This window comes from Ranitomeya variabilis, chromosome 6, assembly GCF_051348905.1.
Source record: "Ranitomeya variabilis isolate aRanVar5 chromosome 6, aRanVar5.hap1, whole genome shotgun sequence".
Lineage (NCBI taxonomy): Eukaryota > Metazoa > Chordata > Amphibia > Anura > Dendrobatidae > Ranitomeya > Ranitomeya variabilis.
Window position 1 is genome coordinate 547,326,919 of NC_135237.1, and position 144,179 is coordinate 547,471,097.

The following is a 144,179-nucleotide window of genomic DNA, read 5'->3' on the forward strand; positions in this document are numbered from 1 at the left end:
AATAGGTATCTTTGGCTCAGACATAGGACTACGAATAACAAAATCCTGAATGCCTTTCACCCTTGCAGCAAGCTGATCCACACTAGTAATCAGAGTCTGAACATCCATGTCTGCAGCAGAGCTCCAAGCCACTCAGAGAATAAGGGGAAAAAAAAAATAAAAAAAAGTACTCAGAACTTCTTTTTAATCCCGCTTCTGCAATGCATTAAATATTTCCTTTTGGCCTGGTATACTGTTATGATCCTAGTGGGAGAGGATCTCTGGTATTCCGGCTAAGTCTGCAAAAACATAGAACAGCTCTAGGGAGGTGGAAACTGGGCTGACCGCATACCTGATCCTAACACACAACTAGCAGTAGCCGGAGAACTGACTACCCCTAAAGAGAAAATAAGACCTCACTTGCCTCTAGGGAAATTAACCCCAAAGATATAGAAAGCCCCCAACAAATAATAACGGTGAGGTAAGAGGAAAACACAAACGTAGAGATAAACTAGATTCAGCAAAGTGAGGCCCACTAATATAGATAGGCAGAAAATAGAAAGTGAACTATGCGGTCAGCAGAAAACCCTGCAAAAACATCCACGCTGAATATTCAAGAACCCCCGCACCGACTAACGGTGTGAGGGGAGAATATCAGCCCCCTAGAGCTTCCAGCGAGCTAGAAAATCACATTTTGAGCAAGCTGGACAAAAAAAACCTGATAATGCAAATGATCCAAAGTATTCAAACAGAACTTAGCTTTTCTTGCTTGAGACAGATGGCAAGGAATCAGGAGGAGACCAATTTGGACTGAATACATCGATACCAGGCACAAGACTGAGTTTCCAGGAAAGCTAAATAGGAAAACACCCACAGCTAATGAAACAGCTGAGTCCAAGCCTGAGGAAAGACAAGACTCATACCATACCGCTTGTGACCACTAGAGGGAGCCCAGAAACATAGTTCACAACACACGGTGTTCCTCTGCAATCAGGTTATGGTCACTTAGAACTGATCTCAAGCCCCACCACAGTGATCACGGCGTTCCTCTTCAATCAGGTTATGGTCGGTTAGTCCTGAGCTCAGGCCCCACCACAGTGATCATGGTGTTCCTCTGCAATCAGGTTATGGTCAGTTAGTCCTGACATCAGCCCTCACCACAATGATCACGGTGTTCCTCCACGATCAGGTTATGGTCAGTTAGTCCTGAGCTCAGGCCCCACCACAGTGATCACGGTGTTCCTCCGCGATCAGGTTATGGTCGGTTAGTCCTGAGCTCAGGCCCCACCACAGTGATCACGGTGTTCCTCCGCGATCAGGTTATGGTGGTTAGTCCTGAGCTCAGGCCCCACCACAGTGATCATGGTGTTCCTCCTCAAACAGGTTATGGTGGTTAGTCCTGAGCTCAGGCCCCACCACAGTGATCACGGTGTGAGCGTACACCTAGAGAGAGTTTGGTGGCAAACGTAGATTGTCATGCAGACACATTATTTGCAAGCAGAACTGTATGAACTAGAGCAAATAGCCTTGGGGAGGCTTATATACATATACTCTTATCTAAACCCTTCCCCGCGGAGAATCACCTGTGGGTGTAAGGAAAGGGTGGATTAGAGAACTGTTACGTTTTTTAGCTGCTGTGCTGCACCACTGTTGGGTCAGCGCCTTGCTCCCATCTAATTGCACCTTTGTCCGTGGTTAATCCCTCAGCTACCGCATTAGGCAGAAACATAGGTCAAGCAAATTATAGCATATTTTGCAGAATATTCGGGGCCTATTGTTGTGCAGCACAATAGTCCTGGTTGACTCTGACTAGTTGCGTGTGAACCTTTACTGTTTTTTCCTCTGTGTTATTTGAAGAACTCGGCTTCTGTTTGCAGTAAAGAATAGTTCCTTCACAAGTTATCTGGTCGTGTTCTTTGTTGACAGCCAGCCGTATTCTGGGGAGACCACCCCGGTATACGGTCTACAGATTCTTCATACATGCCTCTAGTCGAGTTAAGCTATCTCAGGAATTGCTTTGTGTGAGTAATGGCACATAGAGACAGCCAAGTCTCAAGCACCCTACAGTAACAGCCTAGTTATGGAGTCAGAATACAGTCAGCTTCACTGCTGTACTATCAAGATTGATAACAGCGGTGGCCGGTCTCCTAGTCAACAAACAAAACCAGAGGAAATTGTTAATATCTCAAGAACGGCTGCACATTTTAATTATCTGTAAATTGCAAAAGTGCTTTTATTTACAAGAACTATCCAACAATATATCCTTCTATAAAGATGGGAATTAACCTTTAATATTCCTGGCACTCAGCACCCAGGACACATTCCCTGGGCTGTTCTCCCCTATAGCCATGCTACTTCCTATATTTTTGCAAGTTTCACTCTCCTAAATGTATCTCTGCCTTTGACTGATAATTTTGCAAGCAGTATAATAAATTGTGTTGTGTTTCCAGACCCATCTGATCTGCAGATTTTTATTTATTTATTTTTTAATTTGCCAGCCAATAAACTGATGAACTGGAAAATGTTAATTTACAGTGACAGGTGCACTTTAAATGGCACAGATAAAATTAACGTTCAACTCTCCCTGTAATAGCCTGACTTGTCAGTGGCAATCACAGATAAAGTGAGGGACAGCCTCAGGCTTCCCAGAAAATCACCAGCAGAAATCCAGAGCGCGAGGAAATGTTTTATCACCTGCAGGGATGAGGGAGGAAAAAAAAAACCAATGTCAAGTGGAAGTCAACTCCAACTGAAGTCAGACGTGAAAGTTACTGGAGAGTTTACACCCAGCCTCTACTGCAAAGTGCTGCTTCATGCATGTAGGTTTAGGAGAAAGGGTCATCAAAAACTCTTCCTGCCCTCAACTTCATTGTTAAGACGGGAGATGGGCAAAGTAACAAGATTTCCCTACGAGCAGACCTAGCGAAAATATTTGCACAATTTCAGTAGTATTCATTCTTGGTTGTAGCTTCTGCTTTGTCTTACTCGGGGCACACTGGACATTTTATGGCTTGGGGAAGCCACACGAAAAGGTCCTGGACTATGGAGATGGAGATGGCCTTTTGGCAAAACGCTTCTACTTTTAAGTACATTGCCCACTTTGCTTTTTGAAATCGACTCTGGTGATTCAGTGATTTGGATCCAGTCTGATGACATAGTGGTTGACTGTCCATCCCTGGTGAAATAGAGGGTTAGTTTCTACCTACGATCTAAGTATGATGAGGTAGAAATCGGATCCTACTCTTGGACTTCAGGCTTGAAATCTGGAAATCTTTCTTGCTTCGTAAATGTACAGAACAGGTCACAGCTGTGCCCGCACCATCACCAGTGTCTTAAATTAACAGCAATGACCGGAATTAGAGACAAGGTCTAGTTCAACCATTTAACACTCCACTGCTGGGGTCAAGAGTACCCTAAGTGGTTTGGCAGAGGACAGAGGCACAACATTTCACGCGATTGTCAGCGATTGAAGGTGTATATAACAGCTGGGAGCATAGCAAAGACCCCCAGGACTTACACTTACAAGCTAAAGGGTAACAATATTTTGATCTTCTGACTTTCAGGCTCCATATCTCACCATCCACTACTTCTTTGAACATGAGACTATCATCATTTTATAGACAATCATCTTGGCTATCTCATACATAAATTTGACTTGCAGCTATTGATTCGTTATGCAGATTCTTGTCATGTCACTGCACAGTTACTGTTTTACTCCTGGTGGTGGAAATTTCTTTTTATTCCTATATACTACAAATTACAATCTTTTCTCACATTTCCTAACGATTCCCAAGCGAAAGGTCACTGGTTTGAATTGAGGAGCACCAATGAAGATCATTTCCCAAGAAAAGAGAAACAGAATCATCCAGATCATTGATAGTGGTCTCTCGGCCAAGACAATTGCCAAATTGCATCATGTGAGTGCCATGACAGATGAAAAAATATAAATTTATATAATTTATACAATGTAATTTTCTGGATTTTATTTTTGATATTCTATCTCTCAATGTTAAAATTAACCTATCCTTAAAATTATAGACTGTTCTTGTCTTTGTCAGTGGGCAAACTTACAAAATCAGCAAGGGATCAAATACTTATTTCTCCCACTGTACGTTTTGATTGCATTTTTGGAGGTAGGTTCGATGACCACAAAAACAACAATTTTGAGGCTTTCGTTTGCTTCTTCTTTACAGCATTTACCTTACAAATTTCAATAAATGATGTTTTGATGGATAGGACTTTTGCAGACCTGATGATCCCAAATGTGCTTGTTCGAGATACCAGAGACAGGTGCTGACTGTAAAACGCAACCGGCCCCTTCCGCGTATGGAGTGGTCTCAGCTCCTGAGCCTATTCTATACTTCCACACCAAATGCACTATAATATCCTACATCAGGAAAACCAGAGGTGATCCTGTTCCATTCTTGACATTCTTGATAAGGCCTATGATTTGCTGCTGCAGTCATGTGATGAACGCGGAACGCCATCACATACACGGCCGCTGACAATCTATTCCAGTCACATGACTGCTGCAGTCAATCATTGCTCTCGGTGGTCAGATGCTGTTGTGGATGTCACTATGGAGGAATACAAAAAATGTGGAATTTAAGAAAACATCAAGAAACATTTTACGTATATATGTAATGAATGCTGCTACTATAACTGGTAAGTGATATCTGTGGTTACAAGATATAGGGTCTTTATGGACCATCACTAACATGCTTGATCATCTACTACACAAGAATATGCATCCTGTTAGTCACGAGTGTCACTAACCTTTCCTTCTCATGTTTGTCATCCATCCTGTTATTCGCTTTCCGCAGAAGGACATTCCTCCCCCACCAATGAAAGACCAATGGATCTGATGTCAGTCCAGTTTCCTTATGAATCACAAGACCACAAAAAAAAACAACAAAACCCTCAATATGGTGGTTGTTCATTTATTACAAGATAAACAGTTTTTTTTATAATTACATTCTAGATAGGAAAGCATTGGGTAAAATCTTAGCCATCAGTGTCAGGTAGCTGCTGCCAAGCAGATGGATAAATAAGGGTTATTGTATATTCACACTGTATTTTTCTGCGGTATTTTTGCACGGAAAATACTGGGAAAATTAATGACAAAACAACAGTCCTATGAATTTCTATTTGAAAACAACTTGCTGTTCACATGTTCAGGCTTTTGAGCTCCTATTAAACCATCCAAGTTTTCATAAGACACCAAATGTTTAAAAGAAGTGACTTCAATTCTTCAGACATTTTCTGCAAGGAAGACGTTCAATACTTTACAATACACCTAGGAGACGCACAGGCATTTTTTTTGTGGGTTTTGCCAGCGTTTTTGCTGCATTGCTTGACGGATTTCAAAAAACGACCTTCAGCCTTGGGTGGGGTGGTCTTGGGTAGGGAAGGCTATAGTTTAGAGGGGTATTCTTATCTCATACATTTTTAGGATCTCCTGAGTATATGCCGCAAGTATGAAGTAGATGCCGGTCCGACCAATTAAACCTGCAACTGTCTCGAAAACGTGGACCTGTCATTTTGGGTACTTTTATGTTGACATGACGGCTGGGACACTTAACCTTGACATGTCTACGCTAATAGACCCTTAGAGAAAAGTTGACCTAACCTACCAATTCCGGTGCCATCAGCAAACTAATATGTATGCAACTAATCACCTAACCACATGCTAGGTGAAAAATTACTGGGGGTACAAGTATTGGGCCACCAGTCGGCATAACAGCTGTGGATGGGCCTAAACCACCATCTCCATCAATATCTACCCTCTACCTGCCTTGGTTTATGTCTTTATGTGAGGACATCGATGTATTTGTTAATTTTAATCCATTTGCAGTCTGTACTTTTCTCCGTGGGTGTAGGAGTTTATGTTTCACTGACTTAATTTACAGTCCCGTACTTCTATATTTTCTGAAGCCATTACAAGGAGCGGAGAGTGCTGTGTCTGAAAATGACAAAAAAAAAAAATCGATCATGCCAAGAATGTTGCCTCCTGCTTCACTGTAATACACAAGACAAACACATTAAATCCACGGCAAAATGAATAATTCAGCAGTATAGTGTACGCAGGCCTATGGTCATAAATTATACTCACATGTCAATTCTCCCGGGAAGTAGGGGCTGCAAGAAGACCCGAACAAATGGGCACTCTTACAGTAAATTTCCATCTAAATCTAAAATGTATTTTGTTATATTCATTCTTTAATATATTTCAAAAGTTTCTGGAGCTCAATTTTTCTTTTGCAAAGCTCCAAACCCCTTATTTAGACATACATGTAAAAATAATATACTGTCCGCCTGTATCTGCCACCAGTGGGAGCAAAGGATTTTTTTTTCTGGTGTAAATGTCGCTATTTCTCCAGAATTCGGCAATGTTTTTCTTTTATTCCGGCTCTTTTCTGTTCCTCAGATATTCCATTTGCCCTGTAGGTAAATTTAATCCACGCCCACTTGGCTAAAAGAAGTATAAATATATACAGGGAACAGGAGAAGCGGAACATCGCAGGGACAAAAAAAAAACTATGCCAGATTCAGGAGAACAGCAGCATTGACACTTGATAAAAAATTGTCATAGAATCATAGAATGTTAGCATTGGAAGGGATCTCAAGGGTCATCGTGTCCACCCCTTATTAATGGGAAGTAACATGTCCTCTTTAAAAGTGATAGCTATCCTTAGGACAGATGCACAATGACAGTGCGCTCTCTGGCCGTCTCTGTTCTAATATTGTAATGAGCTGGCAACAGAGGGCACTGTTAGGTCACGTTATAAGAGGATTATCGAGCAAGCAGAAACTAACAGTACCCCCATCACTTTTTTCACTTTTACAACTGCAATAATTCTTACTGTCTCTCTTATTCATTCCTCTCTGGACTATTGCAACTCTCTTCTAATCGGTCTCCCTCTTACTAAACCCGCTCCTTTCCAGTTCATCCAGAGTGCGGCAGCCAGGGTCGTATTTCGGACCAGTCACTACACTGATGCCTTCACCCTGTGGCAGTCATTACACTAGTTACCCATCTGCTACAGAGTACAATATAAACTTCTCTCACTCACCCACAAAGCTCTCCACAGTTCTGCGCCGCCCTATTTCTGTGCCCTCATCTCTGTCTTTCACCCTAACAGTGCTTTCCGTCCTGTAAATTGATCTAATACTAACATTCTCCATAATTCAAATCTCCTACTTCCATTTTTAAGACTTCTCTTGTGTTGTGCAAGTTTTCTTGAATGCACTACCCGAAACAATTTGATTAATAACCAACCCCCACATTTTTAAACGTGCTCTAAAACTGCATCTCTGTAGACAGGCCTGTCACCTCAGTTCTTGAACCTAACTCTTCGCTGTTAGGCTGTTGAGCGGATCACGCAGCTTTATATCATAACCCCTATTTATTATAATGAAGCTGGACCATACATGACAAGCACTTTTTACCTAATACCCTATTTCCTCATAGATTGTAAGCACGGCCATCACTCCTCCTGTAACTGGCTAACTATGTGTTACTCTGTAAAGTCTTTATCGTCTGTATATATCTCAGCTTAATTGTAAAGTGCTGGGGAATATGTTGGTGCTATATAAATAAAATTTTTATTATATGCAACAAGCGCCCCCTAATGGTGGCTGCAAGAGTGTCTGTTTTGCATTATTTGTTTGCGTTCTGTGTTTTTTGCCATCATTTGTTATACTTTTATGCAAAAAAAAAGCAGATGGAGTTTTCCCAAGCGTTTTTCACCAGAAATGCATCAGTTTTAATGTTTTTACTGAACACTGTTCGTCTTCATTGATTTAACTCAATAGGTTTTATTTTATATATACCAGATGGACATGCTGTATCCCCCCCCTTAGTTATTGCTGTGCTACACTAGCTTGATCTAGCACACTCCGGTTACAAAGTTCTCAGCTATCTGCAAGATCAGCAAGCGTGGTGAGCTCCTTTCTTGCCTTCATTCTATACAAGGTGTTAGGATACCAATGCAAAACATATGTGAAACCATAAAACATTTTTAGAAAATGATCAAATAAATTATTTAGTGAAAAATGTTTTTCATGTTTGAAAAAATAGTTGCTATTCTGGACAAAAAAGCTGGATTCAAGTATGAAGTGCAGCCCTGAACTAAAGGTTACATGAGTTCCTGAAAAAACAGCAGGGGGAAGTTGAATTGGTCAGGCATTGTTTATCTAACATATTGGTAGGACAATGTTTACTTTCACACATAGGTGAGGCATTATTTACTTTCACAAATTGGTGGTGCATTGTTTCCTTTACAAATTGGTAGGGCTTTGTTTACTTTTGTATATTGGTAGGGGATTGTTTACTTTTGCACATTGGGCATTGTTTACTTTCTCACACTGGCATGACTTTATTTATTTTCACACATTGGTAGGACATTGTTTACTTTCTCACATTGGTAGGGCATTAATTATTTTCACACATTGGTAGGGCATTGTTTAATTTCACACATTGGTAGGGCATTGTTTAATTTCACACATTGGTAGGGCATTGTTTAATTTCACACATTGGTAGGGCATTAATTATTTTCACACATTGGTAGGACATTGTTTACTTTCACACATTGGTAGGGCATTGTTTAATTTCACACATTGGTAGGGCATTAATTATTTTCACACATTGGTAGGGCATTGTTTACTTTTGCACATTGTTAGGACATTGTTTACTTTTGCATATTGGTAGGGCATTGTTTACTTTTGCACATTGGTAGGGCATTGTTTACTTTTGCACATTGGTAGGACATTGTTTACTTTTGCACATTGGTAGGGCATTGTTTACTTTTGCACATTGGTAGGACATTGTTTACTTTTGCACATTGGTAGGGCATTGTTTACTTTTGCACATTGGTAGGACATTGTTTACTTTTGCACATTGGTAGGGCATTGTTTACTTTTGCACATTGGTAGGGCATTGTTTACTTTTGCACTTTGGTAGGGCATTGTTTACTTTTGCACATTGGTAGGGCATTGTTTACTTTCACAAATTGGTAGGGCATTGTTTACTTTCACACATAGGTAAGGCATTGTATTGGTCAGGCTCTGTTTGCTCTAATACAAGTAACTAATTTTATTATACTGTGCTAATACTAACAGTTATGCTCATGTGAGGATACTACCTTGCAAAGGTAGACACAGGAACGCTTCTTGTGCAAGTCACCTGCGGTTTATTACAGCACAGCATAAAACATGGCAGGGTTTAACAAAATAAAACAAAAAGATAAAGCCAAAACAAAAGATAAAGTATAGCAAAGTCCATGTCTCACCTGCAGAAGACACTGCAAGTCTTCAGCTCCACCTGGGGCCACCATCTGGAGACCTTCCTCTCCAAACATACAACACAGAGCAAAAAAGAAACAGCGGCTGAACATTTAACTCCTCAGCCACTCCCTTGAGGTAGTGATATGGTGAGTAGGCATCCCGCCCATCTCTCACCTACTCACCAAAAAACCCAGTCCCTTATTATAGCTGGTTAACCCCCTCAGCACATAACATGCTGGAGAGAAACGTATGGGTTTTTAGATCACGGAAGAAAGCAAACTTCGTGACGCATATTTCCCCTCACATACAGTTCGGTGACCCCATTACAGTACTGAGACATTATGGTTTAAACTTGGGAATATCCAAACAATAAATGTGTTTCAGATCCTTTTTTTTAACCAAAATTGTTGCAAAAACTGATGGTAGTGTTTTTGCTGCTTTTTTTGCACTTATTACTTTCTATCAGTTAAAAAAAAAACAGCAAAAATGCTGAAAGAATTGACATGCTGCACTTTAAAAAAAAAACAGCCATTTTCCAATCCATTCAGGGAAAAAAACAAGCTTGGTCATGACATTTCTGAAATCCCATAGGTTTTGCTGGCTCTGTAAAAACAGATTTTAAATTGCAAAAAAATGCAGCAAACAAACCCAACAAAAACGCAACGTGTTTCCTTGAGGATCACTCCCTGATGGCTAAATAGACTAGGTTTACACACCGGGAATAGAGGGCCATATCTAAGGAATGGAGAGGCACAGTAACTAAAGATAAACTATGTCAGGTTCAGGAGAACAATGGCATTTACAACATCAAAATCAAATTACATATTTATGGCAAGTGACAGATGCGTTTTAAGGAAATCCTTATCGGGATTCCCATGTTTGGGAGTGGCACCATCACTATGAGATCAGAGCGATTTTTGCAGCCTGGGTGACACAGCGCTAGATTGAAATCTGCAGCATTTTACATGCTCATGAATTATGGCAGACTGTTGGCTCCTGCGTCAGAGCTCATTACCTTCACATCTGTCAGTAACTGGACACACTCCCTGAGGAAGCGCCTAGCAAAGAAGTGATGGCTGCCAACTGTGAACCTCTCCAACTCTGATCCACAAGCAAAATACAAAGCGGGGGCCAGAGGTGTTGTGCTCGCCTGCAGTGTGTCAATGGCAGTGCGCGATGGATTCATCGTAAAGAGATTTTATAGAGCCCTAACAGGGAAGATTATATTATATAATGTCCATCGTCACTCCACCTTTCTGGTGTTCCAGTGCAGTTATAATAAAAAAATGAAGCAAATCTGTAAATACTGCAGCCTTCATGAAAAATATCTTATTATAGCTTTGAGTCCGCAGCTCCTATGGTAACCTATGTGTTTCTATGGTAACAGACTACAAACAAACCCTGTGTAGTCTGATGCTGCAATCATGCTGCCTTCCAACCCTTTTCATAATGGACACCAAAAAGCACAAGAGACAGAACCTGGGCCCCCCTTTGTACTTCTGTTCACCGGGTTCCAAACAGCAGTAAAGGCAGTAATGTCCTGATGGCAACCCTGGATTCACACATCCAAAGAACCAGAGACTCTCTACAGGACAGCAGCCAAGACATCATGGCTCCATCACAAGAGACACGGATTTGTCATTCTACAGGATGCCAGCTTGGGGACCATGGCTCTGGCTGAAAGAATGTAGATCTGCTCCATTGACCATCACCGAACGATGGATAAATTTGGAGTAATCAGGATTTGGACCCACTGGTTGCCTGAGCCCCATGGATACGTTTGTGGGGGCCAGGAATGAGACCCGCTGGTTGTCTGGCTCCATGGAGATGGAGATGTTTGGAGAAGCCAGGTTGGGACCCTCTGGACACCTGGCCTCTTACCTCAATAGGCTGTCATCTTCCTAAGCTTCAAAGGTTGTGATGGCTAGCACTCAACTGAGGTGAGGGTGACGGTGCTAGTGAAGGGAACCAAAAGTTCCAAAGTCACTGAATATGAAGATCACTGCACACGTACACGAGAGAGGTATGCTTGCAAGTGGAAATTTATTTATAGTGGTTTTGAGGTCAAGCGACTGGTAAATTTTGACGTTTCGGCCAATACATGGCCTTGGCCACAACGTTGCTAATATGCAGAGTTAAGTCTCAATTCAAGTTTTTCAGGTAAGGTACTGACGACAGGTTATGTCCATGTAGCTTCCATAGAAACTCAAATGATTAGGGCTGAGGGATTTTTCTTTGGAACAAATGGAGTAGATGGCTATCACGGTCGTGTGCCGTGGTACCACGCCGGTCACAGCACAAGACAAAGGATTTCCAGGACAGACAGACAGACAGACGGAAAAACCCTTAGACAATTATATATATAGATAGCCAAAAGAAACAATTCTACGTCTATGTGAGTAATAGAGTAGAGCGTATCAGACATTTTGCTACTCCTGAGCAGTGACATCACATCCCCTCTGATCTTTATTAAACCCAGCTGACCGAGGAATGAGAATCACAGCTGCATCCAAGCTCGGTGACAACATGTGGCTGACACCTCCAAGTATCTCATACGAGGATACCTATGATAACTACGTCAGCAACGCATATGAGCTGGTGGATCCAGAATCTGACAAGGAAATTAGACCAACTATCTCCACACACTATACTTCAATGACATCAAGGCTGAAGTTGAAACTTCATAGTTTTGAACGCTTCTCAAGTTGGTCATCCGCTGTACGAGCCTTGGCTCGTCTTACTCACATCGCTCATTGCTTTACCAAAGACAAGTGATTAGGGTGACACAGCTGGCACATGTGTAGGGGTCTTATCACCAAGGTTGTGCCCAGCGATGACGGAAAGACTCAGAAGGTAGAAGTCAAGGTAACAAAAGGGGATTCAACTCGAATCTTCTTTCGCCCAGTCACTGAACTTGTGCTACTTTAACCGAAGGAGTACGTCACAAGAACTGATCATTATTACTGGACTCCACCATGGCGGGGGGCATACCCCAGCTGTGTTAGAACATAAAACTCTCTGTGTGGAACCGGACTTGAACACTTCCCGGTGGATTAAACCTTACCATTGGATTGTTGGGTTGGTGGAAGAGTTGGCTTGTTGCTCCTTTACCAACCCGAAGATGGGTTTTTCTATTGAACTCTTATTCATCTTTTATTTCTTATTCAAGGAGTATGTGTCATCGCTCAAGTATGGACTTAAATTGTTGCATTATCATTGCATATTGTTTTCTTCTCTCTCCTCTTTTCAGGTTCCATGACAGCGTCGGACAGCAACGACTTGTCACCTCATACAGAGACATTGTGAAACCTGAAGATTTCAGATGGGGAGTGTTGTGTCCCATGAATGGAGCAACTTGTTATATATTCGCTAAGTTATGCATTGCATTCTGCTGTTGCTAGGGAGAAGCCCTGCCCTTTGAATTTTTTCCCTTCTCTTCTGTAGTTGATGATGTCTAGCCTCTGCTCCTCCCTTCCTTTCTCATTATCAGTTTGCTCTAGCAATTTTTGGATGTACATGTGTACTTCTTCTGTTTGGATTACTCTTTCCACGAAGTGCATTGTGCTTAAATACAAGATTTCTGAGAAAATCAACTCTGTTTCTCCTTGTCTTATTGCAAGTCAGTGTGGCTGAGTTGGAACTATCTGAGGACGCATCGCATGTGAGTACAACAATCATACAGTTATCTAAGGGATTGATGGCTAAGGATTAAGAGACTCATACTGCCTTGAAGAGTTAGAATACTGACATTATTGCTTGTTCCATCTTGCCATGGCTGGGGCGTGCTCGCACTCCTTCTCTAGAGCCTCTATTTCTGCCCTTTTGCATGATGCTTCTGCTGCTGCGTTTGCTTCCAGTGTGTCCATTTCTGCCTTTGTTTGGCAATGGCAGATTCTATCTTAGTGACCTCAGCTTCTGTAGGAGGTACTATTATGTTTTATGACGGGAAAAGGTTAAAGCATTTCTCAGTTTTTATCCTTAACCCCAACAAGGAAGTATTAATATTTCCATATGGAATTTCTTGGTACCAGACTCCAGAGTAATGAATGATTGACGGCACTGGAAGCTGTACTGGAAGAACCATGGATACAAAGAGGAGAGTGAGATTATAATCCAGAAACAAAGAAAAGATCAGGGTCAGAATCAGTATCATGGTCCGTAATCCATAACAATAGAACGCTCCTTGGTTTGCAAGGTAGGGATTACAGCAACTTGAGTCTCAGCAACCCTCCACAGCTGTTGATTGAAAGTAAGGAGCTGTGGCCTCAAACAAGAGGATTTCAGTGTAGAGAAGAACGGTAATTACAGATCAAGAAGATCATTTTAACATTTTTTTCCAAATTACAACATTTTTGTTAAAAGTGTTATAGCATGAGAAGTGTTAAGAACGTGATCGCATTCCCACCAGAGAAACAACACACTAAACCCTACTAGTTCCTGTGCAGACTAGAAATGCACTAGCTGCTCAACTAAAAAACACCACCTTACTAAAAGGCTGTTAAGGGTTTTCTCGTATCTCCTGAGGAACAAGAGGGGAGTCTGCAACACACTACCATCAAGTGGAAAGGAAAAGGTGGAGTAGGATACAAGAATCCAAAGTGGGAAACTAAGACAAACTAAAATAAGGTGGAAGGGTGAACGTTAAGGAGAATGAAAAATGAAAGAAACTAGAAAGACCTCCCAAGAACCTAACAATAGTAAAAGGGAAAGGTGCTGGGAGGGAAAGCAAACCTACTTGCAGCAAAAATACAACTGGAGTTTACCTAGCAAAGTAAACTCCTAAGATAAAGAGCTGTAACTCTTAAGCATACATCCACTTGGAAATATAGCCAGCAAGGAAGTGCAAAGAAGGGATACTATATAAAACCCCACCCAGAACGAGATAGAGCAAACCAAAATGGGAAAATAGAAAACGCCTGGAAAGGAGCAAACCAAGAAGAGAGAATAAGGACAAAGGAAGAATCAACATTTGGACGGGAAAGGAAAAGAGCCATAGCTCAACAGGCAGAAGAACTGACCACGAAGATACTGGTTTCCGAATTGAATCCCCCAACTGAACCATGACAGGAAGTTAACAACAGGTTCTGCTGTTCTTGTGACCTCCAGCGATCAGCAGTAATCAGTGGATGAACTCTTTGTAATTGTTTAGTTTTTCTGCAGCTCCTCCACAGGAGTAACTAAGTATTGCAAATTTTCATTTTAAATAAGTAAAGCTCAAATGTACTCCAGAGTCCTCCAGAGCAAAACTGGGGGGTCATAAATGGTTTATTTTTCTGTTTTTACTCTAATATTCTCCAGTACGGTATTTGAAAATGGATTTCCTAAAAAGAGGACGTGTCACCAGGTCAAAATAGCAGTTATTGCATTTTATTATTTCCGATTGCTTCCCTTTTTCGGCTATAAGCTGCGGCCACCACCGTCAGGGGCTTACCTACAGCATTCTGTAATACTGTAGATAAGCCCCAATGTAACCTGAAAGATACATTGGGGGCTTTCAGGTTACATCGGGGGCTTATCTACAGCATTATAGAATGCTGTAGATAAGCCCCAAATGCTGGTGGCCACAGCTTACTGTATATACGAAAAAGTAGATGACAGATTCCCTTTAATATTAAGAATGCAGAAAGAAAAACAGAAAACTTTTCAAAGGTCCTATTGAAGTACTGGGTGTATATTTTACCTTGAGAATTTCAATAAAGTTCTTATAAGGGAAAAAAAATTCTTAATAAGTGATTTTTGTGCTGATTATAATAAACCTTTGTGTAATTACTATGATTAATAATTATAATTAAATTTCCGTCCTGGATTTAATTTAGCGTATTATAAGAAAATATTGCTTTTAGGTTAGATTTAACCCTCTGATTGCCAATAATATACCAGCATACTGGGAACGCTGCTCTTTGTCCAAGAGGGGGCAGTACCAATGAGAATGAAAGAGATCGAGCATGCAACATGGTGGGTTAAAAGTGCTCCGTTCTGGTGTTCGGTTGGTGTCTCAGGGATCAGACCCCCACAAATATAGAAATTCTGAAGTTCTGAGCAGAATACACCTTTAAGTAATCAGACAGTTGGGACCTGAGACTGACCTTTGTCAAATTGCAGACACAAGGTGACTTACGCCTGTATTGTTATGAGGCCAAACATGTTGGGACGTTGTGCTATGTACTAATGGAGATCTGCAGTCTTTCTGTAATTGGAAACTATTGCTTTAATTACACATTTTATGGTTAACACCATTTTTATATGAGATCTCCAGTGAATTATCATAATTTGCCGTATGAATTCTCACCTGAAATCATAATGTCACTGCAGTTTACGCTCCTCCGTGCATTGGCCTGGAGTTTGCACAGTACCTGTGGCTTGCATGCAGCTGCACAGGGCACAGTCTGTTGTATTTCCTGGGCGTTTTCCGCCGCATTACTCCTATGGTTCTCCAGCCTCCCGCTTACAATTTGGAATGATCAAACATCAACTACAGCTTCTGCTAGATATAATCTGGCCACAAATTCTATGTGATTTCTCTTCATCGCAGGACATGTAATAACCAGACCTCCCACCTGCAATAAAAGATTTATAAAATTAAGATGATGAAAAGAACCAGCAATATTCGTTTCTGAAATGGAAGTTAGGTTTGACATGCCAAAAATTTAAAAAACATTGTTGATGTTGAGGCTCAATTGTTCAGCAGAATACAGCCCTTTATGTGCTGCTTCGGAGATGGTAGTGGAGTGGGCCCCCTTACCTTTTAGGCCCCATTGCACCGGCACAGGTTGTACCAATGCTATGTACACTCTTGCCTCCTTTAAGAAGGCCGGTAACGCCACTCCTTGTCTCATCAAATGGCGAGGTTGCGAGGGGAGTGTAGGAGAATGGTGGATAAAGCATATCCATACATATATAACAGAATACGAATACGTTCTTCTCACACTGAGGCATAGCACTTTTAGTGGTTACCGTTATTCTAAGTGGAGCTACGTGCTTGGTGGTTTTAGTCATAGTAGATTAATACACTTATCCAGTTGCATCCACTGTTTTTACCTGTATCTTGCGTACTATTACTGGTTTAGAAAGACTACAACCTAAAACAACGTCCTCCACTTATGTGTTAGTTCGTAAGGATGAACAATCCTTTTACATGCTGATGTCATGGCGTCTTTGGTGGTCCATACAGCTGCTAGGATTAGACTTTCTTGGACTATGACTCTTGACCACTCACAGCACACCAAGAAGGAGAAGTCGTGGAATGATAAAAATCACTGGTTGTATACGCTACTGATCTGTAAATGGTTACAAAATGGGAACAAATTTTCAAAACATCTTGATTTATTCTGTATAGAGTATAAGCGTCACATGCAGAAATCCCTTGGCTGCTATCACTGAGGTCATCAGAGGAAGGTTCTGCGGTGCTGAATGCAGTTGGGAAAATCATTAAGATCTGCTGCTGGCAGCTCCTGTGTAATCACCGACCAATGAAATCCCAGATGTGCTCTATGGTAGACAAGTCCGTAGACTCTGCAGCCATGGGAGCACGTTTAGGTCATCCAAACTGTGTGTTGAAAACAGCTCCTGAGACACTTTGGAGAAATGTCTCCTGTCCCGAACACCTGGGACATCATCGATTGGTGATGACACAGGAGCTGCCAGCAGCAGATCTTGATGATATTCCCAATAGCTCAACCGAGCCCTCCTCAGACTACCATTAATAACCTCACTGATAGCAGCCAAGACGGAAAGTGCCACATTTCTGCACGTGGCTCATACTTCAGACTGAATAAATTGAGATGTTTGTAAACTTTCCATTTTTCATCATTTGCAAATATCTAACATCTCCATCCTATGATTTCCATCATTCCACCACTTTTCCTTCTTGACGTTCCGACTTTAATTTTGAGGAGTGTAAATACTCTAGTTTGGATCTGAAGGACTCTTCATCACGTCACAAATCTTTCAGATTGTCAGGTTGCATCCACTGTTAGTTTTTACCTGTATCTTACGTACTATTACTGGTTTAGGAAGACTACAACCTAAAACAACGTCCTCCACTTATGTGTTAGTTCGTATGGATGCAGAAGCCTCTTGCATGCTGATGTCATGGTGTCTTTGGTGGTCCATACAGCTGCTAGGATTAGACTTTCTTGGACTATGACTCTTGACCACTCACAGCTACAGCTAAGTGTTTGTTTGTTACGTACCACCAACACTTGTTTGTTATCTTTAAGAGCAGTTCCCAATAACACAGTTCAAGTCCAAAATCCATACGAGTACTACTTAACTTGAAGTAATCGCACACAATCATGTAGAACATGAGCTCTTGTAGTACTTTACATCATCCAGATCTCTGGGTGACAAACACAATGTTCTCGATTCCATGAGGAGGATCCCTACAGATTCTGGGTGCCAATACCTTTTCTTTATGGTACAGCACCTTTAGATATGTCCTCTTGGTCCTCCAATTAAGGCACAAACTCTCAGTCACTCTAGGTTTCTATCTGGCCTTTGACCAGGCCTTGGGACAACTAGTCAATAGTTTGCTTAACTTAGACACACTTCAGCCCAAATAAACAATAGTCTCCCTTAGCCTCACCAGCCTGTCTCTCTCATGTGTAACTCCTCTTAGGGCTTCCAGCCCTACGACTACCCTCTCTTTCACCCTTCACAGTGGTAAGCCATGCTTCAGTCACTCCAATCCCTCAGACCACTGGCTTCCTGCTCGATGACTGAGTAGGTCCAGACTTCCACTCAGTCTCATAGGTTGTCTTACCATCTATGAAGCATGCGCTTATATGGATGCACCTTAGCTCCATCTGAAGACGCTGCAGGACATCAACTCTGATGTCACTACACTCACTGTCAGTTCCAAACAAGAGTCTAATTTAATGGATTCTGATACCTCCTGCTAGTGGCGGGCAGTGACAGAAGAAGCCCCTGTGCAAGATCAGTATGTGAGTTCTGTAACGTCCAATTGTTCATCATAATGCACACCTTTATGGGCTGCTTTGGAGTTGGAAATGAACCCATTTATCTCTTGGACCCTTGTGTGCCTGCAGGTTGCACCACTGGTATGTCCGCCATTGCCTCGTACACCTACCTCGTACCATTCCTGGTCTCATCCAATGGCGACTTAATTTAGGAAGCTCCTACTGTTGGGGTTCATTTGCAATAGAGAGTAGTAAAATAGTAAACTGCAATGACACAATGTGCAGTCACATCAGTAACAAGATTTTACCTTGCAGAATTTACCGTAAATTTATGAGGGGGGGGTTAAAAAAAACAAAACACCAAGCCGAGGCCATAATGCAGCACAGTTTCCCATTTAGTAACATTGCAAACCTTGAATAAAATGCTAAAATGCAACAACCGCTCTGCAAAAATCACCACCGTCATCATTGACACTACAGCGCTTCAGCAGCTTCCAAGTGAAGGGGGCGCCTTTAATTGTTTATTTATTTTTAATGAATGGAATAAAGGTCTGCCAATATTAATTCAAATGTTGCATGTTCGCTATCCGACTGTGTTTCGGGGCTTCCAGCAGGCATGTGTCAAAACTGCAATTTAATTAGTAAACCGCAGCAACCACATAAGCTGGCACAGCCTGGAATATTAATCATCGGCCTGCTGCGAGTGTTGGCAATTCTGGATTCGGCAGTATTTATTTCATGCTTGAACAATCAGAGGGTCACATCGAGAAATTACTTCAAGGACCCAGACTTCATGCAACATTGAAGTCTGGATAATCGTGACTCGGATATTAAATCGTATGAACAGAATTGCTCTTCATTATCCGACACAAAACACACAAACTCACACAAAAATAGTTTATTTAGGAAAAACCCTCCCCAACACTTTCGATGGTTCACCAATTATTTAAAAAAAAACCCCATGCAGGTCTGCCGTAGGCCAGGGAGTCCAACATAGTCCACAAATAGAAACCTGAAAAATATAAAAACAAGAGACTATCCCTCTTTCATCAACTTATTAGAAAGCAAAGTTCCCACGCAGGTCCGACATAGTCCAGCGCTTCCCACGACGTTCCTCAATTTCGAGCATCAAAGGCTATCGAGTCTCCTTCTGAGGCTGCATAGGTTTTGAGCAGTAGCCGCTCACAGCTCTTGCTGCACTCCGCGAGAACCAGTGATTATGATGAGCTGTGGCGTCAATAATGTTACTGATGGCACCGGTCATTCATATTTCCCCTGTGTTCACTATGAGAAAGCCGCTATATGACATGTCGGCTGGTGGCTTATCTCCGGGAGAACAATGAGATTAGAAGTTCAAAATCGGACATGCATCTCTCCCGAACATGAATCGGCTGGTGCCCTCCTAACCGCTAGACCATCGACCCGTTTTGTTGATATTGACAGGTTCAGCTGATGGTGGTCTAATGTGTATGAGGACCTTTAGTCTCCTTTTGCCGATATGGACTCCTCTTGCAGTGGCCACGATATGTGACAGACCATCTTAGTACCCCACAAATGGCTTTCCAATTCTGGACCCCCTGCAAAAGCAGTAGGGTCTTGCAACTCTACTTACACAACTCCAATCAGTGGTGGTAGACTGGCTCCTTATAGCAAAACTTCTCTCTAACCACATGGCAGTAGCTAGTCCAGGCTGAAGACAGCACAACACACATCTGAGATGACCGAGAGCCATCCATAGATGTTCCAATAGAGCCAGTTTTACACGGACAATCCAGTGAACTTGGCCACAAATCGGGTTTACATCCAAAAGTGGAAGTTTTGGGAGGGGATAATATTTTCTGGGCAATTTGCTTGTTTCCTGAATAAAATAATATAATCCCGATGACTTTAGGACTAATTCCAATCCACTTCTTAAATTTGGAGACAAATACTACAACCCTTTCCAGTACACATGCAAAGTCTGAAGCAATATAATATGTTTATTTTTTGGCTGGAGGTACACGTTAAAAAGCAATTATGATTATTCTCCACAGTGTAAAATTGATAGCACATTGGGGTACGATGAAGCAATAATAACACAGTGTGAATATATTAGCTCGGGGAAACTGAGATACAGTCTTATCGGAAATTATGAGGAAAATTTCCAATTTGCAAAATTATAAAGATGGGATCAGTATGGGGAGTTTTCATTAAATCCAATGACACGCTGATCTAAAACTGTAGATCTCCAACCCCTCTAAAACTACCACTCCAGATGGACGCAGGTGTTTACGGGCTCCAGAGTCACTGTAGGGCTCCTGTCTATATGGCCCATGGATATCTGTTCAGGTCATTATTGGCCCTTTGAGCCCACCAGATAGAAAGCCATAGGTAGTTTTTTTAACAGGCTGTTGTTAACCTCTTGGAGACACTGCTATTTTTGGTTTCTTGCTTTTTTCTTCTTTGACTTCCCAGTGGCATAATTTTAATAATTTTAATAATTTTTCCATACTCATAGCCATATGGTGACTTGGTTTTTGGGTCTTGAGTAGTAGTTTCGAATCACATAATTTATTTTGCCATTTAATGTACCTGAAAATCAGGAAAAGAAATTCAAGTAGGACAGAAGTAAAGAAAAACTATAAAAATTGCTATTGTTTTTTTTTTATTAGTCCAAGAGGTTGGTCCCCGGCGGCTTTTCCCGAACTGGTCCCATTAAGTTACAGGTCTATCATCCTATACACACAAGTAGGGAGAGACCTGTCACTCAAGGGGAGTGGGACGGGAAGAAGCCTTCAATAATCTACTTCTTAGAATAGTCCCCCGAGCAGCATAGACCCTGGCCGACATTTAAAAATATGTTTTTTTCCAAACATACCTGCCTGAAAGTTTGTAGTTACATAGTTATTAAGGTTGAAGGAAAACTTTAAGTCCATCTAGTTCAACGCATAGCCTAACATGCCCTAACATGTTGATCCAGGGGAAGGCAAAAAAACCCCATGTGGTAAGAGTAAGCTCCACCATGGGGAAAAAAATTCCTTCCCGACCCCACATACGGCAATCAGACTAGTTCCTTGGATCAACGCCTTATCAAGGAATCTAGTATATATAACCTGTAACATTACACTTTTCCAGAAAGGTATCCAGTCCCCTCTTAAATTTAAGTAATGAATCACTCATTACAACATCATACGGCAGAGAGTTCCATAGTCTCACTGCTCTTACAGTAAAGAATCCGCGTCTGTTATTATGCTTAAACCTTCTTTCCTCCAGACGTAGAGGATGCCCCCTTGTCCCTGTCACCGGTCTATGATTAAAAAGATCATCAGAAAGGTCTTTGTACTGTCCCCTCATATATTTATACATTAAAATAAGATCACCCCTTAGTCTTCGTTTTTCCAAACTAAATAACCCCAAGTGTAATAACCTATCTTGGTATGGCAGACCCCCCAGTCCTCTAATAACCTTGGTCGCTCTTCTCTGCACCCGCTCCAGTTCAGCTATGTCTTTCTTATACACCGGAGACCAGAACTGTGCACAGTATTCTAAGTGTGGTCGCACTAGTGACTTGTATAGAGGTAAAATTATGTTCTCCTCATGATCATCTATGCCTCTTTTAATGCATCCCATTATTTTATTTGCCTTTGTAGCAGCTGCCTGACACTGGCCACTGAATATGAGTTTGTCATCCACCCATACACCCAGGTCTTTTTCATTGACGGTTTTGCCCAGAGTTTTAGAATTAAGCACATAGTTATACATCTTATTACTTCTACCCAAGTGCATGACCTTACATTTATCCCCATTAAAGCTCATTTGCCATTTATCAGCCCAAGCTTCTAGTTTACATAAATCATCCTGTAATATAAAATTGTCCTCCTCTGTATTGATTACCCTGCAGAGTTTAGTGTCATCTGCAAATATTGAAATTCTACTCTGAATGCCCCCTACAAGGTCATTAATAAATATGTTAAAAAGAAGAGGGCCCAATACTGACCCCTGTGGTACCCCACTACTAACCGCGACCCAGTCCGAGTGTGCTCCATTAATAACCACCCTTTGTTTCCTATCCCTGAGCCAGCTCTCAACCCACTTGCACATATTTTCCCCTATCCCCATTATTCTCATTTTATGTATCAACTGTTGTGAATTCCGTTCTCGAACTCCCTCCTGTGGTCATGAATGGTACTTCGGTGAGTTCTGTCCGTGGACTCCCTCTGGTGGCTGTGAGTGGAGCTGCTGGTTCTGAGATTCCTTCCCCACCTGCCCTCGTTTAGGGCTAGGCTGGATTCTCTATTTAACTCCACTCAGATCGTTACTCCATGCCAGCTGTCAATGTTCTAGTACTGGTTCAGATCTCTCCTGGATCTTTCTGAGGACCTGACTACTCCAGCAAAAGCTAAGTTTCGGCTTGTTCATTTGTTACTTATGGTTTTTCTTGCTAAGTTCTAGTCCAGCTTGCTATCTTGAAACTGCCTGGCTAGCTGGAAGCTCTGGGGGTGCAGAGTGGCACCACCGCACCGTGAGTCGGTGCGGGGGTATTTTTTGCACACTCTGCGTGGTTTTTGTAGTTTGTTGTGTTGACCGCAAAGATCCCTTTTCTATCCTCAATCTGTTTAGTTAGACTGGCCTCTCTTTGCTAAAGCCTATTTCATCCTGTGTTTGTGATTTCCTCTTAATTCACAGTCAATACTTGTGGGGGGCTGCTTTTACCTTTGGGGAAATTTCTTTGAGGCAAGTGAGGCTTTGTTTCCTTTCTTTAGGGGTAGTTAGCTCTTGTGAAGAGGCGTCTAGGCAGAGTCAGGCACGCTCCACGGCTATTTCTAGTTGTGTTGATAGGAGTAGGGTTTGCGTTCAGCAGAGTTCCCATTTCCCCAGAGATCGTCCCGATTCCGTGTTTAACTATCAGGTCATTCCTTGTGCACCTAACCACCAGGTCCATAACAGTACAGCTGGCCCACAAAGTGTTAATGCATCTCAATAGAGGGAAAAGAGAAGTTCTGAGACCATTTTTTTTTTCTCTGCAGTGTGTTTTGCCTTTCTTTTCCCCTTAAACTCTGGGTGGTTCAGAACTCAGGTGTGGATATGGACATTCAAGGTCTGTCCTCTAGTGTAGATCAACTCGCTGCAAAGGTACAAAACATTCAAGATTATGTAGTTCAGAATCCTATGTTGGAGCCTAGAATTCCAATTCCTGATTTGTTTTCTGGGGATAGATCTAAATTTCTGAGTTTCAAAAACAATTGTAAACTGTTTCTTGCTCTGAAACCCCGCTCTTCTGGTGACCCTATTCAGCAAGTGAGAATCATTATTTCTTTGTTGCGTGGCGACCCTCAAGACTGGGCATTCGCCCTGGCGCCAGGAGATCCTGCATTGCGTAATGTAGATGCGTTTTTTCTGGCGCTGGGATTGCTTTATGATGAACCGAATTCTGTGGATCAGGCAGAGAAAATTTTGCTGGCTTTGTGTCAGGGTCAGGATGAAGCGGAGGTATATTGCCAGAAGTTCAGAAAGTGGTCTGTGCTTACTCAGTGGAATGAGTGTGCCCTGGCAGCAATTTTCAGAAAGGGTCTTTCTGAAGCCCTTAAGGATGTTATGGTGGGGTTCCCCACGCCTGCTGGTCTGAATGAATCAATGTCCTTGGCCATACAGATCGATCGGCGCTTACGTGAGCGCAAAACTGTGCACCATTTGGCAGAGGCCTGAGCCTATGCAATGTGATAGGACTTTGACCAGAGCTGAACGGCAAGAACATAGACATCAGAATGGGCTGTGTTTTTACTGTGGTGACTCCACTCATGCTATCTCTGATTGTCCTAAGCGCACTAAGCGGTTCGCTAGGTCTGTCACCATTGGTACTGTACAGCCTAAATTTCTTTTGTCCGTTACTCTGATTTGCTCTTTGTCATCCTATTCTGTTATGGCATTTGTGTATTCAGGCGCTGCCCTGAATTTAATGGACTTAGAGTTTGCCAGGCGCTGTGGTTTTTTCTTGGAGCCCTTGCAGCATCCCATTCCTTTGAGGGGAATTGATGCTACGCCTTTGGCCAAGAATAAGCCTCAGTACTGGACCCAGTTGACCATGTGCATGGCTCCTGCGCATCAGGAGGATATTCGCTTTTTGGTGTTGCATAATCTGCATGATGTGGTCGTGTTGGGTTTGCCATGGCTGCAGGTCCATAATCCAGTATTGGATTGGAAATCAATGTCGGTGTCCAGTTGGGGCTGTCAAGGGGTACATGGGGATGTTTCATTGTTGTCAATTTCTTCCTCCACTCCTTCTGAAGTCCCTGAGTTTTTGTCGGATTACCGGGATGTATTTGATGAGCCCAAGTCTAGTACCCTACCTCCTCATAGGGATTGTGATTGTGCTATTAATTTGATTCCTGGTAGCAAGTTCCCTAAGGGACGACTTTTCAATTTGTCTGTGCCAGAACACGCCGCTATGTGGAGTTATATAAAGGAGTCCTTGGAGAAAGGGCATATCTGCCCGTCGTCGTCACCATTGGGAGCAGGGTTCTTTTTTGTGGCCAAGAAGGATGGTTCTCTGAGACCTTGTATAGATTACCGCCTTCTTAATAAAATCACGGTCAAATTTCAGTACCTTTTGCCTCTACTGTCTGATTTAATTGCTCGGATTAAGGGGGCTAGTTGGTTCACCAAGATAGACCTTCGAGGGGCGTATAATCTCGTGCGTATTAAACAGGGCGATGAATGGAAAACAGCATTTAATACCCCAGAGGGCCATTTTGAGTACCTGGTGATGCCATTCGGCCTTTCTAATGCTCCCTCTGTGTTTCAGTCCTTTATGCATGACATCTTCCGAAAGTATCTGGATAGATTCATGATCGTATATTTGGATGATATTTTGGTCTTTTCGGATGATTGGGAGTCCCATGTGAAGCAGGTCAGAATGGTGTTCCAGGTCCTTCGTGCTAATTCCTTGTTTGTGAAGGGATCTAAGTGTCTCTTTGGAGTTCAGAAGGTTTCCTTTTTGGGTTTCATTTTTTCCCCTTCTACTATTGAGATGGATCCTGTTAAAGTCCAAGCTATTTATGATTGGACTCGGCCTACATCTGTGAAGAGCCTTCAGAAATTTCTGGGCTTTGACAATTTTTACCGTCGCTTCATCGCTAATTTTTCTAGTGTTGTTAAACCGTTGACTGATTTGACCAAGAAGGGTGCTGATGTGGTGAATTGGTCCTCTGCGGCCGTTGAGGCTTTTCAGGAGTTGAAGTGTCGTTTCTCTTCGGCTCCTGTGTTGTGTCAGCCAGATGTATTGCTCCCTTTTCAGGTCGAGGTTGATGCTTCTGAAATTGGAGCAGGGGCTGTTTTGTCTCAGAGAAGTTCTGATTGCTCTGTAATGAAGCCATGCGCTTTCTTTTCAAGAAAGTTTTCGCCTGCTGAGCGTAATTATGATGTTGGCAATCGGGAGTTGTTGGCTATGAAGTGGGCATTCGAGGAGTGGCGACATTGGCTTGAAGGAGCCAAGCATCGCGTGGTGGTCTTGACAGATCACAAGAATCTGACTTATCTCGAGTCTGCCAAGCGGTTGAATCCTAGACAGGCTCGTTGGTCGCTGTTTTTCTCCCGTTTCAATTTTGTGGTTTCGTACCTTCCGGGTTCTAAGAATGTGAAGGTTGATGCCCTTTCAAGGAGTTTTGTGCCTGATTCTCCTGGGGTTCCTGAGCCAGCTGGTATTCTCAGAGAGGGGGTAGTTCTGTCTGCCATCTCCCCTGATTTGCGGCGGGTGCTGCAGGAGTTCCAGGCTGATAGACCTGACCGTTGTCCAGCGGAGAAACTGTTTGTCCCTGATAGATAATAATAATAATAATAATAATTTTTATTTATATAGCGCCAACATATTCCGCAGCGCTTTACAACTTATAGAGGGGACTTGTACAGACAATAGACATTACAGCATAACATAAATCACAGTTCAAAACAGATACCAGGAGGAATGAGGGCCCTGCTCGCAAGCTTACAAACTATGAGGAAAAGGGGAGACACGAGAGGTGGATGGTGACAATTGCTTTAGTTATTTGGACCAGCCATAGTGTAAGGCTCGGGTGTTCATGTAAAGCTGCATGAACCAGTTAACAGCCTAAGTATGTAGCCGTACAGACACAGAGTGCTATTAACTGCATAAAGTGTATGAGAACACGATGCAAGGAACCTGATTATGTGTTTTGTTTTTTTTTCTACTTTTAATAGGCCACACAGGGATAGTTAGTTTAATGCGTTGAGGCGGTAGGCCAGTCTGAACAAATGCGTTTTTAGGGCACGCTTAAAACTGTGGGGATTGGGGATTAATCGTATTAACCTAGGTAGTGCATTCCAAAGAATCGGCGCAGCACGTGTAAAGTCTTGGAGACGGGAGTGGGAGGTTCTGATTATTGAGGATGCTAACCTGAGGTCATTAGCGGAGTGGAGGGCACGGGTAGGGTGGTAGACTGAGACCAGAGAGGAGATGTAGGGTGGTGCTGAGCCATGGAGTGCTTTGTGGATGAGGGTAGTAGTTTTGTACTGGATTCTGGAGTGGATGGGTAGCCAGTGTAATGACTGGCACAAGGTAGAGGCATCGGTGTAACGGTTGGTGAGGAATATGATCCTGGCAGCAGCATTCAGGACAGATTGGAGCGGGGAGAGTTTGGTAAGAGGGAGGCCGATTAGTAGAGAGTTACAATAGTCCAGACGGGAATGAATAAAAGAAACAGTAAGAGTTTTTGCAGAGTCGAAAGTAAGAAAAGGGCGAATTCTAGAAATGTTTTTGAGATGCAGATAAGAAGAGCGAGCCATTGATCGGATGTGGGGGGTGAATGAAAGCTCGGAATCAAGGATGACCCCAAGGCAGCGGGCATGTTGCTTTGGAGTAATGGTGGAACCGCACACGGAGATGGCAATGGCAGGCAAAAGTAGGTTAGTAGAGGGAGAGAACACGAGGAGTTCAGTTTTTGACAAATTCAGTTTCAGATAGAGGGAGGACATGATGTTAGAGACAGCGGTAAGACAATCACTGGTGTTTTCTAAGAAGGTCGGAGTGAAAGCAGGAGAAGAGGTGTATAATTGGGTGTCATCAGCATAGAGATGGTACTGGAACCCAAATCTACTGATTGTTTGTCCAATAGGGGCAGTATACAAAGAGAAGAGGAGGGGGCCTAGGACTGATCCTTGAGGAACCCCAACAGTAAGGGGAAGGTGAGAGGAGGAGGAACCAGCAAAACATACAGTGAAGGATCGGTCAGAGAGATAGGAGGAGAACCAAGAGAGAACGGTGTCCTTGATGCCAATGGAGCGGAGCATAGTGAGGAGGAGCTGATGATCCACAGTGTCGAATGCTGCGGAGAGATCCAAGAGAATTAGCATGGAGTAGTGACCATTAGATTTAGCTGTTAGTAGGTCATTAGAGACTTTAGTGAGGGCAGTTTCAGTAGAGTGTAAAGAGCGGAAGCCAGATTGAAGAGGGTCGAGAAGAGAGTTATCTGAGAGATAGCGGGTAAGACGGGAGTGGACCAGGCGTTCCAGGAGTTTAGAGATGAAGGGAAGATTAGAGACAGGTCTATAATTAGCGGCACAATTTTGGTCGAGGGAGGGGTTTTTTAAGTAATGGATGTATGATGGCATGCTTAAATGAGGAGGGAAAAATACCGGAAGTGAGGGAAAGGTTGAATATTTTTGTTATGTGAGAGGTGACAGCCGGGGAAAGGGACTGGAGGAGATGTGACGGAATGGGGTCACTGCTGCAAGTGGTCGGGTGAGAAGATGCAAGGAGCCTGCTTACTTCTTCAGTAACTGGTTCAAAGTCAGAGAGTGAACAGTTGCAGTGGGGGAGGGAGGACAGTGCCTGGTATGAAGAGATTGGGAGATGATTTCCAGTCGAATGTGCTCAATTTTTTCTTTGAAGTAATTGGCCAGATCGTCAGCGCGGAGATCTGTGGTTGGGGCCTGCTCTCTTGGGTTGAGTAGGGACTGGAAAGTGTCGAAGAGACGTTTAGGGTTATTGGACAGTGAGGTGATGAGGGTGTTGAAATAGGTTTGTTTGGAGAGGTGAAGGACAGAGTTGTATGTTTTTAGCATGAACTTATAATGGATGAAATCTTCGGGTAGATTAGATTTTCTCCACAGACGTTCGTCGCACCTGGAGCACCGCTGCAGGAAACGTGTTTGCAGCGTGTACCACGGTTGTCGCCGTCTGTGTCGAGTTGCTCTATGTATAGGAGGAGCAGCTTCATCCAGGGCACTTTGCAGGGTTTCATTGTAATGGTTCAGAGCAGAATCAGGACATGAGATGGAGGAGATTGGGGCCAATGAGGACTGCAAGTTCTTCATAAGTTTCTGGGTGTTAATGGCCTGTATGTTTCTATAAGTGTGGAAAGTGGGGGTGACCTGAGCGGGATGGCAGTTCTTGATAGAGAATGAAAGAAGGTTGTGGTCAGAGAGCGGGAGAGGGGTGTTTGTGAAATCATCCACTGAGCAAAGTCGGGAGAAGACCAAGTCAAGGGAGTTTCCATCTTCATGCGTTGGAGAGTTAGTATGCTGCGAGAGGCCGAAAGAGGAGGTTAGAGATAAAAGGTGAGAAGCAGACGGGGAAAGGGGAGAAGCAATGGGGATGTTGAAATCACCCATGATAAGGGTGGGGGTGTCACAGGAGAGAAAGTGTGGAAGCCAGGTGGCAAAGTGATCCAGGAACTGATGAGAGGGGCCAGGAGGACGATACACCACCGCCACTCGCATGGAGAAGGGGACGTAGAGTCTGACAGCATGGACTTCAAAGGAAGGGAATACAAGTGAGTGTACTTGGGGGATAACTTGGAAGGTACATTTGGGTGAAAGGAGCAGCCCAACGCCTCCACCTGCTCTGTTGTCTGATCTTGGGGTATGAGAAAAGTGTAGTCCACCATAGGAGAGAGCAGCAGCAGCGGTTGTGTCTGACTGCTGGATCCAGGTTTCAGTAAGAGCCAGGAGATTAAGAGCCTTAGAAAGGAAGTAATCATGGGTGAAGGAGAGTTTATTACACACAGAGCGAGAATTCCAAAGAGCACAATTGAAAGAGACAGAAGGCATGCATGGAATATTAATAAGGTTAGAGGGGTTTCTGGGTGTAGCAGTTGGGAGGTTTGACTGGCTATAACATGGGGGGCCGGGGTTTGGAGAGATGTCTCCAGCGACTAGGAGAAGGAGGATAGAAAGAGTGAGCAGATGGTTAAGTGATTTGTGAGAGTGTCTCTTGTGTTGGATGGTGGGACTGAATGGATCTGCGCTGTTAAGCAAAGTGAACAGAGCATGAGTGCTATACATAGGAGAGGAGAGGACAGAGGGGCCGATATGGATGGAGTGTAAAGAGTTTATGCAAGGGCGGTGAGTGAATGCAGCAGCCAGGATATAGATTATACAGATACATATGGTGAGTATTTGTTCTGTTTCAAGTGAATAGGGAGTAGGTTTAGATTGTCTTACCTGTCTCCTGCCCTGTCTAACTGCCATGATATAACTGCGTCATACTTAGAAAAAAATATCTATGAAAAAAAGTACACAAATAATAGTGCACGAATGCACCCCTGCATGAATGCATCCCCAAGTTATGTCCACATTTATAGAAGGCTAGCTCTTAGATCTTTTTTTTTTTTTTTTTGGGAAAAGGGTGTTTCTCCCCCTCTCGTTACCAATCAATCTAACGGCCCCGTCTCACATAGCGATTTACCAACGATCACGACCAGCGATACGACCTGGCCGTGATCGTTGGTAAGTCGTTGTGTGGTCGCTGGGGAGCTGTCACACAGACCGCTCTCTCCAGCGACCAACGATCAGGGGAACGACTTCGGCATCGTTGAAACTGTCTTCAACGATGCCGAAGTCCCCCTGCAGCACCCGGGTAACCAGGGTAAACATCGGGTTACTAAGAGCAGGGCCGCGCTTAGTAACCCGATGTTTACCCTGGTTACCAAAAAAAACAAACAGCACATACTCGCCTTTCGGTGTCCGTCAGGTCCCTTGCCGTCTGCTTCCCACTCTGACTGAGTGCTGCCATACAGTGAGAGCAGAGCGCAGCGGTGATGTCACCGCTGTGCTGTGCTCTCACTGTACGGCGGCACTCAGTCAGAGCGGGAAGCAGACGGCAAGGGACCTGACAGACATCAGAAGGCGAGTATGTACTGTTTGTTTTTTTTTACATTTACGCTGGTAACCAGGGTAAACATCGGGTTACTAAGCGCGGCCCTGCGCTTAGTAACCCGATGTTTACCCTGGTTACCAGTGAAGACATCGCTGGATCGGTGTCACACACACCGATTCAGCGATGTCAGCGGGACCTCAACGACCAAAAAACGGCCCAGGCCATTCCGACACGACCAGCGATCTCACAGCAGGGGCCTGGTCGCTGGTACGTGCCACACATAGCGAGATCGCTACTGAGGTCGCTGTTGCGTCACAAAACTTGTGACTCAGCAGCGACCTCGCTAGCGATCTCGCTATGTGAGACGGGGCCTTACCTCAGTTGAGACAGCAGGACACAATAAATGTAGTGATCAGATAAACAAATGTCCAGGTCTACATGGATTATAAACCCCTTTGAAAAAGTTATGTGATCTCTCTACATAAGGACAAGCAAAAGTGAGTTAAATATCTATAAACACAAACAAATGCATAATAAGATGACTAACATATAGAGCTATATGCAGGATTCAATGCCGAAGATAGAATGAATCAGATACCATCCAAGCCGCTTGCTGTCAGGGAATGGAGCAATAGACATGCAGGATAGTTCAGTTCAGGGAATGAATGATATGTTTACCATCCAAGCCGCTTGCTGTCAGGGAATGGAGCAATAGACATGCAGGATAGTTCAGTTCAGGGAATGAATGATATGTTTACCATCCAAGCCGCTTGCTGTCAGGGAATGGAGCAATAGACATGCAGGATAGTTCAGTTCAGGGAATGAATGATATGTTTACCTGTATTGAAGAGAAGAGAAGAGAGATGCTTGTTATATTCTGCCATGTTATAACTGCGTCATACTTAGAAAAAAAATATACTTTGAAAAAAAGTACACGAATAATAGTGCACGAATGCACCCCTGCATGATGGACTAATAGAGTTATCTCTGAGGTTCATTGTTCGGTGTTGGCTGGTCATCCTGGGATTTTTGGTACCAGAGATTTGGTGGCTAGGTCCTTTTGGTGGCCTTCTTTGTCGCGGGATGTGCGGTCTTTTGTGCAGTCTTGTGGGACTTGTGCTCGGGCTAAGCCCTGCTGTTCTCGTGCCAGTGGGATACTTTTGCCCTTGCCGATCCCGAAAAGGCCCTGGACGCATGTTTCCATGGATTTTATTTCAGATCTTCCTGTTTCTCAAAGGATGTCGGTCATCTGGGTCGTTTGCGATCGCTTCTCTAAAATGGTCCATTTGGTACCCTTGCCTAAATTGCCTTCTTCCTCTGATTTGGTTCCATTATTTTTCCAACATGTGGTTCATTTGCATGGCATTCCGGAGAACATCGTGTCTGACAGAGGTTCCCAGTTTGTCTCTAGGTTTTGGCGGTCCTTTTGTGCTAAGATGGGCATTGATTTGTCTTTTTCTTCGGCTTTCCATCCTCAGACAAATGGCCAAACCGAACGAACCAATCAGACTTTGGAAACCTATCTGAGATGCTTTGTTTCTGCCGATCAGGATGATTGGGTGACCTTCTTGCCATTGGCTGAGTTCGCCCTTAATAATCGGGCCAGTTCGGCTACTTTGGTTTCGCCTTTTTTTTGTAATTCTGGTTTTCATCCTCGTTTTTCTTCAGGGCAGGTTGAGCCTTCTGACTGTCCTGGTGTGGATTCTGTGGTGGACAGGTGCAGCAAATTTGGACTCATGTGGTGGACAATTTGACCTTGTCCCAAGAGAAGGCTCAACGTTTCGCTAACCGCCGTCGCCGTGTTGGTCCCCGACTTCGTGTTGGGGATTTGGTGTGGTTATCATCTCGTTAGTTCCTATAAAGGTTTCTTCTCCTAAGTTTAAGCCTCGTTTCATTGGTCCTTATAAGATTTCTGAAATTCTTAATCCTGAATCATTTCGTTTGGCCCTTCCTGCTTCTTTTGCCATCCATAATGTGTTCCATAGGTCGTTGCTGCAGAGATATGTGGCGCCTATGGTTCCCTCCGTTGATCCTGCTGCTCCGGTGTTGGTCGAGGGGGAGTTGGAGTATGTGGTGGAGAAGCTTTTGGATTCTCGTATTTCGAGACGAAAACTTCAGTACTTGGTCACATGGAAGGGCTATGGTCAGGAGGATAATTCCTGGGTTGTTGCCTCTGATGTCCATGCTGCCGATTTAGTTCGTGCCTTTCATTTGGCTCGTCCTAATCCGCGCGGGGGGCTCTGGTGACGGTTCGATGACCCCTCCTCAAGGGGGCTACTGTTGTGAATTCCGTTCTCGAACTCCCTCCTGTGGTCATGAATGGTACTTCGGTGAGTTCTGTCCGTGGACTCCCTCTGGTGGCTGTGAGTGGAGCTGCTGGCTCTGAGATTCCTTCCCCACCTGCCCTCGTTTAGGGCTAGGCTGGATTCTCTATTTAACTCCACTCAGATCATTACTCCATGCCAGCTGTCAATGTTCTAGTACTGGTTCAGATCTCTCCTGGATCTTTCTGAGGACCTGACTACTCCAGCAAAAGCTAAGTTTCGGCTTGTTCATTTGTTACTTATGGTTTTTCTTGCTAAGTTCTAGTCCAGCTTGCTATCTTGAAACTGCCTGGCTAGCTGGAAGCTCTGGGGGTGCAGAGTGGCACCACCGCACCGTGAGTCGGTGCGGGGGTATTTTTTGCACACTCTGCGTGGTTTTTGTAGTTTGTTGTGTTGACCGCAAAGATCCCTTTTCTATCCTCAATCTGTTTAGTTAGACTGGCCTGTCTTTGCTAAAGCCTATTTCATCCTGTGTTTGTGATTTCCTCTTAACTCACAGTCAATACTTGTGGGGGGCTGCTTTTACCTTTGGGGAAATTTCTCTAAGGCAAGTGAGGCTTTGTTTCCTTTCTTTAGGGGTAGTTAGCTCTTAGGCTGTGAAGAGGCGTCTAGGCAGAGTCAGGCACGCTCCACGGCTATTTCTAGTTGTGTTGATAGGAGTAGGGTTTGCGTTCAGCAGAGTTCCCATTTCCCCAGAGCCCGTCCCGACTCCGTGTTTAACTATCAGGTCATTCCTGGTGCACCTAACCACCATGTCCATAACAATCAACCTTTTGTGTGGTACCGTATCAAAAGCTTTTGAAAAGTCCATATACACTACATCTACTGGGTTCCCTTGGTCCAGTCCGGAACTTACCTCTTCATAGAAGCTGATCAAATTAGTCTGACATGAACGGTCCCTAGTAAACCCGTGCTGATACTGGGTCATGAGGTTATTCCTCTTCAGATACTCCAGTATAGCATCCCTTAGAAAGCCCTCCAGGATTTTACCCACAGTAGAGGTTAAGCTTACTGGCCTATAATTTCCGAGTTCAGTTTTTGTCCCCTTTTTGAATATTGGCACCACATTTGCTATACGCCAGTCCTGTGGTACAGACCCTGTTATTATGGACTCTTTAAAGATTAAAAATAATGGTCTATCAATGACTGTACTTAATTCCTGCAGTACTCGGGGGTGTATCCCATCCGGGCCCGGAGATTTGTCAATTTTAGTGATTTTTAGACACTGCCGTACTTCCTGCTGGGTTAAGCAGGTGACACTTAATGGGGAATTTTTGTTATCACTGATCATATTGTCGGCCATGGGATTTTCTTGTGTAAATACTGATGAAAAAAAGTCATTTAGCATATTGGCTTTTTCCTCATCCTCATCCACCATTTCACCCAGACTATTTTTAAGGGGGCCAACACTATAATTGTTTAGTTTCTTACTATTTATGTAGTTAAAGAATATTTTGGGATTATTTTTACTCTCTCTGGCAATGAGTCTCTCTGTCTCAATCTTTGCTGCCTTGATTAGCTTTTTACAGAATTTATTTCATTTTCTGTATTTATTTAATGCCTCCTCACTACCTACCTTTAATTCTCTAAATGCTTTCTTTTTGTCCCTTATTGCGCCCCTTACAGCTCTATTTAGCCATATTGGTTTCCTCCTATTTCTAGTATGTTTATTCCCATACGGTATATACTGTGCACAGGTCCTATCCAGGATGCTAATAAACGTCTCCCATTTTCTTTGTGTATTTTTGTGTCTCAGGATATCGTCCCAGTTAATTGCACCAAGATCCTCTCTCATCCGTTGGAAATTTGCCCTCCTGAAGTTTAGTGTCCTTGTCACCCCTCTACTACACATCTTATTAAAGGAGACATGAAAACTTATTATTTTGTGATCACTATTCCCCAAGTGACCCCCAAGTGGGTAGTATGTGTAAGGAGTTGGACATACTGCCCACGTTCCTCCTTGAAGAACACGCGTATTGTTGTATTGCATAATGTGAACTATGATATGGGTTAATAGTGTTGGTATTGTGTTCTGCACGACAGGTGGGAGAGTTAGAGTTAGTGTTTGGGACTAGCCCAGAGTGGGAGGGGCTAAAGCGAAGGGACAGCAACAGTTTCCTGTCAGATAGGGTCAAGAGGACGTGTGAAGCAGACCTAAGGTCTGGATAGTAGCCATTGCCACATGACGTGGGTGCATCTAAGTGAGACTAAGACGGTGGTTATTGTGAACCCGAGTAAAGAGAAAAGGAAAACTGACAGTTGCAGTTTTGATTCGTTTCTTTTAAGTATTCACCGTTTGCAATAAATATTTTATTATTTTACTAGGATGTTCAATTACGCATGCAGTGACACTAAATATGATTTTTTTTTTACATTTCGCTATTGGTTTGGAAAAAAGGTGGATTTTATATTTTGTAGGGGGTTTTTTTAATTTATTTTTTTGTTTTACATTTTTAATTAGTCCCCTTATGGGACTTGAATCTGTGATTATTTGATCTCCAGCATAATATGGTATTGCAGTGAATTGTAAAAGTGACACTCTCCTATGAAGCTCAGCGCTTCGGCAGAAGTTCAGCTGCTGTGACAACCTGTCGACACTTTGCGATCGCGTTTGTGGGATGGTGGTTGTCAGAAGCGAGGACGCCCCCATTCCCATGATTGACAGCTGCGTCTATCAGGTTACACCGCTGTAATCGGAGCTATGCACATACTCCCTACGTATGACTGATTTCTTCAAAAATCAGCGCCACACCTGTCTATAGGTTGTGTGTGGTATTGCAGCTCAGCGCTAGGTTTTCGGTCCCTTTATAGCCAAAAAGTGAGAACGCAGCCATATTGACCCCAAATCATATGGCCTTGCCATTGGCTCCGTGTGATTGCGTCCATGCACATGTCAAAAGGTGAAGCAATATCTCATCTTCGTCCTGGTCAGTCATTTCCTGAGCAAACAGCAGGATCCAATTCCATGGCATTTCCATCCCGACCACAGAAAACATCTCACAAGCATTCATCTCTCAGTGTGCTATTTACTTATCTGCAAAATACAGGACAGAGACCGCGCTCCCGAGCCGTGATTATACCTTACCGCCGGCACATCGCGAACACTTCTACAATCATACAATTTCAGAAAAGTATATTTATTCTCTCCATACTCGTTATGTTGTTGTTATCTAAATTCTCGAAAATATTATATGACACTATGCAGGTCAGCATCAAGGTCCACAAAGGCCCTACGAGAACGTGCGGGGGCCTTCGTGCCACTTTTTGGAAGGTGGATGCAACACTGTCATAATATGTTCTTAATAGTGCCATTGAGCACCCTATATATAGTACCATAAAGTGCCCAAAAAATACTACTGTATAATGCTTACATATTAGTGACTTACAGTGACAAGGTAACAAATCTGTGCAGCGCCAAAATAATACCGCTATATAGCTCCGGTCACAGTGAATGCCATGGACTTCTCCTGTGCTGCACCCAATCTCCAGAGTGCGCTATCATTATTAGTCTTGTGAGTCAACTATCTGGAGATGGTGAAACCCTGATGGCAACTTTTATGATTTAGTAGTGACACTATATTAGGGCTGTGTACACATATATGCGATGTTTTTTTGCTTCAAATTAAAAAACAACTGCAACACAATGATTTTAGCAAAAAATACCCCCCCCCAGAAAACACACTGAAGCTACAACATGTGAGCGTAGCCTAAATATTGGGAAAACGGGAGTTTTTAAAAGGATGTTTCAAATTGAGTATTTAGTTGAAATCGGTCATTTTTGAATACTGTTTTCTGTCTTACTTTTAAGCCTGTGTGATGCAAGGAGTGAGGGAGGAAACGTTAATGTAGATGTGTACCCACCTCTCCTATATGTGTGCGGAATTCCCCATAATGCCTTGGAGCTATAATATCACACGGAATAGCACAGCCAATCAGGAGGGACTATTATAGCCTGTATAAAATCAGAGGCAGGGAATGCAGCAGCCATTTTCAGGTGATTCTAGAAAGCCAGAGGATGTCCCAGCTGAGCTCCCGGCCTAGAAGCAGAGATCAGGAGAGAACACTGAATAAACATTAGAGACAGTGTGTGACAGGACAATAGTGAAAAACAATATATTGACATCATTTTGGCATTACTAAGGTTGTGTTTGCTAGAAGGAGCTTACAAGGGGGGTTCCCCACAGTCCTAGGGCACCTCAGATTTTTACACACATGTTTTGAGGGCATTTGGAGAATATGCAGCACCTGTGATTCCTGCCAAATTGATTTGCTGTTAATCAAATTTTGGAGGAAAAATTCAACAAAGCTGGAAATTTCGATTTTCAAAAGATTTGCTCATCTCTAGTCCAGAATCCAAAAATATCCTCAGTTTTTCTTTTTTTCATACCAAACCCTACAAGGAGTTATCTGTTGGATACACAGATCATCAGGATAGTCCCCAAAAGATGGTCGGACACCACCAGAAATGTAATCAGGACAGTTTTGTGTAGGTAACAGAGACAGTGGGGAAAATAACTATTTGATACACTGCCGATTTTGCAAGCTTTCCCTCCTACAAAGAATGGAGAGGTCTGTAATTTTTATCGTAGTTACACTTCATGTGTGAGGGGCAAATCCCCTCAAATTTTTAAAAATAAAATCCATAAGATCACATTGTGCGATTTTTACATGATTAAATTGCATTTTATTGCATGAAATAAGTATTTGATACAATAGCAAGACAGAACTTAATATTGGGTACAGAAACCTTTGTTTGCAATTACAGAGGTCAGACGTTTCCTGTTGTTCCTGACCAAGTTTGCACAAACTGCAGCAGGGATTTTGGCCCCCTCCCCCATACAGATCTTCTCCAGAACTTTCAGGTTTTGAGGCTGTCTCTGGACAACAGAGTTTCACCTCCCTCCAAAGATTTTCTATTGGATTCAGGTCTTTAGACTGGCTAGGCCACTCCAGGACCTTGAAATGCTTCTTACAGAGCCGCTCCTTACTTGACCTGGTTGTGTGTTTGGGGTCATTGTCATGCTGGAAGACCCAGCCACGACCCATCTTCAATGCTCTTAAAGAGGGAAGGAGGTTGTTGGCCAAAATCTCTCGATACATGACCCCATCCATGCTCCCTTCAATACGGTGCAGTTGTCCTGTTACCTTTGCAGAAAAGCACCCCCAAAGTATGATGTTTCCCCCACCATGCTTAACGGTTGGGACTGTGTTCTTGAGGTTTTAAATAATCCTTCTCCTTCCTCCAAATATGGTGAGTGGAGGTGATAACAAAAAGTTCTATTTTGGTCTCATTTGACTATATGACCTCCTCCCATGTCTCTTCTAGTCATTCAGATGATCATTGGCAAACTTCAAACGAGCCTGGACATGTGCTGGCGTGAGCAGGGGGACCTTGTGTGCCCTGCAGGATTTGAACCCATGATGGTGTAGCATGTTACTTATGGTAATGGATTGGTTCCCCTGACCTTTCTCAGCAACATAATTACCCACGAAGTGATATCTGGCATGGAGCCTCAGACTGAGGAAGATTGACAGCCATCTTGTGTTTCTTCCATTTTCTAATAATTGTGCCAACAGTTATAGCCTTCTCACCAAGCTTCTTGTCTATTGTTTTGTAGCCCATTCAAGCCTTGTGCAGGTCTACAATTTTGTCCCTGGTATCCTTAGACAGCTCTTTGGTCTGGGCCATGGTGGAGAGGTTGGAGTGTGATTGAGTGTGTGGACAGGTGATTTTTATACAGGTAACGGGTTCAAACAGGTGCAATTAATACAGTTAATGAGTGCAGAGTAGGAGGCTTCTTAAAGAAAAACCAACAGGTCTGTGTAAGCCGGAATTCATGCTGGTTGGTAGGTGATCAAATACTTATTTCATGCAATAAAATGAAAATTAATTATTTCAAAAAAATACAATGTGATTTTCTGTTTTGTTTTTTTTTGGTTATGTCTCTCACAGTTGAAGTGTACCTAAGATAAAAATTACAAACCTATCCAATCTTTGTAGGTGGGAAAACTTGCAAAATCGGCAGTGTATCACATACTTATTTTGCCTTCTGAAGGTAGACTTTAGTTTCAAAATCATTATCAGGACAATAGTGCAGAAGGTCAGGCTGAAAACAAAATTGGTAAAAAGGTCAGGTCAAGAAAATTGAGGGAAGACGAATCAAATATAGAGGATCCTAAAAATACAAACAGGATGTTATAGAAAGAACTCATGACGGTAGGGCTGATAACCAAGGACTGGATGATGGGAGAGATTCCTCAAAAAGAGCCTGAGATGTCACACAGCAGTCTGGGTCTTAAACCTGTGACTGTAAGGCCATGTTCACACTTTGCGGTTTTTACCACGGATCCGCGGCGATTTTGATGCTGCGGATCCGCTGCAGTTTCCATTGCGTTTACATTAACATGTAAACCCTATGGAAACCGCAAACCGCTGTGCACATGCTGCGGGAAAAACCGCGCAGAAACGCAGCGGTTTACAACCCGCAGCATGTCACTTCTTTGTGCAGAATCGCTGCGATTCTGCACCCATAGGAATGCATTGAACCGCTTACTTCCCGCATGGGGCTGTGCCCACGATGTGGGAAGTAAGCGGATAATGTGCGGGTGGTACCCGGGGTGGAGGAGAGGAGACTCTCCTCCAGGCCCTGGGAACCATATTTGGGGTAAAAAAAAGAATTAAAATAAAAAATCATGTTATACTCACCTCTCAGCGCTGCACGTGGCCGTCCGGTCAGAGTTGCTGTGCGAACAGGACCTGCGGTGACGTCGCGGTCACATGACCGTGACGTCGCGGTCACATGACCGTGACGTCACGAAGGGTCCTTCTCGCACATCATCTTTGGAACCGGAGCGCTGGGTGCAGCGCCGAGGACATCGGAGGGTGAGTATATAAACTTTTTTTTTTATTTTAACATTACTATTGATGCTGCATATTGCTGCATATGCAGCATCAATAGTATAGGCGGAAACCCGCAGCGGAAACCGCGGAACAATCCGCGATAAATCTGCAGGGATAACCGCAGCGGTTTTGCCCTGCAGATTTATCAAATCCGCTGCGGGAGAACCCGCAGAGGTCACCCGCAAAGTGTGAACATGGCCTTAATATGCAAACAGAAGAGACAAGAACTGGACCTGGAACGTCTCATTGTCATTCTCACCCTATGGCTCCTACCATGTTGGCTGAGGAAGAGCCACTGTGACTTGGGTTGGCCAGTGTTGGCCTCCAAGTGTGTTCTACTGGTTGGATTCATCCCAGTTGGTGGAAGACTTTCTCCGAGACCGCGTAAAGCCGTACAGTGTGTTTGTCTGAATTGCTTGATCTACTAAACCTTTGATCTGTCCTTACATGATGTCCATCTAGATACACGTTTCGCTCTGTCCATGCAGTAATACCCAGTGATAAGAATGTCTCATCTCTATGGTACATGCAGACAAGTAGACGGTGGCGCTTGCTCAGCGAAAACAGAGCTGACGTCTGACTGGTGATTGGTAATATCTAATATGCCATATTTGCCTTTTTTTTTCCAGCTGAGCATAGAGATAATAGTAACATCTTAATTTTCCATTGGAGCCCCGGGAAGACGCCTCGAAATCCGAGTAATTTTTACGATCTGTGAGTGTTCAGCAAATCCCTTGTTTTCCTGCCTACTTTGTAATTATGTAAGACCTGCGGGAATTTCATGTTAATGAAACCTCGACTTCCCTAAATGCCTGATGCTGTCTGTACTAGAAGAGCAAATATATGTCTATAGAATAGTGCGAAAAAGATTAATTAACTTCTATGGGGCAGTGTAGTGAGCATGCTCAGTGAGAGAGGTAGGAGGGAGGAGGGGGTGTGCTGTGTCTCCAGCTTTATAATGGAGTTCTTTCCTTCCACTATAGCCTTTTTCTCTGCTGACATTACCACCAATGCGCACGGCACAACTTGCAAAGTAAAAACAAGCTGAAAGGAATCAATCATTGTTGTCGGTATCTTAAAGGGCTTGTCCACGTTATCTTAATTTTAATTCTTCACTCCTGCCAAATCTCACAAGATGTAGTAGATCTCACAAGTCTTAGCACAAAGATTTGTGGAGGGGTCCGGATGCATGAACACATTTTGAAAGTATGAAATCTGCTATTTGCTATCATTTATGAACCACTCGAATTTATGTAAAGAAGGGTATAAATAAAAGAACACTCCTTTATGCTTTGGAGATTGTTGGAAATCACAAGCCTGTGTATTTCTGTGTTCTCAGCAGTAGCCAACTGAATCCCAGAAACTTCTTTCTTGGAGTTACCTCCACCACAAGGCAGAAACAGGTGGAAGTTTATATAACAGGGGCACTATACCATCCCTAGGTGAGTGTTAGAACTACCGAAGGCATGACTGTGCGACACTAATATACAAGTATTCCAGGTTCTCCTCCTTCCTCAGAAGCTACACAGTTCTCCTATTCCAGACTATCTACTGATGGAGGAGCATGTGACCAGACCTGTCCATGGCCTCCTCCAATAGACAAACAGCTTTCTCGTGTGAAGTCTCTTTCTATTGGAGGAGGCCATGGACAGGTCTGGTCACATGCTCCTCCATCAGTAGATATTCTGAGAAAAGGAGAACTGTGCAGTCTGTGAGGAAGGCAGCATTAACAAGAGCGAAGGACTTCACAAAGGACGAGAACATATCAAAACTTACATATTAGTAAGTCCCACAAAATCATGTGCCCTGTTAAAAAAAAATAGCTTAGGAAGCCCCAAATATTCATTTCTTTCATTTCAATATTAGATTTATTAAAGGGGTTTTCTTCAATGCAATCAGTGTTTTATCAGCAGGAGATTATTACTACCGGACTAGGTGTCTCGTGCCTCCTGGTCCAACCACGCCACCAGCACTTATTAGCAGCTTTTCGTCAAAATACTTTGTAACCAGATATTTGCCAATCAGAGGTGTGGGTGGGATTACACACAGAAAGCAGCCAATCAGTGGTGTGGGCGGAGTTATACAGAGCTCAGCATTCCGAGCTCTGCTAGATCTGCAGCAGATTCTATCACAACTGCTGCATCCACTAAGCTAAGTAATACATCGCTGGAATGAGGGCCTCTGCCCCTATATAATGCTGCTGTCAGATTACATATCAAAACTTGCTGATAGATTCAATTTATTGATCGCTGGAGGACTGAACTCTGTGATACAGAGAATGAAGAGACCTCAGTACTAACTCAGTGCTGTTTCCCGTTCACACTTTGTCCTCTGCACAGTAGTGTTCCCAGCCCCTTCCCTTCTTCTTGGCTCCATTCAAATGAATGGTGCTGGCTGCAGTTTGCTGCACATCTCAGTTGACCCAGAGCACCGATGAGCAGGGCAAAACTCCATGAGTGATATCGTCTTAAATCAGCAGCTCCTTCATTCTCAGGATCAGTGCAATCATGAAGTAATGACATTTTCAAATTCAATACAATATCATATTGGCTTTCGTTGCAGCAGACTGGCATTGAGTGTCGCACTTTAGTTCTTTATGCTTTTTATCGCAGAACCCTCCCCCGATAGTGATCCATTATTATCCCCCAATGTCTGTATGTATCATCTACATGTTCTCTTTCCTGTAGGGATGAAACATTCCGCACGTCATCTTCACCCCCTCCTGAGCTCCTACTCCCGAGATACTTTGTGACTCCCGTTATATCTCCATCGTCATCACAACTTTTCCGTGCCGACATCTTCTTCCACACTTGCAATGACGAGTGAGGTCGACTGTGTCCGTGCCACTGTTGTGCAATGATACAATGTATCGCTTTTACGTATATTCAACAATAAAACGTTATTCTCTGTACTTGATCGATATTGAGTCCTCGTCACCGGGTCCCGCTGACTATTTGTGATTGAGCCCAGGGAAAGGTTATTTCTAGTTCCTAGAAAAAAAAGACGCTGGAGACTTCACAAGGTCCTGTCACAACGTATTACAATCTCCTATGTAGCAAAGTGCTGAGGTCTGGGCGCCGCCGCCGCGCTGCAGCTGCTGCCCTCCACGCCAACACTTATGTGCCATCACCATGGCAACCAAACATCTTCATCATCGTTACTCTACGCGATTTATCTGTATCTCCACTAACACGTTTAACCCTTCTTTGGTTCTATTTTCTGACTCCGATCCTCCATCATCGGTTCCTTTCATCAACTCTAAAACCTTGTATCCAATGACATCTTACAATTCATTTTTTCTTATCAGGTGTAGGGTTACAAAATTTTAGGTGGATTCTGAATGGCTGTTCAAAATTATAATAGTATGTCAGGTTCCCTTTAAGGTTAACTCTTCAAATGATAGCCTCCATTGAATTCACCCTTCCTTTATGACACCTCCTGGATGACTACGACTACGACCCCAGTCTATTTTAAACCCTTACGTGCATTGGTTGTGGGAACAGTGATGAAATTGAGATAATTCTGCCAGTCTCTGGAGTCTGTAGGAAGAAGCAGAGCTGAAGTGTAAAGCACTGGGACAATTGCATGTAACCTGGGCTAAAAAAAAAAAAGTTTTGCAATTGGTTTTCATTAAAAATGTTACATAATTTGCCTCCTATAGCATTCATTGTACAGGAGGAGGAGGAGGTGAGCTGTGACATCACCTATTGTGAATGGTGGATCCTGTGTTACCTACTGTATATAGAGGTGTTATCAGTCATTGTACAGGAGGAGGAGGTGAGCTGTGACATCACCTATTGTGAATGGTGGATCCTGTGTTATCTACTGTATATAGAGGTGTTATCAGTCACTGTACAGGAGGAGGAGGTGAGCTGTGACATCACCTATTGTGAATGGTGGATCCTGTGTTACCTACTGTATATAGGTGTTATCAGTCATTGTACAGGAGGAGGAGGTGAGTATATACATGAGGGCGGTTCAAATCTTGCATTGGGGTCCATGAGACTGATCTCCACATAGTATTCAATTGATTTATGTGGACAGGGATTGTCTGGATGAGAGCACCCTTTAACCCCTTCATGACCCAGCCTATTTTGGCCTTAATGACCTTGCCGTTTTTTGCAATTCTGACCAGTGTCCCTTTATGAGGTAATAACTCAGGAACGCTTCAACGGATCCTAGCGATTCTGAGATTGTTTTTTCGTGACATATTGGGCTTCATGTTAGTGGTAAATTTAGGTCGATAATTTTTGAGTTTATTTGTGAAAAAAACGGAAATGTGGCAAAAAATTTGAAAATTTCGCAATTTTCACATTTTGAATTTTTATTCTGTTAAACCAGAGAGTTATGTGACACAAAATAGTTAATAAATAACGTTTCCCACATGTCTACTTTACATCAGCACAATTTTGGAAACAATTTTTTTTTTTGCTAGGAAGTTATAAGGGTTAAAATTTGACCAGTGATTTCTCATTTTTACAACAAAATTTACAAAACCATTTTTTTTAGGGACCACCTCACATTTGAAGTCATTTTGAGGGTTCTATATGGCTGAAAATACCCAAAAGTGACACCATTCTAAAAACTGCACCCCTCAAGGTGCTCAAAACCACATTCAAGAAGTTTATTAACCCTTCAGGTGTTTCACAGCAGCAGAAGCAACATGGAAGTAAAAAATGAACATTTAACTTTTTAGTCACAAAAATGATCTTTTAGCAACAATTTTTTTATTTTCCCAAGGGTAAAAGGAGAAACTGGACCAGGGACGTTGTTGTCCAATTTGTCCTGAGTACGCTGATACCTCATATGTGGGGGTAAACCACTGTTTGGGCGCACGGCAGGGCTCGGAAGGGAAGGAGCGCCATTTGACTTTTTTAATGAAAAATTGGCTCCAATCTTTAGCGGACACCATGTCGCGTTTGGAGAGCCCCCGTGTGCCTAAACATTGGAGCTCCCCCACAAGTGACCACATTTTGGAAACTAGACCCCCCAAGGAACTTATCTAGAAGCATAGTGAGCACTTTAAACCCCCAGGTGCTTCACAAATTGATCCGTAAAAATGAAAAAGTACTTTTTTTTCACAAAAAAATTATTTTAGCCTCAATTTTTTCATTTTCACATGGGCAACAGGATAAAATGGATCCTAAATTTTGTTGGGCAATTTCTCCTGAGTACACCAATACCTCACATGTGGGGGTAAACCACTGTTTGGGCACATGGTAAGGCTCGGAAGGGAAGGAGCGCCATTTGACTTTTTGAATGGAAAATTATCTCCATCGTTAGCGGACACCATGTCGCGTTTGGAAAGCCCCTGTGTGCCTAAACATTGGAGCTCCTCCACAAGTGACCCCATTTTGGAAACTAGACCCCCCAAGGAACTCATCCAGAGGCATAGTGAGCACTTTAAACCCCCAGGTGCTTCACAAATTGATCCGCAAAAATGAAAAAGTACTTTTTTTTCACACAAAATTTCTTTTAGCCTCAATTCTTTCATTTTCACATGGGCAACAGGATAAAATGGATCCTAAAATTTGTTGGGCAATTTCTCCTGAGTATGCCGATACCTCATATGTGGGGGTAAACCACTGTTTGGGTGCACGGCAAGGCTCGGAAGGGGAGGCGTGCCATTTGACTTTTTGAATGGAAAATTAGCTCCAATCGTTAGCGGACACCATGTCGCGTTTGGAGAGCCCCTGTGTGCCTAAACATTGGAGCTCCCCTACAAGTGACCCCATTTTGGAAACTAGACCCCCCAAGAAACTTATCTAGATGCATAGTGAGCACTTATAACCCCCAGGTGCTTCACAGAAGTTTATAACGCAGAGCCGTGAAAATAAAAAAATAATTTTTCTTTCCTCAAAAATGATTTTTAGCCCAGAATTTTTTATTTTCCCAAGGGTAATAGGAGAAATTGGACCCCAAATGTTTTTGTCCAGTTTGTTCTGAGTACGATGATACCCCATATGTGGGGGTAAACCACTGTTTGGGCGCACGGCAGGGCTCGGAAGGGAAGGCACGCCATTTGGCTTTTTGAATGGAAAATTAGCTCCAATCATTAGCGGACACCATGTCGCGTTTGGAGAGCCCCTGTGTGCCTAAACATTGGAGCTCCCGCACAAGTGACCCCATTTTGGAAACTAGACCTCCCAAGGAACTAATCTAGATGTGTGGTGAGCACTTTGAACCCCCAAGTGCTTCACAGAAGTTTATAACGCAGAGCCATGAAAATAAAAAATAATTTTTCTTTTCTCAAAAATGATTTTTTAGCCCACAATTTTTTATTTTCCCAAGGGTAACAGGAGAAATTGGACCCCAAAAGTTGTTGTCCAGTTTCTCCTGAGTACGCTGATACCCCATATGTGGGGGTAAACCACTGTTTTGGCACACGTCAGGGTTCGGAAGGGAAGTAGTGACGTTTTGAAATGCAGACTTTGATGGAATGCTCTGCGGGCGTCAGGTTGCGTTTGCAGAGCCCCTGATGTGCCTAAACAGTAGGAACTCCCCACAATTGACTCCATTTTGGAAACTAGACCCCCAAGGGAACTTATCTAGATGTGTAGTGAGCACTTTGAACCCCCAAGTGCTTCACAGAAGTTTATAACGCAGAGCCGTGAAAATAAAAAATGTGTTTCCTTTCCTCAAAAATATTTTTTTAGCCCAGAATTTTTTTATTTTTGCAAGAGTAACAGGAGAAATTGGACCCCAAAAGTTGTTGTCCAGTTTCTCCTGAGTACGCTGATACCCCATATGTGGGGGTAAACCACTGTTTTGGCACACGTCGGGGTTCGGAAGGGAAGTAGTGACGTTTTGAAATGCAGACTTTGATGGAATGCTCTGCGGGCGTCAGGTTTGCGTTTGCAGAGCCCCTGATATGCCTAAACAGTAGAAACCCCCCACAAGTGACCCCATTTTGGAAACTAGACCCCCCAAGGAACTTATCTAGATGTGTGGTGAGCACGTTCAACCCCCAAGTGCTTCACAGAAGTTTACAACGCAGAGCCGTGAAAATAAAAAATCATTTTTCTTTCCTCAAAAAAGATGTTTTAGCAAGCAATTTTTTATTTTCACAAGGGTAACAGGAGAATTTGGACCCCAATATTTGTTGCCCAGTTTGTTGTGAATACGCTGATACCCCATATGTTGGGGTAAACCACTGTTTGGGCACACGTCAGGGCTCGGAAGGGAAGTAGTGACATTTGAAATGCAGACTTTGATGGAATGGTCTGCGGGCGTCACATTGCATTTGCAGAGCCCCTGATGTACCTAAACAGTAGAAACACCCCACAAGTGACCCCATTTTGGAAACTAGACCCCCGAAGGAACTTATCTAGATGTGTGGTGAGCACTTTCAACCCCCAAGTGCTTCACAGAAGTTTATAACGCAGAGCCGTGAAAATAAAAAATAATTGTTCTTTCCTCAAAAATTATGTTTTAGCAAGTAATTTTTTATTTTTGCAAGGGTAACAGGAGAAATTAGACCCCAGCAGTTGTTGCCCAGTTTGTCCTGAGTACGCTGGTACCCCAAATGTGGGGGTAAACCACTGTTTGGGCGCACGTCGGGGCTTGGAAGGGCGGGAGCACCATTTGACTTTTTGAACGCAAGATTGGCTGGAATCAATGGTGGCGCCATGTTGCGTTTGGAGACCCCTGATGTGCCTAAACAGTGGAAACCCCTCAATTCTAACTTCAACACTAACCCCAACACACCCCTAATCCTAATCCCAACTGTAGCCATAACCCTAATCACAACCTTAACCCCAACACACCCCTAACCACAACCCTAACCGCAACACACCCGTAACCCTAATTCCAACCCTAATCCTAACCCTAATCCCAACCGTAACCCTAATCCCAACCCTAACCACAACTGTAACCCCAACACACCCCTAACCCTATCCGTAACCCTAACCACAAGCCTAATCTTAACCCTATTTCAAACCCTAGCCCTAATTCCAACCCTAACTCTAATTCCAACCCTAACCCTAAGGCTATGTGCCCACGTTGCGGATTCGTGTGAGATTTTTCCTCATGATTTTTGAAAAATCTGCAGGTAAAAGGCACTGCGTTTTACCTGCGGATTTACAGCAGATTTCCAGTGTTTTTTTGTGCAGATTTCACCTGCGGATTCCTATTGAGGAACAGGTGTAAAACGCTGCGGAATCCGCACAAAGAATTGACATGCTGCGGAAAATACAACGCAGCGTTTCTGCACGGAATTTTCCGCACCATGGGCACAGCGGATTTGGTTTTCCTTAGGTGTACATGGTACTGTAAACCTGATGGAAAACTGCTTCGAATTCGCAGCGGCCAATCCGCTGCGGATCCGCGGCCAATCCGCTGCCAATCCGCTGCGGATCCGCTGCCGATCCGCTGCGGATCCGCTGCCAATCCGCGGCCGATCCGCTGCCGATCCGCTGCGGATCCGCTGCCGATCCGCTGCGGATCCGCTGCCAATCCGCTGCGGATCCGCTGCCGATCCGCTGCGGATCCGCTGCCGATCCGCTGCCGATCCGCTGCGGATCCGCTGCGGATCCGCGGCGGATCCGCGGCCGATCCGCGGTCGTTCCGCGGCCGATCCGCGGCGGATCCGCTGCCGATCCGCTGCCGATCCGCTGCCGATCCGCTGCGGATCCGCTGCGGATCCGCGGCCGATCCGCTCTGTGTGCACATGCCATAACCCTACCCCTAACCCTAACCCTACCCGTAACCCTAACCCTACCCCTAACCCTACCCCTAGTTCTAACCCTAGTTCTAACCCTAACCCTAGTGGAAAAAGAAAAAAATATATTTTCTTTATTTTATTATTGTCCCTACCTATGGGGGTGATAAAGGGGGGGGTTTATTTATTATTTTTTTATTTTGATCGCTGTGATAGAACCTACCACAGCGATCAAAATGTACCTCTAATGAATCTGCCGGCCGGCGGGCGCACTGAGCATGCGCCCGCCATTTTGGAAGATGGCGGCGCCCATGATGGAGGCGGACGGGGACCGGGAGCCTCGGTAAGTATAAGGGGGGGGAGATCGGGGCACGGGGGGGGCGTCGGAGCACGGGGGGGTGACATAGGAGCAGGGGGGGAGCGGGCAGGAGGACGGGGGAGCGGACAGCAGGACGGGGGAGCCGGCAGGCGGACGGAGGGGACCGGACCCTATAACGGAGCACTGGGGGGGCGATCGGTGGGGTGGGGGGGGTCACATTAGTGTTTCCAGCCATGGCCGATGATATTGCAGCATCGGCCATGGCTGGATTGTAATATTTCACCAGTTTTTTAGGTGAAATATTACAAATCGCTCTGATTGGCAGTTTCACTTTCAACAGCCAATCAGAGCGATCGTAGCCACGGGGGGGTGAAGCCACCCCCCCTGGGCTGAAGTACCACTCCCCCTCTCCCTGCAGATCGGGTAAAATAGGAGTTAACCCCTTCACCCGATCTGCAGGGACGCGATCATTCCATGACGCCACATAGGCGTCATGGGTCGGATTGGCACGGGTTTTCATGACGCCTATGTGGCGTCATGGGTCGGGAAGGGGTTAAATCTATTGGTTGGAATACCCTTTTTAATGCATTTGCTGTGATACACAGTAAGGCATCATTTCCAATTAGCTCGGGATGAAGACTCTCATCTTCCTCGTCTCCCATGCCAAATAGTGAATGGTGGATCCTGTGTTATCTACTGTATATAGAGGTGTTATCAGTCATTGTACAGGAGGAGGAGGTGAGCTGTGATATCAGCTATTGTGAATGGTGGATCCTGTGTTATCTACTGTATATAGAGGTGTTATCAGTCATTGTACAGGAGGAGGAGGTGAGCTGTGACATCACCTATTGTGAATGGTGGATCCTGTGTTATCTACTGTATATAGAGGTGTTATCAGTCATTGTACAGGAGGAGAAGGTGAGCTGTAACATCACCTATTGTGAATGGTGGATCCTGTGTTACCTACTGTATATAGAGGTGTTATCAGTCATTGTACAGGAGGAGGAGGTGAGCTGTGACATCACCTATTGTGAATGGTGGATCCTGTGTTATCTACTGTATATAGAGGTGTTATCAGTCATTGTACAGGAGGAGAAGGTGAGCTGTAACATCACCTATTGTGTGTGCTGTTTCATGTATGTTGTTCAGTTTCTATGTATGTTGTTATATTTTTCTCTGCTGCCACCCAATGGCCTTTTTCCGTATGGCAGCTTGTTATTAATTATTCTTGTGGGTATGTCTTCCACTTCCGGGTCAGGGGTCAAGTCTTCTCTTCCTCTGGCAGCCATTTCAGTTTCAGTTTCATGCTGTTGTGAGAGGACACACTTTAACCGGGCTTAGGAAGGCATCAGTCTTTCGACCTCTCTTGCTGCTCACACTTACAGTCATACTTGGTGCTACATCTTACTGTACCTTGTCTACACCTGCATTTCTGAAGAAGTTACTGTATTACCAGTTATTGGCTGTATGTCCGGATTTACAAAATAAACAAGTCTGGACTGCACAATCCCTGGAGTGCATCATCTCTTCGGACGCTGAGCAGCATTGGTCCTGTCTGCCCTATAGCGAGGAAATACTGAAGGTACGAATCTTTCTCACAACACCTATTAGTCACTCACACCTCCATTCGCCTCATGTGGGGACAGAACAGTCGAAAGACTGCCTTGAAGCCTGGCCAGAATCACCCTTATATCCCTATCCACGTGCCCACGCTCTGCCTGTGTTGTGAATTTGGATTCTGGGCTCCCCCGGTGGCTACTGGTGGAATTGAACTGGTGTTTTCATCTTCTCTGTTCACCTGTTCCCATCAAGTTGTGGGAGTCGCTATATAACCTTGCTGCTCTGTTAGTTGCTTGCCGGTCAACAATGTTATCAGAAGCCTCTCTGTGCTTGTTCCTGCTCCTAGACAACTACTAGATAAGTTGGACTCTTGTCCATGTTTGTTTTTGCATTTTTGTTCCAGTTCACAGCTGTAGTTTCGTTACTGTGTCTGGAAAGCTCTTGTGAACAGGAATTGCCACTCTGGTGTTATGAGTTAATGCCAGAGTTTTAAAGTAATTCCTGGATGGTGTTTTGATAGGGTTTTCAGCTGACCATGAAAGTGTCCTTTCTGTCTTCTGCTATGTAGTAAGTGGACCTCAAATTTGCTAAACCTATTTTCATACTACGTTTGTTATTTCATCTTAATTCACCGCCAATACATGTGGGGGGCCTCTGTCTCCTTTCGGGGTATTTCTCTAGAGGTGAGCTAGGACTAATATTTTCCTCTGCTAGCATTATTTAGTCCTCCGGCTGGTGCTGGGCATCTAGAATCAACGTAGGCATGCTACCCGGCCACTGCTAGTTGTGCGTTAGGTTTAGTTCATGGTCAGCTCAGTTCCCATCTTCCAAGAGCTAGTTCCTATATATGCTGATGCTATGTTCTCTTGCCATTGAGAACATGACAGTTTGACCGGCCCACAAAGTGTTAATTGTTTGGGCTGAAGCAGGAGAAAAAGAAGTGTTTAAGGGAATTTTTTTTTTTTTTTTCCCCTCAGAGTTTTGCTGTCTAGCTGCTTCTTACCTCCTCTTAACCCTTGAATGGCTCTGTGTCCACCTGTTTGTAATGGATCTTCAGAGTGTAACTGCAGGTTTGAATAATCTCGCCACGAAGGTACAAAATTTGCAAGACTTTGTTTGTCATGCACCTGTATCTGAGCCGAGAATTCCTTGGCCGGAATTTTTCTCGGGGAATAGATCTGGGTTTCAGAATTTTCGAAATAATTGCAAATTATTTTTGTCCCTGAAATTTCGCTCTGCCGGAGACCATGCACAGCAGGTCAGGATTGTGATTTCCTTGCTCCGGGGCGACCCTCAAGACTGGGCTTTTTCATTGACACCAGGGGATCCTGCGTTGCTCAATGTGGATGCGTTTTTTCTGGCCTTGGGGTTGCTTTATGACGAACCTCATTTGGAGCTTCAGGCAGAAAAAACTTTGATGTCCCTATCTCAGGGGCAAGATGAAGCGGAAATTTACTGTCAAAGATTCCGTAAATGGTCTGTGCTTACTCAGTGGAATGAGTGCGCCCTGGCGGCGACTTTCAGAGAGGGTCTCTCTGATGCCATTAAGGATGTTATGGTGGGGTTCCCTGTGCCTGCGGGTCTGAATGAGTCCATGACAATGGCTATTCAGATCGATAGGCGTTTGCGGGAGCGCAAACCAGTGCACCATCTGGCGGTGTCCACTGAGAAGTCGCCAGAGAGTATGCAGTGTGATAGAATTCTGTCCCGAAGCGAGCGGCAGAATTTTAGACGGAAAAATGGGTTGTGTTTCTATTGTGGTGATTCTACTCATGTTATATCAGCATGCTCTAAGCGCACTAAAAAGCTTGATAAATCTGTTTCCATTTGCACCTTACCGTCTAAGTTTATTCTATCTGTGACCCTGATTTGCTCTTTGTCATCTATTACCACGGACGCCTATGTCGACTCTGGCGCCGCTCTGAGTCTTATGGATTGGTCTTTTGCCAAACGCTGTGGGTATGATTTAGAGCCTTTGGAGACTCTTATTCCTCTGAAGGGGATTGACTCCACCCCATTGGCTAATAATAAACCACAATACTGGACACAAGTAACTATGCGTATTAATCCGGATCACCAGGAGATTATTCGCTTTCTGGTGCTGTATAATCTACATGATGATTTGGTGCTAGGATTGCCTTGGCTGCAATCTCACAACCCAGTCCTCGACTGGAGAGCTATGGCTGTGTTGAGCTGGGGATGTAAGGGGGCTCATGGGGATGTACCTGTGGTTTCCATTTCATCATCTATTCCCTCTGAAATTCCTGAGTTCCTGTCTGACTATCGTGACGTCTTTGAAGAATCCAAGCTTGGTTCATTACCTCCGCACCGAGAGTGCGATTGTGCCATAGATTTAATCCCGGGTAGTAAATACCCAAAGGGTCGTTTATTTAATCTGTCTGTGCCTGAACATGCTGCTATGCGAGAATATATAAAGGAGTCCTTGGAAAAGGGACATATTCGTCCATCGTCATCTCCCTTAGGAGCCGGTTTTTTCTTTGTGTCAAAAAGAGACGGCTCTTTGAGACCATGTATCGATTATCGGCTTTTGAATAAGATCACTGTAAAATGTCAATACCCATTGCCGTTGCTGACTGATTTGTTTGCTCGCATAAAGGGGGCCAAGTGGTTCTCTAAGATTGACCTTCGTGGGGCGTATAATTTGGTGCGAATCAGGCAGGGGGATGAGTGGAAAACCGCATTTAATACGCCCGAGGGCCACTTTGAGTATTTAGTGATGCCTTTTGGTCTTTCAAATGCTCCGTCAGTTTTCCAGTCCTTTATGCATGATATTTTTCGCGATTATTTGGATAAATTTATGATTGTGTATCTGGATGATATTCTGATTTTTTCGGATGACTGGGACTCTCATGTCCAGCAAGTCAGGAGGGTTTTCCAGGTTTTGCGGTCTAATTCTTTGTGTGTGAAGGGTTCTAAGTGTGTTTTTGGGGTACAGAGGATTTCCTTTTTGGGATATATTTTTTCTCCCTCTTCCATTGAAATGGATCCTGTCAAGGTTCAAGCTATTTGTGATTGGACGCAGCCCTCTTCTCTTAAGAGTCTTCAGAAATTTTTGGGCTTTGCTAACTTTTATCGTCGATTTATTGCTGGTTTTTCGGATATTGCTAAGCCATTGACCGATTTGACTAAGAAGGGTGCTGATGTTGCTGATTGGTCCCCTGACGCTGTGGAGGCCTTTCGGGAGCTTAAGCGCCGTTTTTCCTCTGCCCCTGTGTTGCGTCAGCCTGATGTTGCTCTACCTTTTCAGGTTGAGGTCGACGCTTCTGAGATCGGAGCTGGGGCAGTGTTGTCGCAGAAAAGTTCTGACTGCTCCGTGATGAAGCCTTGTGCCTTCTTTTCCCGTAAATTTTCGCCCGCTGAGCGGAATTATGATGTTGGGAATCGGGAGCTTTTGGCCATGAAGTGGGCTTTTGAGGAGTGGCGCCATTGGCTTGAGGGGGCCAGACATCAGGTGGTGGTATTGACTGACCACAAAAACTTGATTTATCTTGAGACCGCCAGGCGCCTGAATCCTAGACAGGCGCGCTGGTCATTATTTTTCTCTCGGTTTAATTTTGTGGTGTCATACCTACCGGGTTCTAAGAATGTTAAGGCGGATGCCCTTTCTAGGAGTTTTGAGCCTGACTCGCCTGGTAACTCTGAGCCCACAGGTATCCTTAAGGATGGAGTGGTATTGTCAGCCGTTTCTCCAGACCTGCGGCGGGCCTTGCAGGAGTTTCAGGCGGATAGACCGGATCGTTGCCCACCTGATAAACTGTTTGTTCCGGATGATTGGACCAGTAGAGTCATCTCTGAGGTTCATTCTTCTGCGTTGGCAGGTCATCCTGGCATTTTTGGTACCAGGGATTTGGTGGCAAGGTCCTTCTGGTGGCCTTCCCTGTCACGAGATGTGCGAGGCTTTGTGCAGTCTTGTGACGTTTGTGCTCGGGCCAAGCCTTGTTGCTCTCGGGCTAGTGGATTATTGTTGCCCTTGCCCATTCCTAAGAGGCCTTGGACGCACATCTCGATGGATTTTATTTCAGATCTGCCTGTTTCTCAGAAGATGTCTGTCATCTGGGTGGTGTGTGACCGTTTCTCTAAGATGGTCCATTTGGTTCCTCTGCCCAAGTTGCCTTCTTCTTCCGAGTTGGTTCCTCTGTTTTTTCAAAATGTTGTTCGTTTGCATGGTATTCCTGAGAATATCATTTCTGACAGAGGGACCCAATTCGTGTCTAGATTTTGGCGGGTATTCTGTGCTAGGATGGGCATAGATTTATCTTTTTCGTCCGCTTTCCATCCTCAGACGAATGGCCAGACCGAGCGGACTAATCAGACCCTGGAGACATATCTGAGGTGTTTTGTGTCTGCTGACCAGGATGATTGGGTTGCTTTTTTGCCATTGGCAGAGTTCGCTCTCAATAATCGGGCCAGCTCTGCCACTTTGGTGTCCCCGTTTTTCTGTAATTCGGGGTTTCATCCTCGATTTTCCTCTGGTCAGGTGGAATCTTCGGATTGTCCTGGAGTGGATGCTGTGGTGGAGAGATTGCATCGGATCTGGGGGCAGCTGGTGGACAATTTGAGGTTGTCCCAGGAGAAGACTCAGCTTTTTGCCAACCGCCACCGTCGTGTTGGTCCTCGGCTTTGTGTTGGGGATTTGGTGTGGTTGTCTTCTCGTTTTGTCCCTATGAGGGTCTCTTCTCCTAAGTTTAAGCCTCGGTTCATCGGCCCGTATAGGATATTGGAGATTCTTAACCCTGTTTCCTTCCGTTTGGACCTCCCTGCATCCTTCTCTATTCATAACGTTTTTCATCGGTCATTATTGCGCAGGTATGAGGTACCGGTTGTGCCTTCCGTTGAGCCTCCTGCTCCGGTGTTGGTTGAGGGTGAGTTGGAGTACGTTGTGGAGAAAATCTTAGACTCTCGTGTTTCCAGACGGAGACTCCAGTATCTGGTCAAGTGGAAGGGATACGGCCAGGAGGATAATTCTTGGGTGAATGCATCTGATGTTCATGCCTCTGATCTGGTTCGTGCCTTTCATAGGGCCCATCCTGATCGCCCTGGTGGTTCTGGTGAGGGTTCGGTGCCCCCTCCTTGAGGGGGGGGTACTGTTGTGAATTTGGATTCTGGGCTCCCCCGGTGGCTACTGGTGGAATTGAACTGGTGTTTTCATCTTCTCTGTTCACCTGTTCCCATCAAGTTGTGGGAGTCGCTATATAACCTTGCTGCTCTGTTAGTTGCTTGCCGGTCAACAATGTTATCAGAAGCCTCTCTGTGCTTGTTCCTGCTCCTAGACAACTACTAGATAAGTTGGACTCTTGTCCATGTTTGTTTTTGCATTTTTGTTCCAGTTCACAGCTGTAGTTTCGTTACTGTGTCTGGAAAGCTCTTGTGAACAGGAATTGCCACTCTGGTGTTATGAGTTAATGCCAGAGTTTTAAAGTAATTCCTGGATGGTGTTTTGATAGGGTTTTCAGCTGACCATGAAAGTGTCCTTTCTGTCTTCTGCTATGTAGTAAGTGGACCTCAAATTTGCTAAACCTATTTTCATACTACGTTTGTTATTTCATCTTAATTCACCGCCAATACATGTGGGGGGCCTCTGTCTCCTTTCGGGGTATTTCTCTAGAGGTGAGCTAGGACTAATATTTTCCTCTGCTAGCATTATTTAGTCCTCCGGCTGGTGCTGGGCATCTAGAATCAACGTAGGCATGCTACCCGGCCACTGCTAGTTGTGCGTTAGGTTTAGTTCATGGTCAGCTCAGTTCCCATCTTCCAAGAGCTAGTTCCTATATATGCTGATGCTATGTTCTCTTGCCATTGAGAACATGACAGCCTGCTCACATACTGCAGCCCTGCTCTGCTAAGAAATCTCCTGCAGCGTCACCTCAGACCGCATCATGCATAAAGACTCTGTGTATTATACCACATCGCTGAAGATTGTCGGACTGCAGAACCACACAATTCTCCCAAAACACCTTGGGAATCTTATCAGGGGGTCACAACTAAGCTGCAACGCGATTTCCAGCCTCCAATTCAAAAGTTCAGTTTCTTAAAGGGACAGCGCACCTTAAATCAAAATGGCCGAAAAGGACCTTATGCAGTTCCCCAATGCTGAAACAGAGTAAATACAACCCGATACTGTCCATTATGAAGACCGGGAAGCAGAGCCTGCTTCCGCAGCAGACCCAGATGCACAACCAGTACGCTCCCTCAAGCCAACAACATTAAAGGTCCTCGAGAATTAACATTCCACAAGGGATGAGGTCAATGACAACCTGGATGACCTATGGGAACGAGTTGCCTCCCTCATGTCAAGTGTCCAACGTCATAAAGATGATGCAGTGAGTTTACAGGACACTATAAGACAGCTAGATGCGGCCCATGGCAGATACAAGAGACTGTCCGCAAAGTACACCGCCTTCCTAAAAGCCTCTAAAATCGACGAAGCCCTATCAGAGTTAAGCAAGGCAGATTCCACAGACAGAGAAAGGGACGCCGCCGTGCAAGACGCCAATGATAAAGCAGAGCTTCATATCGCCCATCTGCAAGACACTTGATCGCACAGGTCAGCCTCATCTAAACACTTTGTTCGGTCATACAAATCATCCTGCTCAAGAACTTCAGCCCTCAGCGACAGAATTCTAGAGGCCCGTTTAAACGCAGAATGATCCAAACTAAGACTTTCATACACAGAAAAGAACGCAGAAGAAGAGGCCTGAGCAAAGATTCTTGAAGCAGAGGCAAAAGCAGAAGCCAGAAATGCAGAAGCCAGAAAAGCAGAAGCAGAGGCCTGAGCAAAGATTCTTCAAGCAGAAGCAGAGGCAAAAGCAGAAGCAGGGGCCCGAGCAAAGATTCTTCAAGCAGAAGCAGAGGCAAAAGCAGAAGCCAGGAAGGCAGAAAGAGAGGCTCGAGCAAAGATTCTTCAAACAGAAATGGAGGAAGAAATCGCGCTAGCTGAAGTAAAAATACTCGAGCAAGCATTGAAGCAAAACCTCGACCCTATTTGCCTGCCACCACAGGAAGAAGACGACCCAGCTGTTCGTACCAGAGACTACGTGCAGAAACAGATTCCTGCAGCGCACATCTTCTCCAGCGACGTTCGACCTAATATTGTGGAAATGTCTGTCAGCCCAACCTATGGTGCCAGTATCGCCCACAGCCCCTACAGAGACCCAAGACCATGCCATGATGTGCCCCCTTTGAGCAGTCATCACCGCAAGACGGCCGCAAGGCACACTCCAGCCTCCACAGTTCAAGCAGCAGTCATCAGAATCTCCAGAGGTTAAACCACAACTCAACCCTGCAGCGACATCATTCTACCCGGGAACAATTCACCCTTCCATGCCACACAGCTTATACGCCCGAGGGGCACCACAAGCTAATACGGTAACAAGGAGTGAAGGATCGGACATGTCCGAGCTTGCCAGGTTCATGGTGAGCAGAGAGCTAATCAGCACTAGCCTCTCAAAATTCGACGACCGTGCAGAGAACTACAGAGCCTGGAAAGCAACCTTCAAGGCTGCCATTGCTGATCTCAACCTATCCACGGAGCAGGAGCTCGACCTCATGGTAAAATGGTTGGGTCCTGAATCCACAAACCGTATCAAGAGTCTTAGGACTGTCTATGTGGGGCAAGCTGAAGCAGGTCTCGCAGCTGCCTGGCAGAGACTAAAAAGAACCTACGGCAGCGCTGAAGCCATAGAAAAGTCCCTTTTCAAGAGACTGCAGAATGTTCCAAGGATCAACCTTAAAGGGGTTGTCCACTACTTTCAATTAACCCCCCAATGTATCCCCCCGGGGCCCCTGATGAATTATGTAAATACCTTCCTTAGCCGTTTTCACCTGTGAGCGGCGCTATGCTGGTGGCTGAGTCCGGGTCACGTGACCCCCAGGCTTCAGCCGCCGCTCATTTCCGCCGACGTCACGTCAATTTCCAGACTCTGGAAATTGACGTGACGTCAGTAGCAGGCGTGACCCCAGGCTCCACAGACAGCAGTCACTCAAAGAGTGACTGGGCTGTGGGCGGGGCTGAGGCTGCCTGCGGGGCTGTGCTGGGGGCGGGCGGGGCTAGGCAGGGATGTGCGGGCGGGCGCCGGTGCTGTGCGGTCCCCGGTGCTATGCGGTCCCGGGCGCCGGTGCTGTGCGGTCCCCGGCGCTGGTGCTGTGCGGACCGGCGCCGGTATGTGCTGGGGGGTGGTCTTTGGGGAGTGTGTGTGTGTGTGTCTCTGTGTGCAGGCATCGTCCGATGGGACTACAAGTCCCATCGGGCTCTGCCTGCTACAGTGGCAGTGAGTGACACATTAGCCAATGATGGGACAGTAGTAGTCCCATCATCCGGCTAATGTGTTGAAAGTAAAAAAAAACAAAACAAACACATATACAGTACATACATACATACAACACACACCATGCGACGACACTCACCATGCGGCGACATGTACCATGCAATGACATCCGCCATGCGACGACATGCGCCATGCCACGACATGCGACATGCGGCGACAAGCACCATGCGACGACATGCGCAATGCGATGACATGCGCAATGCGACGACATGTGGCATGCGACGACATGCACCATGCGACTACATGCGACATGCACCATGCGACAACATGCAGCATGCGACATGCACTGTCATGAATCCCAATGGCTAGGGATAGCACAGGACAAGCAAGGTACAAATATATAACGGACGAGCTCTAGGGTGATGGAACCTGGGCTGACCGCTGCCCTACGCCTGACAAACGCAACTAGAGATAGCCAGGGAGCGTGCCTACGTTGGTTCTAGACGCCACGCACCAGCCTAAGAGCTAACTAGTACTGCAGAGAAAATAAAGACCTCACTTGCCTCCAGAGGAACGAACCCCAAAAGGTATAGTTGCCCCCCACATGTATTGACGGTGAAATGAGAGGAAGGCACACACATAGAGATGATATATATAGGTTTAGCAAATTGAGGCCCGCTGTAAACTAGAAAGCAGAACGATACAAAAGGGGTCTGAGCGGTCAGCAAAAAACCCTAATCAAAAAACCCATCCTGAGATTACAAGAACCCATGTGCCAACTCATGGCACATGGGGAGAACCTCAGTCCACTAGAGCTACCAGCTAGCATAGAGACATAATAAGCAAGCTGGACAAAAAACCAAACAACTGAAAATCAGCACTTAGCTTATCCTGAAAGATCTGGGAGCAGGTAGGCAGGAACAAAACAGAGCACATCTGAATACATTGATAGCCGGCAAGGAAATGACAGAAAGGCCAGGTAAAATAGGAAACACCCAGCCTCTGATGGACAGGTGGAAACCAAAGGCCGCAACCCACCAAAGTCACCCAGTACCAGCAGTAACCACCAGAGGGAGCCCACAAACAGAATCCACAACAGTACCCCCCCCTTGAGGAGGGGTCACCGAACCCTCACGAGAACCCCCAGGGCGATCAGGGTGAGCTCTATGGAAGGCGCGGACCAAATCAGTCGCATGAACATCGGAGGCGACCACCCAGGAATTATCCTCCTGACCATAACCCTTCCACTTAACCAAATACTGGAGTTTGCGTCTGGAAACACGAGAATCCAAGATCTTCTCAACAACATACTCCAATTCTCCCTCCACCAGCACCGGAGCAGGAGGCTCAACCGAAGGAACAACGGGCACCTCATACCTCCGCAACAACGACCGATGGAACACATTATGAATAGCAAACGATGCTGGGAGATCCAAACGAAAAGATACAGGGTTAAGAATCTCCGAGATCCTATAAGGACCGATGAACCGAGGCTTGAACTTAGGAGAAGAGACCTTCATAGGGACAAAACGAGAAGACAACCACACCAAATCCCCAACAAGAAGTCGGGGACCCACGCGGCGACGACGATTAGCAAACTGCTGAGTCTTCTCCTGAGATAACTTCAAATTGTCCACCACCTGATTCCAAATCTGATGTAGCCTGTCCACCACCACGTCCACTCCAGGACAATCCGAAGACTCCACCTGACCAGAGGAAAAACGAGGATGAAACCCCGAATTACAAAAAAAAGGAGAGACCAACGTGGCAGAACTAGCCCGATTATTAAGAGCAAATTCGGCCAGTGGCAAAAAAGCAACCCAGTCATCTTGGTCAGCAGAAACAAAACACCTCAAATCAGTTTCCAAGGTCTGATTAGTTCGCTCCGTCTGGCTATTCGTCTGAGGATGGAATGCAGACGAGAAAGACAAATCAATGCCCATCTTGGCACAAAATGTCCGCCAAAATCTAGACACAAACTGGGATCCCCTGTCAGAAACGATATTCTCCGGAATCCCATGCAAACGAACCACGTTCTGAAAAAATAAAGGGACCAACTCAGAGGAGGAAGGCAACTTAGGCAAGGGCACCAAATGAACCATCTTAGAAAAGCGGTCACACACAACCCAAATAACGGACATTTTCTGTGAAACCGGGAGATCAGAAATAAAATCCATGGAAATGTGCGTCCAAGGCCTCTTCGGGATGGGCAAGGATAACAACAACCCACTGGTCCGAGAACAGCAAGGCTTAGCTCGAGCACACACTTCACAAGACTGCACAAAGGTACGCACATCCCTAGACAAGGAAGGCCACCAAAAAGACCTGGCCACCAAGTCTCTAGTACCAAATATTCCAGGATGACCAGCCAACACAGAAGAATGGACCTCGGAGATGACTCTACTGGTCCAATCATCCGGAACAAACAGTCTTTCTGGTGGACAACGATCCGGTTTATCCACCTGAAACTCCTGCAATGCACGTCGCAAGTCTGGGGATACGGCGGACAATATTACCCCATCCCTAAGGATACCAGTAGGCCCAGAGTCTCCAGGAGAGTCAGGCACAAAACTCCTGGAAAGAGCATCTGCCTTCACATTCTTTGAACCTGGCAGGTATGAAACCACGAAATTGAAACGAGAAAAAAACAACGACCAACGAGCCTGTCTAGGATTCAAACGCCTGGCAGACTCAAGGTAAATGAGATTCTTGTGATCAGTCAAGACCACCACACGATGTTTAGCACCCTCAAGCCAATGACGCCACTCCTCAAATGCCCACTTCATGGCCAAAAGCTCCCGATTACCCACATCATAATTGCGCTCGGCGGGCGAGAATTTTCTAGAGAAGAATGCACATGGCTTCATCACCGAGCCACCAGAACTTCTCTGTGACAAAACCGCCCCCGCTCCAATCTCGGAAGCATCAACCTCAACCTGAAAAGGAAGTGAAACATCTGGTTGACACAACACAGGAGCAGAAGAAAACCGGCGCTTAAGTTCCTGAAAGGCCCCCACAGCCGCAGGAGACCAATTAGCAACATCAGCACCCTTTTTAGTCAAATCAGTCAAAGGTTTAACAATACTGGAAAAATTTGCAATGAACCGACGATAAAAATTAGCAAACCCCAAGAACTTCTGTAGGCTCTTAACAGATGTAGGTTGTGTCCAGTCACAAATTGCCTGAACCTTGACGGGATCCATCTCAATAGTAGAAGGAGAAAAAATGTACCCCAAAAAAGAAATCTTCTGGACTCCGAAGAGACACTTTGAGCCCTTCACAAACAGAGAATTGGCCCGCAGAACCTGAAACACCTTCCTGACCTGTAGAACATGAGACTCCCAGTCATCAGAAAACACCAAAATATCATCCAAATACACAATCATAAACTTATCCAGATATTCACGGAAAATATTGTGCATAAAGGACTGAAAGACTGATGGAGCATTGGAGAGTCCAAAAGGCATTACCAAATACTCAAAATGGCCCTCAGGCGTATTAAATGCGGTTTTCCACTCATCACCTTGTTTTATCCGCACCAGATTATACGCACCGCGAAGATCTATCTTAGTGAACCACCTAGCCCCCTTAATGCGAGCAAACAAGTCAGTCAATAATGGCAATGGATACTGATATTTGACTGTAATCTTATTCAGAAGGCGATAATCTATACAAGGCCTCAGGGAACCATCTTTTTTTGCCACGAAAAAAAAACCTGCTCCCAGAGGGGACGAAGATGGATGAATATGTCCCTTTTCCAAGGACTCCTTAATATAATTCCGCATAGCAGTATGCTCTGGCAGTGACAGATTAAATAAACGACCCTTAGGGAACTTACTGCCAGGAATCAATTCTATAGCACAGTCACAATCTCTATGAGGAGGGAGCGAATTGAGCTTAGGCTCCTCAAAAACATCCCTATAGTCAGACAAAAACTCAGGGATCTCAGAAGGAGTAGATGAAGCGATTGAAATCGGAGGTGCATGATCATGAACCCCCTGACATCCCCAGCTTAACACAGACATTGTTTTCCAGTCCAGGACAGGATTATGAGTTTGTAACCATGGCAGCCCAAGCACTAGTACATCATGTAAATTATACAGTACAAGGAAGCGAATCACCTCCTGATGAACGGGAGTCATGCGCATGGTCACTTGTGTCGAATACTGCGGTTTATTCATAGCCAATGGTGTAGAGTCAATTCCCTTCAGAGGAATAGGAACTTCCAGAGGCTCCAGACTAAAACCGCAGCGTTTAGCAAATGACCAATCCATAAGACTCAGGGCAGCGCCCGAATCCACATAGGCATCAACGGAAATGGAAGACAGTGAAAAAATCAGAGTCACAGACAAAATGAACTTAGGCTGCAGAGTACCAATGGCAAAAGATTTATCAAGCTTTTTTGTGCGTTTAGAGCATGCTGATATAACATGAGCTGAATCACCACAATAAAAACACAATCCATTTTTCCGCCTATAATTTTGCCGTTCACTTCTGGACTGAATTCTATCACATTGCATAGTCTCAGGTGCCTGTTCAGAAGACACCGCCAACTGGTGCACGGGTTTGCGCTCCCGCAAACGCCGATCAATCTGAATGGCCATAACCATAGACTCATTCAGACCTGTAGGCGTAGGGAACCCCACCATAATATCTTTAATGGCCTCAGAAAGACCATTTCTGAAGTTTGCAGCCAGGGCGCACTCATTCCACTGAGTAAGCACCGACCATTTCCGAAATTTTTGACAATATATTTCCGCTTCATCATGCCCCTGAGAGAGGGCTAACAAAGCCTTTTCAGCCTGAATCTCCAGGTTGGGTTCCTCATAGAGCAATCCCAATGCCAGAAAAAACGCATCCACACTGAGCAATGCAGGATCCCCTGGTGCCAATGCAAATGCCCAATTCTGAGGGTCGCCCCGCAGGAAAGATATTACAATCCTGACCTGTTGAGCAGGGTCTCCAGAGGAGCGAGATTTTAAAGAAAGAAACAATTTACAATTGTTCCTGAAATTCAGGAAGGTAGATCTATCTCCAGAGAAGAACTCTGGAATAGGAATTCTAGGTTCAGACATGGGAGTGTGAACAACAAAATCCTGTATGTTTTGAACTTTTGCCGCGAGATTACTCAGGCTGGAAGCCAAACTCTGGACATCCATGTTAAACAGCTAAGATCAGAGCCATTCAAGGGTTAAGAGGAGGTAAGAAGCAGCTAGACAGCAATTAAGGGCTAGGCAGCAAAACTCTAAAGGGAAAAAAAAAAAAAAAAATTTCCCTTAAACACTTCTTTTTCTCCTGCTTCAGCCCAAACAATTAACACTTTGTGGGCCGGCTATACTGTCATGAATCCCAATGGCTAGGGATAGCACAGGACAAGCAAGGTACAAATATATAACGGACGAGCTCTAGGGTGATGGAACCTGGGCTGACCGCTGCCCTACGCCTGACAAACGCAACTAGAGATAGCCAGGGAGCGTGCCTACGTTGGTTCTAGACGCCACGCACCAGCCTAAGAGCTAACTAGTACTGCAGAGAAAATAAAGACCTCACTTGCCTCCAGAGGAACGAACCCCAAAAGGTATAGTTGCCCCCCACATGTATTGACGGTGAAATGAGAGGAAGGCACACACATAGAGATGATATATATAGGTTTAGCAAATTGAGGCCCGCTGTAAACTAGAAAGCAGAACGATACAAAAGGGGTCTGAGCGGTCAGCAAAAAACCCTAATCAAAAAAACCATCCTGAGATTACAAGAACCCATGTGCCAACTCATGGCACATGGGGAGAACCTCAGTCCACTAGAGCTACCAGCTAGCATAGAGACATAATAAGCAAGCTGGACAAAAAACCAAACAACTGAAAATCAGCACTTAGCTTATCCTGAAAGATCTGGGAGCAGGTAGGCAGGAACAAAACAGAGCACATCTGAATACATTGATAGCCGGCAAGGAAATGACAGAAAGGCCAGGTAAAATAGGAAACACCCAGCCTCTGATGGACAGGTGGAAACCAAAGGCCGCAACCCACCAAAGTCACCCAGTACCAGCAGTAACCACCAGAGGGAGCCCACAAACAGAATCCACAACAATGCACCATGCGACGACATGCACCATGCGACGACATGCAGCATGTGACGACATGCGGCATGCGAGACATGCAGCATGCGACGACATGCAGCATGTGACACCATGCGACATGCAGCATGCGACAACATGCACCATGCGACGACATGCAACATCATGCGACATCATGCGACATGCCACATACAGTACATACATACAGTACATACATACATACAGTACATATAACATAGATTACATACTCACCATCACTTGTCATTTTGATCCCCGAAGCCATTGTCATCTGTAAAAAATATTAAAATAATAAACAAACACTATACTCCCTGATCCGCAGAAATCCAATTAAAACGAGTGTCCCTCGACGATCTCCCGTGGAGAGCAGGAGCATCAGCTGACGCAACCACTCTCCAGGGGCCCCAGGAACACAATGAGGGGAGGAAGGTATCCTTCCACAATGTATTTCCCACAATGTATTCCTACGCCCCTGTGAGAAAGTGAGAAAATAGTCCCTAGTCTCACTTTATGGCATTGCTGTGTGAGGAAGTTCCCACGCAGCTTTTTGCCATGAGGTGAGACCAGTGAACTTTAGTAACCTCAGTGATGCACTGCAGGAGCCATTGTCTCCTGTCAGTGTGTCACTGAGGGTCCTATAGAGCAGTGACATCACCCGATGTCACTGTTCTATAGGGGAGATCGTCGTGGGACACTCGTTATTAATTGGACTATGGCGGACAGGTAGTATACGGTTTATTATTTTACGTTTTTTGCAGGGGCTGAAGTATGGTAAGTATGGTGAAATGAAGAATATTAAAATACTTTTCCTAATGTGTGCGTGTTTTATTAACCCTTTTTTAGTATTGGATTAATAACGGATAGGCGTCTTATTGACGCCTCTCCGTTATTAACCCGGCTTAATGTCACCTTACAATAGCAAGATGACATTAACCCCTTATTACCCCATATCCCACCGCTACACGGGAGTTGGAAGAGAGGGGCTAAGTGCCGGAATTGGCGCATCTTACAGATGCGCCATTTCTGGGGCTGCTGGGGACTGGTATTTGTAGCCGGGGGGGGACCAATATCCATGGCCCCTCTCTAGGCTATGAATATCAGCCCGCAGCTGTCTGCGTAGCCTTTCTGGCTATAAAATATGGGGGGACCCCACGTCATTTTTTTTGGGGGGGTCCCCCTATTTTAATAGCCAGTAAAGGCTACGCAGACAGCTGCGGGCTGATATTCATAGCAGGCTACAAATATTGGCCCCCGGCCGTCGGCTTTCCCCCTCTGGTGCAGAAAATTGCGCGGGAGCCCACGCCGTTTTTTTTCCGGTTTTTTATTAAATTAAACGCTCATTAAGGCCTGTTTCACACTTGCGTCGGTACGGGTCCATCGCTATGCGTCGGGCCTACATACTGACGCACGTTGTGAAATTTGTGCACGTCGTGGGCAGCGGATGCAGTTTTTCAACGCATCCGCTGCCCATTCTGAAGTCTGGGGAGGAGGGGGTGGAGTTTTGGCCGCGCATGCGTGGTAGAAAATGGCAGACGCGACGGACGTGCCAACGGTCCGCCAAAACACGACGCATCCGTTGCACGACGGACGCGACGTGTGGCCATCCGTCGCGATCCGTCACTAATACAAGTCTATGGGTAAAAAACACATCCTGCGAGCACATTTGCAGGATCCGTTTTTTTAACAAAAAGACGGATTGCTAAAAACGCAAGTGTGAAAGTAGCCTTAGGCTGCTTTCACACTAGCATCGGTAAGGGTCCGTCGCGCTGCATCGCTAATAAAAGTCTATGGAGAAAAACGCATCCTGCAGACAACTTTGCAGGACGCGTTTTTTCTCCACAACGACGCATTGCGACGTGCAGTGCACAGCGCTAGTGTGAAAGAGGTCTTAGAAACATCGGCCTTTCTATTATATATCTATGGATATATCTATCCATAGATATATTTATAGATAGATATATCTACACTGTGTTCCAAATTATTATGCACATAGAGTTTAGGAGTGATATGGATAGAATTTTTTTGTTTGTCATTTAAACTCATGGATGGTGATGTGTGTCAGGGCTCTTTATATCACTGAAAGCAATTGCAGATACTTGTGCACATTAGTTTGGCAGGTGTGTCCAAATAAAGGCAAGACTACTTAAGAAGGCTGTTCCACATTATTAAGCAGCCTACATTTTTTGCCAAAATGGGAAAGAAAAAGGATGTGTCGGCTGCTGAGAAGCAACAAATTGTGGAGTATTTAGGTCAAGGCATGACTACAATCAACATTGCCAAGACACTTCATCGTGATCATCGCACAATCAAGAAGTATGTATCTGATTCCCAGCACACACGTGTGCGTGCTGATAAGGAAAAATTGAGGACTCTTTCCAACAGGCAATTGCGTAAGGTTAAAAGAGCAGCTGCAAAAATGCCTTGTCATAGCAGCAGACAAGTTTTTGAAGCTGGTGGTGCCTCCAACGTCCCCAGAACAACAAGATGCAGGATCCTTCAGAGGTTTGCAGCTGTGCGTAAGCCATCCTGTCGACCACCTCTATCCACTGCAACAAGCAGAAACGGCTCCAGTGGGCCAAACGATACATGAAGACTGACTTCCAAACTGTTTTGTTCACCGATGAGTGCCGTGCAACGCTCGATGGTCCAGATGGATGGAGTGGAGGATGGCTGGTTGATGGACACCCCATGAAAACACGGCTAAGGCGCCAACAAGGAGGAGGTGGAGTAATGTTTTGAGCTGGAATCATGGGGAGAGAGATTGTCAGCCCCTTTATGATCCCTGAAGGGTAAAGATGAACTCCATAATCTATGTGGAGTTTCTAAAACAACACTTCCTGCCATGGTTCAAGAGGAAGAACCGTGCTTTCCGCAGCAAGATCATTTTCATGCATGATAATGCACCGTCTCATGCTGCAAAAAACACATCTGCATCTCTGGCTGCTATGGACATAAAAGAGGACAAACGTATGGTGTGGCCACCATCTTCCCCTGACCTCAACCCCATTGAGAACCTCTGGAGCATCATTAAAAGGAGTGTCTATGATGGCGGGAGGCAGCTCACATCTAAGCAACAGCTCTGGGAGGGTATTCTGTCCACATGCAAAACAATTGGAGCAGAAACCATCCAAAAACTGACAAATTCAATGGACGAGAGAGTTCAGAAGCTTCTTTCCAACAAGGGGTCCTGTGTGCAAATGTAACATCACCTAGAATAAAGTTTTCACTTGAAAACTGTTTGATTTCATTTTGTAATAAGCTGATAATGCTTATAACTTCACAATTGACCATTTTTTTGTTCAAAATAAAAAAAAAAGGTTGAAAACTCTGCTGTGCATAATAATTTGGAACATGCATTTTGAGTGTTTTTTTTTTTTTTTTTAAAGATACTGTTTTCATAGGCAGTTTGTTCCAAAACATTGCAATTATACTAGAATAGTAGATGACTGGAAAATAACAATGACTGCAATTCAGATAGGTAATTTAGAGAAAATATGAGGAAATATTATTTGCATAATAATTTGGAACACAGTGTATAGATACATAGATGTATCTATCCATATATTTGGCTGCTTTCACACATCAGGTTTTTGCCGTGAGGCACAATCCGGTGAGTTTTGAAAAAAACGGATCCATTTTTTTCCGCAGGATACGTTTTTTTCTCATAGAGTTGTATTAGCGCCGGATTGCACCTGATGGCCACACGTTTCATCCGTTTTTTGCCGGATCCGTCAAAAAAGCTGTTTCCGCAGGATGGAAAACATACAGAGGAACGTTTTTTCTGTCCGGCGAAAAAACGCACAGCGACGGATTCAGCAAAAAAACGTATGAAACTGAGCTGTGAAATGATGAATCCGGGCTTGGAATCCGTTTTCACATGCATGTTTCCATTCAAATCATGCACATTTTCCGTTTATTTACTTATTTCAAAAAACAGCATTAAAACCGCGCATAAACCGCACCAAAAAAAGCATCAAAACTGCACCAAAAACTGCATCAAAACTGCACCAAAAACTGCATCAAAACCTAGTGCAGTTTTGCTGTTTTGGTGCAGTTTGCAGTTTTGGTGCGGTTTTGATGCAGTTTTTGGTGCGGTTTTGATGCAGTTCTTGGTGTGGTTTTGGTGCGGTTTTGATGGAGTTTTTGGTGCGGTTTTGATGCAGTTTTTGGTGCGGTTTTTGTGCATTTTTGATGCAGTTTTTGGTGCGGTGTTGATGCAATTATGGTGCGGTTTTGATGTGGTTTTTTTTCAGTTTTGATGCGTTTTTATGCAGTTTTTTAAATCGCTTTTTTTGCGGTTTTTGCACGGTTTTTAGGCGTTTTGGTGCGTTTTTGAAAGCAAAATAAAGATGTATTATTGAACAAAAAAAAAAAAGATTTGTGATGTCATTATTGTCCAACCTCCTCTTTTACATTTGTCCAACCCACACTCCATTAAACACACAGATAGACAGATAGATGATAGATAGATGATAGATGAAATGGATAGACAGATCTACATATAGATAGATCTATAGATGCATACATGTATCTATTCATATATCTATCTGTAGATGTGTCTGGATAGATATATCTATTGATAGATGTATGGATAGCGTAGGGTGTGTCCACTGTCCGGATTACATCTGAATGAGCTGCAGATTGGATGCTGCGTACTTGTAGTCCCATCGGATGATGCCTGCACACACCCCAAAAGACCCCCCGCACAGCCCCGCACACACCCGAACAGTCCCGCACACACCCGCACAGCGCCGCACAGGGCTGTACACATCTGAACAGTCCCAAACACATCCGAACAGCCCGCAGACCCCGCACACACCTGAACAGTCCCGCACAGCGCTGCACACATCCGAACAGCCCACAGACCCCGCACACACCTGAACAGTCCCGCACAGCGCCGCTCACATCCGAACAGCCCGCAGACCCCACCCACACACACATACACGCACACCGTCACCGCCCACACACTTCCATCCTCCCGAGCTGCAGCGTTTCTTGGACCCACATCCGCAGCAAAACTGCAGATCTTTTTTACATCTGCGGCTTTGCTGCGGATGTGCCCAACTCAATGAAAGTGTAAAGTTGCAGAAACGATGCAGTTCCGCACAAAAGAAGTGACATGCTGCGAGAAAAAAAGCTGCGTTTCGGTGCGGCTTTTTCCGCGGCATGTGCACAACAAGTCTGCGGCTCCCATAGACTTACATTGGTTGTGCACTACACTGCGGATTTGATGCAATTCAGTGCGGCAAAAAACCCTGAGGATCTGCAATCAGATCCGCAACGTGTGCACACAGCCTTAGCATTTAGTGAACCTAGCAAAAAAGCCAAGCAAAAAGCAAGTGTGGGATTGCAGTTTTTTTGCCATTTCATTGCACTTTGAATTTTTTTCACATTTTCTGTTACACGACATGGTAAAACCAATGGTGTCGTTCAAAAGTAGATCTTGTCCCGCAAAAGATAAGCCCTCACATGGCCATATGGACGGAAAAATTATGGCTCTGCAAAGAAGGGGAGCTATAAACGAAAAAAGCTCCAGGGGTGAAGGGGTTTAGAAACATGGATATGGACATATCTATGGAAATAGACATAGATATATCTGTATCTATCTATCTATCTATCTATCTATCTATTATCTATCTATCTGTGTGTAATGGAGTGTGGGTTGGACAAATGTAAAAGAGGAGGTTGGACAGAAATGACATCACAAATCTTTTTGAAGCTAGAGGAGGGAGGGGCTGGGTGTGTTTTGGAGTGGGTGTGCCAGGTGCAGAGTTACAGGCGAGTGCAATGCATCATGGAACTTGTAGTATTAGAGCACAATATCTCAGGAGAAAGGAAGTTGTCGATTAACCCATTGAGAGCTGGATCCAGCACTAAAGATGTGCTGCTACAGCATGATAAAAGGTAATATTGCTAAAATAAACACAGTAGATGTTTTCAGTGGCACACAATAGCAAGATTTATGAAAAAAAAAAAAAAAAAGGTTATAGTAGTGGACAACTTCTTTAAGGAAGCCCACAAGCTTCTGGACTTAAGTGACCTGCTTATGGAGCTGGAACTTGCTAAAAGAGACCCTCGTTTGGACTGTGCTACCTGGACACAGCCCATGGGGTGAACCCAATCGTCTCAAAGCTGCCACATAGTGTGCAAGAGAAGTGGGCAGTATGCGTCTCCAGGTATAAAAGGTCACATGATGTCACCTTTCCTCCGTTCATTCACTTCTGCAATTTCATTGACGAACAAGCCCAAATGAGGAACGACCCTAGCCTCGACTTACTGGAGTCTAACAGTGCAGCTCCAGCAACACCTTCATCAAGGTATGAAAGTGTCGCACATAGATGCAAGGACTCGAGGAACAGTGTAAGTGTAGCGCCCCCACCGCCGCAGGGCCGAGGGGTACCCGGTACCGGGCCTACGGGTCTCTGCTTCTGGGGTTGTCACGGCGGCTAGGCCCCGATCCGTGACCCTGCCGTGGGGCGCACAGTGAATGATAGGTGTGGATAGTGGTGGTGGTGCGGTGCAGTAAATAACGAGGACACCAGATTGCAGTCTCTTTACCTTTTTACTGGAGATCTCTGAGTCCTCAGTCCAGAATATGGTTCACCAGGCTGCGCAAGTCCGGCCGGTCCAATGGCACCTACAGAGTTCACTTCACAGGTGGAAATCGGTGCCTTCCTTCTTAGCGCTATGTGTTGTAGTCCTTCCCTGCTGTGCTTACGGAAAGTACCCCACAACTGTTGTGTCTGTTTCTCGTGTTCCCTCACAACTCGATTAAATGGTGTTCTTCTAATCCTCCGTCCCTCCCTGATGTTACGATTGGAACGGCACCCGTTTGTCGGATAGGCTTGGAGTTCTTCCGGGACCCTAGAGACGCCCCTCTCCCGCAATTGCCTCCCAAGACTTCATAGGTGATTTAGGTGAGACAGCCCGCCTGAGACTGACTGTCCTGCCACTGTTTAGAGTATTGCTTGAAGCTGGTTATTGTAATACTCCCTCAGCGTTCCGGCCACCGGTAATGCGCCTCAGTAGGATGTTGCTCCGGTCTTACAGCACGACCCCTACTGGTATTCTCCTATCGCTTGATCTCGTTTCTCACTCAGCACAATCTATCTTGCTTCTAATCCTTTCTTGGGTCCCGCCGCTTCCCGGAGCTGGCGCGGACCCGTTACGTTCTTTTCAATGCCAAGCCTCTGTCAGGATCCCACCCCTGACAGAGACCCTACTGTCTCTTCCTCCACAACACCCTCTGCCACCAGGTGTTGCTTCGTCCAATCCAGTCAGCTTTCTCATCTCACTTCCTGCCTGACCCCCAGTTTACCCACTATGGTGGGGAGTGGCCTAATGAATAGCACCCTTAGCTTCCCCCGGAGGCCCAGCTGTGAAATGTATTGGTGTCTGTGATACCTGATCAGATGAACTCCTTCAGTGCCATCGGACGCACCGTAGCTCCCCATAGTGGCGGAGCCACAGTACTGCAACGACCAGGACTCTGGGGCGCTGCACTCCCCCCTGGTTAAACACAGTACTCCGGGACTGGGAAGAAAACAACAATACAAGTTAGCAAAAAGACATACAATTTTGTTGAGTGCAATAACAATAAGCATATCTGAACAGAGCTTCCCTTTATGGGAGGTGAGGACACTTGAACGTTACAAACATGGTTAACATTATAAATTACAGGCTATAAATAACTCCTGTTACCCAACCGGGCATTCTACTTAAGTGCAAAATTGTTGAACAATAATTTAACATTGCCTTTAAGGACTCACACTCTAAATCCACTAAAGACCTTCCTATAATCACATTATAAGGCACTTTAACTTTCTCATTCTCCTTCTTTAAATCTGCAGGACCGCCGGTCCTATCGGCACCAGACCTACTGCCTCTCCTTTCTTTTACAGGACCGCCCCGTTCAGCCAGGGCCTACTGCCTTTTCAACTACTATACACAGTATAGAACATAACATTTCTTTCAGTTTAAGAGCACTGAGTCATCTCTACATGACTCCTATCAGGACTCAGGGTTTACCTTCTATCCTAACTTTCTATCAGCATTATCTAAACATTGTCTATCGAACATTAAGCCTTCTCATTATCTTTCTTCCTTTCTTGCATGCTGGACACCACATCTATCTCTACGGGCCCACTGCATCCTTCTTCTATCTTTCACCTTTTACTTCTCAGAGCACATCATCAGTATTCCTTCACATTTAACTAATTAAACACATATAACTCTCTTGTACAAACATTATCATCACTTTTCTCTCATTGACATTATTGCTATTTATCTTAAGCAATTTTACTATTGAAATGCGATAAATGAACATCCCCTTTAAGAGGGGACCAAGTCTCTGTGAGGTAGCGTGTCTTCCCAAGCTACCAGTCCATACTCAGCAAAGGTTCCAGTGCGGTATCTTCGCAAAGAGTCTTTAAGTAAAACCAGTAGGGAGCACCTTTAATAAGGTGCAACTATTTACAAGAAGTTCGGATCATGCACTGTTCATGATTTCAACAGTTTTTGAATAACATAGAAAAATAGAAAAATAACCAAAAACAATAGGGATCCCGGGTCCATAGAAGGATCCCCTTAAAAGTTTACCCTTAACGGGTTTTAGCAGCAATCATAAAAGGCAATAAAACAGTAACTATTTTACAAGTAACAAAGTACAGTAGAATCTTACTGTGGTGGTCTCCGGTCTGGCATCACCAGGCCAACGGATCGCACTGGTGCGCCAGGAAGCGGTTCCGGTCCCAGCAGTGATAAAGTCCCTCGCCGGGACGCCCTTCTCACGGGTAGGTGCACACGTTCTTCCGGAGCACGGTGAGGACGGGCTCCTCGAGATTCCGCGGGGCCGGGCTCTGCTGCTTTCCCCTTGGGATCATCTTCTTCCGGTGTTCCGGCAGCAGCCTGGAGGGCAATGCATCGTTGCACACCTCGCGCCATCCAGCCAGACTCTCCCGCAGCCCTCCTCCATCTGGTGTAAGTCACCGCATCGCCTGGCTCCAGGTCGCGGGGAAATCTTCCGCTGCAGGGCTCCACCTCCTCCCGATCCACGTGGATCTGTAGCGGCTCCCCGATTTCTTGGATAACCCTGCGTCCATACTGAGGGTTAAAGGCCACCACTACACCCCAGTGTGATGGCGGGATCTCCGGGGTGCTAATTAAATCAACCTGCTCTGCAGGCTGGGGCCGGCTCCGCCACGCTGCCATCAGACGCCGTAGATGTTCGGCGTCCGGCATGATCTTCAGGCCCGGCGTCTGTAGCGTACTTTCAGCCGCGGCCAGGTGGGAGGGAGCAGGGGACACTGGGGATAAACGGATCTCCGTAGGCTGGCCCAGCCGAGTGAGCACGCGGGCATCAGCCTCCAGCCTGCGGGCTAGCTGTCGGGCCTCGGCTGCAGCCACACATTCCTCAGACAGCGGCAGAGGGGGTCGGCCCATCGGTGACCCTGTGAGGGTCAGACCCCGCAGCGTCGGCGTTTCTGGGGCTATGTCAGGTTGCGCAGCCTCAGGCCGGACCGGGTCAGCCCCGCGTGGTGCTCCTGGTGTCGCCATCTTGGCCTTTCCTCCAATGTCTTCTTCCCGCGGTCTCTTTCGTGGGCGGCCCCGTCCCCATGGTCTCCACCCTCCAACCAGGATCAGGAGGCGGACCTCGGCTGTTGACGGGCACGTCCTCAGGACACAGAAATACTTAGACTGGGCGGCCATCGCTGTTCGCGCTCTCCAGCTTGTCTACGCCTACTTCACGCCCCTTCTTTCTTCAGCGCTGCAATGGCGGCGGATTTTGGGCGGTAAATGGCGCAACACAGTCTTCGTAATAAAGCACAGTCAAAGCACAATAAATCACAGTTCCAAGGCACACATGACCTGATTCTTCAGGCTTAAGTAGATCCTGTTCGTGACGCCAAGTTGTAGCGCCCCCACCGCCGCAGGGCCGAGGGGTACCCGGTACCGGGCCTACGGGTCTCTGCTTCTGGGGTTGTCACGGCGGCTAGGCCCCGGTCCGTGACCCTGCCGTGGGGCGCACAGTGAATGATAGGTGTGGATAGTGGTGGTGGTGCGGTGCAGTAAATAACGAGGACACCAGATTGCAGTCTCTTTACCTTTTTACTGGAGATCTCTGAGTCCTCAGTCCAGAATATGGTTCACCAGGCTGCGCAAGTCCGGCCGGTCCAATGGCACCTACAGAGTTCACTTCACAGGTGGAAATCGGTGCCTTCCTTCTTAGCGCTATGTGTTGTAGTCCTTCCCTGCTGTGCTTACGGAAAGTACCCCACAACTGTTGTGTCTGTTTCTCGTGTTCCCTCACAACTCGATTAAATGGTGTTCTTCTAATCCTCCGTCCCTCCCTGATGTTACGGTTGGAACGGCACCCGTTTGTCGGATAGGCCTGGAGTTCTTCCGGGACCCTAGAGACGCCCCTCTCCCGCAATTGCCTCCCAAGACTTCATAGGTGATTTAGGTGAGACAGCCCGCCTGAGACTGACTGTCCTGCCGCTGTTTAGAGTATTGCTTGAAGCTGGTTATTGTAATACTCCCTCGGCGTTCCGGCCACCGGTAGTGCGCCTCAGTAGGATGTTGCTCCGGTCTTACAGCACGACCCCTACTGGTATTCTCCTATCGCTTGATCTCGTTTCTCACTCAGCACAATCTATCTCGCTTCTAATCCTTTCTTGGGTCCCGCCGCTTCCCGGAGCTGGCGCGGACCCGTTACGTTCTTTTCAATGCCAAGCCTCTGTCAGGATCCCACCCCTGACAGAGACCCTACTGTCTCTTCCTCCACAACACCCTCTGCCACCAGGTGTTGCTTCGTCCAATCCAGTCAGCTTTCTCATCTCACTTCCTGCCTGACCCCCAGTTTACCCACTATGGTGGGGAGTGGCCTAATGAATAGCACCCTTAGCTCCCCCCGGAGGCCCAGCTGTGAAATGTATTGGTGTCTGTGATACCTAATCAGATGAACTCCTTCAGTGCCATCGGACGCACCGTAGCTCCCCATAGTGGCGGAGCCACAGTACTGCAACGACCAGGACTCTGGGGCGCTGCACTAGCATCAGAAAGACTAACCTGCCATCACCTGCAGTACCTGCCGATAAGCAGTACACTATTCCGTCGAGGGATAAGTCTTTCAATCGTGAGTGTCCCATTCACAAAAGACCACACTCACTCAACAAATGTAGAGGCTTCAGGTCGAAAACCATGCAGGAGCGCAAGAAAATCCTCAGCGAACTTGGGGTATGTTTCAAGTGCTGCGCTTCATCAGAACACATGGCCAAGGACTGTAAATCTGCCATTAAGTGTGAAGAGTGTCATAGCGACAGACACTCATCAGCCTTGCACCCAGCCTCAGCCACCAGCGATCCAGCAGTCGCAGTTACCTCTAGTCCCACTACAAGCCATGGCAGGGAGCCACAGAATCACACCAAATCCACCACAGCTGTTTCCTGCTCATGCTCAGAGGTATGTGGGGAGAATCAAAGTGCTAGATGCTGTGCCAGGATATGCCTAATCAGAGTCTATCCAGAAGGGCAACCAGAGAAGGCAGTAAAAATGTATGCCATCATTGACGATCAGAGCAATCGATCCCTAGCTGGACCTAAGTTCTTTGAAGCCTTCAGAATCAAGGGACCAGCAATGCCCTACACTCTGAATACTTGCTTGGGGCGCATAGAGACTAGCGGCAGAAGAGCACAAGGTTTCATTGCTTCTCCTGTCAATGGAGACATAGAAATACCCCTACCTACGCTAATCGAATGCGATCAAATACCAGACCAAAGGGATGAGATCCGTACCCCGGAAGCTGCTTTCCACCAACCACACTTAAGGCACCTAGCCAGCGTTATCCCACCTTTGGACACAGACGCTGAAATCATACTTCTGCTCGGCAGAGACAACTTGAGGATACATAAGGTCCGCCAACAGTGTAACGGTCCTGACTACGCCCCCTATGCCCAGAGACTTGACTTGGGGTGGGTAGTCATAGGAAATGTATGCTTGGACCGAACAGAAGTCCATTCCTTTAAGACCTATGTACGCCGAGACGGGCGCACTACTTTCTGCAAATCATGTCCTCATCACTACGAGGTGAAGGAAAAGCTTCCAGATCCTGTACAGCTGCCTGATGTTATCCCTTCTCCCTATGCAGACTTGGGAAGATTGGTGTTTTGTACCACTAAGGATGACAATAAAGTAGCCCCATCTATGGAAGACAAGGAATTTGTCAGGATAATGGACAATGAGTTCCTTAAGGACAAGACCAATCACTGGGTTTTTCCCTTACCCTTCCGAGCTACCAGGGTAAGGCTCTCGAACAATCGTGAACAAGCCTTGTCCAGATTCAACTCTCTCCAGCGCACACTAAGCAATAAACCGGAGATGAAAGAACACATCGTCACCTTTATGGGCAAAATATTCCATAACAACCATGTGGAGCCAGCGCTTCCCTTAAAGGAAAATGAGGAGTGCTGGTACCTACCCTCATTTGGAGTATATCACCCGCGGAAACCTAAGCAAATTAGAGTTGTCTTTGATTCAAGCGCCAAACATCAAGGCGTATCTCTCAATGATGTCCTCCTCATAGGTCCCAATCTGACAAACAACCTAGTAGGAGTGTTGATGAGGTTCAGGAAAGAGCCCATTGCCATCACCGCCGACATTAAACAGATGTTCCACTGTTTCATAGAGAGGACCACAGGAATTTCCTCAGGTTCCTGTGGTACAAGGACAATGACCCCAGCAAAGAGATGGTGGAGTATCGCATGCGGGTGCATGTATTCGGGAACAGCCCTTCACCCGCAGTGGCAACATATGGCCTGCGGAGAACCGCACTAGAAGGAAAGTCCGAGTATGGAACAGACGCCAGAGACTTTGTAGAGAAAGACTTCTACGTAGATGATGGACTAAAATCTCTACCCACAGAAGAAGCGGCAATCGACCTACTTAAAAGGACCCAACGTATGCTGTACCGTGCTAAGCTTAGACTGCAAAAAATTGCTTGAAACAGCCTGGCTGTCATGAGAGCCTTTGAGTCAAGTGACCACGCACCTGGATTCAAGGACATAGACCTGGGCCAGACCGTCCGCCCATGCAGAGAAGCTTAGGCCTGAGGTGGAACCTGTCAGCCGACACCTTCGGTTTCCAAATCAACTGTGCAGACAAACCATTCACTAACGTGGTGTCCTGTCAGTGGTACATAGCCTATATGACCCACTGGGATTCGTAGCACCAATTACCATACAAGGTAAATCCCTTCTGAAACAGCTTTCCGAAACCGTCAAGGACTGGGATGCCCCACTACCTCCTGATAAGGAATCGAAATGGGAAACCTGGAAGCAGTCTTTGTGTGCTTTGGATGAAATACATATACCGAGATACTACGCCAGAATCTCACTTGCTGTCAGCAGTAGGACGGAACTCCATGTTTTCTCGGATGCATCCACGGAGGCCATTGCAGCTGTTACCTACCTGTAGGTGACGGGATCCGACAATCAAGATCACGTTGGTTTCGTTTTCGGCAAGACTAAGTTGGCTCCCAAGCCTGACCACACTATTCCCAGGCTGGAACTCTGTGGGGCTGTGCTTGCAGTAGAACTTGCAGACTTTATTCAGCATGAGCTGGACACTCACATAGATGACGTACAATACTACAGTGACAGTAAAGTTGTCTTAGGTTACATCTACAACCAAACAAGGCGCTTCTACGTGTACATCAGTAACCGCATTGAGAGAATAAGAAGGTCTTCCAAACCTGAACAGTGGCACTATATCCCATCTGAACTTAATTCAGCCGACCATGCCACTAGACCTATGTCTATAAATTCTTTTGCTAACTCTTCTTGGCTTTCAGGTTCAAAGTTTCTGCTGGAACAGAAGGGAAGTGAATGTGTCCAGGAAGTCTTCAGCATCCAGGATCTGGATAATGATCCAGAAGTCCTCTCCGAGGTCAGTGCTATGGCCACGAATGCTAAACCAACCTCCACCCTTGGTTGCCAGCGCTTCGAACACTTCTCCAATTGGATGAAACGCGTTAAGACTATTGTAAGGTTAGTCCACATTGCGAGATCTTATCTCAATTCACATGGAGACAAAGACTGTCATGGTTGGCACGTCTGCCAAAAACCACTACTTATCACATTCCGGTAGGATAAACTATGAACAGAACACTGCACTAGTACTTTGTCCATTGGATTACAGAGGGTCAGAGATAGTTTGGCCTAGCGCGGCTTCTCTGATCCGAAGATGGGTTTCCTGTGGATTATCTCAGGAACTGACTTAAATTAATATCTTATCTCATTTAAAGTTGTTATTGCATTGCATGCATGTTTGGTTTCATTTTTTAGGTTGTTGGACTTTATTTCAAGGACATTAATATAGTGAAATCCCTTACGGAATTTCAGATGGAGAGTGTGCTGTTTCATGTATGTTCTTCAGTTTCTATGTATGTTGTTATATTTTTCTCTGCTGCCACCCAATGGCCTTTTTCCGTATGGCAGCTTGTTATTAATTATTCTTGCGGGTATGTCTTCCACTTCCGGTTCAGGGGTCAAGTCTTCTCTTCCTCTGGCAGCCATTTCAGTTTCAGTTTCATGCTGTTGTGAGAGGACACACTTTAACCAGGCTTAGGAAGACATCAGTCTTTCGATCTCTTTTGCTGCTCACACTTGCAGTCATACTTGGTGCTACATCTTACTGTACCTTGTCTACACCTGCATTTCTGGAGAAAGTACTGTACTACCAGTTATACATTGTATGTCCGGATTTACAAAATAAACAAGTCTGGACTGCATAATCCCTGGTGTGCATCATCTCTTCGGATGCTGAGCATCATTGGACCTGTCTGCCCTATAGCGAGGGAATACTGAAGGTACGAATCTTTCTCACAACACCTATTAGTCACTCACACCTCCATTCGCCTCATGTGGGGACAGAACATTGTGAATGGTGGATCCTGTGTTATCTACTGTATATAGAGGTGTTATCAGTCATTGTACAGGAGGAGGAGGTGAGCTGTGACCTCACCTATTGTGAATGGTGGATTTATATATATATATATATATATATATATATATATATATATATATATATATATATATATATATATATATATATATATACACACACTAGAATGAGGGCCATATACCAAGATAGGCATATATACCAGGATGGAGACTTAAACCAAGATGGGGACATAAACAAGATGGGGACATATATCATGATGAGGACATTTACCATGATGTGGACATATACTACAATGAGGGCCATACACCAGGATGAGGGCCAGATACCAAGATGGGGACATATACCGGTGTCACGGGGGTCCTACTCCGGTACCACACAACAGAGCCAGCGAAGAGTGAACAATCCCAAGACCTTTATTTAGGCAAAAGTACGAAAGGTCCATATACGATCCACCACACAAAGGATAAAATATTCCAGAACACGAATGCAGTTCAGTTACAGAATAAAAGTCCAACAATCCAGCACAGAGGATAACAGTCCATATTCCCTTCTTTCTCTCTCTGACGTGCTGTCTTCACATCATGGGTCCACACAGGATCTGATTTCCCCCTGCTCCTGTCCTCTCCTTATAGTAAGGGCTTCATCGGCCAGGGCTGTGGCTCTATCCACAGTGCACGGCGTGCGCTCCCGGACCCATTCCCGTACCTCTGCAGGGCACTTGGCAAGAAATTGTTTTATAAGGAACGCCTGCATATCATCTTCCACAGTAAAGGCATTTTCTGCTTCTGCTTCCAGCCATCTCCGACATGCCTGGGACATCTTATGTGCATACATCCTAAACGATCCCCCCGTGGTGCATGGGAGGTCTCGGAACTTGGCCCTATATGAGTCTGGGGTGATAGCATGGTAATCCAGGATAGTCTGCTTTACAATGGTTTAATTCCGATTCCGCTGTGAGCCAATGGTTCGGTAAGCCTCCGCCAAGCTACCGTTCAGGAGTCCCACTAACAAACGCATCCAGCTAGAGTGGGGCACCTCCATCACAGCACACTGCTGCTCAAAGTCCTTGAAGAACCCCTCCACATCTCCGGAAGCCTCATCAAATGGCTTAAACTCTGTGCGGGTGATCCGTGCATGCTCCCGGATCGTTGGGTTTACACTCCACATTGAGTTACTCCCTCTTTCAAGCTCCATTGCTTCCTGTCTCCGCTGTGCCCGGCAGGCAGTCTCCTCCTTGTACTCCTGAGAGATGCCTGGGCCCAGATCCGCCATCTCTTCTTCGTACCACACCACCCACTGGCTTTTTGGGGTGGGGATCCTCGTCTCCAGTGCTTGTCATTCAGACATATGGGAGGAGGTGGCTGGGCTGGCACCCACCAGTAGGTCAATCAAGGCCTCTTTAGTCAATCCCTGGTAGTTCAGGCCCAGGTCTCTGGTTCTCTCCTGTAAACTGCATACAGTCCAATTTCTGTACTCACTCTGTGTGTGGTTCTCCATTAGGTTACGCTCTGTTGATCCCGCTGCTTGCCACCAGTTGTCACAGGGGTCCTACTCCAGGACCACACAATCAACAGAGCTAGAGTATAGTAAACAATCCCATGACCTTTATTTAGGCAAAAGAACGAAAGGTCCATATACGATCCACCACACAAAGGATAAAATATTCCAGAACACAAATGCAGTTCAGTTACAGAATAAAAGTCCAACAATCCAGCACAGAGGATAACAGTCCATATTCCCTTCTTTCTCTCTCTGACGTGCTGTCTTCACTGTTATGGATCTGGTGGTTAGGTGCACCTGGAATGACCTGATGGTTAAACTAGATGACAGGACAAGCTCTGGGAAGTGGGAACTCTGCTGACCGCAAACCCTAATCCTATAACACACAACTAGAAATAGCTGTGGAGTGTACCTAACTCTCCCTAGACGCCTCTTCACAGCCTAAGAGCTAACTACCCCTAAAGATAGGAAGTAAAGCCTTACCTTGCCTCAGAGAAATTCCCCAAAAGGTAAAGGCAGCCCCTCACATATATTAACTGTGAGTTAAGAGGAAAGTCACAAACACAGGGATGAAACAGGTTTCAGCAAAGGAGGCCACACTTACTAAAAAGACTGAGGATAGGAAAGGGATCTATGCGGTCAGCACAAAAAACTACAAAAAGCCACGCAGAGTGTGCAAAAAGACCCCCGCACCGACTCACGATGCGGAGGTGCCACTCTGCACCCCAGAGCTTCCAGCTAGCAAGGCAATATAATATAAGCAAGCTGGACTAGAAATTAGCTAGTACTAAGAAATATATTCAGTACAAAATGAACAACAAATGAACTAGTAGGAACTTAGCTTCTGCTGGAGTAGACAGGTCATCAGAAGGATCCAAGAGAGATCTGAACCAGTACTGATACATTGTCAGCTGGCATTGAGTAACGATCTGAGTGGAGTTAAATAGAGAAGCCAGCCTAGCCGCAAACGAGAGCAGCTGAGGGAGCAACCTCAGAACCAGCAGTTCCACTCACAGCCACCAGAGGGAGTCCACGGACAGAACTCGACGAAGTACCATTCATGACCACAGGAGGGAGTTCGAGAACGGAATTCACAACAGTACCCCCCCCCCTTGAGGAGGGGTCACCGAACCCTCACCAGAGCTCCCAGGCCAATCAGGATGAGCCAAATGAAAGGCACGAACCAAATCGGCAGCATGGACATCGGAGGCAACAACCCAGGAATTATCCTCCTGACGATAGCCCTTCCATTTGACCAGATACTGAAGTTTCCGTCTCGAAATACGAGAATCTAAAATCTTCTCCACCACATACTCCAACTCCCCCTCGACCAACACCGGAGCAGGAGGGTCAACGGAGGGAACCATAGGCGCCACATATCTCCGCAACAACGACCTATGGAACACATTATGGATGGCAAAAGAAGCTGGAAGGGTCAAACGAAACGACACAGGATTAAGAATTTCAGAAATCTTATAAGGACCAATGAACCGAGGCTTAAACTTAGGAGAAGAAACCTTCATAGGGACATGACGAGACGACAACCAAACCAAATCCCCCACACGAAGTCGGGGACCCACACAGCGACGGCGGTTGGCGAAACAATGAGCCTTCTCCTGGGACAATGTCAAATTGTCCACTACATGAGTCCAAATCTGCTGCAACCTGTCCACCACAGAATCCACACCAGGACAGTCCGAAGGCTCAACCTGCCCTGAAGAAAAACGAGGATGAAAACCAGAATTACAAAAAAAAGGCGAAACCAAAGTAGCCGAACTGGCCCGATTATTAAGGGCGAACTCAGCCAATGGCAAGAAGATCACCCAATCATCCTGATCAGCAGAAACAAAGCATCTCAGATAGGTCTCCAAAGTCTGATTAGTTCGTTCGGTTTGGCCATTTGTCTGAGGATGGAAAGCCGAAGAAAAAGACAAATCAATGCCCATCTTAGCACAAAAGGACCGCCAAAACCTCGAAACAAACTGGGAACCTCTGTCCGACACGATGTTCTCCGGAATGCCATGCAAACGAACCACATGCTGGAAAAATAATGGAACCAAATCAGAGGAGGAAGGTAATTTAGGCAAGGGTACCAAATGGACCATCTTAGAGAAGCGATCACAAACCACCCAGATGACCGACATCCTTTGAGAAACAGGGAGATCTGAAATAAAATCCATGGAAACATGCGTCCAAGGCCTTTTCGGGACTGGCAAGGGCAAAAGCAACCCACTGGCATGAGAACAGCAGGGCTTGGCCCGAGCACAAGTCCCACAGGACTGCACAAAAGAACGCACATCCCGTGACAAAGAAGGCCACCAAAAGGACCTAGCTACCAAATCTCTGGTCCAAAAATCCCAGGATGACCAGCCAACACCGAACAATGAACCTCAGAGATAACTATACTAGTCCATCTATCAGGGACAAACAGTTTCTCCGCTGGACAATGGTCAGGTCTATCAGCCTGAAACTCCTGCAGCGCCCGCCGCAAATCAGGTGAGATGGCAGACAGAATTACCCCCTCTTTGAGAATACCAGCCGGCTCACGAACTCCCGGAGAATCAGGCACAAAACTCCTTGAAAGGGCATCAGCCTTCACATTCTTAGAACCCGGAAGGTACGAAACCACAAAATTGAAGCGGGAGAAAAACAGCGACCATCGAGCCTGTCTAGGATTCAACCGCTTGGTAGACTCGAGATAAGTCAGATTCTTGTGATCTGTCAAGACCACCACGCGATGCTTGGCTCCCTCAAGCCAATGTCGCCACTCCTCGAACGCCCACTTCATAGCCAACAACTCCCGATTGCCAACATCATAATTACGCTCAGCAGGCGAAAACTTTCTAGAAAAGAAAGCACATGGCTTCATCACAGAACCATCAGAACTTCTTTGAGACAAAACAGCCCCTGCTCCAATATCAGAAGCATCAACCTCGACCTGAAAAGGGAGCGAAACATCTGGCTGACACAACACAGGAGCCGAAGAGAAACGACGTTTCAACTCCCGAAAAGCCTCAACGGCCGCAGAGGACCAATTCACCACATCAGCACCTTTCTTGGTCAAATCAGTCAACGGTTTAACAACACTAGAAAAATTAGCGATGAAGCGACGGTAAAAATTAGCAAAGCCCAGGAATTTCTGAAGGCTCTTCACAGATGTAGGCTGAGTCCAATCATAAATGGCCTGAACTTTAACAGGATCCATCTCGATAGTAGAAGGGGAAAAAATGAAGCCCAAAAAGGAAACCTTCTGAACCCCGAAGAGACATTTAGACCCCTTCACAAACAAAGAATTAGCACGAAGGACCTGGAACACCATTCTGACCTGCTCCACATGAGACTCCCAATCATCCGAAAAGACCAAAATATCATCCAAATATACAATCATAAATCTATCCAAATACTTTCGGAAGATGTCATGCATAAAGGACTGAAACACAGATGGGGCATTAGAAAGCCCGAATGGCATCACCAGGTACTCAAAATGGCCCTCGGGCGTATTAAATGCTGTTTTCAATTCATCGCCCTGTTTAATACGCACAAGATTATACGCCCCTCGAAGATCTATCTTGGTGAACCAACTAGCCCCCTTAATCCGAGCAAACAAATCAGACAGTAGAGGCAAAGGGTACTGAAATTTGACCGTGATTTTATTGAGAAGGCGGTAATCTATACAAGGTCTCAGAGAACCATCCTTCTTGGCCACAAAAAAGAACCCTGCTCCCAACGGTGACGACGACGGGCGAATATGCCCTTTCTCCAAGGACTCCTTTATATAACTCCGCATAGCGGCGTGTTCTGGCACAGATAAATTAAAAAGTCGTCCCTTAGGAAATTTACTACCAGGAATCAAATTAATAGCACAATCACAATCCCTATGAGGAGGTAGGGCACTGGATTTGGGCTCATCAAATACATCCCGGTAATTTGACAAAAACTCAGGGACTTCAGAAGGAGTAGAAGGAGAAATTGACAACAACGGAACGTCACCATGTACCCCTTGACAACCCCAACTGGACACAGACATTGATTTCCAATCCAATACTGGATTATGGACCTGTAGCCATGGCAAACCCAAAACGACCACATCATGCATATTATGCAACACCAAAAAGCGAATATCCTCCTGGTGTGCAGGAGCCATGCACATGGTCAACTGAGTCCAGTACTGAGGCTTATTCTTGGCCAAAGGCGTAGCATCAATTCCCTTTAATGGAATAGGATACTGCAAGGGCTCCAAGAAAAAACCACAGCGCCTGGCAAACTCCAAGTCCATTAAATTCAGGGCAGCGCCTGAGTCCACAAATGCCATAACAGAGTAGGACGACAAAGAGCAAATCAGAGTAACGGACAAAAGAAATTTAGGCTGTACAGTACCAATGGTGACAGACCTAGCGAACCGCTTAGTGCGCTTAGGACAATCAGAGATAGCATGAGTGGGGTCACCACAGTAAAAACACAGCCCATTCTGACGTCTATGTTCCTGCCGTTCAGCTCGGGTCAAAGTCCTGTCACATTGCATAGGCTCAGGCCTTTGCTCAGAGGATACCGCCAAATGATGCACAACCTTGCGCTCACGCAAGCGCCGATCGATCTGAATGGCCAAGGACATTGATTAATTCAGACCAGCAGGCGTGGGAAACCCCACCATAACATCCTTAAGGGCTTCAGACAGACCTTTTCTGAAAATTGCTGCAAAGGCACACTCATTCCATTGAGTAAGCACAGACCACTTTCTAAACTTCTGGCAATATACCTCCGCTTCATCCTGACCCTGACACAAAGCCAGCAAGATTTTCTCTGCCTGATCCACAGAGTTAGGTTCATCATAAAGCAATCCAAGCGCCAGAAAAAACGCATCAACATTAAGCAATGCAGGATCTCCTGGCGCAAGGGAGAATGCCCAGTCTTGAGGGTCGCCATGTAACAAAGAAATAATGATCTTTACTTGCTGAATGGGGTCACCAGAGGAGCGGGGTTTCAAAGCAAGAAACAGTTTACAATTATTTTTGAAATTCAGAAATGTAGATCTATCTCCAAAAAACAAATCAGGAATTGGAATTCTAGGCTCTAACATAGGATTCTGAACTACATAATCTTGAATGCTTTGTACCCTCGCAGTGAGGTGATCAACACAAGAGGACAGACCTTGAATGTCCATATCTACACCTGAGTCCTGAACCACCCAGAGGTTAAAGGGAACCTATCACCCCGTTTTTTAAAGATTAGATAAAAATAGTGTGAAATAGGGGCAGAGCTGGGCTTTACATTAGTGCCTCTTTGGTGCCTTTACACCCCCGTTAGGCTGCCGAAATACCTTAGTGAAGTGGCCGTTTTGTCCTGTCACTCAAGCTGGTCAGGTCGGATGGGCGTGGTCACAGCGCTGTTTGTCCCCCAGGATCCTGCTCATCATTACGTTGGTGGCGTAGTGGTGTGCGCATGTCCAGCAGATGAATCCACTGCCCAGGAGATGAATAACGGCGCGGTCTTCGCTATTCAGCCGTTTACCGGTGGGCGCGGCCATCTTTCCTGTGGCTGCGCCTGCGCAGATGGAGCGCTCTGCTGCCCGGGGCTTCAGGAAAATGGCCGCCGCGATCTCCAGCTGCGCAGATGGAGATCGCGGCGGCCATTTTCCTGAAGCCCCGGGCAGCAGAGCGCTCCATCTGCGCAGGCGCGGCCACAGGAAAGATGGCCGCGCCCACCGGTAAACGGCTGAATAGCGAAGACCGCGCCGTTATTCATCTCCTGGGCAGTGGATTCATCTGCTGGACATGCGCACACCACTACGCCACCAACGTAATGATGAGCAGGATCCTGGGGGACAAACAGCGCTGTGACCACGCCCATCCGACCTGACCAGCTTGAGTGACAGGACAAAACGGCCACTTCACTAAGGTATTTCGGCAGCCTAACGGGGGTGTAAAGGCACCAAAGAGGCACTAATGTAAAGCCCAGCTCTGCCCCTATTTCACACTATTTTTATCTAATCTTTAAAAAACGGGGTGATAGGTTCCCTTTAAGGGGAAAAGAAAGACAAAACACACTGCAGAGAAAAAAAAATGGTCTCAGAACTTCTCTTATCCCTCTATTGAGATGCATTAACACTTTGTGGGCCAGCTGTACTGTTATGGATCTGGTGGTTAGGTGCACCTGGAATGACCTGATGGTTAAACTAGATGACAGGACAAGCTCTGGGAAGTGGGAACTCTGCTGACCGCAAACCCTAATCCTATAACACACAACTAGAAATAGCTGTGGAGCGTACCTAACTCTCCCTAGACGCCTCTTCACAGCCTAAGAGCTAACTACCCCTAAAGATAGGAAGTAAAGCCTTACCTTGCCTCAGAGAAATTCCCCAAAAGGAAAAGGCAGCCCCCCACATATATTAACTGTGAGTTAAGAGGAAAGTCACAAACACAGGGATGAAACAGGTTTCAGCAAAGAAGGCCACACTTACTAAAAAGACTGAGGATAGGAAAGGGATCTATGCGGTCAGCACAAAAAACTACAAAAAGCCACGCAGAGTGTGCAAAAAGACCCCCGCACCGAATCACGATGCGGAGGTGCCACTCTGCACCCCAGAGCTTCCAGCTAGCAAGGCAATATAATATAAGCAAGCTGGACTAGAAATTAGCTAGTACTAACAAATATATTCAGTACAAAATGAACAACAAATGAACTAGTAGGAACTTAGCTTCTGCTGGAGTAGACAGGTCATCAGAAGGATCCAAGAGAGATCTGAACCAGTACACTACTGATACATTGTCAGCTGGCATTGAGTAACGATCTGAGTGGAGTTAATTAGAGAAGCCAGCCTAGCCGCAAACGAGAGCAGCTGAGGGAGCAACCTCAGAACCAGCAGTTCCACTCACAGCCACCAGAGGGAGTCCACGGACAGAACTCGCCGAAGTACCATTCATGACCACAGGAGGGAGTTCGAGAACGGAATTCACAACACTTCACATCATGGGTCCACACAGGATCTGATTTCCCCCAGCTCCTGTCCTCTCCTTATGTCCAGGAGTAGTCAGACAGGTTGGGGTAGTTTTCTGGCCTCCCACACCTGACAAAGGTGCCTGGTGGATTAAGGCACTACAGGGGGTCATTGTTTCAACAAGCTAGTTCAATATGTCATTAGCATATTAGCTAACAGGTTTATTCACTGACCCTGTGGAGAGATAACAGCACAGTACTGTGGGGGCTGATATCAGATGGCAAATAACAGCAATTCATCAATTGGCAAATAACTCATACTACAAGAGAGCACCATGATAATCAGTAAAATATAAATATACACAAAATGATACCCACATAACATATCACACCATCACAACCGGGATGGGGACATAAACCAGGATGGGGACGTATACCAGGATGGGCCCCAGGATCAGGGACATATACCAGGATTGAGCCCAGGATAAGCACCATATACCAGGGTGGGAACATACACCAGGATGGGGCCCAGGATGAGGGTCATATACCAGTATGAGGACATATTCCAGGATGAGGGCCATACACTAGAAAGGAACATATCACAGGATGGGGCCAAGTATGAGGCCATGTACCAGGATGGGGAAATATACCAGGATATGTGCATTATATCAGGATGAGGGCCATATACCAGGAAGGAGAGACATATATCAGGATGTGGCCAAGAATAAGAGCCATATACCAGGATGGGGAAAGATAGGATGAGGGTCATATACCAGGATGGGGCCCAGGATGAGGGCCATATACCAGGATGGGGACATTTACCAGAATGGGGAACGTATACCAGTATGTAGAACATATACCAGGATGGGTGCCAGGATGGGGAACATATAACGGATAGGTTGTGTATACTACATGTAGGACAATATGCTGTGCATTATACTACATGGATGACTATGGGCTGTGCATTATACTGTATAGAGGACTGTGGGGGTGCATTATATTGTATGCAGGATTATAGAGGGAGCATTATATTATTTGGAGGACTATGAGGGGTGCATTATATTTTAGGGAGCAGTAGGAGTGGTACGTTATACTATATGGAGGACAATGAGGGGGGCATTATACTTTATGGAGGACTATAGGAAGTTCATTATACTTTATGGAGGACTATGGGGAGTACATTATTCTTCTGCTAGTCTTCCTCGTCTCCCATGTCAAATAGTAAACGATCTGTTTAATAGATTTTTATTTGCGTTAGTTTATCGTCAGTTCCCGCTGCGCCATCATTTTGTCAGGTGTTGGCAAATGTATCTACAAAAAGGAAAGCGATCTCCAATTATCCATTTGAGAACCTGTCATCAGCCGCGTCACTCACCGGAGAAATTAATATATAGTGACAGGAGCTGCAAGTCACACATTATATTGTGGAATATGGGAGAAGACAGCGTTCGCTTTTGATTTTTTTTTTTTCTATTTAAGGTTTTTAGTTTGAGGGAAAATGACTTATTTTATGTAAAAATATTTAATATCTGAATAATCGGGATGGTATGAACTTGGATTCATGTATTTTCTTAATATATGTATCATGTTAATAAAAAATCTTAACAAATGAATTAACAATGACTGTTTTTTTCTATTGGAAAAGTGATTTAGAAAATGTTTTACATATATAAAATTAATGGTTTAACTTTTTTTTATATCCAGAGCATTTTTTTCTTTATTAATAGGATCTGTATGTATGGTACTAGAGCGCCCACTGGTGGATATTTGGAGTATTTTTTACAGATATCGCGTCAATTTACAGACATATCAAAAATGACTATGGCCACTGGTCATCATTGTGCTTTTTTGTGTTATTGTATATGTTGCTATGTTTTGTGCCAAATCCTTCAAAATGGTGTTGATGAATTTTGCCCGAAATCAAATATGCTCTTTTTTTCCTCATTTTCCCTTTTACTGCATCTTTTTAGAGCGCAAAGTTGTATATTCTGCTAAAATGTCGCAAAAAAATAATTGCGCAAAAAAAATTCACTAAAAAAAAGTAACTGGAGTACAGTTTAGTAAAATATTTACAACTTTTTAAAAAGCCAAAAATTATGAATTTTCTGTCCCATAATAGGATGTCATTCCTTGCATTTGTGGTGGCGCAAGCAGAATCATGACAGAAGGAAGCGCAATGGCTGCAGGCTCGGACTGGCCCACTGAAAGACTGGACAATTTCCCGGTGGGCCCCTGTGCTGGGGTATAACAAGTATGGTAACAGATGGCTCGACCATGTCCCAGCCCGCGGAGAAGGGGACCCTGCCAGAGTAGATACATGTGGTATTTTTCTATGGCTATGTGGAGGCAATATGTGATCTTGTGGGGGTATTTGTCCCTTGCATCTTGTATTATTTGGTTACTGTGTGGTGGTAATATATGTGCTCTGGTCATGGTGTGGCGGTATTTGTCCCTTATATGTGGTACTATTTAGTCATTTGTAGTCACAATACGTGGTCTAGTCATGGTGTAGCGGTATTTGTCCCTTATATGTGCTACTATTTAGTCACTTTGTAGTCACAATACGTGGTCTAGTCATGGTGTAGCGGTATTTGTCCCTTGTATGTGGTATTAGTCGGTCACCAAGTGGTGATAATATGTGCTCTGGTCATGGTGTTACTCCCTTCTATGTGGTATTATTTGGTCACTGTTTGGCGGCAATATGTGGTATGGCCATGATGTGGTGGTATTTGTCCCTTGTATGTGGTATTATTTGGTCACCGTGTTTGAGTAATATATGATCTCATCATATTGTGGAGGTATTTGTCCCTTCTGTGTGGTATTATACGGTCACTATGTGGTAAAAATATGTGTTCTGGTCATGGTGTGGTGGTATTTGTCCCTTGCATGTGGTACTATTTGGTTACTATGTGGTGGTATACTGTACTTTGTGGACGATATTTCTCCCTTGTATGTGGTATTATTGGTCACTGTGCGGTGGTAGTATGTGGTCTTGTCATAGTGTGGTGGTATTTGTCCCTTGTATGTGGTATTATTTGGACACTATGTGGTCTGGTCATGCTGTGGTGGTATTCATCCCTTGTTTGTGGTATTATTCGGCTGCTGCTCCATTTTGAAACGGAGATAAAAGTGTCTCTTCGGGTATTAAAATTCTTCATTGTTCCGATCAATGCGTGTCCCAGCAGTTGGAGCCTGTGGATTCTGCGGATATGTGATACTTATTTTCAATGAAGGACCCCTTTAATGTAAACCAGTGTATTTGAACATCCAGTTAAGGTGGGCACAGTAGGTGTTCAAGAGCCATCTATGTTTTCCAATCAGCGCTCCACTATAAAGGGGATAACAAGTAACAAATATTTGCATTTAGCTGTAGTGGGGGCTCCTAGAGTCAATACCTCCTGCGGGTCCCAGGCACCTCAGTCTGACCCTGATGACAGGTAATTCATAGAAATTGTGAAACTGATAGTGTGCGCCCTCTGGTGGCCAATGTGAAAAAAACCTATAATATTCTCAAATTTATTTTAGGAATTGTTAGATTCAGGGGCAGACACTGACAGCTTGGGGCCCCTGTGCAAGAAATGAGTCTGGGTCCCCCCTCCTTTTATGGAGACCAAGCTACAGATATATTTATATATATTTTTTTACAGTCTCCTCTCATTATATACAGCTCTGGCAAAAATTAAGAGACCACTGCAAAATGTTCAGTTTGTCTGATTTTTCTCTTTATTGGTATATTTTTGAGTAAAATGTAAATTGTTCTTTTAGTCTATAAACTTCTGACATGTCTCCGAATTTCCAAGCAATAAATGTTGTTTTTATTCTGAAAAGGAGAAATGGTCAAAAAAAAGCAAAAAACAGTGCTTTCAGACCTCAAATAATACAAAGAAAACAAGTTCATAATCATTTAGAAACAACAATACTAATGTTTTATCTCAGGAAGAGTTCAGAAATCAATATTTTGTGGAATAACCATGATTTTTAAAAACAACTTTCATGCGTCTTGGCATGCTTTCCACCAGTCTTTCACACTGCTGCTTCTGGCACAAAAATTTCAGCAGCTCTTCATTGTTTGAGTACTTGTGACTATCCATCATCCTCTTGATTACATTCCAGAGGTTTTCAGTGGGGTTCAGGTCTGGAGATTGGGCTGACCATGGCAGAGTTTTGATGTGGTGGTCTCTTAATTTTTTTCCAGAGCTGTATATTGCCGGCCCTTATTACACACTGTCCTCTCTCTATGTACAGCACCGTCCCTTATTACATAGTTCCCTCTTGTTATATACAGCACCGTCCCTTACAAGTCGGATTCTCGTTATTTTTGTTATTTATACCTCCCTGTTCTTTACTACATAACGTCTGCTCTTGTTAGATATAAACTGAAGTGTCTGCTGATTGAGCATGGGAAAGCTTCATTTGTGATGGATGGGCTGATGGAGTGGTCTTCTGGTCAGATGTTAGCCCATCAGCATTCATTTTACAAGAGAGGACTATGTAATAAAGAGAGGGCGCCGTGAATAACAAAAATGAGAATACTCAATGTAATAATGGACGGCGCGCCACATAACGGGACACTATAAAATAAAGGATGGCACCATACAAAAATAGAGAGTAATAAGACGCGATTTCGGGATACGGACACCGCTGAAGAGGTCACAGGAAGCGAGCACCAATAGCAGGATTCAGGGTAAGGGATATGGGATACTACATCTGACTAGGGATGGAGGCCATACAGTTGCATACACACCAACCATCTAGCATAACCATAGGGATTGCTCAGGCACCTTACTATTGGGGAGGGTGCTTTTATACAAGATGTCTCCAAGCCAGTGGCTGACAGACACCTTGCAAGCGAACATACATTTAACTAAATGCCCCCCAGCTGTTGCTGGGAACATTTACCATATGCATGTGCTGCCCCTTTTAGAATGGGGGAGCGAGTGCACACGCACCCTAGGCACGCCACCGGGACACAGTGCATTGTGCACAGAGGACGAAGGAGGTAGGAGCATGTCGGGGGCCGTTGAGTAAGCTGCGTCCCTGCATGGAGGGAGGACACCATGCCAGGCATAGCACTACATGCCCCTTCCTCTGATAATTTGTCTTTTTCTGCAACACATGAAAAAACCTGATTCTACTCACCTTTCTTAGCTCCCACGCCACATGGCGTCCTCTTCTGCAACTGGCGCAGGAGCCGCCAGCTGACTTTGGTATCCCCACCATCACTCATGTTGTCACTGACATATGCCCCACAGTTATGGGCATGCCAAGGTCACCTGCTGGACGCAATTTGGCCAGCGGCGTGTACTGCAGTGGAACTGGAGGATCCTCTGCGCTGCAATATATTTTGGCTGAATGTGCGTCCTAGGATGCAGATCTAGCTGAAATATTCGCTGTTGTCAGTGGCCTCACTCCACCTCTGGGCCCGATGCAGCTACACCGGTGATTTGTCTGCCCTGGGAAACCCATGTTAAGCGATACTTACCCTGTTAGGGCTAGCGGAACGCACCGAGTAAATATAAATGTTTTATTGAAGTAGATGCGTTCGCAGCCCGGGGTCCACCGTGCAGGAGAACCTGCTGCTAGTAAACGGCGGCACTATATGGCGGTATGAACTAGCTCTGTTAGTTTCACAGAGTAGCCGAGAAAGCAAAGCTCTGTGTCCTGTTTGACTTCACAGAGGCACAGGCTAACTACCCAAAAGAGAGCAGTCATTGGTCATGCATGAACACATAACTCCTCGCCGGAGATGCCAGCATTCTAAGGGCTTATTTCGGCCAGGTCCCTGAATACATACACACACAATCTCCTCGCCGGAGGTGCCAGCATTCTAGGGGCTTATTTCAACCGGGTCCCTGAACACAAACTCACATGACCACACTGGCGCAAAGCACATAACTTTAGAAAGACACTAGCGCATGGCCGTGCGGCCATGCGAGCCTTAAATAGTTGCAGCACGTACAGGACCTTCCTAGGAAGACCAATGAGAGGCTGCTACAGAGCCTGCGCACCTACAGGACCTTCCTAGAAGGACCAATAGATTAGACTGCAGTGTCTGAACATGTGACCCTCGATCTCCACTGAGAGATCTTACCCTGGGCATGCTCAGAACGGGAAAAGCAGGACTTAGTCCCAGAAGCGTCTGCTCGCCGCTGCCCAACACTGACTTCAATGGCAGAAGCAGGAGAAGCAGCAGTAACTCTTTGTACAGAGTCAGCCTGAGCGAGACACTGGGACTGACGTCTCCGCTGAGCAGGCTCCACTGCAGCAGGAGAAGAATGGGAGACCGCAGCGGAGATGGCCCAAGATTCCCCCTGTGCAGAGGGGGAAACTCGACCCCTAAGATTACCCCCCCTCCTTGGATCTTGCTACGCTCGAAGGCAGCAACGAGCTGTGGAGCCCAAATGTGCTCAGCAGGCTCCCAGGACCTGTCCTCAGGGCCATAACCCTTCCAGTCCACCAAATAAATTTTTTTGCCACGTACCACCTTGCACCCCAAAATAGCATTCACCTCGTAATCGTCCGTAGACGAACCCAATGTCCCAGCAGATGACTCGGAAAACCGGGACATGTATACGGGTTTCAAGGGACATGTATACGGGTTTCAAGGGACACATGAAAGGTGTCGGTGATACCCAGGCGTGGTGGAAGGGCTAAACGATAGACCACAGGGTTAACCTGCTTGAGGACTTTGAAAGGACCCAAGTAGTGAGGTGCAAACTTAGTGGACTCAACTCGCAGCCTGATGTTATGGGCGGAGAGCCACACCAGGTCGCCAGGAGCAAAGGTCGGAGCGGGACGCCGATGTGCATCGGTGGAGGACCTCATTCTCTCCTTGGAAGCCCGAATGGCATCCTGAGTGCTGTCCCAAATATCCCGTGCCTCCACAGCCCAGTCTGCAACCCTGGAGTCGGCGGAAGACGCGGGCATAGGCACAAGTACCCGCGGATGCTGACCATAGTTGAGGAGGAATGGGGTTTGTCCAGTGGAGTCGGCTACGGCATTGTTCAGTGCAAACTCCGCCCATGATAGCAAGGATGCCCAGTCATCCTGCCTGGCAGAGACAAAATGTCGCAGATATGTGACCAGGGTCTGGTTGGCCCTCTCTACCAACCCATTCGTCTCGGGATGATATGCAGAGGAGAGATTTAACTCAATGCTGAGAAGACGACAAAGCTCTCTCCAGAACCGAGACGCAAACTGGGGACCCCGGTCACTGACAATTTTGTCCGGCATACCGTGTAGGCGGAAGATGTGTTTTATGAACAACGCTGCCAAAGCCCGTGCAGAAGGTAACCGTGGTAGCGGCACCAAATGCACCATTTTCGAGAAATGATCGGTGATGACCCAAATGATGGTACAGCCACGAGACTTGGGCAAACCCACTACAAAGTCCATCCCGACCATCTCCCAGGGCCTGTCTGCCACCGGCAAGGGATAGAGTAGCCCAGCTGGCTGTTGTCGAGGAGACATATTTTTGGCGCAGGATACACACGCCTGAATATACTCTCTGACATCTCGGACCATATGTGGCCACCAGTACATCCTCGCCAGCAGCTCAGATGTCCTCTTTGTCCCAAAGTGTCCACCCACCCTGGACGAATGAGCCCAAGAGAGAACCTCCGGTCGCAAATTAATGGGCACAAAAGTCTTGCCCGGAGGCACAGACTCTAGCGAAACCGGAGCTACGGTTCTCAGGCTCTCCGAAGGGACAATAAGCCGAGGCTCTCCTTCCTCCTCCTCAGATGACACAACAGAGCGAGAGAGGGCGTCAGCACGAATGTTCCTCTCCCCAGCGAGATAATGGAGGGTGAAGTGGAACCGGGAGAAGAACAAGGACCATCTGGCCTGGCGAGAATTTAGCCACTGGGCTGTTTGCAAATATAACAAGTTTTTGTGGTCCGTGAAGACTTGAAAGGATAAACGAGCCCCCTCCAAGAGATGTCTCCACTCCGAGAAAGCCAACTTCATCGCCAGCAACTCCCTGTCCCCGATGGAATAATTCCTCTCCGCTGGTGTGAAGGTCTTGGAGAAGAAGAAGCACGGATGCTTCCGACCTTGAGCATCCTTTTGGAAGAGGACTGCTCCTGCACCAACGGAAGAGGCATCCACCTACATTATGAACGGCTTATCAACATCGGGACGATGTAGGATGGGAGCGCTAGCAAAATGAGATTTAATAGAAGAAAAGGACCTGGAGACCTCTTCAGACCACAATTTGGGATTTGCTCCCTTCTTGGTGAGGGCTACCAAGGGAGCTACCAAAGTTGAGAAGTGCGGAATGAACTGGCGATAATAATTAATGAACCCCATAAAGCGCTGCACCGCTTTAAGAGAATGGGGTTCTTGCCAGTCCATCACAGCCTGTAGTTTGGCAGGATCCATAGCCAATCCCTGGGCTGAGATGATATAGCCCAGGAAAGGTAAAGACTCCTGCTCAAACATACACTTCTCCAACTTTGCATAAAGAGAATTTGCCCGTAAGAGGTCGAAGACTCTGCCAACATCTCTCCAGTGGGAGTCAATATCTGGACAGAAGATGAGAATATCATCCAGATAGACTACGACCGAGGTGGAGAGCATATCCCGGAAGATGTCATTGACAAAGTCTTGGAAGACGGCCGGGGCATTACAGAGCCCGAAGGGCATCACCAGATACTCATAGTGCCCATCTCTGGTGTTAAACGCAGTCTTCCATTCGTCCCACTCACGGATGCGAATCAGGTTATATTCACCCCGCAGATCTAATTTGGTAAATACCCTTGCTCCCCGAAGCCTATCAAAAAGCTCAGAAATGAGGGGCAGCGGGTACTTATTTTTTACGGTGATGGCGTTAAGACCCCTATAATCTATGCAAGGACGTAACTCTCCATTCTTCTTCTGCACGAAGAAGAACCCCGCCCCTGCAGGTGACACTGACTTCCTAATGAACCCTCTTGCCAAATTCTCCTGGATGTATTGGGACATAGCCTCCGTTTCCGGGAGAGAGAGGGGATAGACATGTCCCCGAGGAGGTTCTGCTCCAGGCAAGAGATCAATAGGACAGTCATAGGGATGGTGAGGCGGAAGGGTCTCCACAGCCTTTTTGGAGAAGATGTCTGCATAGGACCAATAGCATTTGGGAAGAGAAGAGAGATCTGCGGGTATCTCAGTGGTGGAAACCTGAATGCACTCTTTCACACATCTGCCCTTACAAGCTTCACTCCAACCCAATATCCTCCCTGAGGTCCACTCAATATGTGGGGAGTGGAAACGGAGCCAGGGTATCCCCAACAGAATCTCATCCATTCCCTCGGGAAGGACAAGAAGGGAAATTATCTCCTGGTGGGACGGAGACATGGCTAACGTGAAAGGGACAGTCTGATGTGTGATTTGTAATGGAAGTGTTGACCCATTTACCACTCTAACTGTTACAGGTTTAGCAAGCATTACCAGAGGTATTGTGTGGCGCAAAGCAAAAGCAGAGGACAAGAAATTTCCCTCTTCTCCAGAATCCACACAAAGCTCAACTGTATGAGTGGATGAGCCTAAGAGGATTGTCCCTTTAAAGGACAACTTGGAGGAAAATGCCGCTGAGTCTAGTGAACCCCCTCCTATGGTCGCTAGATGCGATCGTTTTCCCGACCGCCATGGACATTGATTAGCATAATGTCCCAGTTGTTGGCAATTTTTACACACCACCGGTACTGGAGCGGTCTGAGACCTAGGTCCCGCTCGAGAAACCTCCATGGCCTCATGGGAGTCGGACGCCAGAACAGGAGATTCTAGAGGTTTGGCAAAGGTGGGAGCCAGCCAAAACCTCTGCCTACACTGGATCCGCTCCAACCTCCGCTCGTTAAAACGGAGATCGATGCGGGTAGAGATGGAAATGAGCTCCTCCAGTGTGGCGGGAATCTCCCTGGTGGCTAAGGCGTCCTTTACATGATCTGCCAGACCTTTCCAAAACACGGGAAAAAGGACTTTATCTGGCTATTCTAGCTCAGAGGCTAGAGTCCGGAATTGGATGGCAAACTGGCTGACCATGGAAGAACCCTGAGTATTTGCCAACAATTGGAGGCCGGTATCGTGGTCCCAAAAAGACCTGCCTCAGAGCGTCCAAGAAAGAGGAGCACTCTGTACCACACGATCATCAAGCTCCCAAAGCGGCGTTGCCCTCTCCAACGCCCTGTCCGACAAAAGAGATATAATGAAGCCCACTTTCGCCCGTTCCATAGGGAAACGTGCAGTCAGAAGCTCGAGATGTATGGAGCACTGGCTCACGAATCCCCGACATAGCTTACTATCACCAGCAAACTTGTCTGGAAGCAGGAGACGGGATATAGACGGAGCAGGAGTGGCAGTGGACAAACTGGCTGCAGCTACACTTGCAGCCTGAACAGCGACAGCAGTGACGTCCACAGCTGAGGTTGTACGCTCTAGAGCTGCCAACCTACCCTCCAGCTGCTGGATGTACCGCTGTAGACGCTGATCGTCCGCCATTTACTAGCCAGACCCTGGCGCTAGTGTACTGTTAGGGCTAGCGGAACGCACCGAGTAAATATAAATGTTTTATTGAAGTAGATGCGTTCGCAGCCCGGGGTCCACCGTGCAGGAGAACCTGGTGCTAGTAAACGGCGGCACTATATGGCGGTATGAACTAGCTCTGTTAGTTTCACAGAGTAGCCGAGAAAGCAAAGCTCTGTGTCCTGTTTGACTTCACAGAGGCACAGGCTAACTACCCAAAAGAGAGCAGTCAGTGGTCATGCATGCACACATAACTCCTCGCCGGAGGTGCCAGCATTCTAAGGGCTTATTTCGGCCAGGTCCCTGAATACATACACACACAATCTCCTCGCCGGAGGTGCCAGCATTCTAGGGGCTTATTTCAGCCGGGTCCCTGAACACAAACTCACATGACCACACTGGCGCAAAGCACATAACTTTAGAAAGACACTAGCGCATGGCCGTGCGGCCATGCGAGCCTTAAAGGGAACCTGTCACCCCGTTTTTTCATTATGAGATAAAAATACTGTTAAATAGGGCCTGAGCTGTGCGTTACATTAGTGTATTTTGTGTACCCTGATTCCCCACCTATGCTGCCGAAATACCTTACCAAAGTCGCCGAGTTCGCATCTCGGCTTCAGGAAAATGGCCGCCGCGATCTCCATCTGCGCACGCACGGCATCCCGCAGCCATTTTCCTGAAGCCCCGGGCAGCAGAGCGCTCCATCTGCGCACGCGCGGCCTCAGGAAGATGGCCGCCCCCACGATAACCAGCGGAATAGCGCAGATAGCGCTCTTTTTCTTCACCTGCGCAGTGGATTCGGCAGTTGGGCATGCGCAAACCACTACGCCACCAACGGAAAGATAAGCAAGATCTGGGGGAAGAAACAGCAATGTCACCACGCCCATTTGACCAGACCAGCCTGATTGACGGCGAAAACGGCGACTTTGGTAAGGTATTTCGGCAGCATAGGTGGGGAATCGGGGTCCACAAAATACACTAATGTAACGCACAGCTCAGGCATCATCCATCAAGTGCTGGAGAATAAGGCCGGAGTCACACTAGAGAGGAATACGGACGAGTGCTATGCGAGAATAAATCGCATAGCACTTGGACCAATGTTAATCTATGGGGCAGCTCCCATCATCCGCTTTTTTCTTGGCCGTATTATACGTGCGATTTGCATCGTATATCGGCCGAGACTCGCCAATGCAAGTCTATGGGTGCGAGAAAAAAACGGAGAACATACGGACCATCAGTGAGACTTGCGAAAAATGCGCACGCATTTTCCTCATTTCAGCCTATTGAGCCATTAAATTCAATGGGGAAAAGCATTGAGAAATACGCATGTCATACGGATTACATACGGATGTCACACAGAAACATAGATGCGAGGAAATCGCATCATTGCATTGCACACGGATGACATACGGATCACTGTTCACGAAACATTGATGCGATTCTCATCCGTGAAAAACGGACCGATTTTTTATACGTTATGTGTGACGCCGGCCTAAGACTCAGGGGCTAAACTCACATTCACTACATGGACGTCCGATGAAAGATGAGAATAATCCTATTCATGGGCCGTATTGATCCAGAGGAAGGCAAAACCCTCTGGTGAGGAATAGAACAATTCTCCTATAGGGGGGAAATTCCTTCCTGACCCCAAATAAACCATGCCAGTGAAAATAAATCCCAGGATTAAGGGCTGAGACCAAACCTGTGGAATTAAATGAAATTTTATTAAACAATTTACCTTTTTCAATGGGACCGTGATGTGATCGCGGGTCACCGATGAGCTGCTATGACAGCTGAAGACCCTCGTGCTTGTTATCACATTGCTCCCTAGCCTGAGGCCGGACTTCAAAGGAGACAATCAGACGATCGCAGCCTCAAGTCTCCTAAGGGGACTAACAAAAAACAGTGAAAAGTAAAAAAAAAGTTTTGAAAAACATAAGTTTAAATCATCCCCCTTTTCCTCCATTAAAAAGATTACAAAGCTACACATATGTGGTATCACCGCTTTAAGAAATGTACGACCTATCAAAATATCAAAATAATTAATCCGATCGGCAAACTCCATAAATCAAAAAAATTAAAGAACGACAAAATTATGTTTTTTTGGTCACTGCAATACAACAAAAAATGCTGTAACAAGCGATCAAAACTTCACTGCAATCCCAAAATGGTATAAATAAAAATGCCACCTTACCCCGCAAAAAATGAGACATCACACAGCCCCATCAACTGAAAAATAAAAAATGTTATGGGTCACAGAAAATGGCGACACAACCAGAAAAACATTTAAAAAAAACCCCAAAACTTCAGATTTTTTTTCACCACTAAAATAATAAAAACACTGGACATGTTTGGTATCGCCGTGATCGTACTGCTGAGCAGAATCCTACTGCAAGGTCATTCTTACCACACAATGTACACTGTAAAAGCAATTCCCAAAAAACTATGTCCGAATTGCGTTTTTGTCACAATTTCATTGCACTTGTAATTTTTTTCCTGTTTTCTAGTACACTATTTGGTAAAGTGAATGTGCTCACTCTAAAGTACAAAAAAACAATCCCTCATATGCCTATGTGGACGGAAATATAAAAAAGTTATGGCTCTGGGAAGAAGGGGAGGAAAAAAAACGAAAATGGAAATTTGCTGCGTCATGAAGGGGTTAAAGACAATGAAATCCACAATATGAGTGACACTTTTTAGAATTCTGACATCAAGACTTTTACACGCAAGGTATTCTAGAAGTGACCGAAAAAATGACTTTATACGGACAAGTGTCCAATATTGTGATCATGTGAGCGCAGTGATCAATCGCCATTTATTGTCATGGAGCGCGGATCTTTCCATGAGGCGCAGTGTCCGGTGAATGTTCTCTGGAAGGTTACTTTCACACATCAGTTTTTTGCGTCAGGCTCAATCCGGCGAATTTTGAAAAAACGGCTCCGTCGCACATTGTGAAAAAGTGATGCGATGGATCCATTTTTTTTGACAGATCCGACTAGCAGAGAGAGAGAGACCCAAGAATGGAAAACACATGCTTAGTTTAAAAAAACGGAATCCGATGCCAGATTCCGTCATTTGATGGACCCAGCGCCATAGGGTTCCATTATAGCAAACGACAGACGATGACGGATCTGTCGCTGTCCGTTTTTTTGACGGACACAAAAAACACTGTGTCCGTTTTCTCTGGCCGTCAGAAATATAATTTTGCCAGATCTGGCGAAAAACGGATGAAACGTGAGGCCATCCGTCGCTAATACAAGTCTATGAGAAAAAAAACGGATCCGGCAGCAACTTTTGCCTGATCCGTTTTTTTCAAAATTCACCGGATTGTGCCTGATGTATGAAAGTAGCCTAACGCCCGTTTACTAAGGCTACTTTCACACATCATTTTTTTACCATCAGGAACAATCTGGTGAATTTTGAAAAAAACAGTTCTGGCAAAAATTTTGAAAAACTTATGCTACAGTTATTTTTTTTTAATCCGGGGATAAAATTTGTACTTCCTGTTCTGGGGGAGAGAGAGAGAGATGAGAGAGAAGAGAGAGAGATGTTCTCATACAACTCTATGAGAAAAAAATGGATCAGGCGGAAAAAAATGGATCCGTTTTTTTTCCAAATTCGCCGGATTGTGCCTGATGGCAAAAACCTGATGTGTGATAGTAGCCTACACTACAAGCCAATCCAAACAATGTGAGCTAATGAAATGGCCGGATTGTGCTTTTGGAGGACTCCACCCAGTGAGTGTATAAAAAGCCAGGGAGCAGCAGTTTGTGCTTCAGAGCAGAGAGTCATTCATAGGAGTTCCTAGTTTTTGCTTCAACAGTGCTTGACCGGAATAGGAATTCCCTGTGATAGACCCACCGTACTCCTCCTCATCTCGAGAACTTCATCTTATTCCCTGGGAAAGAAGCAATTACTACCACCATCATCATGAGCTCCCAGATCCGCCAGAACTACCATCAGGACAGTGAGGCTGGAGTCAACCGCACGGTCAACCTGGTGCTTCAGGCTTCCTACACCTACCAGTCCATAGTGAGTATGAGCGTGCTCTTCAGAAGCCTGTCTCTCCTGAGCTGTGGTGGAACCACAAGTCAAGCATGCTGCACTGCCAGGGCTGGTATCTACTAATATATAGTGTCTGTAGATTCCAAATTCCATGAATAATGTAATTCCCCAGTGTTTAGCGACCTTCTGATTTATAGGTGCAGAACTAAGTTTAAAAAGTTATGACCTAGTTTACTTTTTGTGACACATTATAGATGGAAATGTAGCTTCTTGCCCCACTGTTCTGATAACTCTTCCCCCCCCCCAACCTTCCAAGAAAACCTTTGTTTTTGCGTTTCTGTTTTTTGCTCCACCTTCTTCCCAGAGCCATAACTTTATTTTTGCAAGACAAGTTGCACTTTTAAACTACACCATTGGTTTTAACATATTGTGTTCTCAAACGGGAAATGTGGGGAAATAGCAAAAAAGTGCAATTCCACTATATATATATATATATATATATATATATATATATATATATATATATATATATATATATATATATATATAATTATTTTTTTTTTTTTTTTCTCCTCCTGGCGATACGAAATGTGTATGTGTGGTTTTTTAACTTTTGGCTTGCTTCAATTGTTTCCATGGCGGACTAGAAGCTGCAGTTGTCTGATCGGCTCTGCTACATACAGGTGATGATCAGAATTGCAGACTTGCAATGAGCACTGGGCAGCGCTCCTAGCAATCCGGCAGGTACAACCATCAAGGTCTCCAGGAGACCATTGGTTGTCATACCAATCCATCGGTGACCCACAATCGCATGACTGCGTCACCAATTGGTGGATTTCCGGCCTGATTGACGGAAGTGCATGTTTAAATGCCGCTTTCAGAGTAGTGATGGCATTCAATGGGTTAACAGCCGCTGGTGGATTGCGATTCCACCCATGGCTGTCTCGGACACGTGTCAGCTGCTCAAAACAGCTGACATCTGCTGGGAAAGATGTGGGGCCGGAACCCACATCAAAGAGGTCAAAATCCTATCTGCATTACTTAAACTCTCTCCTGGCAATAGTGCCCATATGGCTCTATCACGGTCATTAACTTAATTTTTGCACCTTGTTAGTGTGGTTGGAAGTTCCATTCACTTGCATGAAAGTGTCTACAATGAATGATCTCATCTTGGTTATCACGTTTTCCAACACTGCTTTCAATACAAATTTTTATTTATTTTTTTTGTAGGGATTCTTTTTTGACCGGGATGATGTGGCACTGGCCAAGTTCTCCAAATTCTTCCTTGAGCAGTCTGAGGAAAAGCGAGAACAGGCCGAGAAGTTTCTGAAGTTCCAGAACAAACGTGGAGGACGGATTGTTCTTCAGGATATCAAGGTAAGAATGTCTGAGACTTGTAGACCTTGTGAAATGACATGTATGTATATTATTCCCAGCAGAGGTTTAGTCCTCCAAAGCCACCAACAGCTCATGTCTTCAGGAGTTCCTTAGTATGGCCCTGGTGGTGACTTCATCACCTGAGCAATAAGAAAGGAATCTTGAAACCATGATCTGTTGGTGCCTCTTAAGGCTGAAATTAGGGGGGAAATTAATCTAGATAATGGTAACACTTATTCTTTATAGCACAAACATGGCAGAATTATTTAACGTGGAGGCAATATGACATTTTTGATTGTTATCCATGGCTAGAAGTTGTTCTGCCATTAATGGATTACCTTGTTAATATTTGCTTTAGAAACCGGAGGCTGATGAATGGGGCAATGGCACCAATGCTATGGAATATGCCCTGAAACTTGAAAAGGGCGTAAACCAGGCTCTACTGGACCTTCACAAGATCGCTAGTGACCACGTGGACCCTCATGTAAGTAACTCTCCTATAACATACATAATTCCGCAAATTTTTCTGTAAATATTCTTCACAAATGAACAGCTTATGGATTCTCTGACCTCCATATTGTCTCTTTATTGCAATCTACAGAAGCTGCACATTGTAGTGGTACTCAATCAGCGCTTACTGTCTCATTTATTGAGAAGGGTGATGGTTGTCAAACTGGATGTTCACGTGCCAATACACTTTCCACAAATCTGTTGGAATGACCAAATTAGGTTCTTTATGGCAAAAAGAAATGTGGCCACTTTGTTTAATAAAACCCTCATATAGTATAACAAGGGGGAGCCTGACCCACGCTGGGGCTTTCCTGTACTTGACTCCAACTTGTATCGAGGCCAGTTTCTGCATGCCATGACCCTCCACCTGAGCAGCCATCATATGTTTGCCTGATCTGTGACTACTTGGGGCCAAACATCCATGAGCAAACATTGTCCCATCTATACCATTGTGCACCACCAAGAAACTGCCATTATCTAGAGTGTATGGTTGTGGCATGGCCTTAAAGGAAGAAAAACATAACTTTGCAGTCCTCCCTTGTGCATGGACCCAAAATCTAAGAACTCTTATCAGTTACACCATGTTGTGCTTCAGTTTCTATAATTGTGGCTCTTGTTCCTAATTCAATTGGAAATGGAAGTAGTTACTGATGAGAACTAAAAGAGCAACTCCTCCTCTTTACTGCACCACACATGACCTGACTGCTGGAGTGGTTCTCCCCTCTACACCGTTTCTCAGTCCAACCTTCGTTGCCTTAAAGGGTCAACAGATTGGAAGATGTTGTGGTTCAGAGAGTCTACCCAAGTGTCAGACTTTGTTTAAAATGTTTTGTTTGGGACAAATTTTACAATAACCGTTATCTGTGAATTCACCAACTTAGTCTCCTACCCATTCCCCATACAGATGCGTGACTTCCTGGAGGATGAATATCTGGAGAAGGAAGTGGAGCTGATGAAGAAACTGGGAGATCACATTACTAACCTGAAGCGTGTGAAGGCAGCAGAAGTTGGCATGGGAGAATATCTGTTTGACAAGCTGACCTTGGATGACTAATGTGTGGTCTCCTATGCAAGAGCTGTAGTGTGCTGGATGGGGGCTTTGGGGGTGGGATTTGTTCTAAAGTCAGAAATAAAAAATAACTTCCATCAAACATTGTCTTGTGTATACATTCTTCAATAGGTCACTTATCAATTTGGAAATCCATGAGGTGTAATATACGGGATACATGGATGTGACAGTTTTGTCGTGTCTGGATGTGGTGTGGAGAGGCATTTTATAAAGAGTTTGGGAATAAACTCCTTTATTATTGAAACATTTCTTGGTGGTGGGAAGTTTTCTTTAATCGGAGATGGCAGAAGGATGCAGGTGTACAGTGGTCAGGAGAAGATAAGAACTTACAAGTAGGTAATGAACTTGGTGGTACAATTTAATTTATTTTTTAAGACCATTTTCTACTGTAGAAAGTAGCCTGCTGGCAGTCTCCTCAGCTGCACCTCCATTCCTCTACCTTAGTCTGTCACTTTCACAGTAATGCAGCACACACTGTAGGTCGCTGCCTCTCCTACATAATCTTGTGTGTAACTTGCCAGACACTTGTGGTCTATGCTCAGTTTCTGGAACTTTTGAAAATTTCCATCCACTCCCACACTCTAGTGTGGATTTTCTCCTTGTGTTATAGACTCTCCACATACCAGAACAATCTCTGCTTTTCTGTACCTTGTTCCTCCTAATGGCTATTTTACACCTTTGCCCCCTCACAGTGGAGTATTAATACTTTTCACCAGGGACAAGTCATTTAGTCTGTTCACAAACTGAAATGGTGTTTGTTTTTGGTCCGCTTACTCCTTCCTACCCTCCTAAATATTCAGATTACATGAGATTCTGTGTTTAGAACATGAGGCTTTCACTCTTTGCAGCCCCTTTCAGAATTTCATTTCACAGTGGGTGTATATGCAGTTCAGGATCCATAAGTCACCTTGTTCCTGTTGTCTTTAAAGGGGTGGTTCAAGGTTTATACATGAGTTACTCAGATTTGCCCCACCAAAAAAAAATTAAAAATAAATAAAAATTCATACAGGCAATCCACCACAATCTAAGTATTATATCGCTCACTTTTTAAATACATTGAGTGGGGTTCAATACCAGAGGACCCAACTAAGCAGGGTAAGAAATCCTTACATTAACCTATAATGCATATAAAGTATTTTAAATATACCCTTTAAAAAAAAAAAAAAAAAAAAAAGTTAGGGTCTGTTACAGGTAATGAGGTAGAGTAAAAATACCAGACTAACTGACCCGAATAAGCCCCTTTAGGTCTGACGGCAGACGTTGGCTCCCTAGAAAGTAGACATGGCGCCCCCATTTTCCCCCCTCAGTAATCCTGTAAATCCCCCTAACTAACACAAGGGAGGAAACCAGAGACCGCTGGGTGCTATTCAAGTATAAAAAAAAATAAAATAAAAATCCTTGGGTAACATCATACAGTGCATCTGCTTCTTAGAGATTCAGACGCATCCACAATCCTCATGTCAGTCCTTAAATAGGACATGGAGTACCGAGTGCTAATTATTTAGTCCTAGACAATCCCCCGCCTATAATAATGTGTGTCTGTGTACCCGCCATTCTCATAAGTCCAAGAACATAAATAGGGGGCATCTTATATATTTAGGTCTCGCCCTATAGGGTAAATGTAGTGCCCCCACTGCCGCAGGGCCGAGGGGTACCCGGTACCGGGCCTCTGAGTCTCTGTTCTGGGGTTGTCACGGTGGCTAGACCCGGTCCGTGACCCTGCTGAGGGGCGTACAATAAAGGTGGAGGTATGGGATGATGTTATGGTGCGGTGAAGTGCCGGTCGCAGTAAATAACGAGGACACCAGGTTGCAGTCTCTTTACCTCTTTACTGAAGGTTTCAGGGTCCTCAATCCGGAATACGGTTAACCAGGCTGCGCAAGTCCGGCCGGTCCGATGGCACCTCCAGAGCTCCCTTTGCAGGTGGAAATCTGTGCCTACCTGCTAGCGCTTGTGTGTTGTGGTCCTCCCTTGCTGTGCTTACGGGATAGTCCCCACAACTGTTGTCTGTTTCTCGTGTTCCCTCACAACTCGATTCTGATGATGTTCTTCTCCGTCCCTCCCTGATGTTACGGTCAGGACGCACCCGTATGACGGGTAGGCTCGGAGCTCTTCCGGGACCCTAGAGTCGCCCCTCTCCTAGTGTGCCCCCTATGTCTTCGTAGGTGATTTAGGTGAGACAGCCCGCCTATAGCTGACTGTCCAGCCGTAGGTTTGAAGTATTGCCTGGAGCTCTATACTTCCTCGGCGTTCCAGCCCCCGGTGATTTGCGCCTCAGTAGGATGTTGCCTCGGTCTAACAGCACGACTCCTACTGGTATTTCTCCTTGTTGCTTTGATCTCGTTTCTCACTCAGCACAATAAATCTCGCTTCTAATCCGCTCTTAGGGCACCGCCGCTATGAAGTGCAGGCACGGTCCCGTAACGTTCTCTCTCGTTGCCAGGCCTCTGTCAGTATCCCACCCCTGACAGGGATCCTACCGAATCTTCCCCCACAACACCCTCTGCCACAAGGTGTTGCCTGGTTCCAACCCAGTCAGCGTTCTCTCTAACTTCCTGCCTGACCCCCAGTTTTACCAAAGTGTGAGTGGCCTAGTGAATAGTGCCCTTAGCTCCCCCTGGAGGCCAGACTGTGAAATGTATTGGTGTATGTGATACCTGGTCAGATGAATTCCTTCAGTGCCATCAGACGTACCATAGCCCCCCTTAGTGGCGGAGCTACAGTACTGCAACGACCAGGACTCTGGGGCGCCACATAAGGCTATGTTCACACGATTCTTTTTTTCTTGCGGATTTTTCAGGTCCTGTTTTGGAAAACCCGCAGTGCAAATCCGCGGTGGTTTTCCACTGCGGTTTTTTGTCCTGTTTCTACTGCAGATTCCACTGCTGTTTTCCAACTGCAGTTTCCTATTGGTGCTGTTGGAAAACAGGAGCGGAATCCGCAGAAAGAATAGACATGGTACTTCTTTTTTTCCGCAGAAAATCAGCGCGGATTTTCCAGCGGAAAAAAGGAACGTCGGAACAGCGGATTTTGTTTTCCATAGGGTTACATTGTACTGTACCCTGCATGGAAAACGTCTGAGGATGCGCAGCAAAAAAAGGATTGTGTGAACAAGCCCTAAATATACCAACACTGATATGCGGCGCGCCCCCACACCGCCGCAGGGCCGAGGGGTACCCGGAGCCGGGCCTCTGGTTCTCAGTCTCGGGGTTGTCACGGTGGCTAGACCCGGTCCGTGGCCCTGTCCGTCAGTGGGGGACGTCCGGTGTAATAGGTGGTAGTAATGGTAGCGATGTAGCGGTGCGGTTGTGGGGTGTAAGTCGCGGTAAATAACGAGGACACCAGTTTGCAGTCTCTTTACCTCTTTACTGGAGATCTCTGAGTCCTCAGTCCAGAACACGGTTCACCAGGCTACGCAAGTCCGGCCGGTCCAATGGCACCTCCAGAGTTCTCCTCTCAGGTGGAAATCTGTGCCTTCCTTCTAGCGCTATGTGTTGTAGTCCTTCCCTGCTGTGCTTACGGAAAGTAACCCCACAACGGTTGTGTCTGTTTCTTAAGTTCCCTCACAACTCGATTTGATGTTCCTCTGTAATCCACCCCTTCCCTGTATTCAGGTTGGAATGGCACCCGTTTGTCAGGTAGGCCTGGAGTTCTTCCGGGACCCTAGAGACGCCCCTCTCCCGCAATTGCCCCCCAAGACTTCATAGGTGATATGTGGTAGACAGCCCGCCTGAGACCGACTGTCCTGCCGCTGTTTGGAGTATGGCTTGAAGCTGTATTCTAATCCACTCCCTCGGCGTTCCGGCCACCGGTATTGCGCCTCAGCAAGGTGCTGCCTCTTTCAGCACAACCCCTGCTGGTATTCTCCTTCTGCTTGATCTCGTTTCTCACTCAGCACAATCTGTCTCGCTTCTAGTCCTTTCCTTGAGTCCCGCCGCTTCCAGGAGCCTGCGCGGACCCGTTACGTTCTTTCAATGCCAAGCCTCTGCCAGGATCCCACCCCTGGCAGAGACCCTACAGTCTCTCCCTTCACAACACCCCCTGCCACAGGGTGTTGCTCCGTTCAATCCCGTCAGCGTTCTTTCTAACTTTCTGCCTGACCCCCAGTTTACCCACTATGGTGGGGAGTGGCCTAATGAATAGCACCCTTAGCTCCCCCCGGAGGCCCAGCTGTGAAACATATTGGTGTCTGTGATACCTGATCGGAGGAACTCCTTCGGTGCCATCGAACGTACCATGGCTCCCCTTAGCGGCGAAGCCACAGTACTGCAACGACCAGAACTCTGGGGCGCTGCACTCCCCCCTGGTTAAACACAGTACTCCGGGACTGGGAAGAAAAACAACAATACAGATTAGTAAACAGACATACAATTTTGTTGAGTGCAAAACAATAAGTATACTTGAACAGGCTTCCCTTTATGGGAGGTGAGGACACTTTTAACGTTACAAACATAGTCAACATTATAAATTACAGGCTATGCATAACTCCTGTTACCCAACCGGGTATTCTACTTAGTGCAAATTCTGGAACAATAAATTAACATTGCCTTTAAGAAACATACACTCTTAGTTTACCAAAGGCCTTCCTATAATCACATTACAGGGTAAGGTAACTTCACATTCTCCTACTTTGAACCTGCAGGACCGCCTGTCCCTATGGCACCAGACCTACTGCCTCTCCTTTCTTTTACAGGACCGCCCTGTTCATCCAGGGCCTACTGCCTTTCTCTACTATACATGGTATAGACATAACATTCCTTTCGTTTAAAGAACTCTGAGCCAGCTCTACTCGGCTCCTTTAAGGACTCACTCTCTAACCCCTACGGGTTCACTCTCTGTCCTTAGTAACAAAGTAACTTTCAATGGGGACGCGGGGTTTACCTTCTATCCTCACCTTCATTATTACTTCGCTTACTTTCAACTATGCAGACCTCTATCTCTACCCCTACGGGCTCTCTGCATCTTTTCTTTCTGCAAAACATTATTTAGACATTTCAACAAATTCAACACATATAACTTAGCATGTAAAACAGTTACATTTCTTTTCAAGGCATCATTATGGCATTACTGTTCTGCAACAGTATCTCTCTCAAGTTCAGTTTCTCACATCCCCTTTAAGAGGAGACCAAGTCTTTCTAAGGTAGCTCGTCTTCTCAGCCTACCGGCCCATGCAAAGGTTCCGGCATGGTATCTTCGCAAAGTGTCTTTAACTAGAACCGGTAGGAAAGGTATCTTCACAAAGTGTCTTTGGCTCAAACAAATAGGGCAAATATCTTCGCAAAGTGTCTTTGGCTAAAACCAGTAGGGTGCACCTTTAAGAAGGTGCAAACTATTTACAAGGGAAGTTCGAATCATGCACAGTCCATGATTTCTGCAGTTTGTATAACATTGTGGAACAAAAAGCAAAAATGAAAGTGAAAGCAAAAATAAAAAGCAATAGGGATCCCGGGTAAACAAAGGGATCCCTTTAAGAGTTAACCCAGGACGGGTTTTAGCAGCAAAACAGCAAGGAAATAAACAGTTAACTATTTACAGTTTCAGGTTTCCGAGGCTTAGTTGGACGGCTTCCAGGGCTGCACCTGGCACTTAACCCTTCTTGGCCTGGGCAAAGTGAGGTCCAGGGTTACACCCAGTGCTGGACAAACGCCGTTAATCCGTCTTTCATGTACGATTAAATCATGCGCAGCGATGGAGGTCTGCGCAGCTTGAGTATGGGCATCTGCTGCAGCAGAGGTAGCGGCTGCTGCAAGATCAGTCACTGGAACGGAGTCAGCAGCTGTGGCACTAGCAGTCGCTGGAGTGGTGTCGGTCGTCAGGGCAGGGTGGCTCTTCCTACCTGCTTCAGATGCGGTTCCTCCGGTGCCGGTCTGCTCCGTCTCCGCTGGGGTCTGGAACGCTGGCTGCAGGGCCTTGTTCTGCGACACTGTCATCTCTGCTTGCAGCACCTCGCTTTCCGGCAGGGCCTTGCTTTCCAGCTTCGGAGCGCTGGGACTTCTTCCCTGCTCCGGACCAGATGAGGCTGCCGACAGATGTCCGGTGAGGCTCCTGATGATGGCCTTCTTCCACCCGGCCTCGGTGCTCAGCTGCGTCCGCCGGGGTCGGTCGCTGAGCTCGTCCACTCCGGCCTGCAGGAATTCAGCATCAGCGGTGGAGGCCTGGTTGCGGTGCCCCTCCGGGTGGCTCGCCATGGCGTCCTCCATGTCACTCGCTCCTTCTTCCTGGTCCTTTTCCCGCTCTCTTCTTCGTGGGCGGTTTCGTTTTCGTTGTCTCTGCCCACCATTAAGGATCAGGAGGCGGATCTCGGCTGCTGACGGACACGTCCTCAAGGGGCCGAGATATTTAGACTGGGCGGCCATTGTCTTTCGCGCTCTTCAGCTTGTTCACGCCCACTTCCACGCCCTTCTTCTTCTCCTGCGCTTTCCTTAGCGCTGTAATGGCGGCGGATTTTGGCGGCAAATGGCACAGCACAGTCTTTTCAATAAAGTACGGTTCAAGTACAGTAAATCACAGTCTCTAGGCACACATGACCTGATTCTTCAGGCTTAAGTAGATCCTGTTCGTGACGCCAAGTCTGCGGCGCGCCCCCACACCGCCGCAGGGCCGAGGGGTACCCGGAGCCGGGCCTCTGGTTCTCAGTCTCGGGGTTGTCACGGTGGCTAGACCCGGTCCGTGGCCCTGTCCGTCAGTGGGGGACGTCCGGTGTAATAGGTGGTAGTAATAGTAGCGATGGAGCGGTGCAGTTGTCGGGTGTAAGTCGCGGTAAATAACGAGGACACCAGGTTGCAGTCTCTTTACCTCTTTACTGGAGATCTCTGAGTCCTCAGTCCAGAACACGGTTCACCAGGCTACGCAAGTCCGGCCGGTCCAATGGCACCTCCAGAGTTCTCCTCTCAGGTGGAAATCTGTGCCTTCCTTCTAGCGCTATGTGTTGTAGTCCTTCCCTGCTGTGCTTACGGAAAGTAACCCCACAACGGTTGTGTCTGTTTCTTAAGTTCCCTCACAACTCGATTTGATGTTCCTCTGTAATCCACCCCTTCCCTGTATTCAGGTTGGAATGGCACCCGTTTGTCAGGTAGGCCTGGAGTTCTTCCGGGACCCTAGAGACGCCCCTCTCCCGCAATTGCCCCCCAAGACTTCATAGGTGATATGTGGTAGACAGCCCGCCTGAGACCGACTGTCCTGCCGCTGTTTGGAGTATGGCTTGAAGCTGTATTCTAATCCACTCCCTCGGCGTTCCGGCCACCGGTATTGCGCCTCAGCAAGGTGCTGCCTCTTTCAGCACAACCCCTGCTGGTATTCTCCTTCTGCTTGATCTCGTTTCTCACTCAGCACAATCTGTCTCGCTTCTAGTCCTTTCCTTGAGTCCCGCCGCTTCCAGGAGCCTGCGCGGACCCGTTACGTTCTTTCAATGCCAAGCCTCTGCCAGGATCCCACCCCTGGCAGAGACCCTACAGTCTCTCCCTTCACAACACCCCCTGCCACAGGGTGTTGCTCCGTTCAATCCCGTCAGCGTTCTTTCTAACTTTCTGCCTGACCCCCAGTTTACCCACTATGGTGGGGAGTGGCCTAATGAATAGCACCCTTAGCTCCCCCCGGAGGCCCAGCTGTGAAACATATTGGTGTCTGTGATACCTGATCGGAGGAACTCCTTCGGTGCCATCGAACGTACCATGGCTCCCCTTAGCGGCGAAGCCACAGTACTGCAACGACCAGAACTCTGGGGCGCTGCAGATACATTGTAGCAGACCCTCACTTCGTATTACATAAATGTTTTTCAACATTATAGAAAACCCAAATACCATTTTATGGAAACTGTAGGAAAAGACAGACCTGTATCTACAATCTCATCAATTAATCAAGAATGAGAAGACCTACAACCAGCGCCCCCTGCTCTGGAGGATCCCACACGTCCATGATTTACCACCACAGTCCAGTGATTAGTGGACTATGTGTAATACTTCTTTTCTCCTTTGGAGGCGCTGTAGAGAAATCCAGCGCTTGTTTCTAGGTACTCACCGCAAGAGGTTTGTGCAGAAAGGATGATTGTGATCATCTTATCAGCTGGAACTCATCTAACAAAGGGGGATAATGGTAGACCTTTATGGGCTTTATTCACAGCACATTGGGGCTTTACCTCTGACCTGTATGGCTTGTATGGGGGAAACCTTACATGAGACTGAACGAACCCATCAAGGTCCATAGTCCTGGAGAATAACACCCAGGGGCTAAACCCACATTCACTGTATGGACGTCCGATGAAAGATAAGAACAATCCTATTTATTATATTATTATTATTTATGGGCCGTATTGATCCAGAGGAAGTAAAAACCCACCGGTGAGGAATAGGACAATTCTCATATCAGGGGGAAATTTCTTCCTGACCCCAAATAAACCATGTCGGTCAGAATCAAGGGCTCAGACCGAATCTGTGGAATTAAATGATTTTTTAAAAACGATTTACCTTTATCAACGCGACCATGACGTGGTTGCGGGTCACCGATGGGCTACTATGACAGCCGGGGGTCTGCTGAAGACCCTTGTACTTGTCATTACAGAGCACCCTTGAAACCAAACCTGAGGCCGGACTTCAAAGGAGACAATCAGACGTGTTTGGGCATAGAGGCCTTTGCTCACCAGTGGCGGTTCAATCTGGCTTACACCTTTTCTCCAAGCCCGGTCTTACCAAGGACTCTACAGAAAATGAGATGCGAGCAAACCAGAGTCAATTAGAGTGGCACCCCTCTGGCGAAGAGAAGCTGGTACGGCACCATAACCAGCCTCTTAGTGGACGATCCTCTAATCCTTCCACCAGTCAAAGATCTTACACGAAGGGCCAGTCTATCATCCAGACATAGAGAACTTGCATCTAGCAGCCTGGCTTCTGAGTTTTCGATTCTGAAGGCCAAGGGTTTCTCTGAGAGTGACGTGATGGGGGTCACCAATGGGCTGCTATGAGAGCCTGGGGTTTGCTGAAGACCCTTGTGCTTGTCATTAGAGAGCTCCCTTGAAACCTAGCCTGAAGTCGAACTTCAAAAGAAACGATCAGATGATCGCAGCCTCAAGTCCCCTAAGCGGACTAACAAAAACAGTGAAAAGTAAAAAAAAAAAGTTTTAAAAAATGTGAAAAAAAATAAGTTTAAATCATCCCCCTTTTCCTCCATTAAAAATAAAGATTACAAAATTACACATGTGTGGTATTGCCGCTTTAAGAAATGTCCGATCTCTCAAAATATCAAAATAATTATTCCGATCGGTAAACTCCATAAAACAAAAAAATTAAAGAACGACAAAATTATATTTTTCTTGGTCACTGCTACACAACAAAAAATGCTGTAACAAGCGATCAAAACTTCACTGCAATCCCAAAACGGTATAAATAAAAATGCCACCTCACCCCGCAAAAAAAATAAGACATCACACAGCCCCATCAACTGATAATGTTACGGGTCTCGGAAAATGGCGACACAACCAGAAGAACATTTAAAGATTTAAAGAAAAACTTCAGATTTTTTTTCATTACTAAAATAATAGAAACACTGGACATGTTTGGTATCGCCGTGATCGTACTGCTGAGCAGAATCCTACTGCAAGGTCATTCTTACCACACAATGTACACTGTAAAAGCAATTCCCAAAAAACTATGTCCGAATTGCGTTTTTGTCACAATTTCATTGCACTTGTAATTTTTTTCCTGTTTTCTAGTACACTATTTGGTAGAGTGAATGTGCTCACTCTAAAGTACAAAAAACAATCCCTCATATGTCTATGTGGACGGAAATATAAAAAAGTTATGGCTCTGGGAAGAAGGGGAGGAAAAAAAACGAAAATGAAAATTTGCTGCATCATGAAGGGGTTAAAAAAAATATAATCCGCAATATGATTACACTGTTTAGAAATCTGACCCCAAGGTTTTTGCATGAAAGATATTCTAAAAGTGACCGAAAAAACGACTTTATACAGAAAAGAGTCCAATATTGTGATCACATGAGGGCAGTGATCAATCGCCATTTATTGTCCTTTCCAGGAGGCACAATGTCCGGTGAATGTTCTCTGTAACGCCCGTTTACTAAACTACAAGCCAATCTGAAGTATGTGAGCTAATGAAATGGCCGGATTGTGTTTTTGGAGGACTCCACCCAGTGAGTGTATAAAAAGTCAGGGAGCAGCAGTTTGTGCTTCAGAGCAGAGAGCCATAGGAGTTCCTAGTTTTTGCTTCAACAGTGCTTGAACGGAATAGGAATTCTCTGTGATAGACCCACCGTACTCCTCCTCCTCCTCTCCAGAACTTCATCTTATTCCCTGGGAAAGAAGCAATTACTACCACCATCATCATGAGCTCCCAGATCCGCCAGAACTACCATCAGGACAGCGAGGCTGGAGTCAACCGCACGGTCAACCTGGTGCTTCAGGCTTCCTACACCTACCAGTCCATAGTGAGTATGAGCGTGCTCTTCAGAAGCCTGTCTCTCCTGAGCTGTGGTGGAACCACAAGTCAAACCAAGCCACATTACTAGGGCTTGTAACTACTAATATATAGTGTCTGCAAATTCCATGCATGAATAATGTAATTTCCCAGTGTTTAGTGACCCTCTGACTAGGCGCATAACTAAGTTTAAAAAGTTTTGACTAGTTTTCCTTTTTGTGACACACTATAGATGGAAATATCATCTTGCCCCACTGTTCTGACAACTCTTCCCAAACCTTCCAAGAGAACTAGTTAAAGTCCTTCTGGCAATAGTGTCCATATGGATCCATCAAGGTCACTAAATTAATTTGTGCACCTTATTAGTGTGGCTGGAAGTTCCTTCACTTGCAAGAAAGTGTCTACAATGAATGCTCTCCACATCTTGGTTCCTCACAATGACACGTTTCCCAACACTGCTCTCGATAGAAATGTTTCCCCCCTTTTTTTTTTTTTTGTAGGGATTCTTTTTTGACAGGGATGATGTGGCATTGGCCAAGTTCTCCAAATTCTTCCGTGAGCAGTCTGACGAAAAGCGAGAACAGGCCGAGAAGTTTCTGAAGTTCCAGAACAAACGTGGAGGACGGATTGTTCTTCAGGATATCAAGGTAAGAATGTCTGAGACTTGTAGACCTTGTGAAATGACATATATGTATATTATTCCCAGCAGAGGTTTAGTACTCAAAAGCCACCAACAGCTCATGTCTTCAGAAATTCCTTGGTATGACCATGGTGATGATTAAATAATCTGCACAGACACCTGGGCAATAAGAAGGAAATCTTGATCCATGGTCTGTTGGTTCCTCTTGAGGACTGGAGTTGGGAGAACATTGATCTAGATGATGGCAACACTTATTCTGTATAGCCCAAACATGGCAGAATTACTTAACGTGGAGGGAATATGACACTCTGGATTGTTCTGCCATTGATAGATTATCTTGTTGTTTATATTTGCTTTAGAAACCAGACACTGATGAATGGGGCAATGGCACCAATGCTATGGAATATGCCCTGAAACTTGAAAAGGGGGTAAATCTGGCTCTGCTGGACCTTCACAAAATCGCTACTGACCACGTGGACCCTCATGTAAGTAACTCTTCTATAACATACATAATACCACAAGCTAATTTCAGTACGTATTCTTCATGAAATAGGTTTATGGATGCTCTGATCTCCATATTGTGCCGTTCCTGGAAGTATGAGTAACCTGACTACAAGAAAGAGGCAGACGTGACAATCTACAGCAGCTTCACATTATGGTGGTGCTCGATCAGAAGGATGTTCACATGTCAATATGATCTCCACAAACCTGTTAACCTAATTTAGTCACTCTATCTATGGCAAAAAAAATGTGGCCACTTTTTTTTTTAATTTAAAGGGAACCTGTCACCACGTTTTTGGAAGATGGGATAAAAATAGCGTTAAATAGTGGCAGAGGTGGGCGTTACATTAGTGTGTGTGTTATGCGTTTATTACCCACCTAAGTTGCCGAAATAACTTTGCAAAGTCTCCGTTTTCGCCTGTCAATCAGGCTGGTCAGGTCGCATGGGCGTTGTCTTCCCCCAGATTTGGCGTAGTTTTCCGTTGGTGGCGTAGTGGTGTGCGCATGCCCAAAGTCCGGAATCCTCTTCCAGGGGATTTAAAATAGCGCGGTGTTCGTTATTGCATTGGTGATCGGTGGGCGCGGCCATCTTCCTTTGGCCGCGCGTGCGCAGAAGCGGCGCTCTGCTGGCCGCGGCTTCAGGAAAATGGCCGCCGCGATATCCATCTGCGCACGCGCGGCATCCCGCGGCCATTTTCCTGAAGCCGCGGCCAGCAGAGCGCCGCTTCTGCGCACGCGCGGCCAAAGGAAGATGGCCGCGCCCACCGAAAACCAATGCAATAACGAACACCGCGCTATTTTAAATCCCCTGGATGAGGATTCCGGACTTTGGGCATGCGCACACCACTACGCCACCAACGGAAAACTACGCCAAATCTGGGTGAAGACACCACGCCCATGTGACCTGACCAGCCTGATTGACAGGCGAAAACGGAGACTTTGCAAAGTTATTTCGGCAACTTAGGTGGGTAATAAACGCATAACACACACACTAATGTAACGCCCACCTCTGCCCCTATTTAACGCTATTTTTATCCCATCTTCCAAAAACGTGGTGACAGGTTCCCTTTAAAAAAAAAAAAAAAACACCTTGCATAACAGGGGGAGCCTGAACCACGCTGGGGCTGTCCTGTACTTAACTCCCACTTGTATCGAGACCAACTTTGCTCGCTGCCATTGGCATCAGATCTGTTTGCCTGATCTGTGACTACTTGGGCCCAAACATCCAGGAATATTCCGTGAGCCAACATTGTCCCATCCCTGTAGCAAGATTGAGGTCTCTCATTGGCTATCATTATCTAGAGCAGTGTTCCCCAACTCCGCTCCTCAAGAGCCACCAACAGGTCATGTTTTCAGGATTTCCTTAGTATTGCATCAACTACTCAGTAAACTAACTTTGCCCTGTTCCCTCCTTCCAAATATTACTCTGAATCTGCCCCCTACTATTCATCTGTCTGCACACCCTCCATGCACACGATAACTGCACTTGATACTTGACCATTGCACTTAAACACACGGGCTGATGACCGGATCATGCAGCTTTATATGAAAAACCCTATTTATTATAATTGCCAGACCTGAAATAACAAGCACTTTTTACCTATTGTGTCCCCCCATTTACTTGTAGATTGTAAGCTTGCGAGCAGGGACCTCACCCCTAATGTCACTGGTTAATTTGTCTTAACTTGTACTGAATTTATTGTCTGTACATGTCCCCGCTTAATTGTAAAGTGCTGCGGAATATGTTGGCATAATAATTAGTGTTGAGCGATACCGTCCGATACTTGAAAGTATCGGCCGATACCGGCAAAGTATCGGATCCAATCCGATACCGATACCCGATACCAATACAAGTCAATGGGACTCAAGTATCGGACGGTATTCCTGATGGTTCCCAGGGTCTGAAGGAGAGGAAACTCTCCTTCAGGCCCTGGGAACCATATTAATGTGTAAAAAGAATTAAAATAAAAAATATTGCTATACTCACCTCTCCGAGGGAACCGGCAGCGTTGTTTGCTTAAAATTCGCGCTTTTCTTTCCTTACGTGAAGTCCCGGCTTTGTGATTGGTTGCGTCGCAGTCACATGGGCGACGCAACCAATCACAAGCCGTGACGTCACGGGAGGCTGGACACGCGTGCATTTTAAAATGCGCGCTTGTCCAGCCTCCTGTGACGTCCTGGCTTGTGATTGGTTGCGTCGCCCATGTGACTGCGACGCAACCAATCACAAGCCGGGACTTCACGTAAAGGAAAGAAAAGCGCGAATTTTAAACAAAGAACGCTGCCGCTTCCCTCGGTAAGGTGCAGGCTGCGTCGGAGAGGTGAGTATAGCAATATTTTCTATTTTAATTCTCTCTTTTACACATTTTTACATTAATGTTGTTTCGATACCGATACCACAAAAGTATCGGATCTCGGTATCGGAATTCCGATACCCGCAAGTATCGGCCGATACCCGATACTTGCGGTATCGGAATGCTCAACACTAATAATAATATTCCTGTCCAGGTGATGCAATTATCACCTGTGCAATACTAAGGAAATCCTGAAAACCTCACCTGTTGGTGGCTCTTTATGTCCGGAGTTGGGGAACACTGATCTAAAGTGTAGGGTTGTAAAAGGAGAAAAAAAAAAACTGACCCAAATATCTATGCTTTTTTGCCATGTTGTACTTTTATTCCTATAACTTTGGCTCCCCTCCCTAATTTACCGTATATACTCGAGTATAAGCAGAGACCCTTAATTTTGCCACAAAAAACTGGGAAAACTTAATGACTCGAGCATAAGCCTAGGGTGGAAAATGCAGCAGTTAGGCTGTGTGCACACGGTGCTGTTTTTTCGCGTAAAACCGCAAAAAAAGCATACAATATGCATCCCATCATTTAGAATGAATTCTGCATGTTTTGTGCATATGATGCGTTTTTTTTAGCGGATTTCCCACTAAAAAATGCTTTGGGAAATGTCCGGAAAAAAAATGCACCAAAACCACGGCAAAAAAACGCATGCAGAAAATTTCAGGTTTTTCTCAGGAATTTTCTGCAAGAAATCCTGAATGTGTGCACATACCCTAAATGTCAAAAATACAAATAGATAACAAAAGTAAAATTAATTGAGACATCAGTAAGTGTTTTTGAATATCCGTATTGAATCAGGAGCCCCATATAATGCTCCACACAGTTCATGATGGGCCCCGTAAGATGCTCCATATTATCCTCTTTACTGCGCCACACATGACCTGACTGCTGGAGTGGTTCTCCCCTCTACACCCTTTCTCAGTCCAGCCTCCGCTGCCTTAAAGCTCAACAGATTGGAAGCTGTTGTGGTTCAGAGAAGCTACCCAAGTGTCTGACTTTGTCTGAAATGTTTTGTTTGGGACAAACTTTACAACAACCATTACCTGTGATTTCACTATGCAATTTAAATTGTCTCCTTCCCATTCCCCATACAGATGCGTGACTTCCTGGAGGATGAATATCTGGAGAAGGAAGTGGAGCTGATGAAGAAACTGGGAGATCACATTACTAACCTGAAGCGTGTGAAGGCAGCAGAAGTTGGCATGGGAGAATATCTGTTTGACAAGCTGACCTTGGATGACTAATGTGTGGTCTCCTATGCAAGAGCTGTAGTGTGCTGGATGGGGGCTTTGGGGGTGGGATTTGTTCTAAAGTCAGAAATAAAAAATAACTTCCATCAAACATTGTCTTGTATGGTATACATTCTTCAATAAGGTCACTCCTCAATTTGGAAATCCATGAGGTGTAATATACAGGATGTAACAGTTATGTCGTGTCTGGATGTGGTGTGGAGAGGCATTTTAGAAAGAGATTCTGGAATAAACTCCTTTATTAGTTTGGAACGGTTCTTGGTGGTAGAGATGGCAGAAGGATGCAGGTGTACAGTGGTCAGGAGAAGATTAAGAACTTACAAGTAGGTAATGAGCTTGATGGTACAATTTTTGAAGGAGGCAACAGGTTAACTGAAAGCTGTGGTCCAGTCTAAAAGTACAAGTGTTCAGTCACACTGCAGGTGCTCATTGAGCAGGTGGTTGTATGTGATTTGCATACGTCCGGCCTCACTCAATGCAAGTGAATTGGGCAAGACAGTTTGATTGGCACACGATTGCATGATAAACACCCCCCCCGGCACTAAGCAATGCTCAGTATGTAACATGAGACTTCACATGGCGCAACTACAGACTTGTCGTTTTTAGACTGGACAATCCCTTTTTGGTAAGGGCATGTGGTAGTCAGCTGGTAACAGGTTCCCCCTTCTTTTAAGACTTTTTTTTTTTTTTTTTCTCTGCAGAAAGCAGCCTGCTGGCAGTCTCCTCAGCAGCACCGCCATCACTCTGCAGTATTCTGGCACTTTCACAGCAATGTGGCAGACTCTATAGATCGCTGCCTTTCCTACATGATCTTGTGTGCATCTTCCCAGACACTTGTGGCTGTTAGAATCTGTTTTGTTTTTGACCATCCGCCATCTTGTTGTGGTTTTCTGGCTGCTGGTCATTTTTTTCCCCTGGTGCTGGGTTGTCTTGGGTCAGGTGATTGTATCACCCCTTATTGTCCAGCAAGGACTGGGAGGCAGGTGCTGGGTAACAGTGTTAATCCGCTAGAGTTCTGGCTAGGTGCTTTGATAGTTTTCTGTGTTCGATATTGTGCACTTCTGCTATCCTTAGTTTCTGTTTTCAGTTGGTTTCTGCAGCTGTCTGTGCTCTTCTATTAGCAGATGACCTGGTTTTTATACCCAGTCCTTAGATCTTTCAGGGACCTCCTTTTCCCCCCCAGCTATAGGTCTTCGCTTGAGTTTAACCTAGGATCGTCGGTGGGTCTATTCGCAAGTAATGGGTTGCCCACTCAATCGTAGGGTATCAGCTTAGTCTCAGTTTTTTTTTTTTTGTTTTTTTTTTCCCCTTCTATTCTAGTTCTGTGTTGCAGTTCCATAACAGTGGCCTATGACCAGTTTCTGGAACTAATTTATAAAATTTGCATCCACTTCCACACTGTCCTAGTGTGGACTTTTCTTCTTGTCCTACAGACTCTTAACACACAAATCTCTGCTTTTCCCTTTCCCCATGACGGCACAACTGAGAGAGGGGATCCGCCCAGTCAGGACAAGAAACCCTACTGAAAATAAAAGGGCGGTACCTCTGTCGCTTCAGTTGGGTTTCCTGTCCTGACAGGGACCCTCGTGCTGAAGCACGGCGGAGAAGTTTCCACTTATCCATTACCCGTCCTGGCGTGGAAGAACAGGCAGCACCTGTGCAGCAGTCCTCGTGTACTGGAAGCGCCGTCCGCGGGTCCTCCGGGGCTTTGTGTCCGAGAGGGCGTCTGTGCAGCACAGTTGGATGTCCGGGCTCCTTCCGTGGCTGCCACACCACCCTCCTCTGCTGGCGTCCAGAGGTGGGGCGGGCGCGGGATCCAAGATGGCGGCGCCCATGAAGAAAACGAGAGCCGGTGGAAAGACTCCGGCAGAGGAGGGGAAGGGCCACCATTGGGCACCGGAGGAGGCCGGGAGTGCAGTGGATCCCCCATAAAAGGGGGATGACCACAGAAGACGCGCTCATGCCCAAAAGCTTCATCATGGAAGTGGGGCAACAGGAACAGCAGTAGCCGTCATCACAGCAGCCGCATCAGGAGCTCTCGACAGATGACTTGCCGAGCCACCAGCATACCAGGAGCAGCCACTCAAGTGGTAGGAGCAGCAGTCGTCCTGTCCGGCAAGACTCTTCAGCGTCCAAAAGGGACGCTGCACATGCATCTGTCCAGCCTCCGAAACCGGTACCCTTGACTGTCAGCGGTGGTGAGTGATCTACGTGAATGTCACCCTTATGGTAATAGGGTCCATTTTTTCTGTTTGATCACTAGGGGTCAAGGAAATCTAGTGGCAAAACAAAGAACCGAGAATGTGCCCTTTGTAAAGTTCCGCTTGCAGTTCAGTGGCAGAAGGACCTCTGCGCTGACTGCATTAATAAAACTATACAGGAAGAGACACCTAATTTTGCCACTAGCCTTAAAGCCATAATACAGGCAGAGATAAAAGACTCCTTTAAAACTGGCCCTTAAAAAAACAGGGAGGAAAAGCCGCAAGGTGTCTACAGATTCGGATGCCTCTCGGAGACAGGAGAGTCCTAAATCATCCAGGTCTCCCTCTACCTCCTCCTCCTCTATCCAGTCCTCAGATTCCTCCTCAGACAGTGATACAGGGGGTCGACCATGTTTTCCAACTGAGGATTTAGAAAAACTAGTTAAATCAGTCAGGTCTGCAATGGGTCTTAAAGAGAAGACACCTAGGTCACTTGAGGATGTCATGTTTGGCAGGTTAGAAGAAAAAAGGAAACGCACGTTTCCGGTCAATGCAAAAATCAAAGCATTGATCGAAAAAGAATGGAGAAAATGGGTACCTTGCCTTCTTCATCAAAAAGGAGATATCCTTTTGAGGAAAAAGACTCGGAATCCTGGGAGAAAATCCCTAAAATTGACGGTGCGGTGGCCAAATCTTTGAAAAAATCGTCCCTTCCATTAGAAGATTCAGGTGTCCTAAAAGACCCGCTTGACAAAAAAGCAGATAGTTTTTTGAGACACATCTGGGAAGCTTCGGCTGGGGGCCTGAAACCAGCAATAGCTGGGACATGTACGGGCCCGTGCTCTCATGGTCTGGCTACAGCAGATAGAAGATCAGCTAAGGGTTAAAGTTCCTAGAAATGATATCCTTGCGAACATATCCTTAGTGCAAGGAGCAGCGGCTTTTTTGGCAGATTCCTCTGCGGATTCTGCAAGATTAACAACTAGAGCAGTCCAATTCGGTAAGGAGAGCCCTATGGCTTAAAGGATGTCCTGGGGATTTGCCGTCTAAACATAGAAGAGATCTTGTAACTTGCAGGAGATAAAAAGAAAGCCTTTCCAAGTTTCTCTAGAGATCCCAAAAAACCTTTCTTTCGGAGGAGAAGATTTAACAGAGGTCGTCCCCCAGGAGATAGGAGAAATTGGGACTTTAAAGATAAAAGGGGATTGAGCTACGTGTTCAAAGGGCCCTCTACATCAGCAAAAAAAAATCCCCCCCAATGACATTACATCAGAGGTTGCAGGAAGGCTCTCCCTCTTCTTTCCGGCCTGGATAAACATCTCCCCGAGAACCTGGGTTTTAAATATTATCAAAGACGGCCTAAAGATAAAATTCATCCGTCCACCCAGGCACAATTTTGCAATAACTCCCCGGAGGAAGTCCCAGCAGGAGCAGTCTGCTCTGGAAACAAAAGTCCTCGGACTTGTTCACAAAAATGTCTTGCAAGAAGTCCCAGCTTGGGAGGAAGGAAGGGGGTTTTACTCCACCCTCTTTCTGATACAAAAACCAGATGACTCCTGGAGAACCATAGTCAATCTAAGAAATCTCAATCAATCAGTAGAGAATTATTCCTTCAAGATGGAGTCCATCAAAACGACCACAAAACTTCTGTTCCCTCACTGCTTCATGGCAGTAATAGACTTAAAAGATGCATATTATCATATCCCAATACATCAGGAATATCGGAAATAATTGAGAGTAGCGCTCTACATACAAAACCAAGTGAAACATTACCAATATACAACCCTTTCATTCGGCCTGTCTACAGCTCCCAGGGTCTTCACCAAGGTGATGGTAGAGGTAATGTCATACCTCCGATCCCGGGATGTAGTGATTGTCCCATACCTGGACGACTTCCTTGTGGTATGGGGACAGAAACCCATTGCTCCCATCAAGTAACTGTTGTAACCTCAACTCTAATAGAGCTGGGATGGATAATAAATATCCCCAAATCAGTTAGTTCCAGTTAAAGTGCAGTCCTTCCTAGGATTAATACTAGACTCAGAGCGTCAGCTCTGCTTCCTTCCAGAGAACAAAGTGGCCAAAATAATGAACTTGACCAGTACAGCAATACATCAGCCAGCGATGACCCTAAGAAAAGCAATGTCCCTACTAGGCTCATTAACGTCATGCATTCCGGCTATAGGATGGGCACAATTTCACCTGAGACAACTGCAGTGGGAAGTTGTCAGCTCAGAAACTGTTAAGAGGGCATTTGGAAGGAAATCTATGTCTTTCTCAGGGCATAAGAGATTCCCTAATTTGGTGGACTGTGAAGGAACATCTCACAATGGGGGTCCAGTGGCAGAAACCGGTCGAAGACATCATCACGACCGACTCAAGCGGTATAGGTTGGGGGTCTCATCTGAGGTCTCATTCAGTACAAGGAAACCTGGTCCTTCCAAGAAAGGAATCATGGCTCAAACGAAAAAGAACTATGGGCAGTGCAAAAGGCCTTGAAACATTTTCTCCCCTTGCTCCAGGGTCGCCATACTCGAATCATGATGGACAATCGAGCAGTGGTAGCTTATATCAATCACCAAGGGGGGACGAGGTCCCGGGGCCTCATGGAGGTGTCAAATCTACTTTTCCAGTTGGCAGAACAACACCTGTCGTCCCTCACAGCACTACACATAAGGGGTGTAGAAAACACAAAGGCAGACTTCCTGAGTCGCAGAGGTCTGAGACAGGGGGAATGGTCCCTAAACCCCGAGGTGTTCCAACAAATAATACAAGCCTGGGGTACACCAGAAATAGACTTATTTGCCACCTCACACAACAAAAAAGTCAAAAGATTCTGCTCCCTAATTCCTAGAGAACATCCTTTTGCAGTAGATGCCCTGCTAATACCATGAAGGTTCTCTCTGGTCTACGCATTCCCCCCAATAGTGATGATTCCAACAGTAGTCCGGAAGATCAGAGAAGACCGAGCAAAAATAATATTCAAGAAGGCCATGGTTCTCCCTTCTAAGGCAGATGTCATTAACAGACCCATGGATTCTGCCAAAAGTTCCGGACCTGTTAACCCAAGGACCAGTGACCCACTCTCAGGTGAAGGGCTTCCATCTGGCAGCCTGGAATTTGAGAGGGCATTAGTCACCAGGGATTCTCACCAGGGTTAGTCTCCACCCTACTGAAAAGCAGAAAGCCTATAGCATCTAGAATCTACGGTAGGATATGGAAAAAGTTTCTTGACTTCCTGGGTGAACCGTTGGGGGATGTAGCTCCAGTGGGACCCATAGTAGAGTTTCTGCAGGCAGGGTTGCAACTCGGGTTAGCGACTAGCACCCTTAAGGTTCCAGTTTCAGCCTTGGGGCCCTATACAACTGCAACCTAGCATCAAATAGGTGGATTTCACGATTCATAAAATCCTGTGGCAGGTCTAGGCCGGTTATTATCCCAAAAATCCCTCCTTGGGATCTAAATTTAGTCTTAGAAGCCTTAACCAAAGACCCTTTTGAGCCTTTGCGGGAGTTGTCACCTAAATTTCTCACTCTGAAAACAGTTCTACTGGTAGCCTTAACATCGGCCCGTAGGGTAGGTAATTTACAGGCCCTGTCGATATGTCCTCCTTATACTCAGGTTCTTGAAGACAGGATAATTCTAAGACCAGTGCCGGCGTATCTCCCCAAGGTGGTCCTAAAATTCCATAGGAGTCAGGAGATTACTTTACCATTGCTTTGTAATAATCCTAGAAATCCTGGTGAACAAAAGTTCCATATGTTAGATGTAAGAAGATCTATGTTACAATATATGTCCATGACTAGTCAGTGGAGGAAAGACCAAACCCTATTTGTAGTCTTCCAGGGTAGTAAAAAAGGGTGCGGGGTAGCTAAAAGTACCATTACTAGATGGATCAGGAAGGCCATTAGTTTATCCTACTCTGCGAGTGGCACTCCAGTTCCTGAAGGCATCAAGGCTCACTCCACCAGAGCCGTGGCTACCTCCTGGGCAGAAAAGGCTGAGGTATCGATTGATCAAATGTGCAAGGTTTCATTCTACAAAAGTCTCTCAAGTGTGCTGTCATGGGGGAAGGGAAAACACTAAGGTTAATTACCGGTAGCCATTTTTTCCGGAACCCATGACGGCACCTGTATATTCCCCCCCTTTATCACCCCTTTGGTGTGCACTATAGTTTGGGTGTTTTTAGTTCAGATGATGTGGTGATGGATTTGCCATGTGTACTAACCAGGGGGGCCTCTCATGCTCTGAAAACCAACTGAAGCGACAGAGAGGTACCACCCTTTTATTTTCAGTAGGGCTTCCTGTCCTGACTGGGCGGATCCCCTCTCTCAGGTGTGCCATCACGGGTTCCGGAAAAAACGGCTACCGGTAAGTAGCCTTGGTGTTTTCTGTACCTTGCTCCTCTAATGGCCTGCTATGTTGCGCCCTTGCCTTTGACAGTGGAGTACTTATGTCACCAGGGACAAAACTCGCACATTTCAGTTCAAGAATAAACTAGGGTTTTTTTCTTTTTAAGGGGGTCGCAGATTCCTTCCTACCCTCCTAAAATATTCAGATTGTGGACATGTGATGCTGTGTTTAGAACATCTTTCCACTCTTTGTAGCCCCTTCAGAATCTCCCTTCACGGTGGGTGTATATGCAGTTCAGTATTCATATGTCCAGAGGTCTACCTAGGTTTTCTGGTGCTTTCAAACCCCCCCAGCACATATGTGATTTACATACTTAGTAACGTGTTGATGAGCTGCTCTCCCTAATTCTGTGTTCATTGAATGTTAGGAGCATTAAAGGGGTTGTCCCAAGTTTGTGCTGAGTCTGCAGTCATTCTATGTAATGACTGATGGAACCTGCAGAGCTAAATCCTGCCAACTCTCGATCCAACAGCTATCGCCTAATATCGCTGCTTCAATTTGCTTCCAAACTCCTGGAGCAGCACGTCCACGTTGAACTTTCTCCCACCTCTCATCTAACTTTCTCTTTGACAACCTACAATCTGGTTTCCGCCCCCATCACTCAACTGACAGCCCTGACCAAAATTACTAAGGACCTACTTACTGCCAAAGCTAACGGACAATACTCTGTACTCCTCCTTCTAGACCTGTCCTCTGCTTTCAACAAAGTTGACCACTACCTCCTACTACAGATCCTCTCCTCCTTTGGCATCAAAGATCTCACCCTATCCTGAATCTCCTCATACCTTTCCAACAGCACATTCCGTGTCTCCCACTCCCACACTACCTCCTCATCCCACCCTCTCTCTCTGTTGGAGTCCCCCAAGGCTCTGTTCTAGGACCCCTACTCTTCTCAATCTATACACTTGGCCTGGGACAACTCAGTCCCATGGATTACAGTGCCACCTTTATGCTGATGACAATCAGATCTACCTTTCTGGCCCAGACGTCACCTTTCTGCTGTCCAGAATCCCGGAGTATCTATCAGCCATATCCTCCTTCTTCTCCTCTCGCTTCCTCAAACTCAATGTGGACGAATCTGAACTCCTCATCTTTCCTCCATCTCCTAGATCTTCCATACCTGACCTATCTATTGCAATTAACGACATCATGCTTTCCCCCGTACTGGAAGTCCGCTGCCTCGGAGTAACCCTTCACCCTGTCCTTCAAACCGCACATCCAAGCTCTTTCCACCTCCTGTCGCCTCCAGCTCAAAAATATCTCCAGAATCCATCCTTTCCTCAACCGTCAATCTACTAAAATGCTTATGCATGCCCCAATCTCCCGCCTTGACTACTGCAACATCCTTTTCTGTGGCCTCCGTGCTAACCGTGTGCTGATTATTTTGTTTGGAGCAGACCCAGCAAAAGGACACTAAAGCCCACTGCAACACCGCAGTAAGTAAACGTGCAGGCATCACATTGTATTTTTGGCGCCAAGAGATACAAGGCCTATAGGTAATTACGGTAATTAGTTAGGTATATTGACTTTACAGACCACATTCTTTTGCGGTTCAGTGACTGAATAATCTATGCTACCCTTTGGTGCTGACACAGCGAACCCCAGACGAGACTTTTGTTTCCTATTTGTCTGCTACATCTGTAATCTTGCCTGAAGAAGGATGCACTGTGCTCTGAAAGCTTGCAAACATTATTTTCTGGTTAGCCAAGAAAGGTATCACTCTGAGAATACTTTTGTCATCATTGGGCAGAAAAGTATTCACATCTATTTGTCTGCTGGAAGAGGAGTCTGTGGAACAATATAAAACGAAGCAGTGGTTCAGCTCCAACAGACTTTGTCCACGGCGCCTTTTGCTGATATGTATGTAAACATGGTTAATTTTTGGTGGCCTTTTCCTCTAGTCTTCTTGAGATTACACTGGAATGGGTGGGGAATATTTGATTGGGAAATAGGAATAGAAGTATATATTCTTAGGAATGTGAACCGCTGTGCTAAACCGCAGGTGAGCCCATGCTTTGCACTCATTTAATTAAACCAGCTTCTCTGAGGGTGTAATAAAGTAATGGCGGCTGGTTCAAACTGGCACGCCAATAGGTAAATTTACTTAGAGAATATAACAGAAACAGTTCTCTTGGGTGCCGAGTTGTTCAGCACAGAGGATATAACCTTCTGGCGAAATATTTGTTTGATGTGTTCTCTTTGTGTGGTTATCAAAACAGAGTAGGAATAATTTAATCTCTAAGTAAAATAGTTACAGAAAGTGGTCTGCGTGAAATTGGTTCTTTTCCCGCCCGTTACTCCGCTGTATCTGGAACAACACTCTCGGTGTATGATTTACAGAACGGCCGCACTGGCCACTCAGGCAGCATTCACACTGCAGCTACTGCTTCTGAATGGGCCAGTGCACTTCTAAAATAGTCTGCAGAGTGCAGGCCCCTCTCTGACAGCAAAACACTCACGTACGGGCCCCCTTCCTCTTCTCTTAGTGGAGATCCTGCAGCTGGTTCTATAAGAGAACCAGACATTTCAGCAGCTGATCGGGCCCCCTCTCCTACAGGGTCCCTGTGCAGCTGCATCGGCGGTTTGTTCGTCCCTTGTTATATCTTTTGATCAGAAATGATAAAAACCTCTTTGAATTCTATAATTTTGTGTATCAGAACATATTTAAATTAATATGTTTTTTTAGAAGGTTTTCAAATTCGATAAATACAACCTCAGATGAACACCACATGACAAATTATACTGTGCCTTATTAACCCAAACCTTGGCCGAAATGCAAAAACAGAGTGTAAAGAATTAAGTACTCCCTTACTGCTTCCATAGTAATTCATAGAGTAAGTATTAGACAGGCACTGCAAATCAAATACCTTTGATAAATTGTCTATCAGCAATTTTTTTTAATAAAAGCAGAAGTTTCAGGAGTTTGCTGGTTTGGAGCATTCACGAATGTGATCACATAAGGAAACACAGTGGGGAAAATAAATATTTGATACACTGACGATTTTGCAAGTTTTCCCACCTGCAAAGAATGGAGAGGTCTATAATTTTTTATTGTGGGTACACTTCAACTGTAAGAGACAGAATCGAAAAATAAAAACCAGAAAATCGCATTGTACGATTTTTAAATACCGTAATTAATTTGAATTTTATTGCAAGAAATAAGCATTTGATCACCTACCAACAGCAAGAATTCTGCCTCTTACAGACCTGTTAGTTTTTCTTTAAAACGCATCCTACTCTGCACTCATTACCTGTATTAATTTCACCTGTTTGAACTCGTTACCTGTATAAATGACACCGGTCCACACACTCAATCACACTCCAACCTCTCCACCATGGCCAAGGCCAAAGAGCTGTCTAAGGACAAAATTGTAGACTTGCACAAGGCTGGGATGGGATACAGGACAATAGAAAAGCAGCTCGGTGAGAAGGAAACAACTGTTGGCACAATTAAAATGGAATATTCACAAGTGGAAAATATCCAATACAGTTGGCAATCTTTCCAAGAGTGGATGTCTGTTATGATCCTAGTGGCAAGGATCGCAAGTAGGACTAGCTAAGTAACTAAACAGACTACAAACTCTGGGGAAGTGGTAACTGAATTGACCGCAACCTGATCCTATCCGCACACAACTATAGGTAGCCATGGAACGTTACCTGAAAATCCTAGACGTCTCTTCACGGCCTGAGAAACTGACTATTCCTAGAGGGAACGAAAGTCCTCACTTGCCTCAGTGAAATGACCCCAAAGATATAGAATAGCCCCCCACAAATATTAACGGTGAGTTAAGGGGAAAGCACAAACGCAGAGATGAAATTAGATTTAGCAAATGAGGCCCGCTAACACTAGATAGCAGAAAATAGAAAGGGAACTGTGCGGTCAATTAAAAACCCTATTCAAAATATCCACGCAGAGATTGCTCGAGCCCCCGCACCAACTAACGGTTCGGGGGAAGCAACTCTGTACCCCAGAGCTTACCAGCAGCAAGAAATCACATATTAGCAAGCTGGACTAAACTCATCATACACAGAAATCATATTGCAGACTGATGAGCAAAAAATAATTAAACAGAACTTAGCTTCTCCTGAAGAGACTGAAACCGAAGATAATCAGGAGTAATCAGAATAGCACTGAATACATTGACAGCCGGCAACAAGTAGAAGTGAAACAGAGCTAAATAGGAAACTCCCAAGTGAATAACGAGGCAGCTGATCCAGCCACAGACCCGCAGGATAACAAACAAAGCCACCAGGGGGAGCCCAAAACAAAAGTCACACAATACCACCTGTGACCACAAGAGGGAGCCTGAAAACAGAGTTCACAACAGTACCCCCCCTTGAGGAGGGGTCACCGAACCCTCATCAAAACCCCCAGGGCGATCAGGGTGAGCCACATGGAAGGCACGAACCAAATCGGCCGCATGAACATCAGAGGCGACAACCCAGGAATTATCCTCCTGACCATAGCCCTTCCACTTAACCAAATACTGAAGCCTCCATCTAGAAATACGAGAATCCAAGATCTTCTCCACCATGTATTCCAATTCTCCCTCAACCAGCACAGGAGCAGGAGGCTCAACCGGAGGAACCACAGGCACCACATACCTCCGCAACAACGACCGATGGAACACATTATGAATAGCAAACGATGCTGGGAGGTCCAAACGAAATGACACAGGGTTAAGGACTTCCAAAATCTTATAAGGACCGATAAACCGAGGCTTGAACTTAGGAGAGGAGACCTTCATAGGAACAAAGCGAGAAGACAACCACACCAAGTCCCCAACGCGAAGTCGGGGACCCACACAGCGACGGCGGTTGGCAAAGCGCTGAGCCTTCTCTTGTGACAGCTTCAAATTGTCCACCACATGATTCCAAATCTGATGCAACCTATCCACCACAACATCCACTCCAGGACAGTCAGAAGGCTCCCCCTGACCCGAGGAAAAACGAGGATGAAACCCCGAATTACAAAAAAAAGGAGAAACCAAAGTAGCAGAACTAGCCCGATTATTAAGGGCAAACTCGGCCAATGGCAAAAAAGTCACCCAGTCGTCCTGATCAGCAGAAACAAAACATCTTAAATAGGTTTCCAAGGTCTGATTAGTTCGCTCGGTTTGGCCATTCGTCTGAGGATGGAAGGCCGACGAAAAAGACAAATCAATGCCCATCTTAGCACAAAAGGTCCGCCAAAATCTAGACACAAACTGGGATCCTCTGTCGGAAACAATATTTTCAGGGATCCCGTGCAAACGAACCACATTTTGAAAAAACAGCGGAACCAACTCGGAGGAGGAAGGCAACTTAGGCAAGGGCACCAAATGGACCATCTTAGAAAAACGATCACACACCACCCAGATGACTGACATTCTCTGAGAGACAGGGAGATCTGAAATAAAATCCATGGAAATGTGCATCCAAGGCCTCTTCGGGACAGGCAAAGGTAACAGCAAACCACTGGCACGAGAACAGCAAGGCTTAGCCCGAGCACAAATTCCACAAGACTGCACAAAGGAACGCACATCCCGCGACAAGGAAGGCCACCAAAAGGACCTGGCCACCAAATCTCTGGTACCAAATATTCCAGGATGGCCCGCCAACACCGAAGAATGAACCTCGGAAATAACTACTGGTCCATCTATCCGGGACAAACAGTCTCTCCGGTGGACAACGGTCAGGTCTATCCGCCTGAAACTCCTGCAGCACTCGTCGCAAATCTGGGGAGATGGCAGACAAAATCACCCCTTCTCTGAGGATACCAGCCGGCTCTGAATCTCCAGGAGAGTCAGGCACAAAATTCCTAGAAAGAGCATCAGCCTTTACATTCTTCGAACCAGGCAGGCACGAGACCACGAAATCAAAACGAGAGAAAAACAACGACCAACGAGCCTGTCTAGGATTCAGCCACTTGGCCGACTCAAGATAAATCAGATTCTTGTGATCAGTCAAGACCACCACACGATGCTTAGCTCCCTCGAGCCAATGTCTCCACTCCTCAAATGCCCACTTCATAGCCAACAACTCCCGATTACCGACATCATAATTCCGCTCGGCAGGCGAAAACTTTCTTGAAAAGAAAGCACATGGCTTCATCACAGAGCCATCGGAGCTTCTCTGCGACAAAACAGCCCCCGCTCCAATCTCGGAAGCATCAACCTCGACCTGGAAAGGAAGAGAGACATCTGGCTGACATAAGACCGGAGCCGAAGAAAACCGGCGCTTCAGCTCCCGAAAGGCCTCCACAGCCGCAGGAGACCAATTAGTAACATCAGAACCTTTCTTGGTCAAATCCGTCAAAGGCTTAACAATACCAGAAAAATTAGCGATGAAGCGACGGTAAAAATTAGCAAAACCCAAGAACTTCTGAAGACTCTTAACAGATGTAGGCTGCGTCCAGTCATGAATAGCCTGAACCTTGACTGGGTCCATCTCAATAGTAGAAGGAGAAAAAATGAAACCCAAAAAATAAACCTTCTGGACTCCAAAAATACATTTTGAGCCCTTCACAAATAAAGCATTGGCACGCAGGACCTGGAACACCATCCTGACCTGCTTAACATGGGACTCCCAATCATCAGAAAAAAACAGAATATCATCCATATACACAATCCTAAATTTATCCAGATATTCGCGGAAGATGTCGTGCATAAAGGACTGAAAGACAGAAGGAGCGTTAGAAAGTCCAAAAGGCATCACCAAGTACTCAAAATGGCCTTCGGGCGTATTAAATGCAGTTTTCCATTCATCACCCTGCTTAATACGCACAAGGTTATACGCACCACGAAGATCTATCTTGGTGAACCAACTAGACCCCTTAATGCGAGCAAACAGATCAGATAACAATGGCAAAGGATACTGAAATTTGACCGTGATTTTATTTAGAAGGCGATAATCAATACAAGGTCTCAGGGAACCATCCTTCTTAGCCACAAAAAAGAACCCCGCACCAAGAGGGGAGGAGGAGGGGCGAATAAGTCCTTTCTCCAAAGACTCCTTTATATAACTCCGCATGGCAGCATGCTCCGGCACTGACAAATTGAAAAGTCGTCCCTTAGGAAACTTACTACCAGGAATCAAATTTATAGCACAATCACAATCCCTATGAGGAGGTAGGGAACTGAGTTTGGGCTCATCAAATACATCCTGGTAGTCTGACAAAAACGCAGGGACTTCAGAAGGAGTGGATGAAGCAATTGACACCACAGGAGCGTCGCCATGAATTCCCTGACAACCCCTACTTGAAACAGACATTGCTTTCCAATCCAGGACTGGATTATGAGTCTGCAACCATGGCAGACCCAACACGACAACATCATGCAAATTATGCAGTACAAGAAAGCGAATCACCTCCTGATGAACAGGAGTCATGCACATGGTCACTTGTGTCCAGTACTGAGGTTTATTCGTAGCCAATGGTGTAGCATCAATTCCCCTTAGTGGAATAGGGAATTTTAAAGGCTCCAAAACAAAACCACAGCGCCTGGCAAATGACAAATCCATCAGACTCAGGGCAGCACCTGAATCTACAAAAGCCATAACCGGGTAAGATGACAGGGAACAAATCAGGGTAACAGACAAAATGAACTTAGGCTGTAAAGTACCGATGGTGACAGATTTATCAACCCTTTTTTTGCCCTTAGAGCATGCTGAGATAACATGAGCTGAGTCACCACAGTAAAAGCACAACCCATTTTGCCGTCTATAATTTTGCCGTTCACTTCTGGTCAGAATTCTATCACATTGCATAGAGTCAGGTGTCTGTTCAGAAGACACCGCCAAATGGTGCGCAGGTTTGCGCTCCCGCAAACGCCGATCAATCTGAATGACCAGAGTAATTGACTCATTCAGACCTGCAGGCGTAGGGAACCCCACCATGACATTCTTAATGGCTTCAGAAAGACCTTTTCTGAAATTTGCAGCCAGGGCACACTCATTCCACTGAGTAAGCACCGACCATTTCCGAAACTTCTGGCAGTACACCTCTGCTTCATCTTGCCCCTGAGAGAGGGCCAACAATGCTTTTTCAGCCTGGTTCTCAAGATTAGGTTCCTCATAGAGCAATCCAAGGGCCAGAAAAAACGCATCCACACTAAGCAATGCAGGATCCCCTGGTGCCAATGCGAAGGCCCAATCTTGAGGGTCACCACGCAAGAAAGAAATAATAATTTTAACTTGCTGAACGGAATCACCAGAGGAACGAGGTTTCAAAGAAAGAAACAATTTACAATTGTTCCTAAAATTCAGGAACCTAGATCTATCTCCAGAAAACAACTCCGGAATAGGTATTCTAGGCTCTGACATAGGACTGTGAACAACAAAATCCTGAATACTTTGTACCCTTGCAGCAAGATGATCTACACTGGAGGCCAAACTCTGGATATCCATGTCAGCAGCTGAACTCAGAGCCACACCAAGATTAAGAGGAGGAGAGAAGCTAGACACACAGCAGCTAGACACACGGCAGCAAAAAAAAAAAAAAAAAAATTTCTCAAGGCTTCTTTTCTCCTGCTTCTGCCATGCAATTAACACTTTACTGGCCGGCTGTACTGTCATGATCCTAGTGGCAAGGATCGCAAGTAGGACTAGCTAAGTAACTAAACAGACTACAAACTCTGGGGAAGTGGTAACTGAATTGACCGCAACCTGATCCTATCCGCACACAACTATAGGTAGCCGTGGAACGTTACCTGAAAATCCTAGACGTCTCTTCACGGCCTGAGAAACTGACTATTCCTAGAGGGAACGAAAGTCCTCACTTGCCTCAGTGAAATGACCCCAAAGATATAGAATAGCCCCCCACAAATATTAACGGTGAGTTAAGGGGAAAGCACAAACGCAGAGATGAAATTAGATTTAGCAAATGAGGCCCGCTAACACTAGATAGCAGAAAATAGAAAGGGAACTGTGCGGTCAATTAAAAACCCTATTCAAAATATCCACGCAGAGATTGCTCGAGCCCCCGCACCAACTAACGGTTCGGGGGAAGCAACTCTGTACCCCAGAGCTTACCAGCAGCAAGAAATCACATATTAGCAAGCTGGACTAAACTCATCATACACAGAAATCATATTGCAGACTGATGAGCAAAAAATAATTAAACAGAACTTAGCTTCTCCTGAAGAGACTGAAACCGAAGATAATCAGGAGTAATCAGAATAGCACTGAATACATTGACAGCCGGCAACAAGTAGAAGTGAAACAGAGCTAAATAGGAAACTCCCAAGTGAATAACGAGGCAGCTGATTCAGCCACAGACCCGCAGGATAACAAACAAAGCCACCAGGGGGAGCCCAAAACAAAAGTCACACAATACCACCTGTGACCACAAGAGGGAGCCTGAAAACAGAGTTCACAACAGATGTCCCAGCAAATTCATCCCAAGATCAATCCATGCAATGCTCAGAGAAATTATAAAAAAAACTAAGAGCTACAACTCAGACTCTAAAGGCCTCAATTCATGTAAGATAATTTACAAAAAGACTGGACAAGTGGTTTGTGTGGAAGAGTTGCCAGAAGAAAGTCTCTTGTTTCTATGAAGAACATACAGTAGCAGAACGACTAAAGTTTTCAAAGTTGCACCTAAACAAACCATGAGACTTCTGGAACGATGTTGTTTGGGCAGACGAGACCAAAGTAGAAATGTTTTGTCATAATGCCCAGCACCACATCTTGTTAAAACCAAGCAGCATATCAGCATAAACATCCTATAAAGACTGTCATGCACGGGGTGGAGGGTTGATGATTTAGGCTTGTTTTTCAGCCTCAGAACCCGGGCTGCTCGTAGTCTTTGAGCTGACCATGAACTCCTCTGTGTAACAAAGTATTGAATCGCAGTGTTCTGACGCACAGTGTCTGTATGTTTGTATATTGGTCACAGCGTATTTGTTCTCCTGCACATTAATTTAATACTAAAGGTGTTTTTTATGTTTTTTGCAAAATAATCTAGCGTCAAACGCGAGGCTATTCATCAGCCGAAACTGGGTCGTTCAACAGGATAATGATTTCAAGCAGAAGAGCTAGTCAACATCAGAATGGCCAGAAAAGAAAAGAACTGCAGGGTTGTGATGAGACAATCATGTCTAGACCCTGACCATTTAAAGAGGAGTTGTGGTGGGAACTTCAGGCTGTGTGGAGACCACATTTTTTGAGGTGTTCAAAAACAAAGCACTCCTTTTTAGGGGAGTTTAAGTGTTTTTATCTTCCTTAAGTGTTTTTGAAAAGTTTTTGTTAAGCTTCTTTTTCTTCCTGAAGCGTGTTTTGTAGCCTTTTGTCTTGATGTGTTAAATTTGGTGCAGATTCCAGGACAAACTCCACATATGAACAGCAAAGTGTCCTTCAAGCATTTTTTACAAGTTTTCGGTGCGGATTCATTAAGCAAAAAAAAACCCTATGTCTTCACATAGCCTAAAAGAAGAACTGTGCACAAGACTTGAGCCCAAATCTCAATGAGCTTAAATAATAGAAGAGCTAAAGCCAGTAATGAAGTGAGGCTTGCAAGGGAGACCAAAAGCAGTAAAAAAAAAAAAAAGGTTTTTGGTGGTATGTCAAAAGCAAAAGAAAAGTCAAAGATGCTATAGGATTTTTACAGGATGAAAAGGGTGAAATGGTCAAAAATGATGTTGAGGAGGCCGAAATTTTTAATTCCTATTCTGCATCTGTGTTCTCAAAGAAAGCAAATGTAACATCAACTGATCTTCACGGTGCCATCGAAGGAATAAAAGAATCCACACTATTTAGAAACAGAGATGGTGAGGAAACACTTAGCTAATTTACTTGAATTTAAATCTCCTGGTCCAGATGAATTACATCCTAGGGTACTGAAAGAGTTAGCAGAGGAAATTGCAAAACCACTAGCCAGAATCCTGGAAAACAAGAGAAGTCTCAGAAGATTGGAGAAGGGCAAATGTTGTCCCTAGCTTCAAAAAAGGAAAGACGGAGCCAGGAAATTACAGGCCAATGAGCCTTACTTCTAGACCAGGAAAGATATTTTAACAAATTATTAAACAGTATGTACCATGTTTTTTTTGACCATAAGACGCACTTTTTTCCACCAAATTTGGGAGGAAAGTGTGGGGTGCGTCTTATGGTCCAAATGTAACATGTGGGGAGGGGGGCAGCAGAGGAGTGCGATCGCACTGGGATCCCACTCACAGGAGGCAGGAAAATGTTCCCGCTGCAGGAATCCGGGGCTGGGGAAACCACGTGGTCCCGATGCTTAAAGTGAAGGAATAATCATTAGCCGCTTCCCCGCCCACCTGTCAGCGCCGAGCAGTGAGCAGGAAGCAGCAAATGAATATTCATTCACATAAGCAGCGAACTCACATGGTTTCCCCAGCACCGGATTCGTGCAGCGGCTGGGGAGATCATGGAGGGGGGGCAGAAGCAGGGTGCCAGAGGAGGGAGGGATGCCACATACCTGACAGCACAGCCCGGGCTCCTGCAGATGCTGACTGAGTGCTCCGGCATTGGACCTGTGTGAGGTCATGAAGAGGGAGGGCTGGAGCATCACATGACTGCACACAGCCCTCCCTCTTCATGATGTCATCAGGTCCTGCAGACACTTTACTGAAAACAATGCAGCAATGTGATGTTCCAGCCCTTCATTACATGTCACCACAGCATGGCTGGCTGGCTGCAGGACCTGCACAGCCTATACAAGTTAGTATTAAATAAAAGTTTATTAAATACAACATATAAAAATGCACTCTGCCACTCCTGTGGTGAACTATAACTCCCAGCATGTCATAGGATCTGCAGGACATGCTGGGAGTTATAGTTGTCCCATGGGATCTTAAAGCAGCACTCCAGTGTTATTTTGCAGTCCTGGAGTGGTGCTTTAAATATAAGCCCTGTGCCCCCATTCTTATACTCACCCTCCAGAGTCTTCATTTAGTACTTTACAGACACCACACTGGTCCCGCAGCACCATCTTCTACCTGTAGCTTCCAAGATAACATACTATTATATATAATAACACCACATCTAATAGTATGGTATTTATGTTATTAAATATTTTACATTTTTTGCTTCAATATTTTTTTCCCTACTTTCCACCTTAAAACCTGGGTGCGTCTTATAGTCCGAAAAATACGGTATGTAAGTACTTGGATAAGAATACAGCAATTAACCAGAGCCAGCATGGGTATGTAGCAACCAAGTCATGCCAAACTAATCTAATTTCCTTCTATGATGGAATCACTGACTGGGTGGATCAGGGAAATGTCTTGGATATAGTTTATCTTGACTTCAGCAAAGCATTTGATAAAGTATCTCATACTATCCTTATTGAAAAAAATTACCAAGTATGGGATTGACAAGGCTACGGTTAGGTGGATTAATAACTGGCTCAGTGATTGTACTAAAAGAGTGGTAATAAATGGTTGTACATCCAATTGTAAAAGCATTTCAAGTAGGGCGCCACAAGGCTCTGTCCTGGCCCCAGTGTTGTTCAATATCTTTATAAATGATCTAGATAAGGGAATAGAAGGTAATTTAATCAAATGTACAGATGATGCAAAGCTAGGAGGGCTAACTATCGCTAGAAAAGACAGAGAAAGGATTCAGAAGGATCTAAATAAGCTTGAGCAATGGGCAGCAACTAATAGAATGGTATTTAATAGGGAGAAATGCAAGATACTACATGTTTGGCAAGAAAAACGAAAATTACTTTTATAGAATGGGAGGAATAGAACTAAGCAACAGCACGTGTGAAAGCGACTTGGGTATACTAATCGATCACAGACTGCACATGAGTCAACAGTGTGATGCAGCAGCAAAAAAGGCAAACACAGCTCTGGGATGTATTAAGAGAAGCATAGAGTCTAGATCACGTGGAGTAATTATCCTCCTCTACTCCTCCTTGGTCAGGCCTCATCTGGAATACTGGGTCCAGTTCTGGGCACCACATTTTTAAAAAGACATTGAAAAACTGGAACAAGTTTAGAGAAGAGCTACCAGGATGGATGGTGAGTGGACTGCAAACCATGTCCTACGAGGAATGGTTAATGGATCTGGGAATGTTTAGCTTGCAAAAAAAAAGTCCAGTATATCTGCAGAGGGAGACTACATATGTCTATGGGTGTAGGCTAGGAGGTCATAAAAGCTTCTGTAGAAGTAAGACTAGAATCACACACATATACGTTGCTCTCCCCTGAACACTGGGTCCTGTTTATCAGGGATTCCAATAGAAACCCAAACGCATTGCTCAACAGAGAGCTCTGTGAGTGTGTGAATCTATACTAATGTGTAGGTGTCCCAATATTTTTTGTCAATATACTATAGTGTATGTACTGTATAAGAGGGTGACCAGGAGGGTCATGTGCTTCTCCCTTGATTAGAAAAATGTTCTAACCGGTGTATATGAAAAAGTGTTTTATTATGAATAGAACCTTATAGGCACCAAGGTGCACGGTTCATATATTGATATAACATGTGGATGACACAATGTGTTCTGATTGTATTAGATATAGGGAAATTATAAGATTAGTGCATAGGACATAGGTTAAGATTTAGCTGTAAGATTTGATTGGATATAGTGCAGTGGTGGGCACAATAAGTTCAGGAAGTAGACAGGTTTAGGATAGAAACAGTTATGGGGTCAGGAACAGCCCCAGTGTGGAAGGGGCAGGACCATTTAACAAGATGATCACTTACTGGGTAGTGCTGGGAGAGAAAGAGATAAGATGAAGAGAGAGAAGTACTTAGAGGTCTGAGGGTACGAGGAGCAGGGGCTGTTCAGTAGCAAGAGAAGGTCAGCCATAAACTCAGAGAGAAAATTCCTGGATGTCTGGGCCTATGGTCCAACCGAGGCATTGAGAAGCGTGCCTCAATATCTTCCTAAGAGAAGAAGTCAGACTGGGAATTGCATAAGGACTCATGGAACTGGATAGCTCAGGGTGAGTGAACAGCGGACATCAGCACGTGCTGTGGTATGGACTTTGAAAATGGAAAAGTTTGTGCCCAATACTGCAGGTTTCAATGTGATGAAAATGGACAGTTAAGTACCGTTGTTTATTATAAAGTAATTTGATGCCCCCTAATGTGTGTGTGGCGGTTCCTGAAGTTTAAGAACAGGAGACAACTGAGGCCTGCAACCAAAATGTGAGTGTTACGCACGACACGCATAGCACAGGAGAATCGGGACACCATTTATTTGTGGGGAGCCAGGGGATGGGAGCGCAGCAGCCCCTCGCCCATGACACCGCCCTTACATATGTTCTCCAGGATCCACAAGGAGGAGCACAGACGTCCCTGCTGCCAGGCTGAGCTCCTGTAGCCCCTGCCCCATTCATCACCAAACACCATATTTCCCACTGTTCTTCTGGACTTGTGTCCTAGGCCATCCTGCTTCATGGATCTAATAAGGTGTGTTTGGTATTAATTCACCCACTATTTTGTACGTTTCTCAAAATTCAGCCTGCAGTGTAAAGCATGGAGGTTTTCTTTCTGCTCGCAGTTCCTACCTCCAGATTCACGTATACATGTAAATATACTAAATATATTTCTTCTCTGTATACTGGATATATTTTTATGCAAATTTACTCTCTGTGGGAATTTATCAAAAGTGTTGTAGTGTCTCCCACCTATTCTGGCATTTGATGCTCCCCACAGCGATTGTCCTGTATGCACTAGAATCCTTCTACACCTGAAGTCAGATTGGACAAAAATTATGTTAGGAAAATCCCTTAATTCTGTTGATAGCAAGGATCCCTGTGCTCAATTTGACGGAAGTAATATAGAAAGCGGAATAAATGTCTCCATGCTTTACACTGCTGTCTCCATCCCGAGAACTGGAGAATAGTAAAAAAGAAAGTGAAGTAAGAGGCACTAGACTACCTTTTAAGGTCACATTGCATGCAATAAATTAATTCCACATAATCGCATTGAACTTATTTCTCCATGATACGTGATACTTACCACTCAGGTCTGGTCAGGATATATTAGAATAAATATATATAGTGGCTGGAGCTTGCAATCGTTTCACACAATCATTGAGTCACATGAAACATTTCTGTTTGCCTACAGCAACCACTAGAGGAAGCTCAACCATATACAAACTTATACAGCCACCACTAGGGGGAGCTCACTACAATCACATTTATACAACCTCTACTAGGGAGATCTCAATACATGAACATTTATACAGCCACCACTGGGGGGAGCTAACTACATATACAGTGCCTACAAGTAGTATTCAACCCCCTGCAGATTTAGAAGGTTTACACATTTGGAATTAACTTGGCATTGTGACATTTGGACTGTAGATCAGCCTGGAAGTGTGAAATGCACTGCAGCAAAAAAGAATGTTATTTCTTTGTTTATTTTTGTTTTAATTGTGAAAAGTTTTTTCAGAGGGTCATTTATTATTCAACCCCTCAACCCACCAGAATTCTGTTTGGTTCCCCTAAAGTATTAAGAAGTAGTTCAGGCACAAAGAACAATGAGCTTCACATGTTTGGATTAATTATCTCTTTTTCCAGCCTTTTCTGACTATTTAAGACCCTCCCCAAACTTGTGAACAGCACTCATACATGGTCAACATGGGAAAGACAAAGGAGCATTCCAAGGCCATCAGAGACAAGATCGTGGAGGGTCACAAGGCTGGCAAGGGGTACAAAACCCTTTCCAAGGAGTTGGGCCTACCTGTCTCCACTGTTGGGAGCATCATCTGGAAGTGGAAGGCTTATGGAACTACTGTTAGCCTTCCATGGCCTGGACAGCCTTTGAAAGTTTCCTCCCGTGCCGAGGCCAGGCTTGTCCGAAGAGTCAAGGCTAACCCAAGGACAACAAGGAAGGAGCTCCGGGAAGATCTCATGGCAGTGGGGACATTGGTTTCAGTCAATACCATAAGTAACGTACTCCACCGCAATGGTCTCCGTTCCAGACGAGCCCGTAAGGTACCTTTACTTTCAAAGCGTCATGTCAAGGCTCGTCTACAGTTTGCTCATGATCACTTGGAGGACTCTGAGACTGACTGGTTCAAGGTTCTCTGGTCTGATGAGACCAAGATCGAGATCTTTGGTGCCAACCACACACGTGACGTTTGGAGACTGGATGGCACTGCATACGACCCCAAGAATACCATCCCTACAGTCAAGCATGGTGGTGGCAGCATCATGCTGTGGGGCTGTTTCTCAGCCAAGGGGCCTGGCCATCTGGTCCGCATCCATGGGAAGATGGATAGCACGGCCTACCTGGAGATTTTGGCCAAGAACCTCCGCTCCTCCATCAAGGATCTTAAGATGGGTCCTCATTTCATCTTCCAACAAGACAACGACCCAAAGCACACAGCCAAGAAAACCAAGGCCTGGTTCAAGAGGCAAAAAATCAAGGTGTTGCAGTGGCCTAGTCAGTCTCCTGACCTTAACCCAATTGAAAACTTGTGGAAGGAGCTCAAGATTAAAGTCCACATGAGACACCCAAAGAACCTAGATAACTTGGAGAAGATCTGCATGGAGGAGTGGGCCAAGATAACTCCAGAGACCTGTGCCGGCCTGATCAGGTCTTATAAAAGACGATTATTAGCTGTAATTGCAAACAAAGGTTATTCCACAAAATATTAAACCTAGGGGTTGAATAATAATTGACCCACACTTTTATGTTTAAAATTTATAAAAATTTAACTGAGCAACAAAACTTTTTGGTTTGTAAGATTTATGCATCTGTTAATAAATCCTGCTCTTGTTTGAAGTTTGAAGGCTCTAACTTATTTGCATCTTATTAAACCTGCTAAATCTGCAGGGGGTTGAATACTACTTGTAGGCATTGTATATTTATACAGCCACCAGCAGGGGGAGCTCTCTACATACACATTTATACAGCCACTACTAGGGGAAGCTCACTGACCACATATTTACACAGCCACCAATAGGGGGAGCTCATTACATACTGATTTAAACAGTTACCACTAGGGGGAGCTCACTGTGTACATGTGTATGCAGTTACTACTACAGCTCACTGCATCCAATTTTATACAGTCACTACTAGGGGAACACACTATATACACATTTATACAGCCATGACTAGGAGGTGTTCATTACATACATATGTTTACAGCCACCATTAGGAGCTCACTATATACACATTTTTACAGCCACCATGATGGGGAGCTCACCATATACTAATTTATA

At 45.4% G+C, this 144,179-nt stretch overlaps 2 protein-coding genes and 1 long non-coding RNA gene across 3 annotated transcripts; 2 read left to right on the top strand and 1 right to left on the bottom strand.

Annotated features, from left to right (window-relative positions):
• Positions 1–5,166: 5,166 nt before the first annotated feature.
• On the bottom strand, positions 5,167–117,397 carry LOC143781605 (uncharacterized). The gene is made up of 3 exons (XR_013216774.1): positions 117,211–117,397; positions 100,045–100,198; positions 5,167–5,941 (listed from the first exon to the last, which is right to left on the bottom strand). It is a non-coding gene; the product is annotated as an uncharacterized LOC143781605 (long non-coding RNA).
• On the top strand, positions 102,084–105,353 carry LOC143781603 (ferritin light chain, oocyte isoform-like). The gene is made up of 4 exons (XM_077268274.1): positions 102,084–102,338; positions 103,542–103,688; positions 104,047–104,172; positions 105,103–105,353. The coding sequence occupies exons 1-4, from the start codon at positions 102,237–102,239 to the stop codon at positions 105,250–105,252; spliced, it is 525 nt and encodes a 174-aa protein (XP_077124389.1). The 5' UTR covers positions 102,084–102,236; the 3' UTR covers positions 105,253–105,353.
• Positions 115,428–120,521, top strand: LOC143781604 (ferritin light chain, oocyte isoform-like). Its single transcript, XM_077268276.1, has 4 exons — positions 115,428–115,701; positions 116,192–116,338; positions 116,691–116,816; positions 120,281–120,521. Exons 1-4 carry the CDS (start codon positions 115,600–115,602, stop codon positions 120,428–120,430), a joined length of 525 nt encoding a protein of 174 aa, XP_077124391.1. The 5' UTR covers positions 115,428–115,599; the 3' UTR covers positions 120,431–120,521.
• The last annotated feature ends 23,658 nt before the right edge of the window (positions 120,522–144,179 follow it).

What these genes read in the sequence shown, in the direction of transcription:
- LOC143781603 (XM_077268274.1), top strand. Translation starts at nt 102,237, where the DNA reads ATGAGCTCCCAGATCCGCCAGAACTACCATCAGGACAGTGAGGCTGGA. An exon ending in CCTACACCTACCAGTCCATA is followed by an intron (nt 102,339 to 103,541) that starts GTGAGTATGAGC and finishes TTTTTTTTGTAG; the next exon opens with GGATTCTTTTTTGACCGGGA. An exon ending in GTGACCACGTGGACCCTCAT is followed by an intron (nt 104,173 to 105,102) that starts GTAAGTAACTCT and finishes TTCCCCATACAG; the next exon opens with ATGCGTGACTTCCTGGAGGA.
- LOC143781604 (XM_077268276.1), top strand. Translation starts at nt 115,600, where the DNA reads ATGAGCTCCCAGATCCGCCAGAACTACCATCAGGACAGCGAGGCTGGA. An exon ending in CCTACACCTACCAGTCCATA is followed by an intron (nt 115,702 to 116,191) that starts GTGAGTATGAGC and finishes TTTTTTTTGTAG; the next exon opens with GGATTCTTTTTTGACAGGGA. An exon ending in TTGTTCTTCAGGATATCAAG is followed by an intron (nt 116,339 to 116,690) that starts GTAAGAATGTCT and finishes TATTTGCTTTAG; the next exon opens with AAACCAGACACTGATGAATG.